This window comes from Pristiophorus japonicus, chromosome 7, assembly GCF_044704955.1.
Source record: "Pristiophorus japonicus isolate sPriJap1 chromosome 7, sPriJap1.hap1, whole genome shotgun sequence".
Lineage (NCBI taxonomy): Eukaryota > Metazoa > Chordata > Chondrichthyes > Pristiophoridae > Pristiophorus > Pristiophorus japonicus.
In genome coordinates, this window is record NC_091983.1 from 118,373,822 (window position 1) to 118,518,000 (window position 144,179).

The window sequence follows — 144,179 nt, forward strand, 5'->3', positions numbered from 1 at the left end:
CACCCCGACCTCACCCCGACCTCGCCCCGGCCCGACTTCACCCCGACCTCGCCCCGGCCCGACTTCACCCCGACCTCGCCCCGGCCCGACTTCACCCCGACCTCGCCCCGACCTCGCCCCGACCTCGCCCCGACCCGACTTCACCCCGACCTCGCCCCGGCCCGACTTCACCCCGACCTCGCCCCAACCTCGCCCCGGCCCAACTTCACCCCGACATCACCCCGACCTCGCCCCGACCTCGCCCCGACCCGACTTCACCCCGACCTCGCCCGGACCTCGCCCCGGCCCGACTTCGCCCCGACCTCGCCCCGCCCCGACCTCACCCCGGCCCGACTTCACCCCGACTTCGCCCCGACCTCACCCCGGCCCGACTTTACCCCGACCTCGCCCCGACCCGACTTCACCCCGACCTCGCCCCGACCTCGCCCCGACCTCGCCCCGTCCTCGCCCCGACCCGACTTCACCACGACCTTGCCCCGGCCCAACTTCACCCTGACCTTGCCCCGGCCCAACTTCACCCCAACTTCGCCCCAACCTCGGCCCGGCCCGACTTCACCGTGACTTCACCCCGACCTTGCCCCGGCCCAACTTCACCCCGACCTCGCCCCGACCTCGCCCCGGCCCTACTTCACCCCGACTTCACCCCGACCTCGCCCCGGCCCGACTTCACCTCGACCTCGCCCCGGTCCGACTTCACCCCGACCTCACCCCGGTCCGACTTCACCCCGACCTCACCCCGACCTCACCCCGGTCCGACTTCACCCCGACCTCACCCCGACCTCACCCCGGTCCGACTTCACCCCGACCTCACCCCGACCTCGCCCCGGTCCGACTTCACCCCGACCTCACCCCGGTCCGACTTCACCCCGACCTCACCCCGACCTCACCCCGGTCCGACTTCACCCCGACCTCGCCCCGGTCCGACTTCACCCCGACCTCACCCCGGCCCTACTTCACCCCGACCTCACCCCGACCTCGCCCCGGCCCTACTTCACCCCGATTTCACCCCGACCTCGCCCCGGCCCGACTTTACCTCGACCTCGCCCCGACCTCGGCCCGGCCCGACTTCACCCTGACTTCGCCCCAACCCGACTTCACCCCGACTTCGCCACGGCCCAACTTCACCCCGACTTCGCCCCGGCCCAACTTCGCCCCAACCTCGGCCCGGCCCGACTTCACCCCGACTTCACCCCGACCTCGCCCCGGCCCGATTTCACCCCGACCTCGCCCCGGCCCAACTTCACCCCGACCTTGCCCCGGCCCAACTTCACCCCAACTTCGCCCCAACCTCGGCGCGGCCCGACTTCACCGTGACTTCACCCCGACCTTGCCCCGGCCCAACTTCACCCCGACCTCGCCCCGACCTCGCCCCGGCCCTACTTCACCCCGACTTCACCCCGACCTCGCCCCGGCCCGACTTCACCCCGACCTCGCCCCGGTCCGACTTCACCCCGACCTCACCCCGACCTCGCCCCGGTCCGACTTCACCCCGATTTCACCCCGACCGCGCCCCGGCCCGACTTCACCCCGACCTCGCCCCGGCCCGACTTCACCCCGACCCTGCCCCGACTTCACCCCGACTTCGCCCCGACCTCACCCCGGCCTGACTTCACCCCGACCTCGCCCCGGCCCGACTTCACCCCGACTTCACCGCGACTTCACCCTGACTTCGCCCCGACCCGACTTCGCCCCGACCTCACCCCGACCTCGCCCCGACCTCGCCCCGTCCTCGCCCCGACCCGACTTCACCACGACTTCGCCCCGACCTCGGCCCGGCCCGACTTCACCCCGACCTCGCCCCGGCCCGACTTCACCCCGACTTCGCCCCGACCTCGGCCCGGCCCGACTTCACCCCGACCTCGCCCCGGCCCGACTTCACCCCGACCTCGCCCCGACCTCGCCCCGACCTCGGCCCGGCCCGACTTCGCCCCGACCTCGCCCCGACCTCGCCCCGACCTCACTCCGGCCCGACTTCACCCCGACTTCACCCTGACTTCACCCCGACCTCGCCCCGGTCCGACTTCGCCCCGACCTCGCCCCGGCCCGACTTCACCCCGACCTCGCCCCGACCTCGCCCCGACCTCGCCCCGGCCCGACTTCGCCCCGACCTCGCCCCGACCTCGCCCCGACCTCACTCCGGCCCGACTTCACCCCGACTTCACCCTGACTTCACCCCGACCTCGCCCCGGTCCGACTTCGCCCCGACCTCGCCCCGGCCCGACTTCACCTCGACTTCGCCCCGACCTCGCTCCGGCCCGACTTCACCTCGACCTCGCCCCGACCTCGGCGTGGCCCGACTTCACCCTGACTTCGCCCCAACCCGACTTCACCCCGATTTCGCCCCGGTCCGACTTCACCCCGACCTTGTCCCGGCCCAACTTCACCCCGACCTTGCCCCGGCCCAACTTCACCCCGACTTCGCCCCAACCTCGGCCCGGCCCGACTTCACCCTGACTTCACCCCGGCCCAACTTCACCCCGACCTCGCCCCGACCTCGCCCCGGCCCGACTTCACCCCGACTTCACCCCGACCTCGCCCCGGTCCGACTTCACCCCGATTTCACCCCGACCTCGCCCCGGCCCGACTTCACCCCGACCTCGCCCCGGCCTGACTTCACCCCAACCTCGCCGTGGTCCGACTTCACCCTGACCTCGCCCCGGTTCGACTTCACCCCGACTTCACTCCGACCTCACCCCGGCCCGACTTCACCCCGACTTCGCCCCGACCTCGCCCCGACCTCACCCCGGCCCGACTTCACCCCGACTTCACCCCGACTTCACCCCGACTTCGCCCCGACCTCACCCCGGCCCGACTTCACCCCGACCTCGCCCCGGCCCGACTTCACCCCGACTTCACCCCGACTTCGCCCCGACCTCGCCCCGGCCCGACTTCACCCCGACCTCGCCCCGACCTCGCCCCGACCTCGGCCCGGCCCGACTTCACCCCGACCTCGCTCCGGACCGACTTCACCCCGACCTCGCCCCGACCTCGCCCCGACCTCACCCCGGCCCGACTTCACCCCGACTTCACCCCGACTTCGCCCCGGTTCGACTTCGCCCCGACCTCACCCCGGCCCGACTTCACCCCGACTTCACCCCGACTTCACCCCGACTTCGCCCCGGTTCGACTTCGCCCCGACCTCGCCCCGGCCCGACTTCACCTCGACCTCGCCCCGATCTCGCTCCGGCCCGACTTCACCTCGACCTCGCCCCGACCTCGGCCCGGCCCGACTTCACCCTGACTTCGCCCCGGCCCAACTTCACCCCGACCTTGCCCCGGCCCAACTTCACCCCGACTTCGCCCCGACCTCGGCCCGGCCCGACTTCACCCTGACTTCACCCCGGCCCAACTTCACCCCGACCTCGCCCCGACCTCGCCCCGGCCCGACTTCACCCCGACTTCACCCCGACTTCACCCCGACCTCGCCCCGGCCCGACTTCACCCCGACCTCGCCCCGGTCCGACTTCACCCCGACCTCACCCCGACCTCGCCCCGGCCCGACTTCACCCCGACTTCACCCCGACTTCACCCCGACGTCGCCCCGGCCCGACTTCACCCCGACCTCGCCCCGGTCCGACCTCACCCCGACCTCGCCCCAGCCCGACTTCACCCCGATTTCACCCCGACCTCGCCCCGGCCCGACTTCACCCCGACCTCGCCCCGACTTCGCCCCGACCTCGCCCCGACCTCGCCCCGACTTCGCCCCGACCTCGCCCCGACCTCACCCCGGCCTGACTTCACCCCGACCTCGCCGTTGTCTGACTTCACCCTGACCTCGCCCCGGCCCGACTTCACCCCGACTTCACCCCGACCTCGCCCCGGTCCGACTTCACCCCGATTTCACCCCGACCTCGCCCCGGCCCGACTTCACCCCGACCTCGCCCCGACTTCGCCCCGACCTCGCCCCGACTTCGCCCCGACCTCGCCCCGACCTCACCCCGGCCTGACTTCACCCCGACCTCGCCGTTGTCTGACTTCACCCTGACCTCGCCCCGGTCCGACTTCACCCCGACTTCGCCCCGACCTCGCCCCGACCTCACCCCGGCCTGACTTCACCCCGACCTCACCCCGGCCAGACTTCACCCCGACCTCGCCCCGACCTCGCCCCGTTCCGACTTCACCCCGACCTCGCGCCGACCTCGCCCCGTTCCGACTTCACCCCGACCTCGCCCCGGTCCGACTTCACCCCGACCTCGCACCGACCTCGCCCCGGCCCAACTTCACCCCGACCTTGCCCGGTCCGACTTCACCCCGACTTCACCCCGACCTCGTCCCGGTCCGACTTCACCCCGACCTCGCCCCGACCTCGCCCCGGCCCGACTTCACCCCGACCTCGCCCCGACCTCGCTCCGCCCCAACTTCACCCCGACCTCGCCCCGGTCCGACTTCACCCCGACTTCGCCCCGACCTCGCTCCGGCGAAACTTCACCCCGACCTCGCCCCGGCCCGACTTCACCCCGCCCTCACCCCGGCCCAATTTCACCCCGACTTCGCCCCGGCCCGACTTCACCCCGACCTCACCCCAGCCCGACTTCACCCCGACCTCGCCCCGGCCCGACTTCACCCCGACTTCGCCCCGACCTCACCCCGGCCCAACTTCACCCCGACTTCACCCCGACCTCACCCCGGCCCAACTTCACCCCGACTTCACCCCGACCTCACCCCGGCCCGACTTCACCCCGACTTCACCCCGGCCCAACTTCACCCCGACTTCACCCCGACCTCGCCCCGGCCCGACCTCGCCCCGACCTCGCCCCGACCCAACTTCGCCCTGACTTCACCCCGGCCCAACTTCACCCCGGCCCGACTTCACCCCGGCCCGACTTCGCCCCGACCCAACTTCACCCCGACTTCACCCCGACTTCACCCCGACCTCGCCCCGGCCCGACCTCGCCCCGACCCGACTTCGCCCTGACTTCACCCCGGCCCGACTTCGCCCCGACCCGACTTCACCCCGACCTCGCCCCGGCCCGACCTCGCCCCGACCTCGCCCCGACCCAACTTCGCCCTGACTTCACCCCGGCCCAACTTCACCCCGGCCCGACTTCGCCCCGACCCGACTTCGCCCCGGCCTGACTTCGCCCCGACCCGACTTCGCCCCGGCCTGACTTCGCCCCGACCCGACTTCGCCCCGGCCTGACTTCGCCCCGGCCTGACTTCGCCCCGGCCTGACTTCGCCCACGACTTCGCCCCGACCTGACTTCGCCCCGACCCGACTTCGCCCCGGCCTGACTTCGCCCCGGCCTGACTTCGCCCCGGCCTGACTTCGCCCCGGCCTGACTTCGCCCCGGCCTGACTTCGCCCACGACTTCGCCCCGGCCCGACTTCGCCCCGGCCCGACTTCGCCCCGGCCTGACTTCGCCCCGGCCTGACTTCGCCCCGGCCTGACTTCGCCCCGGCCTGACTTCGCCCCGGCCTGACTTCGCCCACGACTTCGCCCCGGCCCGACTTCGCCCCGGCCTGACTTCGCCCCGGCCTGACTTCGCCCCGGCCTGACTTCGCCCACGACTTCGCCCCGACCTGACTTCGCCCCGACCCGACTTCGCCCCGGCCTGACTTCGCCCCGACCTGACTTCGCCCCGGCCCGACTTCGCCCCGACCTGACTTCGCCCCGGCCTGACTTCGCCCCGACCTGACTTCGCCCCGACCCGACTTCGCCCCGGCCTGACTTCGCCCCGACCTGACTTCGCCCCGGCCCGACTTCGCCCCGGCCTGACTTCGCCCCGGCCTGACTTCGCCCCGGCCTGACTTCGCCCACGACTTCGCCCCGACCCGACTTCGCCCCGGCCTGACTTCGCCCCGACCTGACTTCGCCCCGGCCCGACTTCGCCCCGGCCTGACTTCGCCCCGGCCTGACTTCGCCCCGGCCTGACTTCGCCCCGACCTGACTTCGCCCCGGCCCGACTTCGCCCCGGCCCGACTTCGCCCCGGCCCGACTTCGCCCCGGCCCGACTTCGCCCCGGCCCGACTTCGCCCCGACCTGACTTCGCCCCGACCTGACTTCGCCCCGACCCGACTTCGCCCCGGCCTGACTTCGCCCCGACCTGACTTCGCCCCGGCCTGACTTCGCCCCGGCCTGACTTCGCCCCGACCTGACTTCGCCCCGGCCCGACTTCGCCCCGGCCCGACTTCGCCCCGGCCCGACTTCGCCCCGGCCCGACTTCGCCCCGGCCCGACTTCGCCCCGGCCTGACTTCGCCCCGACCTGACTTCGCCCCGGCCTGACTTCGCCCCGGCCTGACTTCGCCCCGGCCTGACTTCGCCCCGGCCTGACTTCGCCCCGACCTGACTTCGCCCCGGCCCGACTTCGCCCCGGCCTGACTTCGCCCCGACCTGACTTCGCCCCGGCCCGACTTCGCCCCGGCCCGACTTCGCCCCGGCCCGACTTCGCCCCGGCCTGACTTCGCCCCGGCCTGACTTCGCCCCGGCCTGACTTCGCCCCGACCCGACTTCGCCCCGGCCTGACTTCGCACCGGCCCGACTTCGCCCCGGCCTGACTTCGCCCCGGCCCGACTTCGCCCCGGCCTGACTTCGCCCCGGCCTGACTTCGCCCCGACCTGACTTCGCCCCGACCCGACTTCGCCCCGGCCTGACTTCGCACCGGCCTGACTTCGCCCACGACTTCGCCCCGGCCCGACTTCGCCCCGACCTGACTTCGCCCCGGCCTGACTTCGCCCCGGCCTGACTTCGCCCCGACCTGACTTCGCCCTGGCCCGACTTCGCCCCGGCCTGACTTCGCCCCGACCTGACTTCGCCCCGGCCCGACTTCGCCCTGGCCCGACTTCGCCCCGGCCTGACTTCACCCCGGCCCGACTTTGCCCCAGCCCGACTTCGCCCCAACTTCGTCCGACCCGACTTCACTCCAGCCCGACCTTGCCCCGTCCCGACTTCGCTCCGGCCCTCGGTGGCCTGACTTCACCCCGACCTCGCGCCGGCTGTCCCCTCCTTTACCTCGGCAGCCTGACCTCGCCTTCCGCCCCCCCCCCCCCACCACCCTTACCTCGGCGGACTGACCTCACCCCCTTACCTCGGCTGCCTGACCTCACCTACCTCGGCCCAGGCAAAGATGTTCTAAAATCCGGAAATACTGAGAATCCGGAACGGCTTCAGTCCCGAGGTTTCCGAATTTCGGACATTCAACCTGTACCTCCTCTTTATCAATTTTTATCTCATCCAGTATCTTCATTACCTTCTTTTTCACTATGACTTTGGTTGCATTTTCATCCTTGGTGAAGACAGATGCAAAGTACTCATTTAGTACCTCAGCAATGCCCTCTGCCTCCATGCCTCCTAATCGGCCCAACCCCTCCTCTTACTACCTGTTTATTATTTATGTGCCTATAGAAGACTTTCGAATTCCCTTTAATGTTAGCTGCCAATATAGTCTCATGCTCTCGCTTTGCTTCTCTTATTTTCTTTTTCATTTCCCCTCAGAACTTTCTATATTCGGCCTAATTGTCACTTGTGTTCTCAACCTGACATCTGTCATATGCAGTCCTTTACTGCTTCATCTTCCTCTCTGTCTCTTTCATCATCCAGGGAGCTCTGGCTTTAGTCTCCCTACCTTTCCCTCTCATGGGAATGTTCATCGACTGTACCCGAACCATCTCCTTATAGGCAGCCTATTATTCAATTACAGTTTTGCCTGCCAATCTTTGATTCCAATTTACCCAGGCCAGATCTGTTCTCAACCCACTGAAATTTGTCTTTCTCTAATTAAGTATTTTTACTCTAGATTGCTCTCTGCCCTTTTCCATAGCTAATCTAAACCTTATGATACCATGGGCTCGAACCTCCAATTTTTTTGCCTGCTTAACGCCCACTTAACGCCCATTTTACCGCCAAAATGACGTATAACGCCCATATATCGCCCATTTTGGCACAAAATGGAAACTGGCGGGCATTTTTCGTAAACTTATCACCGAACGTTACTTTTCCCATGTGCTTAACGCTGAGAAAAAATATTACCACCCGCCTACTTTTTTGGGGCGGAATCAGCAGAATGGGTGAAATCAATGCCCTTAATATTGCCCAGCGTTACTTTCCACGTAAAATTAACGCCGAGATTCAATATTAACACCCGCCCACTGATTTTTGTCATAAAGAGCATATTTACCCAAACTAGCAGCCATGGAGATCGCCCATCGTTAATTTCACCACCTTGCACACATTTCGCCCACAATATCGCTCGCTCAAAAAACCGCCCACAAAAAGTAGAACTAACCGGAACGAATCACAGCATTATGGACGCCATGTTGTAGCTCATATGTCGCGTCCTTTCAAAGGCTGATGTGCTTCAACCTCGCCGGAGTTCAGATGTACTCTGCAGGTCGTTGGAGTTGATGTGAACATCTCTGAAAACATCTTGACCACATTGGAATTGAAGTGTTCGTCGGGACATTCCTTATTTGTGAGCAATCAGTGGAAAACAGAGAGCTGCTGTAATGGGGCCTGTCCTTTCTTACCCTCTCTTGGTGACATGCAGCAGACTCAACATCGCCGAAGGAACACTCCACTGCATTATGTGCACAATGTACGAAGTGACAGACAGATGAGGAGGACCAGACATTACACCCACTGCAAGTACAAGTAGATGCATTCTTACCTCGACTTGCCCAACACCACCTGCCTTCGGAGACTGCGCTTCCACAAAGAGGTTATCACTAAGGTATGCCAGCTGATAAAGGCAGATATGCAGCCTGCCAGCACCATCAGAACTGCACTATCCATCGAGGTCAAAGTCACCATGGCACTGTCGTCCTACACCCGAGTTCTTTTCAGGCCACAACTGGTGACCTTTGCGGACTTTCTCAGCATGCCACACATTGCTGCATTAGACAGGTAACTGAAGCCCTGTACGCATGCAGGAGGGACTTGATCAGCTTCCCTATGACCAGGTCTAGGATTCTCCAGAATTGCAAACTTCCCCAAGGTGCAGGGAGCAATAGTCTGTACGCACATTGCGATGCGGGCACCTTTTCAGGATGCAGAGGTTTTCAGGAACCGCAAGGGATTCCACACCCCGAATGTCCAGCAAATTATACTGGCAGTGAATGCTCAGTTTCCAGGCAGCATCCATGATGCTCACATCCTGTGTGAGAGCACTGTATCTGACTTGTTTAACAATAAGCCACAAGGTCAATGCTGGATGCTTGGGGACAAAGGATATGGCCTCGCCACCTGGCTGATGACCCCCCCTGCATGACACCCACACCGAGGCCGAGAGGCGATAAAATGAGAGCCACAGAGCAACTTGCAATATCGTGGAGAAAACCATTGCAGTGCTGAAGCAGCGCTTTAGATGCCTGGACCACTCAGGAGGCGAGCTCCAATACCACCCTGAGCAGGTAACTCACTTCGTGGTGGTGTGCTCCATGTTACACAACTTGGTTATCAGTGGGGGGGTCAAGATTTGCCTGATGAGTCTGACAGTCCACCTCACCAGAGAGAGGAAGAGGAGGACGAGGAGGCGGACGCTGACATCGGGCCAGGCAATCAGGTTGATGCTGAAGCCATGACCCCGCCCCCCTGTAGATTGCATGAAAGGGCCCATGGTGGCATGATAGCTGCAAGAGCCTTATGTCAATGATCACTTTGCCTGGAAGAACATTGGTCTTATTTACAAGGCTGACACAGTGCTGGGTGTGCAGGTCATACATCAATGGTGGGCATCACCTTGGTGGCAGTTAAAGTTTAAGTTGATTGAAGTTAAGTGTGATTATACCCTTTGATGTTAAGGAATCACCAGCGTGTAATGGTGCAGCTATCTGAGCCAATGTGCTGCAAGGTTTTGTTAAATAAAAAACATTTAAACTGAAGGTTAGTCTGAAATCATCAGTATTTCTGTACAAACCAACCCTCCCCCCTACCCTGGCCCCACTTCTCCTCCCCACCTCTACCCCTTCCCCTCCTGACTCCAAGCCGCCTGGCCGAGGAGGTCCTCAGGCAATGCTTCATTGGGTGGGGGGGGGGTGGGGGTGGTGACAGCCGAAGTGCTGCTTGGACGGATACGGGAGAGGACAGTCCCGAGGTGGGAGCGTGCTCCGAGCCATAAGCAAGATGTTGCTGCTGGCTCTCGTGTGGTTGGCAATGGGATGCATCACCTTGGGGTGCAGTGCGGCGCTCCGAGACCACTGGGAGCCCTCTGCCACCAGTGTTCCTGGCTACCAGCTCCAGGGCCCCTTCATCCCTTCCATGTTATATCTTATTTGTTGGACAAAAACTCGGTGCCAACTATGTTCTTGGTGCTTAGTAGGCTTTTTGCTGCTGGTGAATCTCCGTCGTTCCTCTCACAACAGCCAAACAAGCACACACCACAGCCACACATGCCTTCAGTCCCTCTGAGCTTCCTCTCTCTCTGTCTCCTCTTCTGCGCATGTCATGATGACACGTGACCTCCTGAATCGCGGGAATCAAGCGTTGCCATGCCGTTGCAAAGGACGGCCACACTTTACGGCAGTGGGTCAGAAAAATTTAATGCTACTGCCCATTTGATATCGCTTGCGGTAACAGCCATTTTGAAAAATGGAAACTAGGTGTTTTGAGAATGGCCGAGAAGCCGGCGATCTGAAAACCCTTTTTTAACGCCCACGCCGGAAATAACACCCATTTTTGGACGATAAGCATAAAAGTGGAGGTTCTAGCCCAAAGTTTGCTGTTCCCTAAATGTTCCCCTACTGACACTTGCTTCACTTGACCCACCTCATTCCCCAGAATGCCTCCTTCCTCATTGAGCCGGAAATGTACTGATGAAGAAAGTTCCCCTGAACACACTTCAGATATTCTTCCCCCCCTCTGCCCTTTACACTATATTACTATCCCTGTTTATATTAGGATAATTGAATTCCCCCATTGTTACTACTCTATAGTTCTTGCATCTCTCTGTAATTTCCCTGCAAATTTGCTCCTCTATATCTTTCCCACTAGTTGGCAGCATATAGAATACAGCTAGGAGTGCAATGGCACCTCTATTATTTCTTAATTCTAACCACATAGATTCTGTCCTTGACCCCTCCAGGACATCCTTTCTCTCCAGCGCTGTAATATTCTCCTTAATCAATACTGCCACCCCACTTCCTTTCTTTCCTTCCCTATCTTTCCTGAATACCTTGGCCCAGAAATTGACCTCCTTAGCACCTTCCGTTATTGCCTCCAGGGAGCGATAACGGGACGCTAACCAGGTACCGACCGAGCGCAACAATAACATTGACTCCCGCCATATTCGGCGGGAGGTTGCGCCGGTGGTGCACCCTGATCTCCTTCGCCCGGAGATCGTGATATCATTGCCACGCGCATCGCCCCGATAGGGCCCTAGATCCGCCGGGCGAAAACACCGACAGCTGCAGGAGGTGTCCATCGGGAGGCCGGGCACTTCGAGGGCAATGATTAAAGGTGACGTGGCTGAGGTAAGTAAAAAAAAATAAATTACCTGTTCTCTTTCAGGTTTGTTGCCACTCTTCTTTGACCACGATTGATCAGCCCGGCACTCTGCTTCAGTGCATCGGTCTGATCGGGCTGGATCATGGCTGCCATCGGGGAGAAGGTAAGTATTTATTTTGCAGAGCCTGCAGCAATGGCCCTTCCCTTTAAGAGATGGAATGAGCCTTTCAATGTAGCAGCGCTGCATGTCCCAGAGTGCAGCGCTGCTCAACTTACCACCTCGCCTGCTGCCTCTTGTGCTCCAGGAAGGAAGTGGAGCGCCTGAGTTAGCACTCCACTTCCTTCCTGGAGCACTAGCCCGTCGCTAATTTTTTCTACTTTTAAAAGTTAGCGCACTCGAATTTCTCCCACCTTATATCCAGGGATATTTCAAATCCAATCGTGCCCTTTTTTGAGCCAGGTCTCTGTTATCGCCGCAACATCATATTCCCATGTGGTTATCTGCGCCTGCAGCTCACCTTATTTACCATGCTTCGTGCATTAACACACATGCCTGTAAATCTATCTTAGACCTTCTTGTGTTCTCTCTTAGTCTGACCCCATCTAATTCCTTACTATTTCTTACTCTAGTGCTAACTGTCTCTCCCCATCTTTTGTGCACTTTGTTTCTCCTTTCGAATGCTACAACCTGGTAGCCATCCCCCTTCCAAATTAAAGTTTAAATCCTTCCCAACAGCACTAGCAAACCCCCTCGCAATGATATTGGTTCCGGCTCAGTTGAGATGCAACTCATCCCTTCTGTACAGGTCCCACCTTCCCCTGAACCAGTCCTAATGCCCCAGGAATCTGAAGCCCTCCCTCCTGCACCATCTCTCCAGCTACTCATTCATCTGCTCTATCTTTCTATTTCTACACTCACTAGCTCATGACACAGGGAATAATCCAGAGATTATTTCCTTTGCGATCTTGACTTTTAATCTCTTTCCTTGCTCCCTAAAATCTGCCTGCAGGAGCTCATTCTTTTTTCTACCTATGTTGTTGGTACCAATACGGATAAAGTGCAACATTCCCACCAGCACCTGCGAATCCTTGGCCCAAGACCGCCCTAAGTGGAGGAAGAGTGGGAGGGCACTGAGCACCTCGCGTCTCGTCGCCGAGAGCATGCAGAAATCAAGTGCAGACAGCAGAAGGAGCATGCGGCAAATCAGACTCCTCACCTGTTGTGCATCTGTAAAGCGTGCAATCCCATGTTCCGCCACTAGGGAGCGCATCCCCTGAAGTCCCAAGGGATCCCAGCATTCCTTGGGAGCACTGTATATAAGCTGGCCCCTAAGGCCTGTTCCTCACTCTGGAGTGTCTTAATAAAGACTGAGGTCACTGTACTTTAACCTCCCAGTGTGCAGTCTCATCTGTGTTAGGAACACAATAACTGTCGACGAGTTTACGAATCCAACGCAAAGATGCAGCAAACTGTGGGCATCCTGGAGAAGTTCTCGGAGGGTGAGGACTGGGAAGCCTATGTCGAATGGCTAGACCAGTACTTTGTAGCCAACGAGCTGGACGGAGAAGGAAGCGCTGCAAAAAGGAGAGCGGTCCTCCTCACGGTCTGCAGGGCACCGACATACAGCCTCATGAAGAATCTTCTGGCTCCGGTGAAACCCACAGATAAGTCATATGAGGAGCTGTGTACACTGGTTTGGGAGCATCTTAACCCGAGGGAGAGTGTGCTGATGGCGAGGTATCGGTTCTACACGTGCCAGCGATCTGAAGGTCAGGAAGTGGCGAGCTACGTCGCCGAGCTAAGGTGACTTGCAGGACAATGTGAGTTTGATGGCTACCTGGAGCAAATGCTCAGAGACTTTTTTGTACTGGGCATTGGCCACGAGACCATCCTATGAAAACTTTTGACTGTACCGACCCTCAGTAAGGCCATTGGCGATAGCACAGGCGTTTATGTCCATCAGTGATAACACCAAACAAATCTCTCAGCACACAAGTGCTAGCAATGTTCATAAATTAACTGGAACTGTGTGTGCGAGCAGAAATGTACAGGGCAGAAACCACGAGTCTGCAACTGCCAGCAGACCTCAGATGACCCAGATGACTCAGAGTCCGCAACAAAGGATGAATGCAAGGCAATTCACACCTTGTTGGCGTTGTGGAGGCTTCCATTCAGCCTATTCATGCAGCTTCAAAGGATATGTTTGTAAGAGCTGTGGAACAATGGGGCACCTCCACCAAGCTTGCAGATGAGCTGCAAGCTCTGCAAAACCTGCTAACCACCACGTGGCAGAGGAAGATCGGTTCATGGTGGATCAAAGCAATTTCGAGCCTCAGAAAGAGGAGGCAGATGCTGAAGTACACGGGGTGCACACATTTTCGAAGAAATGTCCACCTATAATGCTAAATGTAAAATTGAATGGCTTACCTGCAGCCATGGAACTGAACACGGGCGCTATCCAATCCATCATGAGTAAAAAGATCTTTGAGAGACTGTGGTGCAACAAGGTACTCAAACCAGCCCTGAACCCCATCCACATGAAACTGAGAAAGTACACCAAAGAGCTTATCACTGTCCTGGGCAGCACCATGGTCAAGGTCACCTATGAGGGCACGGTGCACGAACTGCCACTCTGGATTATCCCGGGCGATGGCCCAACACTGCTTGGAAGGAGCTGGCTGGGTAAAATCCGTTGGAACTGGGATGACATCCAAGTGCTATCACATGTCGATGAGGCCTCATGTACCCAGGTTCTAAACAAATTTCCTTCCCTTTTTGAGCCAGGCATTGGAAACTTTTCCGGGGCGAAGGTGCGGATCCACTTGGTCCCAGAGGCACGACCCATTCACCACAAGGTACCTCACATGATGAGGGAGAGAGTGGAAATCGAGCTGGACAGGCTGCAACGCAAGGGCATCATCTCCCCAGTGGAATTCAGCGAGTGGGCCAGCCAGATTGTTCCAGTACTCAAAAGTGATGGCACGGTCAGGATTTGCGGCGATTATAAAGTAACTATTAATCGTTTCCCGCGACAGGACCAATACCCGCTGCCCAAGGCAGACGACCTATTTGCGATGCTGGCAGGAGGCAAGACATTTACCAAGCTCGACCTGACTTCGGCCTACATGTCGCAGAAGCTGGAGGAATCTTCAAAGTGCCTCACCTGCATCAACATGCACAAGGGACTGTTCATCTACAACAGATGCCCGTTTGGAATTCAGTCGGCTGCAGCGATCTTCCAGAGAAACATAAAGAGCCTACTCAAGTCATTAACACGCAAGGTGGTTTTTCAGGACGACATATTGGTCACGGATCGGGACACCGTCGAACACCTATAAAACTTGGAGGAGATCCTCCAGTGACTGGATCGTGTAGGGCTGCGGCTGAAGAGGTCGCAATGCGTCTTCATGGCAACAGAAGTGGAGTTTTTGGGGAGAAAGATCGTGGCGGACAGCATTCGGCCCACAGACGCCAAGACAGAGGCTATCAGGAATGTGCCCAGAACGTCACGGAGCTGCGGTCGTTCCTGGGACTCCTCAACTATTTTGGTAACTTCCTACCGGGGTTAAGCAGTCTCTTAGAGCCCCGACATGTGTTATTGCGTAAAGGTGAGAACTGGGTATGGGGAAAAAGCCAAGTAATTGCTTTTGAGAAAGCCAGAAACATTTTATGGTCCAACAAGCTGCTTGTATTGTATAACCCGTGTAAAAGACTTGTGCTAGCATGTGATGTGTCGTTGTACGGAGTCGGGTGTGTATTACAACAAGCTAACGTTGTAGGGAAGTTGCAACCTGTCACCTATGCCTCCAGGAGCTGGTCTAAGACCAAGAGAGCCTATAGCATGATTGAAAAAGAGGCATTAGTGTGTGTGTTCGGGGTAAAGAAAATGAATCAGTACCTGCTTGGCCTCAAATTTGAGCTGGAAACCGATCACAAGCCCCTCATATCCCTGTTCGCTGAAAACAAGGGGATAAATACTAATGCGTCAGCCCGCATACAAAGGTGGGCACTCGCGCTATCAGCGTATAACTATACCATCTTCCACAGGCCAGGCACCGAGAACTCTGCGGATGCTCTCAGTCGGCTACCACTGCCCACCACGGGGGTGGAAATGGCGCAGCCTGCAAACTTGATGGTGGCGCAGCCCGCAGACTTGTTGATGGTCATGAAAGTGTTTGAAAATGATAAATCACCTGTCACGGCCTGCCAGATTAGGACTTGGACCAGCCAAGATCCTCTGCTGTCCCTAGTAAAAAACTGTGTACTGCATGGGAGCTGACCAGCATCCCCGTTGAAATGCAAGAGCCAATCAAGCCGTACCAGCGGCGAAAGGACAAGCTGTCCATTCAGGCAGACTGCCTGTTGTGGGGTTACCGCGTAGTGCTACCCAAAAAGGGCAGGGAGATGTTCATCTCAGATCTCCACAGCACACACCCGGGTATAGAAATGATGAAAGCGATAGCCAGATCCCACGTGTGGTGGCCGGGTATCGACTCTGACTAAGAGTCCTGTGTACGGCAATGCAGCATGTGTGCTCAGTTGAGCAACGCGCCCAGAGAGGCACCACGAAGTTTGTGGTCCTGGCCCTCCAGACCATGGTCGAGGATCCATGTCGACTATGCGGGCCCGTTTCTCGGTAAAATGTTTCTGGTGGTGGTGGATGCTTTTTCAAAATGGATTGAATGTAAAACAATGTCGGGAAGCACCGCCACCGCCACCATTGAAAGCCTGAGGGCCATGTTTGCCACCCACGGCCTGCCTGACATACTGGTCTGTGACAACGGGCCATGTTTCACCAGTGCCGAATTTAAAGAATTCATGACCCACAATGGGATCAAACATGTCACCTCGGCCCCATTTAAACCAGCCTCCAATGGGCAGGCAGGGCGGGCAGTACAAACAATCAAACAGAGCCTCAAACGAGTCACAGAAGGCTCACTCCAAACCCGCCTGTCCCGAGTACTGCTCAGCTACCGCACGAGACCCCACTCACTCACAGTGGTGCCTCCAGCTGAGCTACTCATGAAAAGGACACTTAAAACCAGACTCTCGCTGGTTCACCCCAACCTGCATGATCAGGTAGAGAGCAGGCGGCAGCAACAAAATGTAAACGATGGTCGTGCCACTGTGTCACGGGAAATTGATCTGAATGACCCTGTGTATGTGCTAAACTATGGACATGGTCCCAAGTAGATCGCGGGCACGGTGATAGCTAAAGAAGGGAGTAGGGTGCTTGTAGTCAAACTAGACAATGGACAAATTTGCAGAAAGCACCTGGACCAAACGAGGCTGTGGTTCACAGACTGCCCTGAACAACCCACAGTGGACACCATCTTTTTCGAGCCCACAACACACACCCAAAGGATCAATGATACCACCCCGCCACCCCGAACCAGGAAATTGAACCCATCACGCCCAACAGCCCAGCAAGGCCAGGCTCACCCAGCAGCCCTGCAGGGCCAACAACACGCCAGCCCAGCGAGGGCATAGCCAATACACCAGAACAGACATTTGTACCGAGGCGGTCCACCAGGGAAAGAAAGGCTCCCGACCGCCTCACCTTGTAAATAGTTTTCACTTTGACTTTGGGAGGGATGTGATGTTGTGTATCTGTAAAGCATGCACTCCCATGTTCCGCCACCAGGGAGTGCATCCCCTGAAGTCCTAAGGGATCCCAGCATTCCTTGGGAGCACTGTATATAAGCCGGCCCCTAAGGCCTGTTCCTCACTCTGGAGTGTCTTAATAAAGACTGAGGTCACTGTTACTTTAACCTCCCTGTGTGCAGCCTCATCTGTGTTAGGCACACAATATCACCCACCCTTCTTTCAACCACTGTCTGTTCCACCGTATTGGACTTTCAGTCACCTGAGAACTCAGTTTTAGAGTGGAAGCAAGTCTTCCTTGATTTCAAGGGACTGCCAATGTAGATGATGGATCACAAACTCTGGCTGTTCACCCTCCCCCCTCAGGATGTTCTGCAGTCATTTAGTGAATTCCTTAACCATGGCATCATCATCATAGGCAGTCCCTCGAAACGAGGATGACTTGCTTCCACGCCAAAAAGGGATGAGTTCACAGGTGTTTCAATGAAGGACCTAATAGTCCAGATCCCGAACAACATCTTGAAGGGTGGAAGATGCCTGTGCATGGATTTTTTTAATATATGGTGGCCGTTGCACACCAGCCACTACATAGGCTTGACAGAGCTGGGTCTTGGTCCAGTGGCAAGGATTACACAAGCCGACTGAAGAACAGCTCTGCTGCACGGACCTAGTGCGCACACATATCGCAGTGTGGGCTGGCCCGTGCTGCCCCTGTGCCCTCTCTTCTGGCCCCGATCACGTCCCTCAACAATCTCTCGCCGCTCCTTCGCTCCGACCTCACCGGTCCTGCTGTGTCTGCCCACGCTCCAATCACCGACCTGGACCTTACTGGCGTCCCTCTTTGTTGTCGTCGCCCTCCTGCACTAGCTCGCGCTGTACCTTGCAGTGGCATGCCGCCACTCTGCCCCTGGCCGCCGTTCCTTTTATGGCCCCGATCTGCCGCTGATGGTCTCTCGCAGGTCGGGGCCTCCACGCTGCACCAGGGAGGCAACATAACATCCTGGCATCTCATCTGCAGCCGCAGAAACACCTGTCCTGTATTTTTGTAATTTTGTAATTCACTTGCCTGATCTTCCCATATATTGAAATGATATGGCCTAGGTGGATAAAATTATGTGATTAATGCTCCCAATGCATACCCAATTCCGGGTAAGTAACATCAAAATAAATAAGTCATATCTGTTGCCAGCATGAGCTGATATTAGTTTGCAGCACAGTTGGAGCTGTTGCTATTAGTATAAAAGTCTATAGGCCGTACAGATCTTATCAAGATCTGAGTGAGGAGCTCTGCATGAAAAGAGTAAGGCTCATGAAAGAAGTTTCTGCAAGAACAGCAGCCAAGATCATCTGTCCAAACAACATTGCCAGTGGCTGTCAAAGTACCACCGCACTCAATTTTGTGCCACTGGTTCATTTCAAGCAGCCACAGGGGACCTTTAACAGAGTGCCATCCAGGCATGCATTTGCCAGGTCACTGACATTGTATTCGGAGAGCTGATGGATTATTACAATTTAGAATAACAGCAAGGTAGCAGTGTTAAGGACTATATTATTTTAGAAACATAGAAACATAGAAAATAGGTGCAGGAGTAGGCCATTCGGCCCTTCGAGCCTGCACTGCCATTCAATGAGTTCATGGCTGAACATGCAACTTCAGTGCCCCATTCCTGCTTTCTCGCCATACCCCTTGATCCCCCTAGTAGTAAGGACTACATCTAACTCCTTTTTGAATATATTTAGTGAATTGGCCTCAACAACTTTCTGTGGTAGAGAATTCCATGGGTTCACCACTCTCCAGGTGAAGAAGTTTCTCCTCATCTCGGTCTTAAATGGCTTACCCCTTATCCTTCGACTGTGACCCCTGGTTCTGGACTACCCCAACATTGGGAACATTCTTCCTGCATCTAACCTGTCTAAACCTGTCAGAATTTTAAACGTCTCGATGAGATCCCCTCTCATTCTTCTGAACTCCAGTGAATACAAGCCCAGTTGATCCAATCTTTCTTGATATGTCAGTCCTGCCATCCCGGGAATCAGTCTGGTGAAACTTTGCTGCACTCCCTCAATAGCAAGCATGTCCTTCCTCAAGTTAGGAGACCAAAACTGTACACAATACTCCAGATGTGGCCAGTGACTGATGTACCATGACACCCAGGTCTCATTGCACCTCCCCTTTTCCTAATCTGTCACCATTCAGATAATAGTCTGTCTCTCTGTTTTTACCACCAAAGTGGATAACCTCACATTTATCCACATTATACTTCATCTGCCATGCATTTGCCCACTCACCTAACCTATCCAAGTCACTCTGCAGCCTCATAGCATCCTCCTCACAGCTCACACTGCCACCCAACTTCGTGTCATCTGCAAATTTGGCGATACTACATTTAATCCCCTCGTCTAAATCATTAATGTACAATGTAAACAGCTGGGGCCCCAGCACAGAACCTTGCGGCACCCCACTAGTCACTGCCTGCCATTCTGAAAAGTACCCATTTACTCCTACTCTTTGCTTCCTGTCTGCCAACCAGTTCTCAATCCACGTCAGCACACTACCCCCAATCCCATGTGCTTTAACTTTGCACATTAATCTCTTGTGTGGGACCTTATCGAAAGCCTTCTGAAAGTCCAAATACACCACATCAACTGGTTTTCCCTTGTCCACTCTACTGGAAACATCCTCAAAAAATTCCAGAAGATTTGTCAAGCATGATTTCCCTTTCACAAATCCATGCTGACTTGGACCTATCATGTCACATCTTTCCAAATGCACTGCTATGACATCCTTAACAATTGATTCCATCATTTTACCCACTACTGATGTCAGGCTGACCGGTCTATAATTCCCTGTTTTCTCTCTTCCTCCTTTTTTAAAAAGTGGGGTTACATTGGCTACCCTCCACTCGATAGGAACTGATCCAGAGTCTATGGAATGTTGGAAAATGACTGTCAATGCATCTGCTATTTCCAAGGCCACCTCCTTAAGTACTCTGGGATGCAGTCCATCAGGCCCTGGGGATTTATCAGCCTTCAATCCCATCAATTTATCCAATTTCCCGACTAATAAGGATTTCCCTCAGTTCTTCCTTCTTACTAGACTCTCTGACCTCTTTTATATCCGGAAGGTTGATGGTGTCCTCCTTAGTGAATACCGAACCAAAGTACTTGTTCAATTGGTCTGCCATTTCTTTGTTCCCAGTTATGACTTCCCCTGATTCTGACTGCAGGGGACCTACGTTTGTCTTTACTAACTTTTTTCTCTTTACATATCTATGGAAGCTTTTGCAGTCCATTTTAATGGTCCCTGCAAGCTTCCTCTCGTACTCTCTTTTCCCTGCCCTAATCAAACCCTTTTTCCTCCTTTGCTGAGTTCTAAATGTCTCCCAGTCCCCGGGTTCGCAGCTATTTCTGGCCAATTTGTATGCCACTTCCTTGGCTTTAATACTATCCCTGATTTCCCTTGATAGCCATGGTTGAGCTACCTTCCCTTTTTTATTTTTACACCAGACAGGGATGTATAATTGTTGTAGTTCATCCATGCGGTCTCTAAATGTCTGCCATTGCCCATCCACTGTCAACCCCTTTAGTATCATTCGCCAATATATCCTAGCCAATTCACGCATCATACCTTCAAAGTTACCCTTTAAGTTATGGACCATGGTCTCTGAATTAACTGTTTCATTCTCCATCCTAATGTAGAATTCCACCATATTATGGTCACTCTTCCCCAAGGGGCCTTGCACAACGAGATTGCTAATTAATCCTCTCTCATTACACAACACCCAACCTAAGATGGCCTCTCACCTAGTTGATTCCTTGACATATTGGTCTAGAAAACCATCCCTTCTGCACTCCAGGAAATCCTCCTCCACCGTATTGTTTCCAGTTTGGTTAGCCCAATCTATATGCATTTAAAGTCATCCATGATAACTGCTGCACCTTTATTGCATGCACCCCTAATTTCTTGTTTGATGCCCTCCCCAACATCACTACTACTTTTTGGAGGTCTGCACACAACTCCCACTAGCGTTTTCTGCCCCTTGGTATTCCGTAGCTCCACCCATACCGATCCCACATCATCCAAGCTAATGTCATTCCTTACAATTGCATTAATTTCCTCTTTAACCAGCAACGCCACCCCGCCTCCTTTTCCTTTCTGACTCTCCTTCCTAAATATTGAATACCCTTGGATGTTCAGTTCCCAGCCTTGGTCACCCTGGAGCCATGTCTCCGTGATGCCAACCACGTCATATCCGTTAACTGCTATCTGCACAGTTAATTCGTCCACCTTATTCCGAATACATAGACATAGAAACACAGGGCCCAAGTTTCCACATGATTCGCGCCTGATTTTTAGGAGCAACTGGTGGAGAACGGACTATTTTAGAAATCGCAATTCTCCACATTTTTTTTTCTGCAGTTCTAGTCAGGTAGAACAGTTCTACTTTAGAACAGAATTTTTTCTTCAAAAGGGGGGGTGTCCGGCCACTGACGCCTGATTTGAAAGTTTCCACAGTGAAAATGTACTCCAAACTAAAGTAGAATGGAGCCAGTGAAGATTTTTGTAGAACTGAAAAACCTGTTCTACACATTAAAAAATCAGGCGCAGGTTACAAATTAGGCATCCAGAACGAAGTGGGGGGGAGGGAAGGGAACTCATTAAATTCGACAATCAATCCTTATTTATACTTCTACAAATATTATACAAATAAATCCAACCTGAATAAACATTTATAAGCCAAGAAAAGATTAAATAAACCATCTTCCTACCTGTGTGAAAGTGCTTCAGCCAGGGAGAATTCGGCAGCCGTTTGTGCCGCTGAGCAGGAGGGGAGGGGGGGGGGAGGGGAGAAAGCCGTTGGTGTCGCTGAGCGGGAGGGAGGGGGAGAGAGAGAGAGAGAGAGAGGGAGGGAGGGAGAGAGAGAGAGGGGGAGGGAGGGAGAGAGAGAGAGGGAGGGGGAGGGAGAGAGAGAGGGGGAGGGAGAGAGTGGGGGGGGAGCGGGTGTTGGGTCGGGTCTGGTCGGCAGGGGGGGGGGAGCGGGTGTTGGGTCGGGTCTGGTCGGCGGGGGGGGGGGGGAGCAGGAGCTGGCCGTGGGAGGAGCCTTATTCACGCAGCCCCAGTGAGGCCATTCAGCCAGGGCTAGGGGCTGCGTGCTTCGGGCCCCTCCCACACAGTTCGGCGCCTGGAGCTACTGCACTTGCGTGCCGACTGTAGCGCGCATGTGCAGAGGTCCCGGCACTGTTTTCAGCGCAGGGACCTGGCTCCGACCCCCCCACAGCTCGTGCTGGCTGCGCCGAGGGCCAGAGGACCTGTAAGTAGGTGGAGAATACCGAGGATTTTTTTAGGTGCCGTTTTAGGCACGAAAAACGGGCGCCCAGCTCGGAGGGGCGCCCGTTTTTTTTCTTGTGGAAACTTGGGCCCACAGAAACATAGAAAATAGGTGCAAGAGTAGGCCATTCGGCCCTTCTAGCCTGCACCGCCATTCAATGAGTTCATGGCTGAACATGCAACTTCAGTACCCGCTTCCTGCTTTCGCGCCATACCCCTTGATTCCCCTAGTAGTAAGGATTTCATCTAACTCCCTTTTGAATATATTTAGTGAATTGGCCTCAACAACTTTCTGTGGTAGAGAATTCCACAGGTTCACCACTCTCTGGGTGAAGAAGTTTCTCCTCATCTCGCTCCTAAATGGCTTACCCCTTATCCTTAGACTGTGACCCCTGGTTCTGGACTTCCCCAACATTGGGAACATTCTTCCTGCATCCAACCTGTCTAAACCCGTCAGAATTTTAAACGTTTCTATGAGGTCCCCTCTCATTCTTCTGAACTCCAGTGAATACAAGCCCAGTTGATCCAGTCTTTCTTGATAGGTCAGTCCCACCATCCCGGGAATCAGTCTGGTGAACCTTCGCTGCATTCCCTCAATAGCAAGAATGTCCTTCCTCAAGTTAGGAGACCAAAACTGTACACAATACTCCAGGTGTGGCCTCACCAAGGCCCTATACAACTGTAGCAACACCTCCCTGCCCCTGTATTCAAATCCCCTCGCTATGAAGGCCAACATGCCATTTGCTTTCTTAACCGCCTGCTGTACCTGCATGCCAACCTTCAATACTCCTCGCATTGAGGCACAGAGCCTTCAGGCTTGCCTTTTTAACACACTTAGACCCTTTAGAATTTTGCTGCAAAGTAGCCCTTTTTGTTTTTTGCCTTGGGTTTCTCTGCCCTCCACTTTTACTCATCTCCTTTCTATCTTTTGCTTCGGTCTCCATTTTGTTTCCCTCTGTCTCCCTGCATTGGTTCCCATCCCCTGCCATATTAGTTTAACTCCTCCCCAACAGCACTAGCAAACACTCCTCGTAAGACATTGGTTCCGGTCCTGCCTAGGTGCAGACCGTCCGGTTTGCACTGGTCCCACCTCCCCCAGAACCGATTCCAATGCCCAAGAAATTTGAATCCCTCCCTGCTGCACTACTGCTCAAGCCACGTATTCATTTGAGCTATCCTGCGATTCCTACTCTGACTAGCACGTGGCACTGGTAGCAATCCCGAGATTACTACTTTTGAGGTCCTACTTTTTAATTTCGCTCATAGCTCCTTAAATAGGTCTCATAGGACCGCATCCCGTTTTTTACCTCTATCGTTGGTACCAATGTGCACCACGACAACTGGCTGTTCACTCTCCCTTTTCAGAATGTCCTGCACCCGCTCCGAGACATCCTTGACCCTTGCACCAGGGAGGCAACATACCATCTTGGAGTCTCAGTTGCGGCCGCAGAAACGTCTATCTATTCCCCTTACAATTGAATCTCCTATCACTATCGCTCTCCCACTCTTTTTCCTGTCCTCCTGTGTAGCAGAGCCAGCCAAGGTGGCATGAACTTGGCTGCTGCTGCTCCCCCGTGATGAGTCATCCCCCTCAACAGTACTCAAAGCGGTGTATCTGTTTTACAGGGGGATGACTGCAGGGGATCCCTGCACTACCTTCCTTGCACTGCTCTTCCTGTTGGTCTTCCATTCCCTATCTGGCTGTGGACCCTTTACCTGCAGTAAGACCAACTCACTAAACGTGCTATCCACGTCATTCTCAGCATCGTGGATGCTCCAGAGTGAATCCACCTTCAGCTCCAATTGTGCAACGCGGTCCATCAGGAGCAGGAGGCAGATATAGTTCCCGCACACGTAGTCGTCAGGGGAGGCGTCCCTAATTTCCCACATAGTACAGGAGGAGCATAACACATGTCCGAGCTCTCCTGCCATGACTTAACCCTTAGAGTAACTTAAATTGGCAACAACAATGCTAAAAGTTACTCACTGATATCGAAGAGAAAAAAAAACTACTCACCAATCACCAGCCAATCACTTACCCCCTTGGCTGTGACGTCACCTTTCTATTTCTTTCTACTTCTTTTTTGCTTTCTCCCTGTAGCTGCACAAGCTCCACCTTTTGTTGGCCTCTCGCCGACCCCGGACTCACGTCTCTCCGACGCACCTCCCGAGCTTCTCGCGGCCTTTGTAGGCCTCTCACCGACCCCGGACTCACGTCTCTCCGACGCACCTCCCGACGCCTCTTGCGACCTTTTGTAGATCTCTCGGCGACCCCGGACTCACGTCTCTCCGACGCACCTTCCGACGCCTCTCGGCCTTTTATAGATCTCTCGGCGACCCCGGACTCACGTCTCTCCGACGCACCTCCTGAGCCTCTCGCGGCCTTTTGTAGGCCTCTCGCCGACCCCGGACTCACGTCTCTCCGACGCACCTCCCGACGCCTCTCGCGGCCTTTTGTAGGCCTCTCGCCGACCCCGGACTCACGTCTCTCCGACGCACCTCCTGAGCCTCTCGCGGCCTTTTGTAGGCCTCTCGCCGACCCCGGACTCACGTCTCTCCGACGCACCTCCTGAGCCTCTCGCGGCCTTTTGTAGGCCTCTCGCCGACCCCGGACTCACGTCTCTCCGACGCACCTCCCGACGCCTCTCGCGGCCTTTTGTAGGCCTCTCGCCGACCCCGGACTCATGTCTCTCCGACGCACCTCCTGACGCCTCTCGCGGCCTTTTGTAGATCTCTCGGCGACCCCGGACTCATGTCTCTCCGACGCACCTCCTGACGCCTCTCGCGGCCTTTGTAGGCCTCTCGCCGACCCCGGACTCACGTCTCTCCGACGCACCTCCCGACGCCTCTCGCGGCCTTTTGTAGGCCTCTCGCCGACCCCGGACTCATGTCTCTCCGACGCACCTCCTGACGCCTCTCGCGGCCTTTTGTAGGCCTCTCGCCGACCCCGGACTCACGTCTCTCCGACGCGTCTCCCGAGCCTCTTGCGGCCTTTGTAGGCCTCTTGCCAACCCCGGACTCACGCCTCTCCGACGCACCTCCCGACGCCTCTCGCGGCTTTTGTAGGCCTCTCGCCGACCCCGGACTCATGTCTCTCGCTCCCACATGTATTACAGTGCATAAAATAGTCTGTCCCTGCAGGTGTCCTTCAATCAGATACGATAGCTCAATCAATTTCCCATCTGAGCCTGAGTCTACTCATGTCCTGCTGCTCCAGCATTCTGGATAGTTCACGCTGTTGTGGCATACCCACTGCCTGTGTACTTGGAGTTGCAAATCTCCTTTGCACTCCTCGGCTGCCCTCTCCTCCTCCTATCACTGTACTGCAAGATGTCTGTCAATGGTCACAATGCCCTGCTTCCTCCAGATCTGACCCAGAATTCAATACAACTCTTTTTATTTATCACACCTACATAATAGTTTTTCATACTTGGTCTTTAATAAGACAAAAACATAAAAACAAACTGCTTTTATCTTGGTTTTCATTAATATTCTTGAACACACTTTGGGCTGGATTTTCAGGTTTGATGTTTTTGGGGCGGTAATGGCAGTGGGCGGTAAAGTTTGCGCCCAGGAACAGTTTGTATCTCAGTAAGTAACATTGGGCAGCTGGGCCCTGAGTCAGGAGGCGCAGTGCTAAGGGAGGCGTTGTACACCTCTCTAAGGGCGCTAGCATGGGAAACTCCCGAGCTAAAGAGGTGGACAGGGAACACTCCGTGAGACGCCGGGGGGAGGGGGGAACCTTAAAAAAAAACACAAAAACATTCCCAAAACGTTGTCCATGCCACCATAACACAAATTGCAAAAAAAATTAAAAGAAAACACAATCACGCTTACCCTAGGAGTGCATTACTTACCTCTCTGCAGTCAGTATCGTTGGACCACCTGATTTCCCAGGCGTTCACTGCGGGGCGCGCTTTGGGGCGTACGGGTCAGGCAAGAGTCAAAACTCGTGCTGGTGTCACAACCAGAGGTGTTGTACACCGGTGCAGCTCTTCTGGGCGGTGCTGCCTCATGCCGCTGCAAAACTGGACCCAAGGATCGCTGCAGGACGCTGGAGGCTGGCCGCCCGGCCAGAACAACTCACCACCTCCATTGTCACTGCTCCGGGGCGAAAAACGGAGCGGACAGGAGCCGAATATCCACTCATTTAGATTTGAATAATTTTGCAGATCATCCACTTCAATCCTTATTCAAGAGGGAGTGAGATATGACCCTTACGGCTAAGGGGATCAAGGGGTATGGAGAGAAATCAGAAAATGGGTACTGAAGGAATGATCAGCCATGATCTTATTGAATGGCGGTGCAGGCTCGAAGGGCCGAATGGCCTACTCCTGCACCTATTTTTCTATGTTTCTATGTTTATTAGAAGTGGACCACTGTTTACACAATTCTTTTTTCAACAAAATTATTGAACAAAGGAAAATGATGCCATAAAAAAGCACTGTTACAGTCAGCTAATCCTATAGTCAGCGAGCCACTAAAAGATAGTGTCACCTTTGGCTCTGAGGGATTGCTTAAGAAGAAGAAGAAAAATAGTAGTCAAATTTAGTTATTTGTGATCAGCACTGAAGTTCACCAGGAATTGTAATGCTGTAACTGTAAATAGGAATTAATATTAACATTGAAATGCATAACGTTTGTATTACAACAAAGTTCTAAGCTGGCATTTTACAAATTTTCACTCCTGGCATGAAGCTTCGAATGCTGGGTGCATGTACACATTGGGAAACCTGCGGGATCTGCTGACCTGCATGCCTGATCTCCCAATACGCACTCCCGGCATGTGAAGCTCTGTGCCAGAGACACAAATTTGTAACATTTTACTTCTTATGTAATCCTTTAATTTGGATTGTGGAAAATCCAAATACACAATAGGACTTAAATGTGTACCATGACTTTCTTCTCTATTTCTGCAGAAGTCAATGTAGAATTTAGAATTCCCCTATGTTTCGCTGGAAACCAAATCATCTTGTGGGGTACTGTAATTTGTGAAACCCAGTACATATAAATCTACCAATTCAATTTTTTGTCTGAACATTTTTGGCATAAATTTAATACTTGTCCCTAGTAGTGTCAGATACATTCATGAAAGTACATTTATTTTCTAGCCTTCAGGAACACTGTGTGCTGCAACTCCAGATATCTTCTAGAGCTGTCATGTATATATTTTTGCTGACTTCTCAAATAGATTTAGAAGGTTGGAAAACCCATAGATTTCTGCTCCTGCTGCTGCTTTCTATCATTGCTGCAGTCACTGAAGTCATGGGGAAGACATTAACCTGTCAGCAACTTTGATGTACAGTTTGTGTTGTCCAAAAACAGTGATTACATCTAGGTCTTGCTGACAGGCACGTCATGCTCTTTTTGAAAATGAAGGTATGGTGACATTAATTTTCATCAGATAATCACTTGCATCATGTTAAGAAACATTTGTCTCACCTGCTTGATTGTGACACATTGTAAGTGTGAAACAGATTTTTCAAGGTAAAAACATTTAGAAAATATAATTCAAATGTTGTAAAATTTTGCCCTTTTCCCTGGTTGTTTTAATGAACCACAGAAACAGAAATTATTCTGTGTTTCAGTCTATGATCACAAGATCATAAAGGTCACAGCTTACAGGATCAGAAGCCCTGCCAATATTTTAACATCAGTCAAAGGTACTTTGAAGTTTTTATGTTACTAGTCTGATAGAAAAACCATTGTCAACATCATTGGAGGCCCTGTAGGATGCATTCATCTAGTTACATTATGAAAGTGTTTCTTTTAATACAACTGGTGATTTTTAAATCATTGAGGTGCCAGATTTCCCCAAATTTCTGGGTGCAAATCTCGGAGTAAAACCTGCAAACAAACTTTTTGTACAAAAGGCACTGGTTCTGTAGTTTAGTTCCACTCCAGCAGGAAGCTTGTTGACTGTGAGGTGGAGCATGGCAGCGAGGAAGATTGAGAAGAGGGTTGAGGCGATGACACAGCTCTCTTTGACCCCAGTCTGGACGTGGATTGGGTCTGTAATGGATCCATTGGTAAGGATCATGGCCTGCATGTCGTTGTGGAGCAGGCGGAGGCTGGTGACGAACTTTTGGGCGCATCAGAAATGGAGGAGGACGCTCCATAGATCCTCGCGGTTGACAGTGTCAAAGGTCTTTGTGAGGTCGAAGAAGGCCATGTCTAAGGGCTGGCGCCGTTCCCTGCATTTTTCCTGCAGCTGTCGTGCTGCAAAAATCATGTCCGTTGTGCCCCGTAGGGGACGAAATCCGCACTGCGACTCCGGGAGGAGCTCCTTGGTCAGTGAGAAAACGGTTGAGGAGGATTCTAGCGACGACTTTGCCAGTGGCTACAGAACCAGTGGGAACCTGCTCAACCTTCGCCGTCTCCAGGCCAGGTCCAAGACCACCCCAACCTCTGTCGTCGAGCTACAGTACGCGGACGATGCCTGCGTCTGCGCACATACAGAGGCTGAACTTTAAGACATAGTCAATGTATTTACTGAGGCGTCGAAAGCATGGGCCTCACGCTAAACATCCGTAAGGCAAAGGTCCTCCACCAGCCTGTCCTCACCGCACAGCACTGCCCCCAATCATCAAGATCCATGGCGTGGCCCTGGACAACATGGACCATTTCCCATACCTTGGGAGCTTCTTATCAACAAGAGCAGACATTGACGGCGAGATTCAACACCGCCTCCAGTGTGCCAGTGCAGCCTTCGACTGTCTAAGGAAAAGAATGTTTGAAGACCAGGCCCGCAAAACTGCCACCAAGCTCATGGTCTACAGGGCTGCAGTAATACCCACCCTCCTGGCTCAGATACATGTATTATGTACAGTAGACACCTCAAGTCACTGGAGAAATACCGCAAGATCCTACAAATCCCCTGGGAGGACAGATGCACCAACATTAGCGTCCTCCATCAGGCCATCATCCCCAGTATTGAAGCACTGACCACACTCGATCAGCTCTGCTGGGCAGGCCACATTGTTCGCATGCCAGACACGAGATTCCTAAAGCAAGCGCTCTACTCGGAATTCCTTCACGGCAAACGAGACAAAGGTGGGCAGCGGAAACGTTACAAGGACATCCTCAAAGCCTCCCTGATAAAGTGCATCATCCCCACTGACTTCTGGGAGGCCTTGACCAAAGACCACCCGAAGTGGAGGTAGTACATCCAGGAGGGCACTGAGCACCTCAAGTCTCATCGCCAAGAGCATGCAGAAATTAAGAGCAGGCAGCGGAAAGAGCGTGCGGCAAACCCGTCCCACCCAACCCTTCCCTCAATGACTATCTGTCCCACCTGTGACAGACACTGTGGTTCTCGTATTGGACTGTTCAGCCCCCTAAGAACTCATTTTAAGAGTGGAAGCAAGTCTTCCTCGATTCTGAGGGACTGCCTATGATGATGACAAAAGGCAGCATATTATACATGTATTAGACAAAATTAAATGAGCATAAGGCCCAAATAAGTCAGATTTAACATTTATTTCGGAAGATTTGCTTTAGTTCCAACAATTTAACAACATGGTAAACATTGTGGGAAAATTTCACGGCCGAAATTGATGGCTTTACTGCCCACTGCCGCCAAGATCCACCGACATTCCTCTCCGGGTTGCGCCCAGTGCCAGTTTGCACTTGGGCTGGAGCGGGCGGGAGGGGAGAACTACTGGGAACTGCCCGCTGACGTCAACGGACGGCAAGTGGCCTCCCGCCCGCCGAGATGTCAGATTGGTGTGGGCGGGAGTCGGCACCAGCAGGGGGAAGGACTGCCACAAGGAGGTTGGTCTAACCCTCAAGGTAAGTTTAAAAAACTCAAAAAAAAGTTTAGTGAACTTTTTAATACATTTTTTTTCATGGCGACTTACCTTAATGGGTTCCCCTAAAGGTCTTCCAGGTAATTTTTTTTTTCTAATCATTTTTATTTGAATGTCTCCGACCCTCCTTGGGTCCGACTCCATCCTCAACGGCAAGAGCATTTGCCACCGAGATTGGGAGCTCCCGCCCACTCATGCCCAATTTGATGGTGTATGTCGCTCGTTTGCCACCGGCCCAATTTTTAAATTGTTTTTCAGCAATTTCCCGCCCAAAATGCCGCCCAGTCTCTCGGCGGCCATCAGCGGCACTTGGGCGGGACTTGGCCTTCACCAAGTTCGGCCCCATTATGTTTGTGTATTTATAGCAACAATGGAAAAATGCTCTAAAAGAACAGGTGTACAATTTAACTAGAAATAGTCATCATAGGGATTGTTCCCACTTGTTTATAATGTTGGTAACACAGTGACCAGAGGACATCTCCCTCCCATGTTACTTATATATAGAAAAAATGCTTTCAGGTTGGTTTCAGGGTTTATTCTGCACTTCCAGCAGGAATCTGCAGTTATGCAGGTCAGAGATAGACTACACTCCCTACAAGATTGGCTCCATGCTGGGAGCCCTTTTCCCAGCTGCATTTTACAAATGTAATTCAGCTCTTTTTTTTAGTGTATTAATATAAACACACAGGTTTACTCACAAGGGGTAATATAGAAATGTGCACTTCCGACAAAGAGCTTCACCCACTGGGACCACATATCAAGAACAGAGGTTAGTGGGCCTTGCAGGATTTTGTATTTCATAATTCATAAAATTTACTTTATATTGCATTTGCGGAGTTAAAGAGCGAAAAATTCAGTTCCACAGCGCCCGATTTTTCGGCACTACGGGTGCTGTTTTGTGACAAAAATAGCATCCACGCCATGCATGCACACTTCTGGTGAGCGGGGTAGCATCGGAGTGTGCCGGAAGAATGCAGAGTGCGCAGATTGTAACGTCAATCAGTGTGCAATGCTGATTTGGTGCCAGAGCTGCCATTTTTGTTGTCAATGCTGGAGATAATGCCCTCTCTTAATCTCACACAGCTGCACATGAGTTCAGCAGCAGCAAGGATCCGCCACTAGCGTTATTTAAAGGGATCCAAAACCACTCCAAGGTTAGTTCCTAATTAATTTCTACTGGCTCTGTGTAAGTTTGTGGCAGTGTTTGGAGCTTTCTAGAGTAGCTTAAAGTTGATGAGGTGACAGGGAGTGGTGCTGCAAGTGGAGAAGGCCATGCTTCTGACTTCAAGGATTCTGGTCAGACCAGTCCTGGGTGCACTAGTTTTCATGCCCCTTGGCCTGCAGCATGACAGGAAGATGGAGCAGAGGCAGCAAAGAAGAGAACAAGTGCTCGCTGAAGGAGGACGAGGAGGGGCAGAAGAGCTCTAAGCAGGAGGCCTTACCCACCTCGGGTCTTCCAAGAGCAATTCTCTTACCTCAGCCTGAATTAGAAGCAGTGTGAGGCATCTGCACTTTAGCAAGGAGGTGCTCACATAACTCTGCCACCTCTTGCAACCAGATGTGCAGCCTCAAACCAGGAAAAGGACAGCACTACCAATGGCTGTGAAGGTGACCGTAATCCTGAATTTCTTCATGTCGGGAGTCTTCCAGACTGGACCAGACAACATCTGTAACATTTTCTAGTTCACTGACCACTGCTGCATAAGAGAGGTGACAGGTACTCTTTATCCCAGGAGAGGGGACTTCATTGTCTTCTCTCTGAACAGAAAGAAGTAGGCAGAGCATGCATGTGGTTTTGCCAGGATAGAGGACTTTGCTATGGTGCAGGGTGTCATCGACTGCATGCACTTGGCTTTGTGAGCAACCCAGACAGTCCCTTTCTGCCTGGCCTGTCCATGATCGACTCATCCGACTGCGGTTCCAGTGAACGCAACCCCAATTCTACATTCACCAACAGACCCATACATTACCATCCCTCTGATACAGATCATCACAGCGTTCTCTTGGCCATAATACTGCAATCAAAGCCACCACAAAACAAACATTCCAATGCAACTTTATACATCAATCCATCCAATCTTATGGAAAAAAGTCAACTAATCACCCTTGTGCATCCTCTTAGTGCCTGTCACCCCGAGAATTGTGAACCTATGGCATTCTCCACCACAGAAAGTTGTTGAGTCCAGTTCGTTGGATATATTCAAAAGGGAGATAGATGTGGCCCTTACAGCTAAAGGGATCAGGGGGTATGGAGAGAAGGCAGGAGTGGGGTACTAAAGTTACCTGATCAGCCATGATTATATTGAATGGTGGTGCAGACTCGAAGGGCCGAATGGCCTGCTCCTGCATCTATTTTCTATGTTTCTATGTCTTCCGTGTGCCTTTGCCTGTCCTAGTGCTCCTATGAAGTGCTACCCTAGTGGCTGCACCACGGCTGGTGGAAGGCTGCTGGGAAAGACGACAGTAGTGGGGTGGGGGACACTACAGATGGCCTTGCAGGACGACCTCGACCAACTCCAGGCCTTACTCCATATTGCCACTGAGTAGAATAAAAATATAAACAACAACTTGTATTTATATAGCACTTTAATATAGTAAAATGTCCTAAAGAGCTTCACAGGAGCGTTATCAAAGAAAAATTATCACCGAACCACGAGATGTTAGGACAGATGACCATAAGCTTTGCCAAAGAGGTTTTAAGGAGTGTTTTGAAGAAAACAAGAGAGGTAGAGAAGCAGAGAGATTTAGGGAGGGAATCCCAGAGCTCAGGGCCTAGGGAATTGAACGTACAGCCGCCAATAACAGAGCAATTAAAATTGGGGATGTGCAAGAGGCCAGAATTGGAGGAGCATAGAGATCTTCGAGGGTTGTAGGGCTGGAGGAGGTTAGAGAGATAGGAGCGAAGCCTTGGAGGGATTTGAAAACAAGTATGAGAATTTTAAAATTGAGGTGCTGCCAGACCAGGACCCAATGTAGGTCAGCGAGCACAGGGGTGATAAGTGAATGGGACTTTGTGTGACTTAGGATACAGGCAGCAGAGTTTTCGATGAACATAAGATCTAGGAGCAGGAGTAGGAGATACGGCCCCTTGAGCCTATTCCAACATTTAATAAGATCGCGGCTGATTTTCTACCTTATCTCAACTTTCCTGCCCGATCCCCATATCACTTAATTCCCCTAGAGTCCAAAAATCTATGGCCGGTATTTTGCTCACCTTAAATGGATCCGTGGCAGGTCCTGACCCCGCGGCAGGCTCTATTCCACTTTGTAAAATTAATTTCCCTTGATTAGGTTTTTTAGGCCCAGCATGCGCATTTCTCGGCCAATTAGAAGAAGCGGGTCTGGTGACGTAATTTGATGATGCATCATCAGCCAGTATCTTCAAAAGGACCATGCTCAACTTTATTTTGACATTCATGCTGTCAGTGTTCTACAACATTGAGGTACTTCAAACACTGACAATGACTGCATAAAAGCCCAAGCTCTACCATGACTCTCTCCATATGCTTATGGAGGGAGTCACAGCATGCAGGGAGTCTCTTTCCTTCCCATGACCTCCCCAGAACATCAACGCAGCCTGGTTGTACATTGCAGAGGAGGGCACAAGCAGGGATGTGGTCAGGAGGACCTGGTTGCAGTGCCGCAAATGTTTTAATGATCTCAGTAGATCATAAAACATTAGTGCAAAGCCACACTCAACCTCATCCTGCTGTGCCTCTCATCACATCCCCATCACTCTGCCTTCCCTGCCCTACTCCTGCACATCCTTACACTAACTTACCTTGCAACTCCACCCATCCCTCTCTATATTATCACATCCCCATCTCACTAGCCACCCCTCACACTCATCCTCATCATACTAACTAACAACACATAAGTGTAGGCACTTGGATGTTTTATGCAATGTTCATGTAAATTTTCTGTTAATGTGGTGTCAAACATTGAAACCTTTATTTTCAACACTTTGCGTTCTTGATTTGTGTGCACCTTTGGAAGTGACTTCATGTGTTTCAGTGAATGGTCCTCAGATCTTCTCCTGAGGTCTAGGCTCTCCAACCAGGGGAAACAACCTCTCAGTATTTACCCTGTCAATCCCCCTCAGAATCTTATAGGTTTCAATGCGATCACCTCTTATACTTCTAAACTCAAGAGAGTATAGGCCCAATCTACTCAATCTCTCCTCATAGGACAACCCTCTCATTGCAGAGATCAATCTAGTGACCCTTTATTGCACCACGTCAAAAGCTTGCATGTCCTTTCTCAGTTAAGGAGGCCAAAACTGTGCACAGTACTCCAGGTGTGGTCTCACCAAAGCCCTATACAATTGTAATAAGACTTCTTTACTCTTGTACTCCAAGCTCCTTGCAATAATGGCCAACATGTTATTTGCCTTCCCAATTGCTTGCTGTACCTGCATGCTAAATGTTTGTGTTTCCTGTACGAGGACACCTAAATCTCTCTGAACACCAACATTTACAGACAGACATAACAGTGCAGGTTGAAAACAAGTGATTCTGAAAACTTTAATGGGTGTATTACTATGCTGCACCTTTAAGATTCAGCTTTCCCCGAGATCTGATTTGGAGTTCTACGCATGTGCAGTGGGTCCGCCAAATTTACCGATCAAACTTTCGTTAAGGGCCCCCAGATCTGTTTGCAATGGCTGATTTATCACCCCTGTCAGCTCTTGGACCGATTCTGACAAATTTCTGGATGAGAGGCGCAAACATGTTCAAGGCGCTAAAAGTACTGCTGGGTTACCGCCCCAAATGAGGCGCGACTGAATTTCTGCCTCTTAGTGTTTATTTTTTAACTAATTACTAGATCTAGTTTAAGTTCTAGGTAGATGAAATTAAATATTTACTTATAACACAAAACACTACAAATATACTACCTCCGTCCCCCTCTGCTCCTAATTCTCCCTCCAAATTACCAACTTTAGCACTCTGTTTAGAAGCACTCCGTTTAAAACCACTCAAGTTTACTAGTTTACCGCACTTGTAACTTGAGGAATAGCAAAGTGAGGGAGGTAAACATGTAGTTGGAGAGGTGGTGTTGGGATGAAGGTTTGAGACTGTCAGACATTACAATCAGTACTGGGACAGGAGAGACCTGTACAGGATGGTGGCTTTCTGGACAGTACTGTGTGGGAAGGTTTTAAACAAATAAAACCGGGCATGGAGAAAACAAAAGATGAAGAAGGCAGCAGGAAAGCAAAAGGGGCATGGTGTGTCGGAAATAACAACAGAAAACAAGAAAGTAACAAAGGACAAATCAGAAAGGGAATAAAAAGCAAGATTGCCAAACAAGAAATTGGAGTTAGTATTGAGTGGTATACACTTGAATGTACAAAGCATTCAAAATCAAACTGGAGAGTTAGCAGCATTAATAACTATGGAAGAATGTGGTATAGTAGCTATGGAGGGATGTGATATGGTAGCTATAACAGAGATGTTGCTTAGGTTTAGAGAAAGGACTGGGTACTTAATATTCCTCATTATAACAGGAGCGATAGAGAGGTAAAAAGGAAGAGATATCAAGCATAATAATCTCAAAATCACTCATAACTATGCAACAACAACTCATTGTCCAATGTCCCTCTTTCATTATAGCATCAAGCAGTATATTACACTAGGCATGAAGTATCTTGGATACAGTGACAAGGTCGTCCGGCGCGGACACAATGGGCCGAAATGGCCTCCTTCCGTGCTGTAAATTTCAATGATTCTAAGAGACCGAAATTGATGTTCCTACCGCCGGCTTCCGCCGACTTTTCTCAGAGGTATCCCTGTTTTTTCGGTGCTCTCCCCTCTGTGGGAGATTGGTGAGGCCCTCACGGCAACGGTTTGGAAGGATCGCTGGGGAGCGTCCGTCGGCGTGTAACGGCGAAAAAAGTCCTCCCGCCTGCTCCCACCCGAGATTCATCCGAGTGGTCCTCCACCCCTGCAGGAGAAAAGACCGCTGCATGGGAGCAGGTTGAAGACCTACAAGAAAAGGTAAGTGAGATTTTTTTTAAACTTTTGATAAAAAAGAGGCCAGACAAAAGGCAGGTAACTACAGGCCGGTTAGTTTAACATCTGTAGTGGGGAAAATGCTTGAAGCTATCATTAAGGAAGAAATAGCGGGACATCTCGATAGGAATAGTGCAATCAAGCAGACGCAACATGGATTCATGAAGGGGAAATCATGTTTAACTAACTTACTGAAATTCTTTGAGGATATAACGAGCATGGTGGATAGAGGTGTACCGATGGATGTGGTGTATTTAGATTTCCAAAAGGCATTCGATAAGGTGCCACACAAAAGGTTACTGCAGAAGATAAAGGTACGTGGCGTCAGAGGAAATGTATTAGCATGGATAGAGAATTGGCTGGCTAACAGAAAGCAGAGAGTCGGGATAAATGGGTCCTTTTCGGGTTGGAAATCGGTGGTTAGTGGTGTGCCACAGGGATCGGTGCTGGGATCACAACTGGTTTACAATATACATAGATGACCTGGAGGAGGGGACAGAGTGTAGTGTAATTTGCAGATGACACAAAGATTAATGGGAAAGCGGGTTGTGTAGAGGACACAGAGAGGCTGCAAAGAGATTTAGATAGGTTAAGCGAATGGGCTAAGGTTTGGCAGATGGAATACAATGTCGGAAAATGTGAGGTCATCCACCTTAGGAAAAAAAACAGTAAAAGGGAATATTATTTGAATGGGAAGAAATTACAACATGCTGCGGTGCAGAGGGACCTGGAGGTCCTTGTGCATGAATCCCAAAAAGTTAGTTTGCAGGTGCAGCAGGTAATCAGGAAGGCGAATGGAATGTTGGCCTTCATTGCGAGAGGGATGGAGTACAAAAGCAGGGAGGTCCTGCTGCAATTGTATAGGGTATTGGTGAGGCCGCACCTGGAGTACTGCGTGCAGTTTTGGTCACCTTACTTAAGGAAGGATATATTAGCTTTTTTAAGGGAACATACTTGCTCTGTACCCTCAGTGTCTCCTCCTTGAATGCCTCCCACTGCACTGTCACTGATTTACCATCAAGTAGCCGTTTCCAGTCCACTTTGGCCAAATCCCATCTCAGCTCAGCAAAATTGGCTTTACGCCAATTGAGAAAATTTTTCCTGATCCACCTTTGTCCTTCTCCCCCCATAACTCTTTACTGGACTCCTGCAATCCCTTTTAAAATGCCCAGCTTTCCCGCACCCGTAGCACACTCCCTCCTTATCAATCGAGCGGCCACCCTCCTGGTGCCATTCCCTTTTGGGAATCGAGTTGGGTTTTACTTCATTTACCCGACCTTTGGAGGTTTTCTCCTCCTCCCCTCCTCCATTCCGTTGGACCAGTGCCAGTTGCCTGACCACTGCTTCCTCGGTGAGGTTGGGGTCCTGGGAATCGAACCACAGTTCTGCCCTGGCCTTGAACCGGAGCAAGCAGTTTCCCACCAGCATCCTCAGCCAGCGGCCAGTCTGCACCGCGGAAAGATTCGCCCGGTCGAGGAGCTCCCCACAGGCTGCGTGGTATACTACCCACAGCCTGTCCGCAAACGCCTGCGGGGTTTCCCCTGCGAGCTGCCTTGTCCTTTCATCCCATTCGAAAGGACTGCCGTCATCGAAGCCCATAGCCTCAAGGACGGCCCTCTGGACCTCAGTAAATGTACTCTGTCCCCTCCGGCATTCTGCCGGTACGCCTGGTACAATTTGCTGTCCAGAGAGAAGAGCAGCAGCTTGGCTGTCTCTTCCTCGTCACACCCATTAATTTCCCCTGCCTGCATCACCTCCATGAAGTGGATAGACGGGTCCCCGCTGCGAGTGAGTTTGGCCAAATGGGCCACCATGGCCCTGAGTGATTGAACTCCATGGGGAATAATAAAGTCGCTCTCCAGCGCTCCCCGACCTTGGCCACCTGCCTGTGGAGGACCGTACTTGCACTGCCTGACCGGGCACATCTGCCCTTGTTCAGGACCTTTCTGCGCTGGTCCCTCTATCTCCGGCTGTCCCACCATACCCGGTGCAACAGACAGTGCCTGGTCACCTGATCCAGCCTTTAACTGACCCTCGGCTGGAGCCTCACATCCCTGTTGCCGAGCGGGACACATTGGTCCTGCCCCCAGCCCTGGGTATGCTACTACCTGCGTGCCCCGCTCCTCCTGGTACCCCACCGGACAAACCACCGGTGCCTCAGGAGGTGGTCGGGTGTCTCTTGCCTTTGGAGCAGCCCTGGAGAGACTGTGTCCACAGCTTATGAAGGGGGTTTTGAGACCCGTGCGCCCCACAGCTTATGCCTAGCCTGTGAGGCACCTGTGAGTGTCAAACACTCCTAACCCCTTCTTCCCTAGCCTGTGACACACAGTTGAGCGTTTTCGAGGCGCTCCTAGCTTCCCTTACACTGTTCTGACATAAGACTCATGATCAGGAGATGTAATACAATAGAACTGAGACAAGATGATTCCAAGAGGAACTTAGGATTCCAATTTATTTGACAAGGTGTATCTCAATAAACAGCAATACATCAACAAAACAATCTCCCTAAATCCCACTAAACGGACACAACGAAAATCTTTACACAAGTTTAGCAGTACAATGCCCAACCTCCCACCTTTCCTGGCCTAACTGAGTTGGGAGTTCCGGGGACCAGAGGTTATACTCACTACTGCGCCTTCTTCAGGTCTGGTGGTTTGTTTCTTCTATCTTCGGTGTCTTCGGACACTGGTTTTCCTTCAGTGTCGAGAGGCTTGCTGGTTGTTGGATCACGAGGGCAGGGAACCACACACATGACGTCAAAACCCCCTTTTTATAGCCAGATTATCCAGTCCGCCTCTCCTGCTGAAATCGATTCTTCCCATTGGTGGGCTTTGCAATTTTGAAAAATGCAGCAGTTTTAGATTATTGCGGGTTTTTTCCACTGATGTTAACCTACTCAAGGTTTGAATGGGTGTTGATTGCGTTGGCCTCCTGTCGCCATTGTGTAGGCCCTTGGGTTGTTTTGGGTTCCCTGGTTTCTGAAGGTCTGCATAATTTTCCTCCAATTCAGTTTTTCTAACCTACTCAAGGTTTGAGTAGGTGTTGATTGGGTTGGCCTCCTGTAGCCATTGTGTAGGCCCTTGGTTTGTTTTGGGTTCCCTAGTTTTCTGAAGGTCTGCATAATTTCCTTCCATAGTGTAAACACGGGGAAGACAATAGCCCGATAATGGCTGTGAGTCAGTCCCACAGTTTTCGAGCAAGTGCTCTCCCATTGGCTTGAAAGCCCCATGCTTCGGGCTGACTCTGTCCCACCATTGGCCCTCTGGTGTCCTCCCCCATCCAATCACTGCTCTGCCAATGTCAAACTGTCTTGGTTTCAATTCACAGCACAGACAGATCCCACAGCCCTTTTCCTTCTGGGTAAAATGAGGGGGTTTTCGTCCTCCCCTCCTATCTCCAGCGAATATATAAAATAAATTTTACTCACTGAGTCGTTGAAGAGTTGGCCGATCACCCGGGCTCCAGCGCTGATGAAGACGAGGAGAGAGTCCAGGAGACAGCTCATCCCCAGGAAGAGTTGTACGGAGTGTTTACCTGCTCCACCGAGAGTTCCCCATTGAAAATAGAAATCGAAATCAACGGTGTTCCAGTCTCGATAGAGGTCAACACAGGGGCAAGCCAATCGCTGATGAACCAGGCGGCCTTCGAGAAATTCTGGGACAATCCTATTGAACAACCCAAAATGCTCCCAATCCAGGTGAAGCTGCTCACTTACACAAATGACACCATCCCAGTTGTTGGCAGCGTGGATGTCCAGGTGTCCTATGGCGGCGTGCTACACAAGCTACCTTTGTGGATCATTGCTGGCGATGGTCCAACGCTGCTAGGAAGGAGATGGATGAAACAAATCCAAATCTGTTGGAGCTGGGAAAGCCTCCATGCTCCGGCGATTGACGTCCATCGCAGCACCTGAAGATCCTAACTCGACGACACAGACTGCTCTACCCAACGGCGAGATGATCCAACCCGAACGACCAGACCTCACCTTCCAGGCTCCAATGGCGGAACTCCAAAGGAAGAAGATCGACGCAGAAGGTAAATTCCCGGCTTCAGTGGCAGAACCTGAGGAGAGAAGGATCACCACAGTCTACCTCGTGGAGAGAGAAAAGATGGCGCCCGCACAACGAGGTGAAGCGCCTGAAATCAAGATGGCCACGACCAGACCACGAGGGGCAGTGTTGAGGGAGCAGCGAACCGGATTGGGATAAAGATTGCAAGGCCCTCTTAAAGGAGACCGGCAACCCAAAGCAATTAAAGGGACAATTCCACTCTTTGTACAGCGATGCCTGTGATACTAATGAAAGAGATATAATTAACAAATGCAAGTATCTAAATGTACCGTTGAACAGCGATGCCGGTAGGATACGTGGAAAAGATGTAATTGATGGATACAAGTATCTAAATGTAATCTTGTACAGCGATACCGGTAGCATGCAGGGAAAATATGTAATTGAGGGAAAAGATGTAATTGACAAATGTGAATTTATAAAGACAACTAACAATGTCGAGTCGGGTGATTGCGATCGGAGCCAATGTATCATGAATGTAAATGATGGAATAATGTGTGATGCCGGGTTCCACATGTACGCCAACAAAACCAAGGGCAACCTCCCATGGGAAGCACCCAGGTCCAGCGGGCTATCCAATCATGTATCCTGCGTCCCCGGGACCAATGTGATGCCCCAAGGAGTGTGGACACACACAGTGGGAGCATACCCACAGCAGGGCCGGCGATCAGAGGACGGCACAGGCACCCTGCCCCAGATCGACCCTACCTCTCTGGCCACCAGGACCAGCACCGGGAGCAAGAGGCCAGCACCTTCCAGCCCTCCCGACGGGACCTGGGATGACCAGGCTCCCACCACCGCTGAAGGGCAGCATGGGAGACCCTGCAGCCCTCAGAGGACAGGAGGACCACACATTGCTGTGGCTCTGCCCACCAATAGGCAACTGCAAAGGCCCTGAGACTCAGCCAGGTGAGCGATCCAAGCCCACCCAGCTGGCAGAGGACGCAGCGCCGCCATCAGACAACCTGTACACAGTCCGGTTACTCTGGAACTAGCGTCCTCACCCACCTGCACCTACACTCCTGGGGCAAGACTGTAATACCATGTATGTACCTTACTTGTAATATGTACTTGTTCCACTACTGCTGAACCCAAACAGTGATATAACCAATCCTATTTTTTATTCTCTGTACATGTATGCTAATGCAGATGTCGAGCCAGACACACGGTCTATGTATGGGGGGGGGGGGGCGGCGGGAAATGGATGTGTGTAGCCATGGACACACATGGATCACACCCAGAACCCACACAACCCCCACTACAACCTCCTACTGTCCACTGCTGACCATTTCCCAATGTTATGGCAATAAGGATTTGGGGGTCTACAGGGAGAGAGCCATTCCCAAGCACAGACAAAGTGCAAAGGCTTTGGGCACTCATGTCGAGGGCCAGAGCACACAGTGCAAAGGCCAGTGACACAAGACTTCGGGGGGAGTGATGTTGTGTATGTATATACCCTGTACACTTAATGTACAGTTACATAAGATCATTGAATGTATCTTCACACTGTATACAATATGCCTGTACCACCAGAGGGTGCAACTTGGGTAGACCTAGATGTCACCTGCACACTGCAGGTAACCAAATATAAAAGGGAGCTGCAATAAATGGACTAAGATCACAACAGTTCAAGTGCAATACCTTATCTTGTGGAGTCATTACTAGACTGCTTACAGACACAACACTTCAGTGCCTTTGCTTCACAAAGTAAGCTCCAAAAAGCCTGTGACATCTCCTGGAGAATGTGTACCACAGGGACAGATCACCCATGGACCTTTATGTCCCTTGTATGTTTCCAAGACATCACTAGTGACGTATGTCAAATCAGTTGGTCAGTTCACTATCCACAGATGGATCAGAAAGTGACAGAGGCCTTGTTTACAATGAATATAGGCATTAGTTTGCTGGTAGCAGAGTTTTTGGGGCCAAAATTGCCCTCCGGGGATGCACCTTCCGATTTATTTGATGGGACGCTGATTAGAGTGATTTTGGGCACTTCGAAATTTAAAAATGAATGGGGCAGTATTTGGGGTGGAAATGGCCTCTGTGGAACGTTGTAGTGGCAGGATCACCGATTGAGTCACGAAATTCACCTGACTTGCATTGACTGGGAATGAGGCAGCTGCTCCCTGCCTTCTTAAAGGGCAGGTTTTTCAGGTAGGTACTGCTCATTGTGATCCCAATCATTGGTGTGTTAGCTGTTTATGATATTGTAAAATGGCAAGTCAGACAGGTTCCAGGAAGGCAAGCTGATTTTCAGATGCCAAAATTGATATATTGATACAAGCTGTGGAGGGAAGGAGATTTCCCAATTCTGACAGGCCCTCTCGGCAGATATTGAAAGATGCAATGGCAAACGTGGCTGTAGAGGTATTGGGGACCTCAGTACATGAAGAGATTCAACGACATCACTCGAATGCTGTAAGTGAGTACATGCTCCCCCTACTATTGATCTTCGGCCTCTGAGTTTCTCCTTCATCAACTCTTATTTACCTGCTTCTGTTTCTAGTTAGTAAAACAACATTTTAGTGGTGAGGCATCTATATGTAATGTGTGCATACTCACAGTTGAGGAGCCCTTTCATTTGAGCCTTACACTTGCATCTAATGGGGCTGTACATCCATTAATTCCAAATGCATCATTAGATGACTCATCGCAAGCTAACACTAATCATTTACATGGATTATACAGGACAAGCAGTTTGTTTGAACACAATAAATTTCTGGCTTTCTTAATAGCAGCCTCTGGTGAATTCCCCCATACCCAGTCGTCTCCCTTGCGCAGTAGCGTATGTACGCATGTAGGGGTTCTAGCAGGTCGCTTAACCCAGGTAGGAAATTACCGAAATAGTTAAGGAGTCCCAGGAACGACCGCAGCTCCGTCACGTTCTGTGGTCGCGGCGCGTTTTTGATGGCCTCCGTCTTGGTGTCGGTGGGTCTGATGCCGTCTGCTGCGATTCTCCTTCCTAAGAATTCGACGTCCTGTGCCAGGAAAATACACTTTGAGCGTTTCAACCTGAGCCCCACGCGATCCAACCGACTAAGAACCTCCTCCAGATTCTTCAAGTGCTCCATGGTGTCCCGACCTGTAACCAATATGTTGTCCTGGAAGACCACTGTGCAAGGAACCGACTTTAGCAGGCTCTCCATGTTTCACTGGAAGATCGCCGCGGCCAACCGAATCCCGAACGGGCACCGGTTGTAGATAAACAGACCTTTGTGTGTGTTGATGCAGGTGAGGCCTTTCGAAGACTCCTTCAGCTCCTGCATCATGTAGGCCGAGGTCAGATCCAGCTTAGTGAACGTCTTCCCTCCAGCCAGGGTCGCAAATAGGTCATCTGCCTTGCATAGCGGTACTGGTCCTGCAGCGAAAAATGGTTAATCGTTACTTTATAGTTCCCGCAAATTCTAACCGTACCATCCTCCTTAAGTATCGGGACAATCAGGCTGACCCAGTCGTTGAATTCCACCGGCGCGCTGGTGCCTTCACATTGCAGCCTGTCCAGCTCAATTTCCACTTTTTCACACATCATGTGCGGTACCGCCCAAGCCTTGTGGATGGTTCGCATACCGGGAATCAAATGGATCTGCACTTTCACCCTCGAGAAGCTTCCAATGCCTGGCTCATATAGCGATGGGAACTTGCTTAGAACCTGGGTACATGGGGCGTCGTCGACAGACGAAAGCGCTCGGATGTCGTCCCAGTTCCAGCGGATTGTCCCCAGCCAGCTTCTGCCAAACAACGTGGGGCCATCCCCTGGCACAATCCACAGCGGGAGTTCATGTACTGCTCCATCATAGGCGACTTTGACTTCTGCACTGCCATTTACAGGGATTAGTTCCTTGATGCAAGTTCTTAGCTTAGTGTGAATGGGGCTGAGTTTGGGCCTGTGTGCCTCCCTTCCCCAAGCCTGTCGAAGGCCTTTTTACTCATTATGGACTGACTTGACCCCGTGTCCAGCTGCATAGATACTGGAATGCCATTCTGTACAACTTTCAACATTATTGGTGGGCATTTTGTCGTGAACGTGTGTACCCCGTACATTTCTGCCTCCTCTGTACGAGTTTCCAACTCAGTCTGATCCATTGTGGATTGATCTTCCTCTGTAATGTGGTGATTTGCAGGGTTTGCAGTTTGCCTGCACTAATATGTCCTTATTTCGTTGAAAGATCGCAGCGGCCGAACGAATCCCAAACGGGCATCTGTTGTACTCAAACAACCCCTTGTGTGTCGCGATGGTGGTCAGCTTCTTCGACTCACTCACCAGCTCCTGGGTCATGTAAGCTGAGGTCAGGTCCAATTTTGAAAAAAGTTTGTCACTGGATAGCGTCGCAAAGAGATCCTCCACTCTCGGTAGCGGGTACTGGTCTTGGAGTGACACCCGATTGATGGTGGCCTTGTAATCACCACATATCCTGACCGACCCATCCGCCTTGAGCACCAGCACAATCGGGCTCGCCCAGTCACTGAATTCGACTGGCGAGATGATGCCTTCCCTCAGCAGGCGGTCCAATTCGTCTTCTATTTTTTCCCGCATCACGTACAGCACCGCTCTGGCCTTGTGGTGTACTGGCCTGGCGTCCGGGTTTATGTGAATCACTACCTTGGCCCCCATGAAAGTGCCAATGCCGGGTTGAAATAGTGAGTCAAATTTGTCCAGGATCTGTGAGCATGATACTCGCTCCACAGAAGAAATTGCATTGACATCGCCCCATTTCCAGTTCATGACAGCAAGCCGACTCCTCCCCAGGAGTGCAGGACCGTCCCCCGGTACAATCCAGAGTGGCAACCTGTTCTCCGAATCTTTGTGGGTCACGACTACCGTGGCACTGCCTATCACCGGAATTATCTCCTTTGTGTATGTCCGTAGCTGTGCATCAATCGGCGACAATTTTTGCCTCCTGGCCTTGGATGCCCACAACTTTTCGAACTGTTTGATACACATCAGGGACTAGCTGGCCCCCGTGTCTAGCTCCATTGATACTGGGATGCAATTGAGGAGCACTTTCATCATTATCGGTGACGTCCTGGTGTATAAACTGTATATGTGCTCCACATGAACTCACTGAACTTCAGCTTCCAGCGATTTCCCCCAGTGTTCATTTGGCCTCGTAGGGCTTACATCGGGCCCGTCCTCCTCGTACATCAGCCTAGCTGCAAGCTTCCTGCACATACGTGCCAAGTGACCGCTGACATTGCAGTTTCTGCAGGTATATTGCTGATACCTGCAAACTCTGGCTGGGTGTGTGCCTCCACACCTCCAACATGAGCAGTTGTTGGAAACAAAAGGTCCTTTTCCAGTCGATCGTCTCTGACTGTCTATGTGACTGTCCTTAAGTGCACCATTAACAGGTGTTGATGGCCCCATTACTGGCCGCATTGTCCCTTGCAATGGCATGAATCACTGTTCAGCTAGCCATTGTCTCTGTTGAATTCCCCCTCTGGGTTTGACTACATGTTGGGGCATGTCCGATTGCCCTTGTCTGCCTGGAGAACTGTGTGCAGGCTTTAACAATGTTGATTCCCTGTCCATTTGCTGCATTTGAGCCCAGATTTTGTCAAACATCATTCTGGTCTCTTCCTCCCCTGAGATAAAAGTCTGGGCCATCAAGGCCGCCGTTTCCAAGGTCAAGTCTTTGGTCTCAATCGGTTTCCTGAAAACCCCAGCGTGCCCGATGCCCTCAATAAAAAAGTCTCGCAGCATCTCCTCTCTGCATGCATCTGGGAACTTACATAGGCTCGCCAGGCCCCGGAGATCTGCCGCGAAGTCTGGAACGCTTTGCCCTTCTCGCCGCGGTGTGTGTAAAACCGATGTCTCGCCATGTGCATGCTGCTCGCCGGTTTAAAGTGTTCCCCGATCAACTTACTGAGCTCTTCAAACGTCTTGTCCGCCGGCTTCTCTGGCACTAGAAGGTCCTTCATCAGGGAGTACATCCTGGATCCACAAGCCGTCAGATGAGCCCTGCGTTTGTCGGCCGACTCCTGTCCCAACCATTCCTTAGTGACGAAACTTTGCTGCAGTCTCTCAATATGCTCGCGTGATTTAAATCCCAGTTTCTCGTCGTCAATAATGTGTCCATACTATACAGTATAAATGCACACGAGGCCCATGTTTGAGAGAAGGTCACTCTGTGACCAGTCCTTTATTAGCTAGCACTCAAGTGATGAAGGTGGGTGGAGCTTCTCCTTTTATACCTGAAAGTCCAGGTTAGGGGTGTCTCCCACAAGTTCACCACCGAGTGGTCATTGTTCTCACAGTGTACAATTTAGGTCAGTTTATACATGGGTTACATTGATGGTAGAATACATGACATGCACATTCGTTGGAGGTGTCCCATTGTTCTTCAACCATTGCACGCATAGTGCTTAAAGTGGCATTGATGGGGCCGATGATCACTTCCGCAGCGCCAACAGGCTGTTAACTGCCTCGCATTAACAGATGATGGCAGACTCTGGGTCAATTGAGGTCAGGCCACAACAGGCGGTGTGTACGTTCTGCCATGTACATTTCTGCTCAAAACCGACGTTACTTTATGCCCAGTACTGACCGAAACTTCTTTGTTCTGCGAAATCTGCTTGGTGTTGTTGCTGGTGGACATAAATGCCTAGGTTATCGTTATGGCTTTACTCAGATTCGGAGTTTCTATAGTCAACTGTTAACGATGGATTGCCTCATGTCTGATGCCCAGAACAAAAAAGGTCCCTGAGCATTTGTTCTAAGAATCCCTCAAACTTACAATGTCCTGCGAGGCGCCATAGTTCAGCGACATAGCTCGCCATCAAAACGCTTTTCTTAGGATTTAGGTGCTCCCGGACCAGCGTGCACAATTCTTCGTAGGATTTCTCTCTTGGTTTTGCTGGGGCCAGGAGATTCTTCATGAAGCCATAGGTTGTTGTCCCACAGACAGTTAGGAGAATCGGCCTTCGTTTGGTGGCATTCTCATCCCCTTCCAGCTTGTTGGCCACAAAGTATTGGTCGTTTCTCTCCACAAAGGCCTTCCAATTGTCCCCTTGAGAACTTCTCCAGGATGCCGACTGTTCTTTGCATTTTCGCGCGGTTGTTCGGACTGGACACGTTAGATGCAGGAAGAATGTTCCTAATATTGGGGAAGTCCAGAACCAGGGGACACAGTCTAAGGATAATGGGTAAGCCATTTAGCACTGAGATGAGGAGAAACTTCTTCACTCAGAGAGTTGTTAACCTGTGGAATTCTCTGCTGCAGAGAGTTGTTGATGCCAGTTCGTTGGATATAGTCAAGAGGGAGTTAGATATGCCCCTTACAGCTAAAGGGATCAAGGAATATGGAGAGAAAGCAGGAAAGGGGTACTGAGATGATGATCAGCCATGATCTTATTGAATGGTGGTGCAGGCTCGAAGGGCCGAATGGCCTACTCCTGCACCTATTTTCTATGTTTCTATGTTTACCTCGTCGCCAATTGTTACACTCATAATAAATGGTGAGACTGAGTAATGTGTGTAATTTTCGCTCCTTTATGAAGGTTCCACAGTGCAGATACCTCGTGGATGGCCTGCTTATATACTGTGTTTCCAAGAGATGCTGGGATCCCTTGGGACTCCAACAGGTGGGCCCTCTGGTGGTCAGGTGTAATGCAAGTTACAAAGGGCTAAATACATAACACGTCTCACAGCCCTGCTGCTGCCACAGGGGAGACAGTGTGGCGTAGTTGTAGAATAGGTGGGCATAAGAGGGGTTATAAGGAATGGTGCAAGAGTGATTGACAATGTTGACGTTGTTGGTGCACGTTATTGTTATATAAATCTTTATTTCAAATTTCAATATCTGTGGATGTCAGGCATTTCAGCGTGGGAAATTATGTGTTGAAGGGCTCATTGGTTTGGCCATGGGGATGCACAGATGAAAGTAGAAAGTAGGAGTGGTGACCAACTTAGTGGAAACGAGTAGCAATGAGACGGTCTCGGACTTCCCTTGCAGGATCAGGATGTCGAGGCCACCTCCTGCATGGTCACGGAGCCTCCTCCTGCGCCTACTCCACCTGTGCCTCCTCCTCCAGCGCCTCTTCCTCCTCCTGCTGATCCTCCTATTTACAATATACATTCATGATTTCGACAAAGGAATTGAATGTAATATCTCCAAGTTTGCAGATGACACTAAGCTGGGTGGCTGTGTGAGCTGTGAGGAGGATGCTAAGAGGCTGCAGGTTAGGTGAGTGGACAAATGCATGGCAGATGCAGTATAATGTGGAGAAATGTGAGGTTATCCACTTTGGTGGCAAAAACAGGAAGGGGGAATATTATCTGAATGGTGACAGATTAGGAAAAGGGGAGGTGCAACGAGACCTGGGTGTCATGGTTCATCAGTCATTGAAAGTTGGCATGCAGGTACAGCAGGTGGTGAAGAAGGCAAATGGCATGTTGGCCTTCATAGCGAGAGAATTTGAATATAGGAGCAGGGAAGTCTTGCTGCAGTTGTACAGGGCCTTGGTGAGGTCAAACCTTGAATATTATGTACAGTTTTGGTCTCCTAATCTGAGGAAGGACATTCTTGCTATTGAGGGAGTGCAGCGAAGGTTCACCAGACTGATTCCCGGGATGGCAGGAATGACATATGAAGAAAGACTGGATCGACTAGGCTTATATTCACTGGAATTTAGAAGAATGAGAGAGGATCTCATAGAAACATATAAAATTCTTACAGGATTGGACAGGTTAGATGCAGGAAGAATGTTCCCGATGTTGGGGAAGTCCAGAACCAGAGGTCACAGTCTAAGGATAAGCCATTTAGGACCGAAATGAGGAGAAACTTCTTCACTCGGAGAATTGTGAACCTGTGGAATTCTCTACCACAAAGTTGTTGAGGCCAGGTCATTAGATATATTCAAAAGGGAGTTAGATGTGGCCCTTACGGCTAAAGGGATCAAAGGGTATGGAGAGAAAGCAGGAATGGGGTACTGAAGTTGCATGATCAGCCTTGATCATATTGAATGGTGGTGCAGGATGAAGGGCTGAATGGCCTACTCCTACACTTGTTTTCTATGTTTCTAAGAGAGACTGTAGGCAAGGTGTGCAAAAATTCCCCACAGCCCACCTTGACCAACATCACTTAACAGTAACAGTCGCGGTCTACCATTTTGCTATTTAGATCCACACATTTAATAACTCTCATTTCATATACATTTTTTAACCACCTCATTTTGGAGGACAATGTGTTCTCCAATAAGTTTCTCCTTCAAGTTTCTGCTTCACAGTGCAATGTCCAGTTGGAATTTTGTCTGAATTATTTTGCTGGATTCTTTTCCATGTTCTGTCAATGGAAGACAATGCCACCTTCTCAAACTCTGACCTCTCTGCTCCCTGATTACATATATATTTCTGGACTGCAGAAATTCCAACAAAGAAGTAATGAGTTTCTGTTATGTATCCTCCGGTTGAATATTTACTCAACTCTGCTGATTGCATCCAATTATTTTGAATAAGACCCTTCAACAGTTACAGTCATTATTCTAGCTACTTATGATCAGTGCGTCTGCTCAAGAAAAATATAGGTTTCCCCGGCTAGTCTCCTTAGATTGTGACTGTTGCTTGTAATTGGTAAATAATTCCCCAAGTGAAGTATCTTTGTGCTCTTACGGCTAAAGGGATCAAGGGGTATGGAGAGAAAGCAGGAAAGGGGTACTAAGGTGAATGATCAGCCATGATCTTATTCAATGGTGGTGCAGGCTCGAAGGGCCAAATGGCCTATTCCTGCACCGATTTTCTATATTTCTATGTTGTGCGTTATATTTGTGGCATTTGAATCATTGGGAGTTGGTACACATTCCTTGGTTAAAGTGTTTACTTAGGATAGAACCCATTACACTGCTCCATATCTGCCCCAGTTTAGGTATTTCTAATATTTTAATCAGATTACAGTTTTTAGACAATCGTGTTACATAGCTGCTGGTGGGTGCTTAACGCATAATGAATATATGGGGTTCGATGGACTACATAATCTTTTCCTGCCTGTCATTTTTGTATATGTTTGTATGGTAATGTAGTGGTTATAATTACTGGACCAGTAATTCAGAGGTCTGGACTAATAATCCAGAAAATGTGAATTTGAACCCCACTATTAAAGTTTGAAAATTTGAATTTAGTTTAGAAACATTTTAAAAAGCTGGTATCAGTAAAATTGACCATGAAGGTGTTGGATTGTCGTAAAAACTTAACTGGTTTACTAATGTCCTTTAGGGAAGGAAACCTACCATTCTTACCTGGTCAGGTCTATATGTGACTCCGTCCTACACCAAATGTGGTTGACTCTTAATTGCCCTCTTAAGTGGCCTGTGGCCTAGCAAGCCATTCAGTTGCATCAATGCCCACAACCACTTTTTCAGGGCAACTAGGGATGTGCAATGCCAGCCTTGCCAACGATGTCCACATCCCGAGTATTAATCACAAAAAGACAATCGATTCTTACAATCTTATTTAAACCAGGTTGTTAGTCACCATTTTATTATAAAGTAATAAACCAACATTGACTACACCTATATTTCATTGAGAAAGTTTGCTGGTAAACATTAATTTATAAAAATTTATGTTGATAATGTTAATTAGTATAGTTAAGCTGCTTTAGTGCATATGTTTATTTCCTTTTCTTTGCATGTAAGGCACTACCACAGTACAGCTGATGAAAGGTACATTAAATTCAATGCCACCCTCCCATTTGATGATTCAAAGCAGGATGCAATTCATCTTCTGAAACTAATGACACCTTCAAGTTGCAGCTGTGTAAAAGAAAAAAATGATGTGTTAATATGCAGACCAGAGTATGAACACATTTTGGGGTCAAAATTGCCCCTTTTTATAGCCCTGTTAGCAACTCCAGGGGGCGCTAATGGGGCGGAGGAGACTTTATGCCTGGGGGAGAGGGACGCTACCACCTCCTGGGAAATTGCCTGGGAGTTTGCAGAAGCGTGTAACACCCCGGGCTGCCGCGCAACCAGCGATGACGTCATCACCGTGCGCAGCGACCCGCAGGGGAAATTGCCGGCTTCAGGAGGCGATACCCAATTTAGGGTCCGGGGTGCTGCGCATGGTAATGACGTCAGCATCGCCGGCGCAGCAGAGCGAAGCACTACGTTTTACTGATGTCACTAAACTCCCACCGAATTTAACGGGAGTCATTAGCAGCGCCGGGCCCGGTCACAAAGTCGTTTAAGCTCCGGGATCACTTGTGGGAGGTGCAAATGACCCGAATTTCTCCCCCTAAATATATACAGCGCTAAGCCTAATGTTGATAGACAGAGGCTGCTGTATTTTAGATGCTGTATTTGAAATCATTTGTTTTATTACTTCAAATAGGAATACTTGTATGCATTTAAATGGCTTTAAAATTGTATTTGGCTTTTAATTTTTTTTCAATAATTTCTTTTTTTTGTATAGTGCAAAGGCCAATCCTTCATTAGAATTTGTTATTAAGGGACCAGTAAACCGAACTAAAAACCTGAAGTACACCTCACGTGCTCATCTTGAAATGAATTTGCAAAAACCTAGGTGGTGCCATCTTTCAGATGAGAGATTATATTGAGGTCTTGTCTGCCTCACTGGTGATGTAAAAGATCCCACAGCACTATTTGAAGAAGACGACCAACATTTATCTCTCAACCAAAATTATTAAAAACAGATTAACTGGTTATTTATCTCATTGTTGTTTGTGGGATCTTGCTGTGTACAAATTAACTGCTCATGTTTACCTACATTATAACAGCAACTACATTTCAAAAGCAGTTAATTAGCTACAAAGCTGTTTTAGATGTCCTGAGGGTATGAAAAGTTCTATGTAAATTCAAGTGTGTTATTTCTATTGTACAAATATTCCAATACAATTGTAATGATTTTCTCCTCATCATATAGTAAATCATAATCAGGAGCCCACATCCTTGCATTGCAGAGCGCAACATCCCTGAGCTGTGGACCTTCAAAAATAGAGGTGGCCGCAGGACCTGCCACCAGCAAAGAATGGCAGTTGCCATCTCCTTTTTCCAGTAACGGGTGGCATTATAACCCCTGAATTTTTAGCCCTTTGTTTTCTATCGTGTAGTCAATTTTGTATCCTTGCTGCTGCAGCCCCTTTTATCCCATGGGCTTCAATTTTGCTAACAAGCCTATTATGTGGTACTTCATCAAACATTTTTGAAAGTCCATATACACAACATCAACTGCACTGCCCTCATCCACCCACTCTGTTACCTCATCAAAAAACTAATTCAAGTTAGTCAAACCCGATTTGCTCTTAACAAATCCATGCTGGCTCTCCTTTATTAGTCCATACTGATCCAAGTGGCTGTTAAATTTCTCCCGTATTATTGTTTCTAAAAGCTTCCCCACCATCAACGTTAAACTACTTGGCCTGTAATTGCCAGATTTATCCTTCTCCCTCTTTTTGAACAAGGGTGCAAGTATTTAGATGAATTCATAAGAGGTCAAGAAAGGCAGATGCGATTACAGTTATTAAACACACGCCTGTGCTCATCCAGTATCTGCATTTACAAATCCAGACAGTCCTAACTGGGACGTCAGATGAATCCTGTCATGGCCATCTCGGCTGCCACTGAGCTATGCTACCTTTTCAAGGGTGATGTACAGACAACTTCAACAGTAGGAACAATTCTATGAAGACCATCGTTGCATCAAGCTTTTATGCAACTGGAGCCTTCTAAGCCACTGCAGATGACATATGCCAAATCAGTCAGTCAGCTGTTTGTAGTCCATTAAACAAGTGACAGATGCCACATTTTAAAGGAGAAACCTCTACATCACTTTCTTTGTAGAAATAAGGCATCAGCTTCACAGCAGACAGATCTTTTGCAGGATTTCAGGGTACCAGAGAGGTTAGGGCATAATAAATGGCACCGATGTGACCATTAACCCCATGGTTTACATGAACTGAAAGAGTCTGACCACAGAAATATAATACAAGGAAATGGCCATTTTTATGGAAATATCCATGATGCCTTAATTTTGTGCCTGATTTATTTGAAAGCACAGAGATACTGGACAGATGGCTATTGGAGACCAGTGCTAACCTTATGGTAGCATTCACTACATCACAACAACCTGAGATCCGATTTCCAAATTTTCCACAGGTCATGTACAATGTGCCCATATAAAAAGAGCATGCTACAAAAACAGAAAGAGCATTTGAACGCTTTGAGGAAGAGGAAGTTTATAGCTATTTACATAACTATTGTTTTTTTTAACTAATTTTCACTTCATTTTTGCCCAGCACTTCTCTCCTTCCTTCTTCCCAGTCTTAGCAAATGTAAGAATTTTGCTAAAACAAACTTTTTGGATCTTTTGGACATTGCTACGATATTTACTGTACAGCAGAAGAGCTGACAGCATGGTTGGAGCAAGCTCAAATATGTTTAACTTGAATACACATTAGGTGGACAAGGAATCAATGGTGGGAATGGTTGTTAGACAGGCCCTTTGATTGCAATCAGTGAGACATTAAGTAAAGTGGCCGGTGTTCAGGCCATTGAAAGACAAAGGAAAACGATTCGACCACAGAGACTTCGGAGCCACACATCGAGGTACAGCCCAGCTGACAAAGGAACAGGCCAAAGACTTGATTTTGCTTTTCAGTTGCATAGCCTCAGGCAGGAAGAACAGTTGAACTTTTGGTGCGAGAAGAAGCAATTTGCAAGTATAAGACATGGCAGTTGCAGCCATCTCTCTCTCCTTTTCTACGCCTGCTTGCTTCGTTCAATGCACAAGGACTGAGCACTTCATCTGGGACGAAGAGAAGAAACACCATTTACGAGCAAAGAGAGCCTTGCTATTTCGACTGGTAATCTGACCTTGAGACTGGACTTCAATACCATAGATTGCTGCAGACCCAGAAGATATGCCTCATCGGGAGAAGCAGCAAGTAAGCCAGTGGGGTAATTGGTGAGCATTTATCCCAAGCATCTTTAAGACTACCGCATAGTGTAAAAGGGTGTCATGAGTTCCAACCAAGCCTTAGGGGTTTTAGTGGGGAGGTTTTTTTGCAAGGATCATAAGCGTATGCACATTCTGTTGGACAGATTCGGTGGTGCAATTTTGAATCCGAGCAGGCATGGGTACTTCGTGTTAGGGGCCTGTTCAGACGGGCCAGAGTTGTGTGTTGTACTGTGTTTGTTTTACACCACCAGGGTATGTTTTTACTGGGTGCAGGTGTGTGCTTTAACTTGAATAAAGGCAATGTGACAGTTGAGACCAAAAGATCTACCTGTAACTGTATGTTTCTATTCACCACTGAGAGTCCGGGATCTAGAACTGCTGTAAGGGGGGTGATTCGAAACCACCAAGGGCAAAACCACTTACACAAAGGCAGACCAATATTTCAAATTCATTTTCAACCTTTATAAATACTGAAACAATATTTAGACACAAATCTGTCCAAGAAAGCAAAGTATTGAAAATAAAGATTTCAATGTAGGATAGGGAAGGTGGAGTGATGGGCATGTGAAGAGGGGCACAGCAGGGTGAGTTTGAGTGTGGCTTTGCAGTAACGTTTCATGATCTACTAACATAATTGAAAGGTTTGCGCCACTGCAGCCAAGTCCTTCTGATGACATCCGTGCTTGTGCCCTCCTGTGCAATGTGCAACCAGGCTGTGTTGGTGTCCTGGGAAGGTCTCTTCCGCCCTTTGGAAGAGAAGAGAACCTCCCTGCGTGTTGTTATTCCCTCCATAAGCATATGGAGGGAGTGATGGGACAGCCTGTGTGCAGCTATGCACCTTTGTGCAGTGCTTGTTTGTGTTTGCAGCACCTCAATGCTGCAGAACACTTACAGCACAACTGTCAAAATGAATGTGGACATGGTCCCTTTAAGGAAACTGACTAATGACACATCATCAGATGACATCATCAGACCCACTTCCTTTTAATTGGCCAGGAACCTCACAGGTCAGGCTTAACAAGCCCCATAAATGTAAAATCGTGTTGGAGGCCGGGACTCATCAGGGTTGGTAAAATCCAGCCCTTAGTGTCTGTTCGGCCATTTACCTTTAAGTGGATACATTCCTTTCAATGTGAGCTGCTAGTCAGATTTTCCACATGTGCCATTAATCTTAGCTGCTAGCACCAAGACCCCCTTCAGTAGGGAAAATGATGGATATGTTGCCATCTTGCAAACGGATTATCTGTCACTTTTTTTAATATATTACAAATCTTATTTTGGGCATTAGAAATTTCAGTTACTGAGGATAAAATGGCATTCACAATTTTTATGAAGGTGTTTGAGTGATTCTATTGGCTCATCTTCTCTTTTTATTGGTAGGCTCTCCTGACTGTTCAATTATTTTTCTTCGTGCTTTCTCATTGATACATTGCCTAAATCCTCAGTTCTCATTTTTTTTAATTAATTCTCGGGATGTGGGTGTTGCTAGCATTTATTGCCCTTCACTCATTGCCATTGAGAAGGTGGTGGTGAGCCACCTTCTTGAACCGCTGCAGTCTACAATGCGGTTAGATAGGGAGTTTCAGGATTTTAACCCAGCGATGATGAAGGATATGTGTCCAAAACTGGATAGTGTGGACCTTGGAGGTGATGGTGTTCTCAAGCACTTGCTGCCCTTGTCCTTCTGGATGTTGGAGATTGTGCGTTGGGAGGTGATGCCAAAGAAGCCTTGGGGAGTTGCTGAAGTGCATCTTGTAAATAGTACACACAGCAGCCATGATGCGCGGTGGTGGAGGGAGTGGATATTTAAGGTGGGGATGGGTTGCCAATCCAGCAGCCTGCTTTGTCCTAGATGGTGTCGAGCTTCTTGAGTCTGTTGCAGTTGCACCCATCTGGGCAAGTGAAGAGTATTCCCACACACTCCTGATTTGCTGCTGTTTTACTTTGAGCCAATCAACATTGTGTGAGAGCAAAAGTCTGACAATGCATTATACACAGGAAGTATGCATATACACATACGCATTTTTAATCAAAGTGACAATTTGTACTGTGGAGTCCCCGCCCCCGATGCCTCCCGTCCTTACCAGAAGTGCCAGGCCGAAAGTGTCTTTTTTTTTATTCATTGCCAATCTTTCCAATTCTTTGTCAGATCACAAACGCCAGAGGTCACCTTGCACACATCAAGGATCACCCTGCGCCAATGCTCTTAGCCAAAAGGCCTAGAGCCCAAGCACTGTTCCTGGAAGTACTGCAATACCAGGTTCGTGCCATGGAGGTGGATGGGTCAGGCCCCCCACACACCTCCGTGGAGGTGGATGGGTCAAGCCACCCCACCCACCTCCTATTTCCAAAAAGCATAGGAGAATCACCTTCCTGATCCAGGGAGAACCATGTTGGGGTCATGGTTACTCCCCTGTCAGGTCTGTTACGCATGATCCGGGCCGAAAGTGTCATTCCGACCACATTGCCCGCTGAGCCCCTGATCCGAGCGGCCCCTGTGAAATTTCAAATCCTGTTTTGTTTCATTATGTTTTACAGATACAATGACCAAATCAAAGGGTTGGGACCCATCTGATGCTGCAGGTAGTAGCCTAAGAATACGTTTAACAGAGATATTAATCTGTTTCTATTGTCGCTCACCTGTAGCATTGGCTAAACCTACCCCAAGTGCCGAGCGGCCCCGACCTGGCACGGGCGGCCGAGAGGGAGGGGGGAAAGAGAGAGAGAGAGCATCGGGGGGGGGGGGGGGGGGTTGAGAGCCTGGGGTGGGAGGGAGGGCAAGGAGAAAGCGTCTGACAGACGTGGGGGGGGGAAAGAGCGTGAGACTGTGAGACTGTGGGGGAGAAGAGGGAGAGCCTGGGGAGGGGGAAGAGAAAGCGTTTGTGGGGGGGGGGGTGATAGCGTGGTGGGAGGGAAGAAGAGAGCCTGGGGTGGGAGGGAGGAAGAGAGTCTGGAGGGGGGGGGATGAAAGAGCGACTGGGAGGGGGAGAAGAGAGAGAGTCTGGGGGGAGAAAAGAGAAAGTCTGGTGAGGGGAGAGAAGAGAGAGTCTGAGGGGGGGATGGGGGTGGTGTTAGCATAGGGGGGGCGGGGGGGGGAAAAGAGAGCCTGGGGTGGGAGGGAGAGAGCCTGGGCTGGGAGGGAGAGAATCTGGGGGGGGATGAAAGAGAGTCTGGGCGAGAGAAGAGAGTGCCTGGAGGGGGGAGAAGAGAGAGAGCCTGGGGGTGTAGGGGGAGGAGGGAGAGAGAGAGAGTCTGGGGGGGGGGGGGCAGACAGAGACACGGGTGAGGGGGGGGGGATCGGATGGGAGAGAGGGATCATGTTCTTACAACCCCCTACAAGGGACGTCGTTGGAGTGGATGATATCCAGAAGTCACGACACTCACTATTCACTTCATACCCAATAAACCTGTTAACAATCCATACACAATGTCCCATCTATGGTGGTAGGGAGGGGGGCGTGGGGATAAGGTGCACTTGCGCTGGTGTAAGGATGGACTTTGGCTGGGGGAGGTTGCACTTGCGCTGGGGTACGAGACTTCAGGTATGGGAGGCAGCACGTGCTGGGGGGGCAAGGGCTTTGGCTGGGGGAGGGACGCATTTGCACTGGGATAAGGGACTTTGGCTAGCACGAGGTGGCTTCTGGGTAGATGTATCCTCTGTGGCTTCTGGAAATCAAAGTGGATCGAGTTACAATTTGCGAAGTCAGTGGAAACTTGGGCTAGGCAGTTCCAGTTACACATTCCAGAGAAACTTCAGAGTGAGGCTTATCCTCCATGTGGATCAATCAGAGACAAGGATCGGCCATTTTTACAGTACAAATAAACACGTCCATCTTTAGTATATAATAGATAAACTTGAACATTTGAAGGCGAGATTCCAATGAACAAATTAAAGTACCTTCAACATTTATAGAGTAGCTTTTACAAAATAATATCCCATGGTGCTTCACAAGTAGGAGTAGGGAAATTGAATGTCAAGTCAGCGAGATAAAGATTTTGCGGTGATCAAATGCTTGGTCAAAGGAATTGGTTTTAAAAAGGTTTTTAAAGGAAGAAAGAGAGTGGGACCAATTTCGGATGGCACTCCAAATAGTAAGACTAATGCAGCTGAATACACTTCTACTGGTGGTGGAGCAGAGGGAGGGGGGAATGCATATAAAGCTTGACCCAATGTTGAGGAAGGGATAATGGAGTGGAAGTGATTGCAGAGATAGAGATTTATAAACAAGGACAAGGATGCTTCAGAATAAAATACATAGCACCTTTCCCAGGTAAATAGGTTTTAAAAATCCTATGCTTGTGAGGAGAAATGCAAGATTCAAGTTATGACACAACCTTGAATATCTCTGCAAGTGGAACCCTTGATTCTTCCTCAGTAATCAACAGAGTCAGCGAGGATCTGCACCAAAAGAATAGGAATAGCATTCTTATACTTGCTGATACAGGGCAGATATTAGTTCGAAATAAATATGTGCTGGGTGCATAGCATGTGAAATAAAACTCCTATTAGTGGAGATTTCAGTATTGCACAACGCAAGCAGCTGTCACAACATTAAAGAGTTTCTATGGTTTCCACAACCAGTAGAAATGCAATGAAGAAACCTTAAAATTTGACCTAAGAGTTTTTCCAAGGACTCCAGAGCAAAATCAAATTTTGAGTTTGCTACTTTACCTTCAATTGTTGATTGATCTTTTTAAAGACATGAGCTTCCTCTGAATGTCTCTGGTCGTCCAGCTCTTTCCTCTCAGCAGATCGCTTCTCAGCTGCTTCATATTTAGCTTTAAGTTCACCAAGTTCATTTTGAAGATTGCTTTTTTCTTGGTTAAGTGTATCAATCTATAAGACAAGAAAGAGGATTAAAAGATCTTCCAGGTGTTGATCAGAAATTGTGTAAAGAAAGAACCACATTTATACTGCAAGACTCAGTAACAAAATACAAGTGAGTGTTCAGCCATCACAACAATGCTAGTCTCAGGAATCCTAATATCTCTCTCTGCTACTCTGCACACTCAACTACTAATACTTTAGGTATTATGAGCTAGGCAGTATGCAATCCATAGGTTTCACAAGAACTCCCCACCAATACTTGCCTTTGAGTGGAAACTTTTCATCAGTAAAATTTTAATATTGTCATAAATACAGAGGATTTCCATTATACTGATCAGTCACTTATAATGATCAAAACTATTTTTTCAAAATTACGACCCATCTGACACTAGCTTGGAGGTGGGGAGAGAACGGGGGAGGGAGGCTGTTTTGAGTTCAAGAAATCTAAAAGAACGGATTTTCCTCAGGTCCTGCCGAATTTGTCTCTGTTTTCTGGCTGCAGCCAGCCAGATTGAGAGACTGTCTGGCTGTCAGGCAGATAGGCCTTCAGCACCAGTCCGCAACCGGGGAGCAGGGAGGGAGGGAGGGATTCGAGACCTCGGGCGGAGATCGGAAGGGTTGGTGGGAGATCAGAAGGGTCGGGGGGAGGATTGGAACGGTTGAGGGAGGGGGAGATTGGAATAGTCTGAGATCGGAAGCCTCATGGATGAGATCAGAAGAGTCAGTGGGAGATCAGAAGGGTCGGGGGAGGATCAGAAGTATTGGGGAGGGGGAGATTGGAATGGTCGGTGGTGGTAGGGGAGATTGGAGGCCTCGTGGGGAGATCAGAAGAGTTGGGGGATTGGGGGCAGAACCAGAAGGGGCGGGGGGAGGGGTGTCCAATCACTGAGGCTGGGTGAAACTGGTAAACTGGATCCAGCAGGTAAGTAGAAAGGCACTTACCTCCTGGATCCAGCAGTCCTCGCCTCCCTTTAGCTGACGCGTCTCCCGTGGCCCAGGTAACCCAGCCTTCCAGGGTTAAATTTTAAACGGTGGTTAGTTTGGAGGCATGCAGCTTCATTATAATATTTAATGACCAATCCGCCTCCTGCGAGCAGGTTGGTTGCCTGCCCCCCATCCCACCCTCTGTTAAAATCGGAAGTAGGCGGGTTGGGGCGGGTTTCAGCTTTTTTACATTTTTAAGTGCCACTGACCCAAACCCACCCATTTTTGTGAGTTAAAACTTCCCCCCACCCCATGTTATTGCAGTGGTTTATCATGATCAGTAGAGTTAGATTGTACTGATCATTTTAGAGGCATCTCCCCATTCCTGAACGACAATTGCTAATTTGCATCATGTATCATATTAATGGGTAATGACATTACTGACTGGCCTCTATTTGTCCTTAAATAGTCCTAACATTAACTGGAAAGGATCCTGAGGATGACTCAGTGACTGCTCTGGTGAGCATTTCTGTTGGACAGCCAACAGCACTTCAAACAGTTTAGCTGAGCAGTGTTACAGAAAGTTCATTTTGGGTTGAAAGCGGTGGAAAGCAAGAACAGCACAAAAATTTGACAATGTGTAGCGGATCCCAGATCTCTGTCAGTCAAAGCATAAAGTCACCTCCAGGAACTGTAGAGGACCCCGCCCAGCATATGCATGGAGCTACTCTCACTTCAAGGAAGCACAAACAACCAGATGGTAAATCTAGCCAGCAGGAAACCTGAAAAACAGACTATGCAAAGGTAGCTAATTGCAGCATCTTGTACAAAAACGAGTATTGTAAGCAGCAATGAGGATAACAAAGGATAAGAAATAAACTGGTATTCTCAAAACCAGTCCCTGCCAATCTAAACTATAACCTGCTCTACTAGGATCAAACAGTATGATCACAATGTAAGGGATATGCTGGTACTCATCAAGAAATGTAATAAGCTACTGGTGAACCCTGATAGAGTCCATAGTTGCAGTGAATCAACAACAAAACAAAACTCAGCCAGTGACCCCGCGAAGGGAATAAACATTTTGCACATGAACATCTGGACCAACAAGTAAAAGAACATAACATAAGAAATAGGAGCAGGAGTAGACCATTTGGCTCCTCGAGCCTGCTCCGCCATTCAATAACATCTTGGCTGATCTGATCTTTGCCTCAGCTCCACTTCCCTTCCCACATCCCATAATCCTTCACTCCCTTGTCGCTCAAAAATCTGTCTATCGCCACCTTAAATATATTCATTGACCCAGCCTCTACAGCTCTCTGGGGCAGAGAATTCCACAGATTTAAAACCCTCAGAGAAGAAATTTCTCCTCATCTCAGTTTTAAATGGGTGACCCCTTATTCTAAAACTATGCCCCCGAGTTCTAGATTCCCCATGAGGGGAAACATCCTCTCTGCATCTACCTTGTCGAGCCCCCTCAGTATCTTATATGTTTCAATAAGATCACCTCTCATTCTTCTAAACTCCAATGAGCATAGGCCCAACCTACTCAATCTTTCTTCATGTCAATTGCTTCATCTCAGGAATCAACCTAGTGAACCTTCTCTGAACTGCCTCCAATGCAAGTATATCCTTCCTTAAATAAGGAGAACAAAACTATACACAGTATTCTAGATGTGGCCTCAACAATACCCTGTACATTTGTAGCAGGACATCTCTGCTTTTGTACTCCATCCCCTTTGAAATAAAGGCCAACATTCCATTTGCCTTCCTGATTACTTGCCGTACCTGCATACTAATTTTTTACGTTTCATGCACAAGAGCCCCCAAGTCCCTTTGTACTCCAGCACTTTGCAATTTCTCTCGATTTAAATAATAATTTTCTTTTTTTATTTTTCAAGCCAAAGTGGATAACTTCACACTTTCCCACAGATCCTCCATCTGCCAAATGTTTGCCCGCTCACTTAGCCTGTCTATATGCCTTTGCAGATTTTTTGTGTTTTCCTCACAACTTGCTATCCCACCCATCTTTGTATCATCAGAAAACTTGGCTACATTATACTCGGTTTTTCATCCAAGTCATTAATATAGATTGTAAATAGTTGAGGCCCCAGCACCGATCCCTGTGGCAACCCATTAGTTACTGTTTGCCAACTAGAACATGACCCATTTATCCCGACTCTCTGTTTTCTGCTAGTAACCCAATCCTCTATCCATGCTAATATATTACCCCCAATCCCGTGAACTTTTATCATGTGCAGTAACCTTTTATGTGGCACCTTATCGAATGCCTTCTGGAAATCAAAATACACATCCACTAGTTCCCCCTTATCTACTCTGCTCGTTACATCCTCAAAGAACTCCAGCAAATTTGTCAAACATGATTTCCCTTTCATAAAACCATGATGACTCTGCTTGACTGTATAATGCTTTTCTAATGTCCTACTACTGCTTGCTTAATAATGGACTCCAGCATTTTCCCAATGACAGATATTAGGCTAACTGGTCTATAATTTCCTGCTTTCTGTCTGCCTCCTTTTTAAAATAAGGGCGTTACATTTGCAGTTTACCAATCCACTGGTACCTCACCAGAATCCAGGGAATTTTGGCAGATTACAACCAATGCATCCACTATCTCTGCAACCACTTCTTTTAAGACCCTAGGATGCAAGCCATCAGGTCCACCTTTAGTTCCATAATTTTACCGAGTACTTTTTCTTTAATGATAGTGATTGTTTTAAGTTTCTCCCTCCCTATAGCTCCTCGATTATCCATTATTGGAATGTTTTTAGTGAAGACCAATACAAAATATTTGTTCAAAGTCTCTGCCATTTCCCTGTTTCCCATTATTAATTCTCCAGTCTCATCCTCTAAGGGACCAACATTTACTTTAGTTACTCTCTTCATTTTTATATACTTGTAGAAGCTTTTACTATCTGTTTTTATATTTCTTGCTAATTTACTCTCATAATCTATCTTCCCTCTCTTTATCATTTTTTTTAGTCGTCCTTTGCTGGTTTTTAAAAGTTTCCCAATCCTCTGGCCTCCCACTAATCTTGGTAACTTTGTATGCCATTGTTTTCAATTTGATACTGTTATGTATGTAACCCTAGGCAACCTGCATCATATCACCACCAGAGGGCCTACCTGTTGGAGTCTCAAGGGATCTCAGCATCCCTTGGGCGCACTGTATATAAGCAGGCCTCCCATGCAGTATCAACACTCTGGAGTTTAAATAAAGGAGTTAAGGTCACACTTACTCATTGTCTACAGTACTCAATTGCTTCACTTTATTGTGAGCGTAACAGATACAATCCTTTACTTCCTTAGTTAGCCATGGTTCTCCCTTCTCTTAAAGTCTTTCCTTCTCACTGGAATATATTTTGTTGAGAGTAATGGAATATCTCCTTAAATGTCTGCCACTGCTTACCAACCGTCTTACACTGTAACCTATTTTCCCAGTCCATTTAGCCAACTCTACCTTCATAGCTTTGTAATCTCCTTTATTTAAGCTCAGGACACTGGTTTGAGATTCAACTTTCTCACCCTCCAACTAAATTTTAAATTCATCCATGCTATGATCACTCTTTCCTAGAGGATCTTTGATGAGATAATTTATTAATCTTGTCTCATTACACAGTACCAGATCTAAGATAGCCTACTCCCTGGTTGGTTCCACAATGTACTGTTCAAGGAAACCGTCCCAGATACACTTGTCCCTGTCCTAAAAACGGATGGCTCGGTCAGGATCTGTGGCGACTACAAGGCCACTGTCAACCGAGTGTCATGACAAGACCAATACCCGCTTCCGAGAGAGGAGGATCTCTTTTCGACGCTAGCAGGCGGCAAGCTGTTCACCAAGTTGGACCTCACTTCAGCTTACATGACCCAGGAACTGGCCGAAAAATCCAAGCTACTGACCACCATCACCACGCATAAGGGGCTGTTTGTCTACAACAGGTGTCCATTTGGCATTCGATCAGCGGCCGCTATCTTTCAAAGGAACATGGAAAGCCTGCTCAAATCCATCCCTGGAGCAATCGTATTTCAGGACGACATCCTTATCACGGGTTGAGATACCGAGGAACACCTTCACAACCTGGAGGAGGTGCTACGCCGACTGGACCGGGTACGCCTGCAACTAAAGAAGTCCAAGTGTGTGTTTTTGGGCAGGAGGGTTGCCACAGATGGGATCCGGCCTACCAAATCCAAAACGGAGGCAATTCGTCATGCGCCCAGGCCCGGCAACACATCGGAGTTGCGTTCATTTCTGGGACTCTTGAACTATTTCGGGAACTTTCTGCTGAACTTAAGCACATTGTTGGAGCCGCTACACGTGCTCCTGCGTAAGGATTGGTTTTGGGGGGACTGTCAGGAACGGGCTTTCAATCGGCCGCGGAACCTGCTTTGTTCTAATAAGCTGTTGACTCTGTACGACCCCTGTAAGAAATTGGTTTTGACATGTGATGCATCATCCTATGGGGTTGGGTCCGTGTTACAGCAGAGTAATGATGAGGGCCAACTCCAACCTGTGGCTTATGCCTCCAGGTCACTCTCCCAAGCAGAACGGGGATATGGGATGGTTGAAAAGGAAGCACTCGCATGTGTCTACGGGGTGAAAAAATTGCACGTACCTTTTTGGCAGAAGGTTCGAGTTAGAAACAGATCACAAGCCGTTAACATCCCTGTTATCAGACAGCAAAGCTGTCACTGCCAATGCGTCAGCTCGCATACAGCGATGGGCTCTCACGCTGGCTGCGTATGATTACACCATACGGCACCGGCCAGGCACTGAAAATTGCGTTGACGCACTCAGCAGGCTTCCACTGGCCACCACTGAGGGGGCAGCGGAGCAAAGCGCTGAGATGGTCATAGCCGTTGACAGCGCAGGCTCCCCCATCACAGCCCGCCAGATCAAAATCTGGACCAACAGAGATCCCCTTGATTAAGAAATGTGTCCTGACTGGGGATTGGGCGCCCGCACACGGAGCAAGTCCCGAGGAGGTCATACCGTTTCACAGACGGATGGATGAGCTCTCCATCCAAGCCGACTGCCGACTATGGGGCAGCCGGGTAGTCATGCCCCAGAAGGGAAGGGAAGCATTCATCAGGGAACTCCACAGCGAGCAGCTATATAAATGTAGGTTCATTCTTTACTTAACCCGCTATTTAAAATGTCAGTGAGTACTGAGCATCATCATCATCATCGGCAGTTCCCTCGGAATCGAGGAAGACTTGCTTCCACTCTAAAAATGAGTCCTTAGGTGGCTGAACAATCCAATACGAAAATCACAGTCCCTGTCACAGGTGGGACAGATAGTCGGTGAGGGAAAGGGTAGGTGGGACAGGTTTTCCCCATGCTTTTTCCACTGCCTGCGCTTGGTTTCTGCATGCTCTCGGCATGTTCAGCGTCCATGTTCAGCATGTTCAGTCGGTGTTCAGCGCCCTCCTGGATGCACTTTCTCCACTTAGGGCAGTCTTTGGCCAGGGACTCCCAGGCATCATAGTGCAGTTGGAGAACCCATGTTCTACCACTCCATAATGCAGTACATTGATAATGTAGTTATCAATGTGCTACATTATGGAGTGGTAGAACCAGTGGGAAGCTGTTTAACCTACACCGTCTTCACGCCAGGTCCAAGATCATCCCAACCTCTGTCATTGAGCTGCAGTATGCAGACGATGCCTGCGTCTGTGCACATTCAAAGGCTGAACTCCAGGAAATAATCAATGTATTCACTGAGGCATATGAAAGCATGGGTCTTACGCTTAACATCCATAAGACAAAGGTCCTCCACCAGCCTGTCACCGCCGCACAGCACTGCCCTCCAATCATCAAGATCCACGACGCGGCCCTGGACAACATGGACCATTTCCCATATCTTGGGAGCCTCTTATCAACAAAGGCAGATATTGACGCGGAGGTTCAGCATCTCCTCCAGTGCGCTAGTGCAGCCTTCGGCTGTCTGAGGAAAAGAGTGTTTGAAGACCAGGCCCTCAAATCTACCACCAAGCTCATAGTCTACAGGACTGTAGTAATACACGCCCTCCTGTATGGATCTGAGGCATGGACGATGGATAGAAGGCGCCTCAAGTCACTGGAGACATATCACCAACGATGTCTCCGCAAGATCCTGCAAATCCCCTGGGAGGACAGGTGCACCAACATCAGTGTCCTCGACCAGGCTAACATTCCCAGTATTGAAGCACTGACCACACTTGATCAGCTTCGCTGGGCAGGCCACATAGTTCGCATGCCAGATACGAGACTCCCTAAGCAAATGCTTTATGCGGAGCTCCTTCATGGTAAACGAGCCAAAGGAGGACAGCGGAAACGTTATAAGGACACCCTCACAGCCTCCCTGGTAAAGTGCGACATCACTACTGACACCTGGGAGACCCTGGCCGAAGACCGCCCGAGGTAGAGAAAGTACATCCGGGAGGGTGTTGAGCTCTTCAAGTCTCAACGCAAAGAGCATGAAAAGGACAAGTGCAGGCAGCGGAAGGAGCGCATGGCAAACCAGCCCCACCGACCCCTTCCCTCGACGAATGTCTGTCCCACCTGTAACATGGTCTGTGGCTCTCGTATCGGACTGTTCAGCATTCAAAGAACTCACTTTGGGAGTGGAAGCAAGTCCTCCTTGATTCCGAGGGACTGCCTATGATAATGACATTGATAATTCACCAATGTTCTGTACCACCAAACAAAATACAAAAGTAATCAAGTCATTTATTATTCAGTTTTACACAACAATTCATATCATTTGATGTACATATATAAATAAACACTGGAAATTCTGAAATAAAATGGTGGTCCAGAGAGCACAGCGTGATCGGAGCAGCAGCAGCGGGAGGATAAAGGAACAGCGCCCAATGCCCGAGAGCACACCGTGATCGGAGTAGCGCGAGCAGGAGGATAAAGGAGCTAGGCTCGGAGCCATTCGGAGGTCGGAGCAACACGAGCGAACAGGGGGACAAAATCAAAGTGTGACATCACAGGAAAGCAGGTAAGTAATTGGCTAGTTGGTTGGTTGGTGAGTATTTCTCTATTTCTCTTTCTTTAACCTTGGGCATTGGTGTAATTTAAGAACTGCGATTTAAAAAATAAGCATACACAAGTGATATTTCTAAACTTAACTTCATTAATTAAATAAAATATTTAATTTTTTTAAAGTTTTTAATTTTTTTCTGCAATGTATTTCATAGCCTACAAAATAGAGGGTAAGAGCTGATTGGTGAGTAGCTGCTGAGTGTATTTTAGAAACAAAGAAACATAGAAAATAGGTGCAGGAGTAGGCCATTCAGCCCTTCGAGCCTGCATCGCCATTCAATAAGATCATGGCTGATCATTCCCTCAGTACTCCTTTCCTGCTTTCTCTCCATACCCCTTGATCCCCTTCGCCATAAGGACCATATCTAACTCCCTCTTGAATATATCCAATGAACTGGCATCAACAATTCTCTGCGGCAGGGAATTCCATAGGTTAACAACTATCTGAGTGAAGAAGTTTCTCCTCATCTCAGTCCTAAATGGCCTAACCCTTATCCTAAGACTATGTCCCCTGGTTCTGGACTTCCCCAACATCGGGAACATTCTTCCCGCATCTAACCTGTCCAGTCCCGTCAGAATATTATACGTTTCTATGAGATCCCCACTCATCCTTCTAAACTCCAGTGAATAAAGGCCCAGTTGATCCAGTCTCTCCTCATATGACAGTCCAGCCATCCCTGGAATCAGTCTGGTGAACCTTCGCTGCACTCCCTCAATAGCAAGAACGTCCTTCCTCAGATTAGGAAACCAAAACTATATACAATATTCCAGGTGAGGCCTCACTAAGGCCCTGTACAACTGCAGTAAGACCTCCCTGCTCCTGCACTCAAATCCCCTAGCTATGAAGGCCAACATACCATTTGCCTTCTTCACGCCTGCTGTACCTGCTTGCCCACTTTCAGTGACTGATGAACCATGACACCCAGGTCTCGTTACATCTCCCCTTTTCCTAATCTGCCGCCATCCAGATAATATTCTGCCTCCGTGTATTTGCCCCCAAAATGGATAACCTCACATTTATCCACATTATACTGCATCTGCCATGCATTTGCCCACTCACCTAACCTGTCCAAGTCACCCTGCAGCCTCTAAGCGTCCTTCTCACAGCTCACACTGCCACCCAGTTTAGTGTCATCTGCAAACTTGGAGATATTGCACTCAATTCCTTCATCTAAATCGTTAATGTATATTGTAAAGAGCTGGGATCCCAGCACTGAGCCCTGCGGCACTCCACTGGTCATTGCCTGCCATTCTGAAAAGGACCCGTTTATCCCAAATCTCTGCTTCCTTTCTGCCAACCAGTTCTTTACATTACCCCCAATACCATGTGCTTTGATTTTGCACATCAATCTCTTGTGCGGGACCTTGTCAAAAGCCTTTTGAAAGTCCAAATACACCACATCCACTGGTTCTCCCTTGTCCACTCTGCTAGTTACATCCTCAAAAAATTCCAGAAGATTCGTCAAGCATGATTTCCCTTTCATTCTGACTTGGTCCGATCTTGTCACTGCTTTCCAAATGTGTTGCTATTTCATCCTTAATGATTGATTCCAACATTTTCACCACTTCTGATGTCAGGCTAACTGGTCTATAATCACCTGTTTTCTCTCTCCCTCCTTTTTTAAAAAGTGGTGTTACATTAGCTATCCTCCAGTCCATAGGAACTAATCCAGAGTCGATAGACTGTTAGAAAATGATCACCAATGCATCCACTATTTCTAGGGGCACTTCCTTAAGTACTCTGGGATGCAGACTATCAGGCCCCGGGGATTTATCGGCCTTTAGTCCCATCAATTTCCCTAACACAATTTCCCACCTAATAAGAATATCCTTCAGTTCCTCCTTCTCACTAGACCTACTGTCCCCTAGTACAATTGGAAGGTTATTTATGTCTTCCTTCGTGAACACAGAAGCAAAGTATTTGTTGAATTGGTCTGCCATTTCTTTGTTCCCCATTATAAATTCACCTGAATCCGACTGCAAGGGACCTACGTTTGTCTTCACTAATCTTTTTCTCTTCACATATTTATAGAAGCTTTTGCAGTCAGTTTTTTATGTTCCCTGCAAACTTCCTCTCGTACTCTATTTTCCCCCTCTTAATTAAACCTCACTACTACTGTTTGGTGGTCTGTACACAACTCCCACTAGCGTTTTCTGCCCTTTGGAATTCCGCAGCTCCACCCATACCGATTCCACATCATCCAGGCTAATGTCCCTTCCTACTATTGCATTAATTTCCTCTTTTACCAGCATCGCCACCCTGCCTCCTTTTCCTTTCTGTCTATCCTTCCTAAATATTGAATACTCCTGGATGTTGAATTCCCAGCCTTGGTCACCCTGGAGCCATGTCTCCATGATGCCAATGACATCATACCCGTTAACTGCTATGTGCGCAGTTAATTCGTCCACCTTATTCTGAATACTCCTCGCATTGAGGCACAGAGCCTTCAGGCTTGTCTTTTTAACACACTTTGACCCTTTAGAACTTTGCTGTAATGTGGCCCTTTTTGTTTTTTGCCTTGGGTTTTTCTGCCCTCCACTTTTACTTTTCTCCTTTCTATCTTTTGCTTCTGACTCCATTTTATTTCCCTCTGTCTCCCTGCATAGGTTCCCATCCCCCTGCCATATTAGTTTAACTCCTCCCCAACAGCACTAGCAAACACTCCCCCTAGGACATTGGTTCCGGTGCTGCCAGGTGCAGACCATCCAGTTTGTACTGGTCCCATCTCCCCCAGAACCGGTTCCAATGCCCCAGGAATTTGAATCCCTCCCTTCTGCACCACTGCTCAAGCCACATATTGATCTGAGCTATCCTGCAATTCCTACTCTGACTAGCACGTGGCACTGGTAGCAATCCTGAGATTACTACTTTTTAATTTAACTCCTAGCTCCCTACATTCATCTCGTAGGACCTCATCCCGTTTTTTTACCTCTATCGTTGGTACCTCTATGCACCACGACAACTGGCTGTTCACCCTCCCTTTTCAGAATGTCCTGCACCCGCTCCGAAACATCCTTGACCCTTGCACCAGGGAGGCAACATACTATCCTGGAGTCTCGGTTGCGGCCGCAGAAATGCCTATCTATTCCCCTTACAATTGAATCCGCTATCACTGTCGCTCTCCCACTCTTTTTCCTGCCCTCCTGTGCAGCAGAGCCAGCCACGGTGGCATGAACTTGGCTACTGCTACTCTCCCCTGATGAGTCATCCCCCTCAACAGTACTCAAAGCGGTGTATCTATTTTGCAGGGGGATAACAGCAGGGGATCCCTGCACTACCTTCCTTGCACTGCTCTTCCTGTTGCTCTTCCATTGCCTATCTGGCTGTGGACCCTTTACCTGCGTTAAGACCAACTCACTAAATGTGCTATTCACATCATTCTCAGCATCGTGCATGCTCCAGATTGAATCCACTCACAGCTCCAGTTCCGCAATGCGGTCCGTCAGGAGCTGGAGGTGGATACACTTCCCGCACACGTAGTCGTCAGGGACACCAGAAGCGTCCCTGACTTCCCACATAGTACAGGAGGAGCATAACACATGTCCGAGCTGTCCTGTCATGTCTTAACCCTTAGATTAACTTAAATTGGCAACAACAATACTACATGTTACTTACTGATATCAGTTTATTTCTGCTGCGTAGTTCCGACTCTATTAATTAGAGGCATAGCAGGGCAGCTCAGTCCCGTGGAGTGCACATCCTGTGCCATGTGGGAAATCCTGGAGCTTTGCACAGCCTGAACGACCACGTGTGCAGGAAGTGTCACTAGTTGCAGCAACTTGCGCTCCGCGTTTCGGAGCTTGAGCGGTGGCTGGAGTCACTGCAGTGCATCCGCGAGCCTGAGAATTTTGTGGATAGCAGATTTCTGGAGGTGGTCACCCCGCAGCTTAAACGTGTGCAGGCAGAGAGGCAATGGGTGACCACCTGACAAAAGAGTGCTAGTGAGTACAGAAATAGGAACATAGAGAAGGTGAACGCGTTGCTGGAGAAATGGTGCAGGCAGGAGGGCTTTAGTTTCCTGAGGCATTGGGACCACTTCTGGGGGAGGTGGGACGTGTACAAGCCGGACGGGTTGCACCTCAACGGAGCTGGGACCAATATCCTTGCGGGAGGTTTTGCTAGTGCTGTTGAGGAGGGTTTAAACTAGCTTGGCAGGCAGATGGGAACCAGAGAATAGATTCAGTGGGGAGAGAAGCAAAGCTGGAATTGGGCAGCAGAAAAGTAGAAAGTGAATTTGGAAGACAGAGGAAACAAGGGCTGGAAAATAGACAACAAGGAAGTTTGCCACCATTAAATAGTACATACTTCAATGCAAGAAGTATAGGGAATAAGGCAGATGAGCTTAGAGCACAGATCATCATCACAGGCAGTCCCTTGAAATCGTAATCACAGGTGGGACAGACAGTCGTTGAAGGAAAGGGAAGGTGGGACTGGTTTGCTGCACGCTCCTTCTGCTGCCTGCGCCTGGTTTCTGCATGCTCTCGGCGATGAGACTCAAGGTGCTCAGTGCCCTCCCGGATGCACTTCCTCCACTGCGGGCAGTAGACTCTTGGGAGTATGATATTATAGCTATTACTGAGACATGGCTGAAAGGTCAGATATGGCAGCTCAACATTCCTAGTTACACAATTTTCAGACGGGATGGAGAGCCAGATAAAAAAAGAGGGGGGTGGGGGGGGCGGGAGCAGGGGTGGTCGCAGTATTAATTAAAGGAACAATTACAGCTGTGAGAAGGGATGATATGTTAGAGATGTCATCAAACGAGGCCATATGGGTTGAATTGAAGAAAAAAAAGGGATGATCACACTACTGAGAGTGTACTATAGACCCACAAACAGTCAGAGGGAGATAGGAGAACAAATATGTGGGCAAATTGCTGCGAAGTTGCAAAACTATAGAGCTGTAATAGTGGGGAATTTCAACGACCTTAATATTAACTGAGAAAAAAGTAGTGTAAATGGTACAGAGGGTGCGGAATTGTTAAAATGCATACAGGAGAACTTCTTTAGCCAGTATGTAAGAAGCCCAACAATGAAGCGGGCAGTTCTGGACGCGGTTTTGGGAAATGAAGATGGGCAGGTGGAAGGGATATCAGTGGGAGAGCATTTTGGTGCTCGTGATCATAATTCAGTAAGATTTAGGGTACTTATGGAGAAGGACAAAGGTGGACCAGGAAAAATGTTCTCAATTGGTGTAAAGCCAATTTTGCTGAGCTGAGATGGGATTTGGCCAAAGTGGACTGGAAACGGCTACTTGATGGTTAATCAGTGTCAGAGCAGTGATCCTGAGGGTACAGAGCAATTATGTTCCCTTAAAAAAAGGGTGGGGCTAACAAATCTACGGCCTCCTGGATGTCAAGGGACATACAGGGTAAGAAAAAGAATAAAAAGGGAAGCTTATGACAGATACCGAGAACTCAATACTACAGAAACTCTAGAGGAGTATAAGTATAGGGATGCAATTAAAAAAGATATCAGGAAAACAAAGAGAGAGCATGAAAGGATGTTGGCAAGTAAAATCAGGGAAAACCCAAAGATGTTTTATAAATACATTAAGAGCAAGAGAAAGAGTGTGGCCTATTAGAGACCATAAAGCAAATTGGTGTGTGGAGGCAGAAGACATGGGTATGATTCTGAATGAATACTTGGCATCTGTTTTCACAGGGGCAATGCAGACTTTGCAATGAGGGAGGAGGAGCGTGAAATATTAGATGAGATAAACATAGTGACAGAGGAACTATTAAGGGGCTTAGCAGCTTTGAAAGTGGATAAATCCCCAGGCCGGAATGAAATGTATCCCAGGTGTTAAGAGAAGCAAAAGAGGAAATAGCAGAGAATTGGCATGGTCCTCTCTGGCTACTGGTGGACTGCTAATGTTGAACCTTTATTTAAAAAGGGAGAAAGGGATAGACCAAGTAATTAAAGGCCAGTCAACCTAACCTCAGTGGTGGGAAAATTATTAGAAAAAATCCTGAGGGACAGGATAAATCTTCATTTGGAAAGACATGGATTAATTAAGGACAGTCAGCATGGATTTGTTAAAGGAAGGTCATGTCTGCCTAACTTGACTGAACTTTTATAGGAGGTAAACAGGAGGGTCGATGAGGGCAGTGCATATGATGCAAAGCTTTTGATAAGGTTACACATGGAAGACTGGTCATGAAAATAAAATGGAAATGGAGAGTGACACAGTTAATTCAGAAACTAGGGTCCTAAACTTAAGGAACGCTAACTTCGACGGCATGAGGCGTGAATTGGCTAGAATAGTTTGGCAAATGATACTTAAAGGGTTGACGGTGGATAGGCAATGGCAAACATTTATAGATCACATGGATGAACTTCAACAGTTGTACATCCCTGTCTGGGGTAAAAATAAAACAGGGAAGGTGGCTCAACCGTGGCTAACAAGGGAAATTAAGGATAGTGTTAGATCCAAGGAAGAGGCATATAAATTGGCCAGAAAAAGCAGCAAACCTGAGGACTGGGAGAAATTTAGAATTCAGTAGATGAGGACAAAGGGTTTAATTAGGGGGAAAATAGAGTACGAGAGGAAGTTTGCCAGGAATATAAAAACTGACTGCAAAAGCTTCTATAGATATGTGAAGAGAAAAAGATTAGTGAAGACAAACATAAGTCCCTTGCAGTCAGACTCAGGTGAATTAATAATGGGGAACAAAGAAATGGCAGACCAATTGAACAAATACTTTGGTTCTGTCTTCACGAAGGAAGACACAAATGACCTTCCAGGACCGAGGGCCTAGTGAGAAAGAGGAACTGAAGGATATCCTTATTAGGCAGGAAATTGTGTTGGGGAAATTGATGGGATTGAAGGCCGACAAATCCCCGGGGCCTGATTGTCTGCATCCCAGAGTACTTAAGGAGGTGGCCCTAGAAATAGTGGATGCATTGGTGATCATTTTCCAACAGTTTACCGACTCTGGATCAGTTCCTATGGACTGGAGGGTCGCTAATGTAACACAACTTTTTAAAAAAGGAGGGAGAGAGAAAATGGGAAATTATAGACCAGTTAGCCTGACATCAGTAGTGGGGCAAATGTTGGAATCAATTATTAAGGATGAAATAGCAGCGCATTTGGAAAGCAGTGACTAGAACGGTCCAAGTCAGCATAGATTTGTGAAAGGGAAATCATGCTTGACAAATCTTCGAGAATTTTTTGAGGATGTAACTAGTAGAGTGGACAAGGGAGAACGAGTGGATGTTTTGGACTTTCAAAAGGCCTTTGACAAGGTCCCACATAAGAGATTGGTGTACAAAATCAAAGCACATGGTATTGGGGGTAATGTACTGGCATGGATAGAGAATTGGTTGACAGACAGGAAGCAGAGAGTCGGGATAAACGGGTCCTTTTTGGAATGGGAGGCAGTGACTAGTGGGGTGCCGCAGGGTTCAGTGCTGGGACCCCAGCTCTTTACAATATACATTAATGATTTGGATGCAGGAATTGAATGTAATATCTCCAAGTTTTCAGATGACACTAAACTGGGTGGCAGTGTGAGCTGTGAGGAGGATGCTAAGAGGCTGCAGGGTGATTTGACAGGTTAGGTGAGTGGGCAAATGCATGGCAGATGCAGTATAGTGTGGATAAATGTGAGGTTATCCACTTTGGTGGCAAAAACACGAAGGCAGAATATTATCTGAATGGTGACAGATTAGGAAAAGGGGAGGTGCAACGAGACCTGGGTGTTATGGTTCATCAGTCATTGAAAGTTGGCATGCAAGTACAGTAAGCGGTCAAGAAGGCAAATGGCATGTTGGCCTTCATAGCTAGGGGATTTGAGTATAGGAGCAGGGATGGCTGGACTGACATATGAGGAGAAACTGGATCGACTGGGCCTGTATTCACTGGAGTTTAGAAGGATGAGAGGGGATCTCATAGAAACGTATAAGATTCTGACAGGACGGGGCAGGTTAGATGCGGGAAGAATGTTTCCGATGTTGGGGAAGTCCAGAATCAGGGGACACAGTCTTAGGATAAGGGGTAGGCCATTTAGGACTGAGATGAGGAGAAACTTTTTCACTCGGAGAGTTGTTAACCTGTGGAATTCCCTGCCGCAGAGAGTCGTTGATGCCAGTTCATTGGATATATTCAAGAGGGAGTTAGATATGGCCCTTACAGCTAAAGGAATCAAGGGGTATGGAGAGAAAGCGGGAAAGGGGTACTGAGGTGAATGATCAGCCATGATCATATTGAATGGTGGTGCAGGCTCGAAGGGCCGAATGGCCTACTCCTGCACCTATTTTCTCTGTTTCTCTGTTTCTATGTAAAAGGCATGGGATCCAGGGCAAAGTGGCAAGTTGGATCCAAAACTGGCTTTGAGGCAGGAAGCAAAGGGTAATAGTTGATGGGTGTTGTTGTGACTGGAAGGCTGTATCCAGTGGGGTTCCGCTGGGCTCAGTGCTGGGTCCCTAGCTTTTTGTGGTATATATCAATGACTTGGACTTGAATGTTGGGAGTATGATTAAGAAGTTTGCAGATGACACTAAAATAGGCTTTGCGATTGATAATGAAGAAGAAAGCTGCGGACTGCAGGAAGATATCAGGTGGGCAGAATGGTGGCAAATGGAATTCAATCCAGATAAGTGCAAGGCAATGCATTTGGGGAAGTCTAACAATGCAAGGGAACACACATTAAATGGTACGACACTGAAAAGTGTAGAGGAACAAAGGGACCTTGGAGTACAGGTCCAAGATCCCTGAAGGTAGCAGGCCAGGTAGATAAGGTGGTTAAGAAGGCATATGGAATACTTGCCTTTATAAGTCGAGGCATTGAATACAATAGCAAGGAGGTTATGCTTGATCTGTATAAAACACTGGTTAGGCTGCAGCTGGCGTACTGTGTGCAGTTCTAGTCACCACATTACAGGTAAGATGTGATTGCACTGGAAGGGTGCAGAGGAGACTTACCTGGACTGTTGCCTGGACTGGAGAATTTTGGCCACGAGGAAAGATTGGAGATGCTGGGTCTGTTTTCTTTGAAACAGAGGAGACTAAGGGGAGACCTGATTGAGGTGTATAAAATTAGGGGGGACCTGGATAGAGTGGATAGGAAGGACCTGTTTCCCTTGACAGAGGAGTCAACAACCAGGGGCATAGATTTAAAGTAATTAGGGGAGGTTTAGAGGAGATGTGAGGGGAAATTTCTTCACCTAGAGGGTGGTAGAGGCAGAAAGCCTCACCACATTAAAAAAATACTTGGATGTGCACTTAAAGTGCCATAACCTACAGGGACCAAGAACTGGAAGGTGGGTCTAGGCTGGATAGCTCTTGATCGACCGGCGCGGACATGATGGGCCAAAATGGCCTCTTTCCGTGCTGCAAATTTCTATGATTCTATGAACAATTGGAAGCGAAAGCTTAGTTAATGTTAACCTATTTTTCTCTTTGAGATGCAGGCTAATGATAGAATCATAGAATGGTTACTGCACGGAACAAGGCCATTCAGCCAGTCAAGCCCGTGCCAGCTCTCTGCAAGAGCATCTCAGCTAGTCCCAATCCCCTGCCCTTTCCTCAGCCCTGCAAATATTTTTTTTAACAGGTACTTATCCAACTCCCTTTTGAAATCAGTGTATTTCTCTAGTATATTTCAAGCATTGTCTGCTTTAAGTCCACTCGTCGACTTTGAAGTAGCAACTTACATTCTTCCGCAGGTAAATCTTTTCTAGATCTCCTTGGAGAGCCTTCCTCAAGCCAAATGCAACACTGCTTTCATACAAGGTCTCATAGGTTGCAAGAGTCATGAGAAGCTCATTACGAACTCTAAGAAGCAACAATCCACGTTCTGGACAGTTGATGGTGATCTGTCTAATGAGCTCATCTGTACAATAATTCAAATCATAAACAGCTATTACTATAATAAAATAGTCACAATTTCAAGCATTTTCCATTATCAATTTTAAAGTAATGTGTAAAAAAGCTTCGTGGTATCGTCACTAAACTCGCAAGTTTATGTTTTATTTAACCTATTCTGCACAGTAACAAAATAACTCAATCTGTTGAAGCCCTTCCTGAAGCGCCATACAAAAACAAGTGCAATATTGACCTGGTTACAACTATGTTTTGATTGGGTCAATCTTTAGAATTGTGACGTTTGTTTGGCTGAAAAACAGACTTTTGCAGTTGACATCCAGCCAGTCAGCGGCCATTAATTTCAATGTTGGTCCAACTTTCAAATAATAGGATGGAACCCAAAACAAAATTGCTAAATTGCTAAGTTCCAAGAAATTATAAAGTATAGAACAGATCGAACTGGTTATTTGAGATAGAAATGAGGTAATAGCAAAGTTAAAATAAAAACAGAAGATACACACGAGAATCAGAATTACTTGGCAGCTAGTGGTTTTGGAACAGTAATGCTTAATCAGGGCTTTCAGGAGAAAATGGGAGAAAATGAGAGGGGACAAAATTCCCATAAGTTATTTACATTAAAATGTTAAGACTGATTAAGGACAGGATAGTATAGTTCTCTTGATTGTGAGACCAAATTACAATAGTGGGGCAACAGCTTAGAGGTAAACTAGCTTGAGATGGGAGCATATTCTGCCATATTATGGGAAGACCAAATATTGAGGGAGTGCAGCGAAGGTTCACCAGACTGATTCACGGGATGGCAGAACTGACATATCAAGAAAGACTGGATCAACAGGGCTTGTATTCACTGGAGTTCAAAAGAATGAGAAACGTTTAAAATTCTGACGGGTTTAGACAGGTTTGATGCAGAAAGAATGTTCCCAATGTTGGGGAAGTCCAGAACCAGGGGTCACAGTCTAAGGATAAGGGGTAAGCCATTTAGGACCGAGATGAGGAGAAACTTCTTCACCCAGAGAGTGGTGAATCTGTGGAATTCTCTACCACAGAAAGTTGTTGAGGCCAATTCACTAAATATATTCAAAAAGTCCTTACTACTTGGGGGATCAAGGGGTATGGCGAGAAAGCAGGAATGGGGTACTGAAGTTGCATGTTCAGCCATGAATTCATTGAATGGCGGTGCAGGATCGAAGGGCCGAATGGCCTACTCCTGCACCTATTTTCTATGTTTATATGTTTCTATGTAACTTTGATTATTGCTTCAAATCATACATTGACGTCAGTATAGACACAATACTTGCCAAGGATTTCACATCCTTACTAAAGGTGTACCAAGCCCAATTATATTTGAATTAGAATCTAAGTGCAATCTGGATGACATTTTTTATATCTAATAATTTCACATGCAACACACAATGCCAATAATCCTTACAGAGCAGATTGCAATCCACCTCCCATTATCATTTGCATAAACCTACAAAGTAAACTGAGATCCAACTAAACAGATTTAGTTGCAAAAATCTGTGTAGTAGCTAGAAGTCACATAAAGTTAAATTTCAATTTACTATATAAGCCTATGCACCACAGTCACCTGTCATTTAATTCTCTGCTCCACTCCCACTTTACAGCCTTCTGGACTCAACACTGAGTTCAATCATTTCAGATCATAACCTCCCATTTTTTCAGTCGGCAGCTGATTGACTGTTGATTCTGCTTATTTCATCATCATCATAGGTGGTCTCTCGAATGAGGATGATTTGCTTCCACATGAGTTCATAGATGTTTCAATGAAGGACCTGATGTTCCAGTCCTGAACTCCAATTGAGGGGGTAGAAGGTGCCTGTGTGTGGATTTTTTTTTAAACGTGTGGTGACTGTTGCTTACCAGCTACCACACTGGCTTGACAAAGCTAGAACTTTATCCAGTGGCAAGGGTTAACCAGGATGACTGGAGACCTGCTCTGCTGCACAGACCTAGTGCGCTCACATATTGCAGTGTGGGCTGGCCCGTGCTGCCCCGGGCCTGCGGCTCTTCTGGGCCCCGTACCCTCATTCACTGCACTTCCACCACAATCTCTCATCACTCCTCCACCACAAACATTCGCTGCACCTCTGCCACGATCCCTCACCGCTCCTCCACCACAAAAACACTCGCCGCTCCTCCGCCACGATCACCCACCGCACCTCCACACCAAACATTCGCCAAACCTCCGTCACGATCACCCACCAAATCTTATTTACACCTCTTCTAGACGCATCTTTTGTTTCTTTACTTGTCCCATTATGGGTACGGTAGTATAGTGGTTATGTTACTGGACTAATAATCCAAAGGCTGGAGTAAAAATCTGGAGACGTGAATTCAAATCCCACCACGGGAACTGGGGGATTTAAATTCAGTTAATTAAAAAAAATAATAATCTGGAATCTGAAAAAGCTAGTATCAATAATGGTGACCATGAAACTACCGGATTGTCGTATGTATTTAGGGAAGAAAACCTGCCTTTCCATTCTGGGATACAGCAATGTGGTTGACTCTTAACTGCCCTCTGAAATGGCCCAGCTCAGTTGTAACAAACAACTTTATTAGGGATGGGCAATAAATGATGGTCTTGCCAGCGAAGCCCACATCCTGTAATTGAATACATTTTTTAAAAGCCATCGCCTTGCACCATCATCTCTTTTCCCATTTAATCTCTCCTGCCTTCCACCCTATCATAGACCTTCTTTTCTTTCCTCCCCTCCCCCTTTCCCTGCTTCAGCACTTGCTTAAAACCTGATATATAGAACTAACTTAAAACCTGTATGTAGAACATTTTCCAGTTCTGAAAAATGATTATTCTCTCTCCAAAGATGCTGCCCGACCTGCTAATTAATTCCAGCATTTTCTGTTTTGAATACAATGGATAATGTTAGGTACACTGGGCAGCCACTGCCAGTAAGCTTGGGTGCAATGGCTCAGAGCTTGGACGTGTCTAGCTCCAACAGAGCATAGAGACCATTCTTTTCAACATGGACCGAGCTGTCAGCTCCATCAACACGACAATGGCGTCCACCGTGATTGAGCATCTGCTGACAGCTCTGGCACTGCTGCTAAATGGCTGCTACCTGGGCTTAGGCGGCCAGTGCTGACAGGAGCTTTCAAAGCATCATGTCACTCCTGCATTCTGTTCTCAAACAGAGCCGGAAGAATGCTGAGGTGCAGTCCAAGGAGTGTGAACTTGGATCCATGGGAGAGGCACCTGCTGTTATCATTCAGCATGACAGAAAGCCTGATCCCCCACCACGCACCTCACCAATGCCAATGTTAGTGCCACACAGCCAGCCAGGCCAGGCTACCCCAGCCTAAGCCGAGATGCTGCTGTCTGTAGCCGGATTCTCAAGGCCCACATCTGCTCGAGGTCACTCACAACAGCCACTTGAAATATCCTCAATGGAAACTCAGCAAATTTCCAGCTCCCAAGCTGTAGCCTCTGGGGAAACAGTAGGATAGGTAAGCACGCTCAAAACACAGGCAGTAAGAGGGTTACACAAGAGTGATGCTTAATTATTTCTGTTAAATATAAACCACAGATAAAATTTAGTTCTGGGATAAATTTGATTTTTGTTCTGGATTTGGTGTTGAAAAAGCTGGACTCAAGGAAGACAAGCAGATGGTGATAGTAAGGATGGTGATAATATACATAAGAACATAAGAAATAGGAGCAGCAGGAGGCCATTTGGTCCCTTGAGCCTGCTCCGCCATTCAATAAGATTTTGGCTGATTTAATCCTGGCCTCAACTCTACTTCCCTGCCCGCTCCCCATAACCCTCGACTCCCTTATTATTGTTCAAAAATCTGTCTATCTTCACTTTAAATATATTCAAAGACCCAGCATCCACAGCTCTCTGGGTAGAGAATTCCAAAGATTCATGACCCTCTGAGAGAAGAAATTCCTCCTCATTTCTGTTTTAAATGGGCGACCCCTTATTCTGAAACTATGCCCCCTAGTTCTAGATTTCCCCATGAGGGGAAACATCCTCTCTGCATCTACCCTGTCAAGCCCCCTCAGAATCTTACACGTTTCAATAAGAGCACCTCTCATTCTTCTAAACTTCAATGAGCATAGGCCCAACCTGCACAACCTTTCTTCATATGACAACCCCTTCATCTCAGGAATCAAACTCGTGAACCTTCTCTGAACTGCCTCCAATGCAAGTATATCCTTCCTTAAATAAGGAGACCAAAACTGTATGCAGTACTCGAGGTGTGGTCTTACCAATGTCCTGTAGAGTTGGAGCAGGACTTCCTTACTTTTATACTCCATCCCCCTTGCAATAAAGAGCAACATTGCATTTGCCTTCCTGATTACTTGCTGAACCTGCATACTAACTTTTTGTGTTTCATGTACAAGAACCCCAGATCCCTCTGTACTGTAGCATTTTGTAATCTCTCCTCATTTAAATAACAATTTGCTTTTTTATTTTCCCTACCAAACTGGATAACCTCACCACATTACAATCCATCTGCCAAATTTTTGCCAACTCACTGAGCCTATCTATGGGCTAGAACCGCCACTTTTTTTGCATGCTTAATGCCCATTTAATGCCCATTTTACTGCTGAAATGACGTATAACGCCCAGATAGCGCCCATTCTGGCACAAAATGGAAATTGATGGGCTTTTTTAGGAGACGTATCGACGAGCGTTATTTTCCCAAGGGGCTTAACGCCGAGAAAAAATATCACCGCCCGCCCACTTTTTTTGGGCGGAATCAGCAGAATGGGCGAATTCAACACCCATAATATCGGCCAGTGTTACTTTCCGCATGGAATTAACGTCGAGATTCAATATTAACGCCCGCCCACTGTTTTTTGTTGTAAAGAGCATATTTATCCAAACTAGCGACCATGGAGTGCGCCCATCTTCAATTTCACCAGCTCACACACATATCGCCCAAAAAAATACCCACAAAAAGTGGAATTAACCGGACCGAACGGCAGCGGTGTGGCTGGTATTTGTTAAATTCAATTCTTACTTGAGGAGCTGATATCGGAAAGATTTGACTGAAAGAGCGCTGATGTGAGTGACAATGCTGACACACTGCTGTGTGTGTGCAGCTCAAACATCAATGGTGCACATTAACTTGGTGCCAGTTAAAGTTTACGTTGATTGATGTTAAGTAGTATTTAACCCTTTCATGGTAAGGAATCATCAGTGTGTAACGGTCCAGCTATCTGAGACAATGCGCAACAAGGTTATGTTCAATAACAAAAGTTTAATACCAACGGAGCCAAATTTGCTGTTGATACAAAGATGGGTGGGAAAGCAAGTTGTGAAGAGGGCACCAAGTATCTAAAAAGGGATGATGGACTAGAACCTCCACTTTTGAGCTTATCGCCCAAAAATGGGCGTTATTTCCGGCATGGGCGGAAAAAAGGGTTTTCAGATCGCCGGCTTCTCGCCCATTCTCAAAACACCTAGCTTACGTTTTTGAAAATGGGCGTTACCGTGAGCGATATCAAATGGGCGGTAGTGTTAAATCTTTTTGACCTTCTGCCGTAAAGTGTGGCCGGCCTTGGCAACGGCATGGCAACGCTTGATTCCCGCGATTCTGGAGGTCAAGGGTCAAGACAGCAGCATAGAGTGGCATTTGTGAGTTTGGTAAGTGGGTGAGTACGGGCAAGTGGGGGTAGCAGGTGCTGTTTTGTCTTGTTTTTCCTACCAGTGCTGACACTAGAGCAGCTGATAAGGAGTGCGAGAGTAGGAGATGGAGGCCCAGAGATCAGCCCAACCAGCTGCAGACAAAGATAGAGGGGTGCAAAATCGAGAGGTGACATCACAGCCAAGCTGGTAGGTGGTTGGCTGTTCGACTGGTAAGTATAACTCTCTTTGTACATTAATGATTTAGACGAGGGGATTAAATGTAGTATCTCCAAATTTGCGGATGACACTAAGTTGGGTGGCAGTGTGAGCTGCGAGGAGGATGCTATGAGGCTGCAGAGTGACTTGGATAGGTTAGGTGAGTGGGCAAATGCATGGCAGATGAAGTATAATGTGGACAAATGTGAGGTTATCCACTTTGGTGGTAAAAACAGAGAGACAGACTATTATCTGAATGGTGACAGATTAGGAAAAGGGGAGGTGCAACGAGACCTGGGTGTCATGGTTCATCAGTCATTGAGGGTTGGCATGCAGGTACAGTAGGCGGTTAAGAAAGCAAATGGCATGTTGGCCTTCATAGCGAGGGGATTTGAGTACAGGGGCAGGGAGGTGTTGCTACAGTTGTACAGGGCCTTGGTGAGGCCACACCTGGAGTATTGTGTACAGTTTTGGTCTCCTAACTTGAGGAAGGACATTCTTGCTATTGAGGGAGTGCAGCGAAGATTCACCAGACTGATTCCCGGGATGGTGGGACTGACCAATCAAGAAAGACTGGATCAACTGGGCTTGTATTCACTGGAGTTCAGAAGAATGAGAGGGGACCTCATAGAAACGTTTAAAATTCTGACGGGTTTAGACAGGTTGGATGCAGGAAGAATGTTCCCAATGTTGGGGAAGTCCAGAACCAGGGGTCACAGTCTAAGGATAAGGGGTAAGCCATTTAGGACCGAGATGAGGAGAAACTTCTTCACCCAGAGAGTGGTGAACCTGTGGAATTCTCTACCACAGAAAGTAGTTGAGGCCAATTCACTAAATATATTCAAAAGGGAGTTAGATGAAGTCCTTACTACTAGGGGGATCAAGGGGTATGGCGAGAAAGCAGGAAGCGGGTACTGAAGTTGCATGTTCAGCCATGAACTCATTGAATGGTGGTGCAGGCTGGAAGGGCTGAATGGCGGTGCAGGCTGGAAGGGCTGAATGGCGTACTCCTGCACCTATTTTCTATGTTTCTATGTTTCTCTGTTTTAGACTGACTTTTAGATTGGTTTAATTGGCAGCGAACTACTAAGTAGCTGTTTGGTGTTTAAGTAAATTTTAATAAGTAAATTAATTTAAGGGTTAAGTCATGGCAGGAGAGCTCGGACCCGTGTCATGCTCCTCCTGTGCTATGTGGGAAATCAGTGACACTTCCAGTGTCCCTGACTACTATGTGTGCAGGAAGTGTGTCTAGCTGCAGCTCCTGACAGACCACATGACGGCACTGGAGCTGCAGATGGACTCACTCTGGAGCATGCGCGATGCTGAGAATGTTGTGCATAGCACATTTAGTGAGTTGGTCACACCACAGGTAAGGGTTAGGACAGATAGTGAATGGGTGACCAAGAGACAAGGCAAGAGCAGGAAGGTAGTGCAGGAGTCCCCTGCGGCCATTTCCCTCCAAAACAGATATACCATTTTGGATACTGTTGGGGAGATGACTTACCAGGGGAAGGCACCAGCAGCCAGGTTCATGGCACCATGGGTGGCTCTGCTGCACAGAAGGGCGGGAAAAAGAATGGGAGAGCTATAGTGATGGGGGACTCTATTTTATGGGGGATAGGAGTTTCTGCGGCCGCAACTGAGATTCCAGGATGGTATGTTGCCTCCCTGATGCAAGGGTCAAGGATGTCTCGGAGAGGCTGCAGAGCATTCTGGAGAGGGAGGGTGAACAGCCAGTTGTCGTGGTACATGTAGGTACCAACAATATAGGTAAGAAGCGGGAAGAGGTCCTACAAGCTGAATTTAGGGAGCTAGGAGTTAAATTAAAAAGTAGGACCTCAAAGGTAGTAATCTCTGGATTGCTACCAGTGCCATGTGCTAATCAGAGTAGAGGGAGCAGGATAGTTAGAATAAATACGTGGCTTGAGTAGTAGTGCAAGAGGGAGGGATTCAAATTCCTGGGACATTGGAACCAGTTCTGGGGGAAGTGGGACCTGTACAAAAGGGACGGTCTGCACTTGGGCAGGACTGGAACTGATGACCGAGGGGTAACATTTGCTAATGCAGTTCGGGAGTGTTTAAACTAATATGGCAGGGGGATGTGAACCTATTCAGTGAGACAGGGTGAAGTAATATGGAGTCAGAAACAGATGGTAGAAAGGTAAAAAGCAATAGTGGAAGGCCGAGTAAACAAAGGCAAGAAACAAAAAGGGCCACACTACATCTTAATTCCAAAAGGACAAATGGTGTTAAAAAAACAAGCCTGAAGGCTTTGTGTCTTAATGCAAGGAGTATCTGTAATAAGGTGGATGAATTAACTCTGCAAATAGATGTTAACAGATATGATGTGATTGGGATTACAGAGACGTGGCTCCAGGATGATCAGGGCTGGGAACTCAACATCCAAGGGTATTCAACATTCAGGAAGGATAGAATAAAAGGAAAAGGAGGTGGGGTAGCATTGCTGGTTAAAGAGGAGATTAATGCAATAGTTCGGAAGGTCATTAGCTTGGATGATGTGGAAACTATATGGGTAGAGCTGCAGAACACCAAAGGGCAAAAAACATTGGTGGGAATTGTGTACAGACCTCCAATCAGTAGTAGTGATGTTGGGGAGGGCATCAAACAGGAAGTTAGGGGTGCATGCAATAAAGGAGCAGCAGTTATCATGGGTGACTTTAATATGCACATAGATTGGGCTAGCCAAACTGGAAGCAATACGGTGGAGGAGGATTTCCTGGAGTGCATAAGGGATGGTTTTCGATACCAATATGTCGAGGAACCAACGAGGGGGGAGGCCATCTTAGACTGGGTGTTGTGTAATGAGAGAGGATTAATTAGCAATCTCGTTGTGTGAGGCCCCTTGGGGAAGAGTGACCATAATATGGTGGAATTCTACATTAGGATGGAGAATGAAACAGTTAATTCAGAGACCATGGTCCAGAACTTAAAGAAGGGTAACTTTGAAGGTATGAGGCATGAATTGGCTAGGATAGATTGGCTAATGATACTTAAGGGATTGACTGTGGATGGGCAATGGCAGACATTTAGAGACCGCATGGATGAACTACAACAATTGTACATCCCTATCTGGCGTAAAAATAAAAAAGGGAAGGTGGCTCAACCGTGGCTATCAAGGGAAATCAGAGATAGTATTAAAGCCAAGGAAGTGGTATACAAATTGGCTAGAAATAGTAGTGAACTCAGGGACTGGGAGAAATTAGAACTCAGCAGAGGAGGACAAAGGGTTTGATTTGGGCAGGGAAAATAGAGTACGAGAGGAAGCTTGCAGGGAACATTAAGACGGATTGCAAAAGCTTCTATAGTTATGTAAAGAGAAAAAGGTTAGTAAAGACAAACGTAGGTCCCCTGCAGTCAGAATCAGGGGAAGTCATAACGGGGAACAAAGAAATGGCAGACCAATTGAACAAGTACTTTGGTTCGGTATTCACTAAGGAGGACACAATCAACCTTCCAGATATAAAAGGTGTCAGAGAGTCCAGTAAGAAGGAGGAACTGAGGGAAATCCTTATTAGTCGGGAAATTGTGTTGGGGAAGTTGATGTGATTGAAGGCTGATAAATCTCCAGGGCCTGATGGACTGCATCCCAGAGTACTTAAGGAGGTAGCCTTGGAAATAGCGGATGAATTGACAGTCATTTTCCAACATTCCATACACTCTGGATCAGTTCCTATGGAGTGGAGGGTAGCCAATGTAACCCCACTTTTTAAAAAAGGAGGGAGAGAAAACAGAGAATTATAGACCAGTCAGCCTGACATCGGTAGTGGGTAAAATGATGGAATCAATTATTAAGGATGTCATAGCAGCGCATTTGGAAAGAGGTGACATGATAGGTCCAAGTCAGGATTTGTGAAAGGGAAGTCATGCTTGACAAATCTTCTGGAATTTTTTGAGGATGTTTCCAGTAGAGTGGACAAGGGAGAACCAGTTGATGTGGTGTATTTGGACTTTCAGAAGGCTTTCGACAAGGTCTCACACAAGAGATTGATGTGCAAAGTTAAAGCACATGGGATTGGGGATAGTGTGCTGACGTGGATTGAGAACTGGTTGGCAGACAGGAAGCAAAGAGTAGGAGTAAATGGGTACTTTTCAGAATGGCAAGCAATGACTAGTGGGGTGCCGCAAGGTTCTGTGCTGGGGCCCCAGCTGTTTACATTGTACATTAATGATTTAGACGAGGGGATTAAATGTAGTATCGCCAAATTTGCAGATGACACTCAGTTGTGTGGCAGTGTGAGCTGCGAGGAGGATGCTATGAGGCTGCAGAGTGACTTGAATAGGTTAGGTGAGTGGGCAAATGCATGGCAGATGAAGTATAATGTGGATAAATGTGAGGTTATCCACTTCGGTGGTAAAAACAGAGAGACAGACTATTATCTGAATGATGACAGATTAGAAAAAGGGGAGGTGCAATGAGACCTGGGTGTCATGGTACATCAGGTTGGCATGTAGGTACAGCAGGCGGTTAAGAAAGCAAATGGCATGTTGGCCTTCATAGCGATTTGAGTACAGAGGCAGGGAAGTGTTACTATAGTTGTACAGGGCCTTGGTGAGGCCACACCTGGAGTATTGTGTACAGTTTTGGTCTCCTAACTTGAGGAAGGACATTCTTGCTATTGAGGGAGTGCAGCGAAGCTTCACCAGACTGATTCCCAGGATGGCGGAACTGACATATCAAGAAAGTCTGGATCAACTGGGCTTGTATTCACTGCAGTTCAGAAGAATGAAAGGGGATCTCATAGAAATGATTAAAATTCCGACGGGTTTAGACAGGTTAGATGCAGGAAGAATGTTCCCAATGTTGGGGAAGTCCAGAACCAGGGGTCACAGTCTAAGGATAAGGGGTAAGCCATTTTGGACCGAGATGAGGAGAAATTTCTTCACCCAGAGAGTGGTAAACCTGTGGAATTCTCTACCACAGAAAGTTATTGAGGCCAATTCACTAAATATATTCAAAAAGGAGTTAGATGTAGTCCTTACTACTAGGGGGATCAAGGGGTATGGCGAGAAAGCAGGAATGGAGTACTGAAGTTGCATGTTCAGCCATGAGCTCATTGAATGGCGGTGCAGGCGCGAAGGGCCGAATGGCCTACTCCTGCACCTATTTTCTATGTTTCTATGTAAGGGTCACCATGACATGCGCAGAAGAGGAGACAGAGAGGGTGCTCAGAGGGATTCAAGGCGTGGCTGGTGTGATGTGGCTGCTTTGGGAGGAAGGAGGGTGTATTTAGAGCTTCACAGCAAGTAGGCAAACAAAAGGTAGCTGTTACCAGCCACATATTTGACCGAATTTTCCCTATAATGGAGGGAGAGGAGGAGGCATCACAGCCACTGTGGAGATTGACGCTGGAGAGAGCAGTGAGGTGGGATAGGAATATATTGGAGGCCGCAAAAGAGCCAGGAGGTTTTTGGACGAGTCAAATGCTTCCCTCCTGCAGGAAGTCGAATAATGCTTGGGTGATTTGACACAGGGAGGGTGTGGGAAGCCCCAAAGGATTATCGGAGGATATGGACCGAGATAGCAGAGGTGGTCTCATCGGCGGCCAACGAGGTGCGTGAGGGCAACCAATTCCGCAAACTATGGAACGACCTTGTGCGATCCGCAAGAGTAAGTATTACATTGATTTACATGTACTTATGTATTTATATAATTTGATTTGTAACAGTCATGAGTGACTATCTGCAGATGTGAGGTCTTGCACTTTTACCGGGAATGTTTTACTCAAAGCCTGCAGCCACGGTGTACGTCTTTAGGTAAAGAATGATAATAATCATAATAATCATGATTACATCTGTCGGTTATGTGTTGTATCAGTCTCTGTGACAGTACCTAGCAATGATATCACGCAATGATCTCATGCCATGTCGTCTCGGCACCTTTTACAGAAAAAGCTATTGACGATGAGGTCTGTGCAAAGGCGAACGGTTGGGGGGGCCACCAGTCACCAGCGACATCACAGAGATGGATGAGCGAGTGCTGGCACTCGTGAGGAAGCACCGCCGGACAGCCACAGACGCATCTGCAGACCCTGAAGTGATGCCATGTGAGTAAAGCTAGCACCATTGCATGATGTATATTCAGTCGATACCACACTAACTCATATCTGACCAATCATACATGAAAGATGATTTCTAAAAGTGTCATAGAAATAATGCTGGCCTAATGAAAATCATTGCAATGCACAATGTATTGATGGTCATGAAATGTGATGTCTGCGATGATTTTGAGAGCAGTGGTGCTTTTGTCGTGCATGTGGTGTGTGTAGCGCTGGAGTCACCTTGTCACCCTAGCACCCCCTTCTCCTCTAACAACCTCATTTGTGTCTTGCAGCTCAGCCAGCAGCGTGGCCCCAGGCAAGGCCACAGAGGCCAGAAGGTGGGGGCGCAGGGCAGGAGTCGCTGGACGATCCTACTACATCTGGTGCTGAGGAGCTCCGATTGTCGCCCGTCAATCCATTGGGTCTGTTCTCGACGAATGAGAGCGCAGACTTCAAAGAACCTGCATCGCCACGCTCCAGAAGCCATTCTACCCCAAAGCCATCTAGTGGTCCTCCGGTCAGTCCCGCTTCCACTCTGGAGGTGTCAGCCCCCAGGGCACCCCATTTGTCACCAGGAAAACACGGACCCCGCATAGGTCTCGTGGACGCGGCAGTTCTGTTCCATGAGCGTGACATGACAGCAGAGAGATGGTACAGTTGTTCAGGAGGACTGTAGACATTGGTGACCAGCTCATCGAAGCTTTGGGGGGCATATTCCGACACCTGGCCACTGTGACCGCGTATATAGAAACATAGAAAATAGGTGCAGGAGTAGGCCATTCGGCCCTTCGAGCCTGCACCACTATTCAATATGATCATGGCTAATCATGCAACTTCAGTACTCCATTCCTGCTTTCTCTCCATTCCCCTTGATCCATTTAGCCTTAAGGACCACATCTAACTCCCTTTTGAATATATCTAACGAACTGGCCTCAACAACTTTCTGTGGTACAGAATTCCATAGGTTCACAATTCTGAGTGAAGAAGTTTCTCCTCATCTCGGTCCTAAATGTCTTACCCCTTATCCTTAGACCCCTGGTTCTGGACTTCCCCAACATCGGGAACATTCTTCCTGCATCTAACCTGTCCAATCCCGTCAGAACTTTATATGTTTCTGTGAGATCCTCTCACATTCTTCTAAATTCCATTGAATATAAGCCTAGTCGATCCAATCTTTCTTCATATGTCAGTCCTGTCATCCTGGAATCAGTCTGGTGAACCTTCGCTGCACTCCCTCAATAGCAAGAATGTCCTTCCTCAGATTAGGAGACCAAAACTGTACACAATATTCAAGGTGTGGCCTCACCAAGGCCTTGTATAACTGCAGTAAGACCTCCCTGCTCCTATACTCAAATCCTCTCGTTATGAAGGCCAACATGCCATTTGCCTTCTTCACCGCCTGCTGTACCTACATGCCAACTTTCAGTGACTGATGTACCATGACACCCAGGTCTTGTTGCACCTCCCCTTTTCCTAATCTGTCACCATTCAGATAATATTCTGCCTTCCTGTTTTTGCCCCCAAAGTGGATAACCACACATTTATCTACATTATACTGCATCTATCATGCAGTTGCCCACTCACTTAACCTGTCCAAGTCACCCTGCAGCCTCTTAGCATCCTCCTCACAGCTCACACTGCCACCCAGCTTAGTGTCATCTGCAAACTTGGAGATATTACATTCAATTCCTTTGTCGAAATCATTAATGTATATTATAAATAGCTGGGCTCCCAGCACTGAACCTTACGGTACCACAATAGTCACTGCCTGCCATTCTGAAAAGGACCCGTTTATTCCTACCTTTTGCTTCCTGTCTGCCAATCAGTTCTCTATCCACGTCAATACATTACCCCCAATACCATGTGCTTTAATTTTGAAGACTAATCTCTTGTGTGGGACCTTGTCCAAAGCCTTTTGAAAGTCCAAATACACCACATCCACTGGTTCTCCCTTGTCCATTCTACTAGTTACATCCTCAAAAAATTCTAGAAGATTCGTCAATTATGATTTCCCTTTCATAAATCCATGCTGACTTGGACCGATCCTGTCACTGCTTTCCAAATGCGCTGCTATTGCATCTTTCAGAATTCATTCCAACATTTTCCCCAATACCGATGTCAGGCATTCTGCGCGTGGCAGAGCCCCTGGATGCGATAACCAGGAACACTGCTGCCACAGCCCTCTCCGTGGTCCCAGAGCGCAGCACTCCATCCCTAGGTTCCGCACCATCACTGCAAATGACAGATGAGCGCAAGGACCAAGATCCTGCTTCTGCATCAGAGAATGTTGCACCCTCATCACCCCCTGCTCCTGTACTCGTCCAACCAATGCATCTGCCTTCATCCCCCCCAATGAGGCACTGCCTGAGGAGCTAACTGGTCTATAGGTTCCTGCTTTCTGTCTCCCTCCTTTCTTAAATACAGATGTTACATTTGTGTTTTTCCAGTTGGCTGGGACCTCTATAATTCAGGGAATTTTGGCAGATTACAACCAATGCATCCACTATCTCTGCAGCTACTTCTTTTAAGACCCTAGGATGCAGGCCATCAGGTCCAGGGAACTTGTCTGCATTTAGTCCCATTAGTTTGCCTAGTTCTTTATCTCTAGTGATAGTGATTGTTTTAAGTTCTCCCCCCCCCCCCCAAATAGCTTCTTGATTATCAATTATTGGGATGTTTTTAGTGTCTTCTACCGTGAAGACTGATACAAATATTTGTTCAAAGCCTCTGCCATTTCCCTGTTTCCCATTATTAATTCCCCAGTCTTATCCTCTAAGGGACCAACATTTACTTTAGCTACTCACTTCCTTTTTATATACCTGTAGAAGCTCTTACTGTCTGTTTTTATATTTCTTGCTAGTTTACTCTCATATGCTGTCTTCTCTGTCTTTATCATTTTTTTTAGTCATCCTTTGCTGGTTTCTAAAAATGTCCCAATCCGCTGGCCTTCCACTGTTGTTCGCAACATTGTATGCCTTTATTTTCATCCTTTACATCCTTAGTTAGTCTTTTTTTCTCACTGGAATAAATCTTTTCTGAGAGTTATGAAATATCTCCTTAAATGTTTGCCACTGCTTTTTCTACAGTCTTACACTTTAATATATTTTTCCAGTCCACTTTAAGCAACTCTGCCTTTGTACCTTTGTAATTATCTTTATTTAAGTTCAGGACACTAGTTTGAGACCTAGCTTTCTCACTCTCAAACTGAATTTGAAATTTTACCATGCTATGATCACTCTTCCCAAGAGGATCCTTCACTACAAGATCATTAATCAATCCAGACTCGTTACACATTACCAGATCTAAAATAGTCTGCTCCCTGGTTGGTTCCACAACATATTGTTCCAAGAAACCATCCCGCATACATGAACTCTTCCTCAAGGCTACCTTTGCAAATTTGATTTGTCCAATCAATATGAAGATTAAAAACACCCATTATTATTGCAGTACCTTTTTTACAAGCATTCATTATTTCTTGATTTATACTCTGTGCTACAGTGTGGCTACTATTGGGGGACTGTGGACCACTCCCAGCAGTGACTTATTTTCCTTATTATTACTTATCTCCACCCAAACTAATTCTACATCTTGATCTTCTGAGCTAATATCATTTCTCACGACTGCATTGATCTCATCCTTTATTAACAGAGCTACTCCACCTCCTTTTCCTTTCTGCCTATTCTTACAAAATAGCAAATACCCCTGAATATTCAGTTCCCAGCCTTGGTCACCTTGCAACCACATCTCTGTAATGGCAATCAAATCATACCCATTTATTTCTATTTGTGCCGTCAACTCATCTATCTTGTTACGAAAGCTTTGCGCGTTCAGATATAGAGCTTTTAATTTTGTCTTATGTGCATACGCTCTGTCCCTTCCTGTCACAGTCTGGTTATCATTACCCCTATCGTTACCCTGTACTTTTGCCTTCTCCTTTCTCTTTGACTTTTTCAATTTATGCTCACCGGATATCCCCCCCCCCCCCCCCCCCACACTATTTAGTTTAAAGTCCTATCTACAGCCCTAGTTATTCAATTTGCCCTACCCTATGTAAATTTGCTCGTGGCTCAGGTAGTAATCCAGAAATTATTACCTTTGTGGTTCTGCTTTTTAATTTAGTCCCCCAGCTGCTCATACTCCCTCAGCAGAACCTCTTCCTTTGTTCTATGTCGTTGTTACCTACTTGGACCACAACAACTGGATCTTTCCCCTCCCACTACAAGTTCCTATCCAGCCCAGAGGAGATGTCCTTAATCCTGGCACCGGGCAGGCCACACAGCCTTCGGGACTCACGCTATCGGCTGCAGAGAAAAGTATCTATCCCCCTAACTATACTGTCCCCTACCACAACCACATTTCTTTTTACTCCCCCAGCTTGAAAGGCCCCCTGTACCATGGAGATGTGGTCAGTTTGCTCTTCCTCCCTGCAGTCCCTGCTCTCATCCACACAGGGAGCAAGAATCTTATATCTGTTGGATAAGATTGTTGTGTCCTTAGATGCTCTAGTAATGATTCCACGAGGCAATGTATTGTACTTGAACTGTAGTGGCCTTAGTCCTTTATTTGTTAACTCCAGAGTGAGGATCACACCTGGTTGCCTGCCTTTTATACTAGGCCAGGCACACCTGTACAGGTAACCTACAAATCTCCCACTGCTGTGCCCTCTGGTAGAACACCTTGTGATAGTACCAACAGTAGCCATGTAGGATACATGACATCACTCTCCCGAGTCTTTAGTGCGAATCGCCTCTGCATTGACTGGGCTTAGCTCTATGTGGGCTCTATCTGGTTGACCCTTGGCAGGTCGTTTCAATCTTGGGTGAGTGGTTGATGCAGTAGAGTGCTGGTGGTTGCTGTTTGTGTGTGTCCCTGACTACTCCATTCTCCCCCCTCCCCCCCCCCACATATAGATTATGCCAGAGGCTCATAGCATTCATATATATTCAAGTTCAGGAAAATATTACATTTGTGGTTCCGTTGTGAGACAAGTACGTTAGACTGGTGAGATGCCTTATTGATGCAGTGACCAGTGCATGAGGACAAACTAGTTCCATGTCTGCTGGATTGAGTCCCTGCAGTCTGGTGGCAGCTCAGTGCCCAGTGCTGGCAGTGCGAACCTGGTTGGCTCGATTTGCCTGCTCTTGGGGCTGTTGCCGTGGTCCCTAGCGTCGGGCTGGTTCACAAATGCCTGTGACCTCCTTGACTTTTCTTTGCGCCTTGGATCGCAGCTGCTTCTTGAGGAGCTGTCGCCTAGCAGTGCAAAGGGAACTGCTGACTCGCTGGCCTGGACGTTGTTTGGTTTGAGATCCTGGGTGGTTCCGGTCCCCTTTGGAGGAACTGTAGCAGGTGACCATTCATTTATGGATATGGCCTTGGTGGCGATGGGATCTGGGGACTGCGCCTTAGCACAGTCTGCTCCTCAGGCTCATGGAGGTTGGTGCCATCGGGTGCCTGAGAGGTGGAGCCGATCAGGGGCAGGGTATAGATACCGGTGCCATTGCCCTGCTGAGATCGCTTGCTCTGCAGCTCGTGTGTGTTGGCTGCTTGTGGCCACATTCTATGGTGCATGACTCAGGTCCCCGGGATGCAGGCTACAGCATTGGGTAGCTCGCTGGACCTGTGTGCTCCCGATGGGTGTCTGTCCGCTGCACTGGCTGCGTGCAGTTGAAATCCTGCATCGCACAACTTTTCATTACTTATGATGGACACTGTGGGTCCGATTGCGATCGCGCAACTTCTCCTCTGGTTGCATTTGCACAATTCAGATCATCAATTACACATTTTACATAATCGAGGGACTTCTCCTCGCTGGTTGCACGTACACAATTCAGGTTATCAGTTACACATTTTACATGATCAATTACACATTTTGTCTCTGACTTACAGTTACTATTACATTGCTTGAGTGTGTGGAACTGTCCCTTTAATTGTAGTGGGTTGCAGGCCTCCTTTAAGAGAGCCCTGCTTTCTTTACCCCAATCCTCTTCTCCGTTTGCTCCATCAGCACTGCACTTCGTGGTTTGGCCGTGGCCATCTTTTTCTTCAGCGCCTCACCTTGTGGTTTGGGCGCCATCTTTCCTCCATCCACGATGTCGACTGCGGTGATCCTCTTCTCCCCGGGTCCTGCCTCCGAAGCTGGGAAGTCGCTTCTGGATCCAATTTTATTCCTCTGGAGTCCTGCCACTGGAGCCTGGAAGGTGCATTTGGGTCATCTCAGCTGTATCATCCCCATGCCATCGTGCTGAGCGGTCTGCTCTCCGGGGCCGGGTCCACCCTCAGGTGAGGGCTAGCTTTGCCTCTGAGCGCAGAGGACGTCCATCACTGGAGGGGTGAAGTCTTCCCACTTCCAATGGATCTTCTCCATCCACCTTCTGCCAAGCAGCGTTGGTCCATCACCTGCAACAATCCACAGAGGTAACTTGTGCACCACGCCATCAGGGTACATTTGTGCTACCAACGACTGGGATGATTTCATCGGTGTAGGTGTGCAGCTTTGTCTGAACTGGGACCAACTTGGGTCGTTCAGCTTGATTGTCCCATAGCCTCTCAAAGACTTCTTGATTCATCACTGACTGGCTCGCCCCCATGTCCACTTCCATGAAGACAGGAACACCGTCTATCTCAACTTCCATTTTCAGCGGGGAACACTTAGTGGTGCAGGTAAACATGCTATGTACATAGAAACATAGAAAAAAGGTGCAGGAGTAGGCCATTTGGCCCTTCAAGCCTGCACCGCCATTCAATGAGTTCATGGCTGAACATGCAACTTCAGTACCCCATTCCTGCTTTCTCGCCATACCCCTTGATCCCCCTAGTAGTAAGGACTACATCAAACTCCTTTTTGAATATATTTAGTGAATTGGCCTCAACAACTTTCTGTGGTAGAGAATTCCACAGGTTCACCACTCTCTGGGTGAAGAGGTTTCTCCTCATCTCGGTCCTAAATGGCTTACCCCTTATCCTTAGACTGTGACCCCTGGTTCTGGACTTCCCCAACATTGGGAACATTCTTCCTGCATCTAATCTGTCTAAACCCGTCAGAATTTTAAACATTTCTATGAGATCCCCTCTCATTCTTTTGAACTCCAGTGAATACAAGCCCAGTTGATCCAGTCTTTCTTGATATGTCAGTCCCGCCATCCCAGGAATCAGTCTGGTGAACCTTCGCTGCACCTCTCCATGGGGCTGGGCTGTCTCTCTGCCTATCGATTCAGAATCCGCGCTGGATTCCGAGCCACCTGCAGACTCTTCATCAACACAGTGAGTTTTAGTTCTCTTACACATTCACTGAAGGTGGCCCTTTGTGCTGCAGCCATTGCATACATAGTCTTTAAAGCGGCACTGGTGAGCCCTGTGATTCCCTCCGCAACACCAGAATGGTGCTACTCGATTAGCCTCCCTCGGCGGACTCTGAGTTAAGGGACTCGGGGGGGCCTGTTCTCTCTTCCCTGAGAGGGTTCACGCTCTACAGTCCAGCCTCTAAATGGCGCCACTATGTGCACAGTATCTGCCGGGTTTGAGTCCTGAGGGTGAATCATCTGCCGAGAGCCGCAGGTCGAGGTCATGAATGTCTGGCTCACAGAGATGGCCTTCTGCAGTATGACTGTGATATCTGACAGTAGCTTATGAAGAAGGCCCTCATGGGCAATTCCAATGGCAAAAATGTCCCGCAGCGCTTCATTGAGGTGGTTGCCGAACTCGCACGGTGCCGCCAGCCTCCTGAGGTCTGCGGCGTATTTCGCGATTTCCTGGCCTTCGGGCTGTTGGTGGGTATAGAACCGGTATGTGGCTGTGAGGATGCTATCCTTGGGCTTAAGTTGCTCATGGATCAGGGTTACGAGCTCCTTGTACGTCTTGGTCGTTGTCTTCGCTGGTGCCAGCAAGTCCCTGACGAGGCCATAGATGGTGGGCCCACAACTGGTTAGCAGGATAGCTCTGCGCTTATCAGCCAATGTGGCCTTATCATCTCCTGCCAGGTCGTTTGCTGTGAAGAAATGTTCGAGCCTCTCCACAAAGGCGTCCCAATCATCACCATTGGCGAACTGCTGCAATGTACCAAGGGTAGCCATTTTCGTGTGAAAGTTCGTAATCTCGTCGCCAATTGTTGTGTCCTTACATGTTCTAGTAATGACTCCATGAGGCAATGTGTTGTACTTGAACTGTAGTGACCGTAGTCCTTTATCTGTTAACTCCAGAGTGAGGATCACACCTGGTGGCCTGCCTTTTATACTAGGCCAGGCACATCTATACAGGTAACCTACAAGTCTCCCACTGCTGTGCCCTCTGGTGGCACACCTTGTGATAGTACCTACAGTAGCCATGACAAAGAGCAAGGGCTGAGGCTCCTTCATCACTACCTCCTGGGTCTCCATAGCTGCCTTGATCGTAATCACACCCTCCTGTCCCTGACCACGGACCAAATTTGAATGAATTAATCTAAGGGGTGTGACTGTCTCCTGGAACACAGCATCCAGGTAATTCCCCCCCTCTCTGATGTGTCACAGTGTCCACAGCTTGGACTGCAGCTCATCAACACGGAACCAAAGTTCCTCGACTGCAAACACTTATTGCAGATGTGGTCAGCGTGGACCTCAATGGGGTCAACCAGCTCCCACATGCAACAGCAGTAATACATTGCCTGCCCTGTGATCTCTAATGTATTTAATTAATTATGTTTTCACATTTTGAAAGTTTAGATTTTTAATCCCAGCTCTTAATTTAAACCAATACCCAAGAAAAAGAGAGAAATACTGACCAACCAATCATTTCCCTGCTTTCCTGTGATGTCACACTTTGAATCTTTTTACTTCTTATCCTCCCATGTCGGCTGGTTGTGCTGGCTGTCGCTGCTCCAGCTGACACGCGCTGCCTTTATCTCCCGATTGGCTGGTGTGTTCTCCCAGTGTTTGTGATAAGGATTATGGGACTGTTGGTGTATTAGGGATTGGGTTCAGTTGAAGCGCTCTTCATTAAGTTACTCTCTCAGAACTCTGGCAGCTATGGGCACCAGTGGTCAGTCCTGTTCTTTCTCCTCCTCCTGCTGCACTTCTTACTGCCCAGGTAGTGGCAAGAGCTGGAGTCTCATTATCACAAAGTTATGCAGCGTGTAGCAGGCAACGACAAATCTGAATACCCATTTGGATACTTGTTGTACTGTAACACTCCTCCCAAGCAGTCCAGGTAGCATTGCTTGAGCATGCCAACTTTTTGCTCAAAAATGTTTCTGGTGGCAGCATGGCACCTTATGTTGAACACTTCACTTTATAATGTTTCGTTAACACAAACTTGTAAGCTGTTTATATTTAAACATGTCCTTGGTAAACACACCAGTTGATGTGGTATATTTGGACTTTCAGAAGGCGTTCGACAAGGTCCCACACAAGAGATTGATGTGCAAAGTTAGAGCACATGGGATTGGGGGTAGTGTACTGACATGGATTGAGAACTGGTTGTCAGACAGGAAGCAAAGAGTAGGAGTAAATGGGTACTTTTCAGAATGGCAGGCAGTGACTAGTGGGGTACCGCAAGGTTCTGTGCTGGGGCCCCAGCTGTTTACACTGTACATTAATGATTTAGATGAGGGGATTAAATGTAGTATCTCCAAATTTGCGGATGACACTAAGTTGGGTGGCAGTGTGAGCTGCGAGGAGGATGCTGTGAGGCTGCAGAGCGACTTGGATAGGTTGGGTGAGTGGGCAAATGCATGGCAGATGAAGTATAATGTGGATAAATGTGAGGTTATCCACTTTGGTGGTAAAAACAGAGAGACAGACTATTATCTGAATGGTGACAGATTAGGAAAAGGGGAGGTGCAAAGAGACCTGGGTGTCATGGTACATCAGTCATTGAAGGTTGGCATGCAGGTGCAGCAGGCGGTTAAGAAAGCAAATGGCATGTTGGCCTTCATAGCAAGGGGATTTGAGTACAGGGGCAGGGAGATGTTGCTACAGTTGTACAGGGCATTGGTGAGGCCACACCTGGAGTATTGTGTACAGTTTTGGTCTCCTAACCTGAGGAAGGACATTCTTGCTATTGAGGGAGTGCAGCGAAGGTTCACCAGACTGATTCCCGGGATGGCGGGACTGACCTATCAAGAAAGACTGGATCAACTGGGCTTGTATTCACTGGAGTTCAGAAGAATGAGAGGGGACCTCATAGAAACATATAAAATTCTGACAGGGTTAGACAGGTTAGATGCAGGAAGAATGTTCCCAATGTTGGGGAAGTCCAGAACCAGGGGTCACAGTCTAAGGATAAGGGGTAAGCCATTTAGGACCGAGATGCGGAGGAACTTCTTCACCCAGAGAGTGGTGAACCTGTGGAATTCTCTACCACAGAAAGTTGTTGAGGCCAATTCACTAAATATATTCAAAAAGGAGTTAGATGAGGTCCTTACTGCTAGGGGGATCAAGGGGTATGGCGAGAAAGCAGGAATGGGGTACTGAAGTTGAATGTTCAGCCATGAACTCATTGAATGGCGGTGCAGGCTAGAAGGGCCGAATGGCCTACTCCTGCACCTATTTTCTATGTTTCTATGTTTCTATACAAACATCATAACCTCCAACTCTAAGCAGTCCATGAAAAAGATTCTCTCCTCAGCAGAAATCAACAAACCAAAGGATAGGCCTCCTCCAGTTGCTCTATAGTCTGGATGTTTAGTATGATCACTTTGGCAGATTTCTTGACAGTACTAAAGTATTATAGAATAAGCCGAGAAAAAATGTGTTCAGTTGCTCACCAATGTTACCCATGCTTTTCCATGGGTCCTGTCATCTGGAGGAATTTATGGTGATCAAAAATATAAAGGTCTGCGCCTCTTCAGAACCTCCTCAATTAACCTGGCTTCTTATTCATTAAATGTTGGCTTCCTAATGTTTTCTGTAAATCTACCATTTTCTGCAACAGTAAGCCATCCACCAATCATCGTAACTAACAGGAGGTCAAGGTCTTCAGTTATTTAAGCCAATTATTAAAAAACACATAATTTGTTAGCTTACTTTTTCAACCTTGCATGACTATGTAAAATACCAATGATCTGGCTCGGTCGTAAGTAAGCAGGATTCATATAAAGTTATCACTAAAAGAGCCTTCAGGCTCTCTCGTGTATGATTTAGCCATCATTGTTTTTTGGTGTTTTCTTATTCATGCATGTATACTGGAAAACACAGTAAGAAACACGGTATACACGGAAGAAATTACATGTTTTTGTACTAAACAGGAAAAGTTGATCTTGATTTTTGACTGTTGCCCGAGATCAAAAATTTGATTTTTATACTTCACTGAGCTGTTACCAAGTGTACACATCATTCTAGGCACCACACTTTAGGAAGGACATGAAGGCTTTAGAAAGGGTACAGAAGAGATTTACTAGAATGGTTCCAGGGATGAGGGAAACATTATCATAGGCAGTCCCTCAAAATCGAGGAAGACTTGCTTCCACTCTAAAAGTGAGTTCTCAGATGACTGTACAGTCCAATATGGGAATTACAGTCTCTGTCACAGGTGGGACAGACAGTCATTGAAGGAACGGATGGATGGGGAGTCTGGTTTGCCACATGCTCCTTCCGCTGCCTGCGCTTGTTTTCTGACTGCTCTCGACGACGAGACTTGAGGTGCTCAGCACCCTCCCGGATGCTCTTCCTCCACTTAGGGCGGTCTTTGGCCAGGGATTCCCAGGTGTTGGTGGAGATGTTGCACTTTATCAAGGAGGCTTTGAGGGTGTCCTTGAAACGTTTCCTCTGCCCATCTGGGGATTGCCTGCTCTGTAGGAGTTCAGAGTAGAGCGCTTGCTTTTGGAGTCTTGTGTCAGGCATGCGGACAATGGAGCTGGTCAAGTATGGTCAGTGCTTCGAAGCTGGGGATGTTGGCCTGATTGAGAACACTGACGTTGATGCATCTATCCTCCCAGGGGATTTGCAGGATCTTGCGGAGATATCGTTGGTGGTATTTCTCCAGCGATTTGAGGTATCTACTGTATATATGGATAGACTAGGGAAGCTGGGGTTGGAGAAGAGAAAGCTAAGAGGAGATTTGATAGAGGTGTTTAAAATTATGAAAGATTTAGATAGAGTAAATAAGGAGAAACTGTTTACAATGACGGGTCGATAATGAGAGGGCACAGATTTAAAGTGCTTGACAAAAAAAACCAGGCGACCCAGAAACTCTTTTTATGCAACAAGTGCTTAGGATTTGGAATGCACTACACGATAGGGTGGTGGATACAGGTTGAATAGTAGCCTTCAAAAGGAATTGGATAAATACTTGAAGGAGAAAAAATTGCAAAGAAATGGGGAAAGAGCGGGCGAGTGGGACTAACTGGAATGCTCTTCAAAAGAGCTGGCGCAGACTCAATGGGCTGAATGGCCTACTTCTGTGCTGTACTATTCTATGAAATCATAAATCATTAGATGATGAAAGAGCTTAAGGGTAAATTTCTGTATTTTGAGTGGCACCATCTCTTACCAAGGCACTGTGCATATAATTCCCGGCGAACAGGGCACATGCCCGTCTCCCGAGCCTGCCTTTGTTGCAGTTTCCTATCTAAGTGGTCCTGCAAATTTATCACATCTGTTCGAGTGGCTGGAACGGTAGATATATGTTGAATCCACATATTCCCATCCTCTGCCCATTCTCTGGCGAAAGAAAGAAACATTAAAACTATGTGCTAGAAATTTCAGTTGGAGACGTACCTCCGGAATAAGCCTCCAACCCGCGAAAGAATTACGAATCTACCTATTGGCGGTGAGGCTGCAAAAACTTGTGGTCTCAGACCTTGAGGCAGAGGGCAGTGTAATGGCCCACAGATCCCAAGGACGCAGGCGGTGCGGAGGTGTACCTGGGATCACATAGGCCTGGTTCGCCAATCACAAAGTAGAATTCCATTTTAATCATTGACGAAGGGAATCCCCCAATCAGATGCAATGGAATCCTGAAATCTAATAATTATACAATTTATAGAATTGGAATTTTATTCGTAATTATCTTCATTCTGCCACTGAGATAAGACAAATGTTTCCACGCTGCAAAATAATATTTACACCACAAGACAGAATCTAATAGCAGCATGAATAAAAATGAAAGCTACTCAACATCAGCAGTGTATAATGCCTTTAATACAGAAAACATGCCGAAGTACTTAATGGGCAGGGTGATAGAGGACATATTAAATAGAAAAATGGTAAAAAGGAAAATGTCGCAGCACCAAAAAATAAGCTTGTTCGACTTTTAAACTTATCTCTGTTTTTCTCCATTAACTGCTCCTTTAAAAAAAAATGTGTTCCTGGGATATGGGCGTCGCTTGCAAGGACAGCGTTTATTGCCCATCCCTAATTGCTCTTGAGAAGGTGGTGATGAGCCGCCTTCTTGAACCGCTGCATTCCATATGGGGAAGGTACTCCCAGAGTGCCGTTAGGGAGGGAGTTCCTTTTGTCACATGCTATTTATGGTCAATAGTAATTAAAAGCTTTAGGGTTGAATTTCTGCAGGGGATTCTTCATCGTACACCATAACTTCGACAGAAGATCCACGCAAATCTTGGAAGAATGGCATCGATGTAATTTATGCCAATTCTCTAGGATTTCCAAAGATCCTCTGCCAAAGTTATGGTGGACAATCAGGAATACTCTTGCGGAAATTCAACCATTTTGTGTCTGGCATCTAATATTTCTGTAAGGAATAAAGCATCACCGACTGGCTCAAATTTCACATGAATTAAAAGTATCCAATTAATAACCATTTATTTCACTCTCACAAAAGATTGCTATTTGCAAAAAGGAATTAATCACATCTTTAATTTTTTTCAAACTCCTTTGAGTGACCATTTAGGTTCCCAATCCACCACACCACGAGGGAGAAATCCACTATCACCCCATTTGGGGTGCTAATTTTTAAAAGTTTGAAAAATTAGCGCCAGGCAGGAGCCAATCCGGCAGCCAATGAAGATTTTTAGGGCCATCATTTTTTTAATTGTCCATCTGCAATGTTATGGAAGATCCCTGTTACAATTTGATCACAACTAAGAATATCATGAAGATGAGATTGAGAAATAATAAAGTACACTCAAAACTGCTTACCTTGGAGGTAATATTGCATTTAAAATACATTCTATTGACTGTTTGTTAACTTCATCTAATCCCTTTGCTCCTGTAGGAACACATTTTGTAGAGCTTCCTTTTATGTGTGCCTGTGTAAACAAAACAGATTGATAGATTTTCAACAAGTAGAAAAGTCAATTTTAAGCTTTATTATTTTATACTTTTGATGAATATTTGATCTAATTTATGACAGTGTTATTTCCCACTTACAGGTACCTTTACTCCCACTTTTACAAACAAATTCAGGCATAGCACAGCCAGAACTGGGTAACCTCCCTCTATTCTGCTCCACATATATGTTTAATCCCAAACTCAGAAAAACTAGTGTTAATCTTGAGTGGGGAAATTGCACTACTTACCATCGACTGTTAAGACCAATTTTGTCCAAAAAAATGGTGGCAGCCTTGCTTTCGCCCACTTCCAGCGTGGCCTGCAGCGGCCGCCATTTTAGACAAGTTGGCAGCGTGGCGGTTGCCTGCATTTGTTGGAAAAACGGTAATGAGGCAGATCGTGACATCAATCACCATGAAAAGCTGAATTAATGCATGACATGCTATTTCGGACGTCGCCGCTCCAGTCAATGCCCTCAAGACACGCATAGCTGAACACACGATGGACACCCCACCAGCACTACTTAAAGGGACACACGCAACTTTGAGTTAAGTTTTGATTTTTGCTTTTGTAGTGGTCCTGTACATTTTATTTGCGTAGTGGCTTGGTGCAAGACATTTCAAAGGTTGTTGAAATGTGCAGAGGGTGCAGCTGGATGTTTGCAAGGCTTTGGCTCTTAAAGGAAGGCCTCGGAGAACACGACTTGCTCCTAATCCGGAGGGCTCTAGTTGCAGTCCCCCTTGGGCTGCAGCATGACATGGAGGTAGAGCAAAGGTAATAAAGGGGACAACGTGCTCGCAGAGTGAGGACGAGAAGGAAGAGAGAGGAGAAGGAAGAGAAAGAAGAGGAGAAAGCAGAAGCAGTAAAAGTGGAAGGCAGGAGGTAACCCAGACAGTCCCTTTCTGGCATCCTCTTGGCTACAATGCTGAAATAAAAGTAACCAAATCAAACTTTCTAATCCAATTTTATCCAATAGTACATCAAAAAATCAAATAATCACCTTTATGCATTCCATTAGATGTCTTTGCCTATCCTAGTGCGCCCACACAGTGCTACCCCAATGGCTGCAGCATGGCTGGTGGAACAGTGCTAACTTTCAGTAGGGGACACTGCAGATAGCCTTGCAGGACAACCTTGATGAGCTGCTGGCTGGGAGTGTGAAATCGTGTGACAGTGTTTATTTTTCTTCTCTCTCCTCTCCCTTTTGGTCACCCACTGGCTGGGCAGGCTGGATATCTTGGGTGTCTGAAATGAGGAAGGCACAAGGGGAAGGGGTAAAGCAAAAGGTGCATCTTTACACCATGCGCAACTTGTAAATCAGAAGATTGTGGGATGAGGAAGAAGTGGGATGTGAGAAGGAGGATAACGTATGAGGATACCGGCACCTTGCATTTTTTCAGCCCTGCTGCTGGCTATAGGCTCAACCATGCACCTGTCAAGAATGGCCAACACTGACTCCTCCAAGGGGGTGTGGTGATGGTGTGGGTGTCCTGTTCCCCGCCAGTTAAGGTCTACTGGTGCCGGTTATGCGTTATCTTTTCCTGCAAGAGAAACTGAAGTGTGTCAGTGAGTGTGGCATAATGTGTTTGGGTGATTTGGCTGCCATTGTTGAATAACTATGAGATGTGGGTGTTAGGCTTGTAACAGTGGTATGTGTGTGAAGGTGAGGTGAAGCTAGGAATGGGAGGTGTGCCTCTTTGTTTGGTGGAGATTGTTAGTAGGTGAGTGACAGGGGTATGGCATATTGAGCAGTGTGTGAGACTGGTGGTACAGTTGGTAGGAGACATCTTTTTAAGATGCATTCACTGACCTTGACCACTCGTCTGAGGTCATGAAACTTCTTTGGGCACTAGAGCCATGCCCTGGGGGGCGACACTGCTGGCAGTGATGGCCTCAGCAATCTGGTCCCACGTCCTTCTTTCTGGAGAGCCTCCTGATCACTGCGCCCAGTTTTTTAGCTTAATCAAATCTCTAGGCCTTTGTATTTTCCTCATTAACCAACTTTTTATGACTCCTTAATGAGATTATCAATTTATTGCCAAGTTGTACATAGTTTGAACTGTGGCTCATTCCTACTCGGAATTACATTGAGACTTCCAAACTCATTTCATACCGGCAGGGGAGAGACTATACATTCAGTCCATCAGTCAGCAATTGATTCAAATTCAGTGAAAGATCAATGTTTTACCACCCACTCCCTCAAGTGAAGTTTTTAATAGGTTAATAAATTTCCACTTTTTTGTTGTAACCAGTAGATGACAGTTGTTCATCCTGATGCCTCCGAGAGGGCGCTGAGTATCTCGGGTCTCAACACCGGGAGCATGCAGAAATCAAGTGCAGGCAGCAGAAAGAGCGTGCGGCAAATCAGTCCCACCCACCCCTTCCCTCAACGACTATCTGTCCCATCTGTGACAGAAATTGTGGCTCTGGTATTGGACTGTTCAGCCACCAAAGAACTCACTTCAGGAGTGAAAGCAAGTCTTCCTCCATTCCGAGGGACTGCCTATGATGAGGGTGGGTCATAGGAACAAGTACTTGTCACTCTGCCTACATGTTTTGAACTTCTATGTATGTAAAGCCACTGGGGGTTAAACTGGTTTGCTCCCGAAGATAGTCACAAGGATTGCAATGCGTGATTAACCCATGCCCATTGAGTGGAATGCAGGCAGTACTCCAACTTTGTGCTGCTTGCTCATTATAATTTCTATGTGCAGCCAGTGCTTCCTGTACTGTTCATTGGCTACACACATCAGCAGAGGCCTAATATCATTATGCACTACTTGTAGCTAGCCTGCACCTCATGAAGGGGAGGTGCATTGTGGCTGGAACAAGTTCTGGGAGTCGTTCTGCAAGTGAATCTGACCTGGGAAAGAGTGATGAATGGCTAACCATGTGAGAGTGTGGTTTTCAGATGCTGCACTGGTGGTCTTGGTGGAGGAGGTGGAAAGGAGGAGAGATGTCCTGTATCCTCAGGGGGACAGGAGGACCTCCATATACATGATGAGAAGGCAATAGGAACAGATAGCTGCGGTGATCAATGCCAGGAGTATAGCCCCAAGGACCTGGATGTAGTGCTGGAAGAATTGAATGATCTCACACGAGTGGTCAAGGTCAATGAATGCATCTTCAAATGCCTACACCTACCAACAGCACCACTAGCCTCAGCCACTGCTTAATTCACCACAACCACATCACTCACCTACCAACAATCTCCAACAATCAGGACTCAACCCGACCATTCATATACTTTATCTCACCCTCACACACTTCGTATTGTTGCAAGCCTCACACCCACATCTCACAGCTTGCAAGCACTGCCAGCTATTCAACCATGACTGCCACATCATCCACACAGATTGCCCGACACTCACTGACACACTACCCTCTTTCTTGCAGGAAAAGGTGATGCGCAACTAGAGGCAGCAGGAACTAATCAGAGGAGGAGTGGCACACGTGTATGTTCTAACCCCCATGGAGGAGACAGTGCTGGCTATTATGGGAAGGACCATTGCTGAGGCTGTGGCCACCGGCAGGGCTGAAGCCATTGAAGATCTGCATACCTAATCCTTCTTCTCTCATCCCACTTCTGCCTCATCCCACAATCTCTTCTGACAGAGAAGCTGCTGATATAGTAAGCATGCACGTCTTACTTTCTCCCCTCATTACAACTCTAGCTTTGTCCCATTTTCCTTTCAGATACCAAACAACTGCAACCTGCTCAGGCAGTGGAGGAAGAGCAAGAAGACAGTGAAGAAAAAGACACACCATCATTCGATTTCACAATCGCAGTCACCAGCTCAGATACAAACACTGCATGTAGCTCAGAGGATAGAGTAGAGGCGGGATCGGCATGCGGTGAGACACCGGCACAGTGCGCTTCAGCCAGGGCAGGGGGAAAGGATAGCACAGATGCCGGAGGGTGAGATTGCACTCTAGTTCTGCTTCAGATGACTCAGATGATGACTTTGATGGGCCAGGCTTCAGAAGGCGGCTGATAGGTGTACACACCCACATGCTTAGTGCACCGGAAAGCCTGTGTTCAATGTCAAGGAGCATGGAGGAATCCGGCACCAACTTGGTACAAAGCTTTGTGCAGCGCTTGGAGCCCATTCTTTCCAACATGGAATGGGTAGCCACCTCCATCAACACACCTGTGGAGCAAACCATGATGTAGCATCTGATGGTCGATGTTTCAGCTTCCATTGCAGCACAAGCACCATCCATCCAATATCTGAGTACTGTAGTGGAAGCTCAGACTGCTGTCATGCAATCTCAACTTCCTGCCAGGGAAGCTCAGACGGTTGCCATCATGGCTCTGGATACCAGTGTGCAAAGGAATTCCAGGGCATCACAGCAATGCTGCAATCTGTTCTCCAACAGATCTGCTCCCTAAAGACCCTCTGCAAGCTCCTCTTGGGAGCTCTGAGGGACATATCATCTCATGGAGCCTAGCCCACTCTCCTGGGACTCTGGTGAGGTCAATGAACTTTTTTCAGCATTGCAGCCATATCCTTGAAGCTAAGTTTTTGGCATTGACCTCCTCTTCAACCACTTCCCACTGACGGAGAGGGTGTAGCCTGGAGTGCTTTCTGGCCCCTGGGTGAACAGGATCTCCCTCCTCTTATCCAATGCAGCATCAGAGAATAGGGGTGCCTTGTCAGAGCTTCTTCCCGCCATTTATTTCATCAGGAGTGTGCCTTCCTGTCTGCAGCCAGACTGCACCACCCCTTTATGTGGTGTCAGAGACACCGATTTCCAGACCCCTAAACAGGCAAGCAGCCAATGAATAGCACAGGTAGTGCTGGCTGCATGCCGGTACCATTCTAATGAGGTCGCAGCACCAATTTCACGGGCTGGCTGGGACCTGGCAGAGGTACATAAATCATGAAACCTGCCCCCTGCATGCCCATTTATGGATGATCGAATTTCTAGGTTGATGCATCTGAACCCTTAAGTCTCTTTGCTGTTCTACTCCTTTTAAATTTTTACCATTAAGTGTATAAATCCTCTCATTCTTCCTCCCATAATGTATCACTTTGCATTATATTGCATTAAATTTAATTTGATATCTATCTGCTCAATCTATTAACCTATGTATTTTTAAGTTGCTTACAGTTCTCTTCACAGTAAACCATACTCCCTATTTTTGGTTGTCTAAAAATGTTGATATTGTGACCCCTTTACCCAAGTCTAAATCATTTCTATATATTAAGAACTTAAGAACATAAGAAATAGGAGCAGGAGTAGGCCATACGACACCTCGAGCTTGCTCCGCCATTTAATATGATCATGGCTGATCCGATCATGGACTCAGGTCCACTTCCCTGCCCACTCCCCATAATCTCTTATCGGTTAAGAAGCTGTCTATCTCTGTCTGAAATTTAATTTAATGGCCCGGCTTCCAGAGCTCTTTGAGGCAGCGAATTCCACAGATTTACAACCCCAAGAAGAAATTCCTCCTCATCTCAGTTTTAAATGGGCGGCCCCTTATTCTAAGATTATGCCCCCTAGTTCTAGTCTCCCCTATCAATGGAAACATCCTCACTGGTCTATAATTTCCTGCTTTTTATCTGCCTCCTTTTTTAAATAGGGGCGTTACATTTGCAGTTTTCCAATATGCTGGGACCTCCCCAGAATCCAGGGAATGTTGGTAAATTACAACCAATGCATCCACTATCCCTGCCACTACTTCTCTTAAGACCCTAGGATGCAAGCCATCAGGTCCAGGGGATTTATCCGCCTTTAGTCCCATTATCTTACTGAGTATCACCTCCTTAGTGATTGTGATTGTGTTAAGTTTCTCCCCCCGCTATAGCCCCTTGACTATCCACTGTTGGGACATTGTTTGTGTCCTCTACTGTAAAGACTGATACAAAATATTTGTTCAGAGTTTCTGCCATCGCCATGATCCCCATTACTAATTCCCCAGTCTTGTCCTCTAAGGGACCAACATTTACTTTAGCCATTCTTTTCCTTTTTATATACCTATAGAAACTCTTGCTATCTGTTTTTATATTTCGTGCTAATTTACTTTCATAGTCTATCTTCCCTTTCTTAATCATTTTTTTAGTCATTCTTTGCTGGCTTTTAAAAGCTTCCCAAACTTCTGTCCTCCCACTAGTTTTGGCCACTTTGTATGCCCTTGTTTTTAATTGGCTACCAATCTTTATTTCTTTAGTTAGCCATGGATGGCTATCTTTTCTTTTACACCCTTTTCTCCTCAGGTGAAATATATTTTTCTTGAGAGTTGTCAAGTATCTCTTTAAATGTACGCTACTGTTCATCAACCATCTTACACTTTAATCTATTTTCCCAATCCACTTTAGCCAACTCTGCCCTCATACCCTCATAGTCTCCTTTATTGAGAAGAACTATGGTCCCAACACTGACCCCTTTAGGACACCAATATTTACATCCTCCAGGCCAACAAACATCCTTTAACCATTGCTCTCTGTTTTCTGTCTTTTAGCCAACTTCCTATCCATGCTGCCATATTCTCTTCAATATAGTGTATCACAATTTTATGAACAATCCTCCTTTGTGATAGTTTGTAAAATGCCTTATGAAAATGCAGATACACAGCATCGACTGTATTTCCTTTAATACACCATTATTTTCTCATAAAACTCGATTGAATTTCATAGAATCATTGAAATTTACAGCATGGAAGGAGGCCATTTTGTGCATTACACTGGCAAGCCTCCAGTCCTCTGACACAACGTCCATATCTACGATTGTGATTAGAGTCTCTGCTAGCTTGGACTTCCCATCACATTCTAAGTTGCGTATCAGGGCTCTGCACTTCCTTATCTAAAGTTATCTATCTGATTGCTTCACTCCTCCTCGTGTATCCTTTAATTCAAACTACCACACACTTCTAAGGCACATTTAGTATCTTTCTTCATGAAATTTCCTTTTTTTGCCTCTAATCAGCCCCATCCTTTCTCTAACTTACTCTTTCTTTTTGTGTGTTTAAAAAATCATTTCATATTTATCTTTGTCACTTGCAAGTCTTTCTTCATATCCCATCTTCTTTGGATTTCCCATTTTGATCCCTTTCTATATTCTGCTTGACTTTTTTGTATTATTAGCACTGGACTTGTCTTATGCCTCTTTTTTGGGTCTCATTTTAATTTTAATTTCTCTACTCATCCACTGATTTAGCTGTACCCCTTACTTCTTATGAAACATGGTTCGTTTGTATCCTAATCATCTGCTGCTTGAAAGATTTCCATTGTTTGTAGACTGTCTAATCTGCCAATGTGTCTTTCAAATTTAACTAGGCTAGTTCCCTTTTAATCTCATTGAATGTTTGCCCCCAGTTCAGTACCTTTTTTTAAAATTAAACCTAATGATGTTATAGTCTCTGTTTTGTGGATGTCCCCCTACTCTTGCGCTAATTTGGAACTGGATCTAGCATTGCTTCCTTATTAGATTAAAATATGCTGATGCAAAAAGCGGTTCTGGACACCCACTTTGTAGAAACCCACTTACATTACATTTACCCAAACCTATCTTCGCACAATTAAAATTACCCATTTGTATACTTGTAATAGTTATTTCTGCACTTTTCGTGAATTTGTCTGCATAGTTCTTTCTCCATATCCTTCTACGCTTCAGTGATCTGTAATATACTCCCAATGGGATAACAGTATACTCCCAATGGGATAACAGTACCTTTTTTATTCCTTAACTTTAGCCAAATACATTGATCTTTTTCAGAAACCCTATATCAACCTAATGTTCCAATGGAATGGAATATTTAATTTTTTATAATAATGTGCTTTTATTAGATTTAGTTAGTTCTTGAATTTCTCACCACTACTCAATCCTACAAACATGGTCATCCGATCATTTTAAAAGGTATGTACAGAAACAAAACTACGGTTTTTAATATTGAAAAATTGTTTCAAGCATTAAAGGATTCATAAGAAATAGGTTGATCCTCGTTTAAATTCTGCCAATGAATAAAACACTATTTCAGATGGCATCGAAATGATTGACAGGTCGCTAGCCGAATCAGTGCAAGTGATGAGTAAACTGTAACAGGCAATCGTGCATACATATGAATGTTTATATTGATAAATAAGAACGACTATTACATGGCACTGCTGACAATAGCAAATCTAAATAGGATGAAGCTTCGGAACAGAGACTTGTCTTGCTGAGCATCAATGTAGCTTTCGTAGAGTTGTTTTAATCTAAAACGATGTGGCTGAAAGAATAAACATTTTAAATCACATGTACAAAAGGCGATTAAATACTTGCCTTGGATGGCGACGTCCCTGTGTGCGTAGTAATTAAATGTGGGTTATTAAACCTTATAAGAGTTTCAGAGGCTTCGATCATTATTTGTAGTTTTATGGACAATATACAAAGACAACCAGACAGCAACAATTAGCTCCAACTTGAAAAGAGGATCCAAGGGTGACGTGCACACCTGCGACTTGGAGACAAACGGAGTAACAATCAGTTTCCAAGGGAACTGCGCGCATTGGATCCACAGCCGCCGGCCGCCTGACATCCCGCAGGGCAGTGACCGCCCCGGCCCGCCCCACATCCCGCAGGGCAGTGACCGCCCCGGCCCGCCCCACACCCCGCAGGGCAGTGACCGCCCCGGCCTACCCCGCAGTGGAGTGACCGCCCCGGCCCACACCCCGCAAGGCAGTGACCACCCCGGCCCGGCCCACACCCCGCAAGGCAGTGACCGCCCCGGCCCGCCCCACACCCCGCAGGGCAGTGACCGCCCCGGCCTACCCCGCAGTGGAGTGACCGCCCCGGCCCACACCCCGCAAGGCAATGACCACCCCGGCCCGGCCCACACCCCGCAGGGCAGTGACCGCCCCGGCCTACCCCGCAGTGGAGTGACCGCCCCGGCCCACACCCCGCAAGGCAATGACCACCCCGGCCCGGCCCACACCCCGCAGGGCAGTGACCGCCCCGGCCTACCCCGCAGTGGAGTGACCGCCCCAGCCCACACCCCGCAAGGCAGTGACCACCCCGGCCCGGCCCGGCCCACACCCCGCAGGGGAGTGACCGCCCCGGCCCACACCCCGCAAGGCAGTGACCACCCCGGCCCGGCCCACACCCCGCAGGGCAGTGACCACCCCCGCCCGGCCCACACCCCGCAGGGCAGTAAGCACCCCGGCCCGCCTCACCCGCAGGGCAGTGACCCGGCCCACTCACTGTATGCTGCGCTTGCAGTCGGTTCGGCATCTGGTTGACTGAATTGTGGGGAGGGAACCACCTGAAACAAAAACGCCCGGTAGCTCTAACAACTCTCCAATTGTCAGTTCATTCTAACAGTTCTCTTGGCAATAATAGTGAAATAAAAAGACCCGCCACATGTCAAATTGTTTCACTACATATGTCGGCCATAGTGTTACAATTTAGCGGAGGTGCAAATGGGAAAATGCCATTGCTAATAGAAGATATAAATTCCAATGGCAAAATGTACATTTAAAAGCTGGTTAATAAAACATATAAAAGAAGTTAAAAATCTGGAATTATGTTCCAGACTGCAAGCATACTCAGAATGGAATAATATGAATGAAAGAACGGCTTCTCTTTTTAATCATTACCAGCTCTATCATTGCCATCTCATTGTCTGTCCTGAATCTCTCCTCTCAGTTCTGCATTTATCCTCCTGTCATCTGTCAACTAACCTTCATCCATCTATCTGATCCAAACGTTCCTCCTTCTGAGCTGATTTAGTTAATAGCACTCTCACTTCTGAATCAGAAAGGTGTGGATTTAAACTCCACCACCAATATGACCACATAATCGAAGTCAACACTTCGGCGCAATACTGAGTGAGGCTGCATTGTCAGAGGTACAGTGCCTAGAGATTCCCCTGCATCTGAATGGTGCACCCAGTGGGCGTTTCCAAGCAGCTCACTGGGGGGGGGAGGGGCGATCGAAAGGGGGACGGCCGGGAGGGTAGCGATTAATGGCACATATGAACATAGGAATTAGGAACAACAGTAAGCCATGCGGCCCACGAGCCTGCTCCGCCATTCAATAAGATCAAGGCTGATCTTCAACCTCAACTCCACTTTTCCGCCCAATCTCCATATCCCTTGATTCCCCAAGAGACCCAAAATCTATCTATCTCAGCCTTGAATATACTCAACAACGGAGCATCCACAACACTTTGGGGTAGAGAATTCCAAAGATTCCCAACCCTCTCGTGAATAAATTCCTCCTAATCTCAGTCTTAAATGGCCTGCCCCTTATTCTGAGATTATAAGAACATCAGAACATAAGAATTAGGAACAGGAGTAGGCCATCTAGCCCCTCGAGCCTGCTCCGCCATTCAACAAGATCATGGCTGATCTGGCCGTGGACTCAGCTCCACTTACACGCCCGTTCCCCGTAACCCTTAATTCCCTTATTGGTTAAAAATCTATCTGTCTGTGATTTGAATAAATTCAATGAGCTAGCCTCAACTGCTTCCTTGGGCAGAGAATTCCACAGATTCACAATCCTCTGGGAGAAGAAATTTCTTCTCAACTCGGTTTTAAATTGGCTCCCCTGTATTTTGAGGCTGTGCCCCCTAGTTCTAGTCTCCCTGACCAGTGGAAACAACCTCTCTGCCTCTATCTTGTCTATCCCTTTCATTATTTTAAATGTTTCTATACGATCACCCCTCATCCTTCTGAACTCCAATGAGTAAAGACCCAGTCTACTCAGTCTATCATCATAAGGTAACCCCCTCATCTCCGGAATCAGCCTAGTGAATCGTCTCTGTACCCCTTCCAAAGCTAGTATATCCTTCCTTAAGTAAGGTGACCAAAACTGCACGCAGTACTCCAGGTGCAGCCTCATCAATACCCGATACAGTTGCAGCAGGACCTCCCTGCTTTTGTACTCCATCCCTCTCGCAATGAAGGCCAACATTCCATTCGCCTTCCTGATTACCTGCTGCACCTGTAAACTAACTTTCTCTAAAAGAGTTTCATGCACAAGGACCCCCAGGTCCCTCTGCATCGCAGCATGTTGTAATTTCTCCCCATTCAAATAATATTCCCTTTTACTGTTTTTTTTTCCAAGGTGGATGACCTCACACTTTCCGACATTGTATTCCATCTGCCAAACCTTAGCCCATTCGCTTAACCTATCCAAATCTCTTTGCAGCCTCTCTGTGTCCTCTACACAATCTGCTTTCCCACTAATCTTTGTGTCATCTGCAAATTTTGTTACACTACACTCTGTCCCCTCTTCCAGGTCATCTATGTATATTGTAAACAGTTGTGGTCCCAGCACCGATCCCTGTGGCACACCACTAACCACTGATTTCCAACCCAAAAAGGACCCATTTATCCTGACTCTCTGCTTTCTGTTAGCCAGCCAATTCTCTATCCATGCTAATACATTTCCTCTGACTCCACGTATCTTTATCTTCTGCAGTAATCTTTTGTGTGGCACCTTATCGAATGCCTTTTGGAAATCTAAATACACCACATCCATCGGTACACCTCTATCCACCATGCTCGTTATATCCTCAAAGAATTCCAGTAAATTAGTTAAACATGATTTCCCCTTCATGAATCCATGTTGCGTCTGCTTGATTGCACTATTCCTATCTAGCTGTCCCGCTATTTCTTCCTTAATGATAGTTTCAAGCATTTTCCCCACTACAGATATTAAACTAACTGGCCTATAGTTACCTGCCTTTTGTCTGCCCCCTTTTTTAAACAGAGGCGTTACATTAGCTGCTTTCCAACCTGCTGGTACCTCCCCAGAGTCCAGAGAATTTTGGTAGATTATAACGAATGCATCTGCTATAACTTCCGCCATCTCTTTTAATACCCTGGGATGCATTTCATCAGGACCAGGGGACTTGTCTACCTTGAGTCCCATTAGCCTGTCCAGCACTACCCCCCTAGTGATTGTGATTGTCTCAAGGTCCTCCCTTCCCACATTCCTGCGACCAGCAATTTTTGGCATGGTTTTTGTGTCTTCCACTATGAAGACCGAAGCAAAATAATTGTTTAAGGTCTCAGCCATTTCCACATTTCCCATTATTAAATCCCCCTTCTCATCTTCTAAGGGACCAACATTTACTTTAGTCACTCTTTTCCATTTTATATATCTGTAAAAGCTTTTACTATCTGTTTTTATGTTTTGCGCAAGTTTATTTTCGTAATCATTCTTTCCTTTCTTTATTGCTTTCTTAGTCATTCTTTGCTGTCGTTTAAAATTTTCCCAATCTTCTAGTTTCCCACTAACCTTGGCCACCTTATACGCATTGATTTTTAATTTGATACTCTCCTTTATTTCCTTGGTTATCCATGGCTGGTTATCCCTTCTCTTACCGCCCTTCTTTTTCACTGGAATATATTTTTGTTGAGCACTATGAAAGAGCTCCTTAAAATTCCTCCACTGTTCCTCAATTGTGCCACCATTTAGTCTGTGTTTCCAGTCTACTTTAGCCAACTCTGCCCTCATCCCACTGTAGTCCCCTTTGTTTAAGCATAGTATGCTCGTTTGAGACACTACTTCCTCACCCTCAATCTGTATTACAAATTCAACCATACTGTGATCACTCATTCCGAGAGGATCTTTTACTTGGAGATCGTTTATTTTTCCTTTCTCATTACACAGGACCAGATCTAAGATTGCTTGCTCCCTTGTAGGTTCTGTAACATACTGTTCTAAGAAACAATCCCGTATGCATTCTATGAATTCCTCCTCAAGACTAGCCTGTGCGATTTGATTTGACCAATCATTATGTAGGTTAAAATCCCCCATGATTACTGCCGTTCCTTTTTCACATGCCTCCATTATTCCCTTGATTATTGCCTGCCCCACTATGAAGTTATTATTTGGGGGCCTATAAACTACGCTCACCAGTGACTTTCTCCCCTTACTATTTCTAATCTCCACCCACAATGATTCAACATTTTGTTCTTTAGAGCCAATATCATCTCTCACAACTGCCCTGATATGATCCTTTATTAACAGAGCTACCCCACCTCTTTTCCCTTCTTGTCTATCTTTCTGAATTGTCAGATACCCCTGTATGTTTAATTCCCAGTCTTGGCCACCCTGCAACCACGTTTCTGTAATGGCCACCAAATCATACCCATTTGTAATGATTTTTGCCGTCAACTCATTTACTTTATTTCGAATGTTGCGTGCGTTTAGGTAGAGTGTTTTAATACTAGTTTTTAAACCATGATTTTTAGTTTTGACCCCTCCTGCAGCCCCTTTATATTCATACATATTGTCCCTTCCTATCACCTTGTGGTTTACACTGACCCCAGTGCTACTCTGCTCTGCTGCCTCCTGCCTTTTGCATTCTTTCTTGGGATCCTGTTCATCTGAGCTCTCACCCATTCTAACTAGCTCAGAGCCCTCTCCTGCGTTCCAAATACTTCTTGCATTGAGGCACCAAGCTTTCATGCTTGCCGTTTTATTACACATTGACCCTTTAGAATTTTGCTGTACAGTGGCCCTTTATGTTTATTGCCTTGGGTTTCTCTGCCCTCCACTTTTACTCATCTCCTTTCTGTCTTTTGCTTTTGTCTCCTTTTTGTTTCCCTCTGTCTCCCTGCATTGGTTCCCATCCCCCTGGCATACTAGTTTAACTTCTCCCCAACAGCACCAGCAAACACTCCCCCTAGGACATTGGTTCTGGTCCTGCCTAGGTGCAGACCGTCTGGTTTGTACTGGTCCCACCTCCCCCTGAACCGGTTCCAATGCACCAGGAATTTGAATCCCTCCTTGCTGCACTACTGCTCAAGCCACGTATTCATCTGAGCTATCCTGCGATTCCTACTCTGACTAGCATGTGGCACTGGTAGCAATCCCGAGATTACTACTTTTGAGGTCCTACGTTTTAATTTAGCTCCTAGCTCCTTAAATTCGTCTCGTAGGACCTCATCCCTTTTTTTACCTATATCGTTGGTACAAATGTGCACCACGACAACTGGCTGTTCACCCTCCCTTTTCAGAATGTCCTGCACCCGCTTCGAGACATCCTTGACCCTTGCACCAGGGAGGCAACATACCATCCTGGAGTCTCGGTTGCGGCTGCAGAAACGCCTATCTATTCCCCTTACAATTGAATCCTCTATCACTATCGCTCTCCCACTCTTTATCCTGTCCTCCTGTGCAGCAGAGCCAGCCCCTAGTTCTGGACTCTCCAGCCAGGGGAAACAACCTCCAGCATGTACCCTGTCAATGCTGTTCAGAATCTTATATGTTGCAATAAGATCACTTGTTATTCTTCTAAACGCCAGAGAGTATTGCTCGAATCAACTCAATCTCTCCTCATAGGATAACCCTCTCATCCCAGGGATGTCAAAATCTCGACTCTCAATTTACGACTCTAACACAATCAGCTCTGGTAGACGGTCCTTTAATTTTTACTTGCAGCAAGGAAGAGTCTCACTCAGTCAAAGGCTAAGCGATGACTCCCAAAATGATAGTTTCACAAAGTATTTATACAGTAAAAAACAAGTTATTGTTCCATCCTGTGTATTGGTTCTGCCTTTGCAGTCAGCGAAAACAGATAAAGAGTTAATGATTACCACATCCTTGTCTTTACATTTTTCTCAAATGTCTCTTTTGTAAGTGATTTTGGTGGGCCAGACAGCAATGACTCGATTAGGGTGTGATAATGTGCTATTACTGGCTTTTCATTGTTTTAGGATTGTCCAGTTTCCTGGCCAGTTATTTGGGCCCATGATTTCCATAGTGGTTGATTGGGTACTTGGCTTCTTGCATATTATGGATGAGTTCTGTACAAGAGATAATGGCTGGTAATTTGAGGATCTCTTAGGGGGTGAATTGGTGCTGCATCTTTACAACCTTTACCCAGTCCTTCTAAGGTCTGGTATAGCGACAGACTATTGATAATACGGGGAGCACAATGGGTGGTACTTATCTCAGCAAGACAGTTTTAATGTTGTCTGCTGGCTATTAATCAGCTATCAGCAGTTCCAGTCAGGGTTAGCATGTTTATGCAAACAGACTGTCTGTTGCAGAAGTTTCTAGCAGGGCCTGGACTCCATTTTGTTTTATGGCAAAAAGGGTACAAAAAACAGTGTAATGCAACTTAAAAAAATATATATTTCCACATTCCCCCCTTTTGTCCTTCACAAGGACAACTTCATTCATTCTAATCTTGCATAGTCTTTCTATTTCCATTTCCACACAAGAATCTTCAGTAATTGTTGCTACCATAACCCTAGCAGTGGTCTCGGTTGGTAACACTGTTTTTCCCAACCTGGCACAGCAAAACTTAACCAAGACGAACAAAAGATATAGGGCGAAGACTATCAGCAAGAATATAATCAAACCCTGTACCACAGGTCTCCCTAGCGATCCCAACCATCCCGATGCCCAATCCCACAAGGTGGTACCATCCTGGCCAATAGTTTGTTTGTACTCTATTACCCTTTTCCTAATATATTCAACTAGACTGCCAATCTCTTCTGACTTATCCGGGATATACATACAGCATTCTTCACCAATTAACACGCATGTCCCTCCTTCTTTAGCTAGGAGATAATCTAAGGCCATACGATTTTGGAGAGCCACTGTTCGAATGGCTACCATTTCGTCATTCACCCCTTCAAAGGCTTGAGAAGTTGCGTTGGCTACTGATTCGACTAAATTAGCCAGTTCCCGTAATTGCCATTCGGTTGATGCTATTCCATAGGGTGGCACCATTACCTTGACTATTCCATTTAGCCATGTCAAATCCCGTTTAAGTTTATGACTTCCATAGGCATCCCTTAGAGTCTTTGTTGTCCTAATAAAGGGTACCACATATCCTAAGTATTAGGATCCTGTCCAATTGGCTGGTAACCATGGGTAGGCTTTATGGCCACAAATAAAGTACGTGTAATTATAAGAAGTCAGCTTTTGGTCTTTTCGTGCCATCCATACTCGAGTGGTCTCCCCGTCTCACCCTTTACCTGAGGCCTTATTATGGACCATCGTCCAGTTAATGGTTGCTCTCTTTCTCCCGTCAGTGAGATTTGTTATGGCTTGCCATTTATTCATTTGGGAACACTTGCTGTATCCCATTTCTGGTCCTTTAGTCTCATTACTCACTAGGCATATTATACCTTCAGGATTTCCTATTCCGGGAGTAATACTTAGGAAGGGTGGCTGACGGTTATTATTATAATTGGGCTGGTACCAACCCTGGGAGGTTGTAAGTTTATACCCTGCTGACCTCCATTATGTTAGATCCTTCGGTTCTGACACCTTGGTTAGGTTTGTCTTATTTTGCACTGATAACCATTCTACCATTTCTGATTCATTAAAGGGGACGGATCTGAGGGGAATACCCCCTTCGGAGTGGACAGGTACATGAGAATATATCCATCAACGAGACAAGTTTCTTTCTTGAGCATACTATGACTCAGCGCCATAAATACATTTACCTGCAGTTCCCTTCATTCGCGTTTCTGTACCCCTGGTATTATCAATAACGCAAAGCAAAACCCTGTCAAGTACAGCACTATCAGTCCCCATAGTCCGTACAGTTCCTTCTTCGGTCTTCCTTTTTCTGTTCCTCTGGTTCCTTCTTCCCTTCCTCCTGGTCAGGTGCCCTCTTGCAATGGGACGCATGGATCCATGTCTGTCTTTCCTTTACCTTGATTGCAGTATTGGTCGCCAGCAAGACCTGGTATAGTCCTTCAAATCTTGGTTGTAGACTGCTTTTTCTTTTAAAGATTTTGATGTATACGAATTCCCCGGGCTCCAGATTATGAAACTTCCCTTCCGCTGGCTTGACTTGAGCTCCTTTTACCTGCGAATGAAAGCTGGAAATACATTTGGTTAATGCAATACAATAATTCAACATATTTTCTTCCATTTTGTGGATGTCCATTTGTTTTGCAGTAAACGGTGCTGTAAAAGGTAGTCGTTGGGGACGTCCCATAACTATCTCATGCGGTGACAGGCCTGTTGTTCTGTTGGTTGCAGATCGCATTACCATCAAGGCTAAGAATGAGAGGGGACCTCATAGAAACATTTAAAATTCTGACGGGTTTAGACAGGTTAGATGCAGGAAGAATGTTCCCAATGTTGGGGAAGTCCAGAACCAGGGGTCACAGTCTAAGGATAAGGGGTAAGCCATTTAGGACCGAGATGAGGAGAAACTTCTTCACCCAGAGAGTGGTGAACCTGTGGAATTCTCTACCACAGAAAGTAGTTGAGGCCAATTCACTAAATATATTCAAAAGGGAGTTAGATGAAGTCCTTGCTACTAGGGGGATCAAGGGGTATGGTGAGAAAGCAGGAAGGGGGTACTGAAGTTGCATGTTCAGCCATGAACTCATTGAATGGCGATGCAGGCTAGAAGGGCTGAATGGCCTACTCCTGCACCTATTTTCTATGTTTCTATGTTTCTAAGGGCAGCAGTTCTATCCATTTTAGTCCAGTGTCATTAGATAATTTTGCCAGCTTATTTTTAAGCATTCCATTATATCTTTCAACAAGTCCAGCTGATTGTGGATGATAACTGCAATGAAAACGTTGGTTAATTTGTAAAGCTTTACACATTTCGTTTTTAACAGTTCCCGTGAAATGTGACCCATTATCACTAGAAAGCTTAGCAGGGATTTCAAAGCGCGGTACGATTTCTTTTAACAAAAATTTAACAACAGTAGTGGCATCGGCCTTTTTACATGGAAAGGCTTCAATCCACCTAGAGAACACATCTACAATAACTATTACGTATTTGAATCCCATACACATAGGTAATTCAATAAAATCCATTTGTAAATGTACAAAAGGCCCCATTGGATTTGGGTGGGAGGCAGATTCTACTTTTTCTGTCTTACCCGGATTCATTGTCTGACAGGTAACACAATTTTCACAGATTTGTTTTGCAATTGCCGAAATACCTGGCGCATACCAAGTTGCCAAAATATAATCTGCCATCCCCCTTTGCCCGCATGTGTGAATGTATGAACACATCGGGCAATCCATGGAAGTAAGGATTTGGGCACCACCACACGGCCGTCATGGTGAACCCATATTCCTTCTGGATTTTTATAACATTGATCCTTCGTCCAGGTCAACACCTCCTCCGTACTGGCCTGTGTCTGAAAGGCCAGCACGTCATTAATAGTGGGTGGCGGGTCTGAGCAATTATTTTTCCTTAGTAGAAACAATGACACCTGCATCCCCCCTTTAGACAGAGCTGCTGACTTAGCTGCATTATCAGCTCTGGCGTTTCCAAGTGCTGCCTCATTCAACTGGCCTGTATGTGCTTGGCATTTGATAATGGCAAGTTTTACTTTTCTACTTGTTCTGCATTCTTGATAGTGGTTCCTGAAGAAGTCAGGTACCTGTGAATTTTCCAAATTTGTCCATAGTCATGTGTTACCCTAAAAGCATACCTGGAGTCAGTGTAGATATTAACTGTTTGTCCTTCAGCCAGAATACAGGCTCGAGTTAACACAAACAATTTGGCTGGTTGGGCTGAAAAGAAGTCTGGAAGAGAGGCGGTTTCGACAACATTAAACTGGGTTACAACTGCATAAGCCGCTTTAGGTTGGTCCCTATCATTTCGTACGGCTGATCCGTCAACATAGTACACTAGATCAGGATTACACATTGGTACATCTGTTAAATTGATACGTGGTTTAGTCACTAGTTCGGTTACCATTTCACATGAATGGGGTTTGCCGTCTTCTTCCGTGGGGAGTAGAGTGGCTGGATTTAAGGCAGTACATCTTTTAATGATAAGGTTCGGATTTAATAACAGTTCTACTTCATGTTTAGTGGTTCTTGCAGAGTTAGATGTTGAGTGGCACATTTAGTAAGTAAAATCTCGACAGAGTGTGGGATATATAAAACAGTTTGATGATTTAGCGTTATTGTCTGAGCCTGTTGTACAGCGTAATAAGCTGCTGCCAAAGAAGGAAGACATCCTGGTAGTCCGCGTGCCACTGGATCTAGTTGGGTACTGAAATACGCTATTGGTCGCTGCCTGTCCCCATGTAGCTGAGTCAAAACTGATTGTGCAAAACCTGACTTGTGATGAACAAATAAGTTGAATGGCTTAGTGTAATCTGGTAATCCCAAGGCTGGTGCTGAAGTGAGGGACTGCTTAAGATTCTGGAAAGCATTCTGGGATACTTCATTCCAAATCAACTTTTCTGGTAGTGAGGGCATGGACATGTCTAACAATGGTCTAACAATCTCGGAATAACTCATAATCCATTGCCGGCAGTATCCTGTCATGCCGAGGAAATGTTTCATTTCTCTCTTGATTACTGGTAGTGGAGCAGAGCAGATTCCTTTTACTCGGTCTTGTGTCAATTGTCTGGTATCTCTGACCAATTCGTGTCCTAGATACCGAACCCTTTCTGAGACAAATTGTAACTTCGCCTTTGACACTTTGTATTCTTTCAAGGCCAAGGCTTTTACTAACACAAGAGAATCTGTTTCGCAGGCTAATTTGGAGGGTGAGGCGAGCAGTAAGTCATCAACATACTGTACAAGTGTCGAACCTGCTGGTAAAATTACATCTTCCAGATCCTTCTTTAAGCATTGTGAAAATATAGTAGGACTTTCGGTAAATCCCTGCGTGAGTCTTGTCCTCGTATATTGGCATCCTTTATACGTGAAGGCAAACAGGAATTGGGACTCTAGGTGAATGGGTATTGAGTAAAATGGCGAACATAGATCAATCACCGTATAATACGTTGAGTTTGCCGGAATACTGGTAAGTATAGATGCAGGATTGGGCACCACCGGATAAGCTGGGAATACAGATTCATTCACCGCTCATAGGTCTTGGACAAATCTCCATTTGTCACTATTGGGCTTCTGAACCGGGAAAATTGGTATGTTACATGGACTTCTAGTTGGAACTATTATTCCCTGTGCCAGCAGAGATGTAATGACTGGCTCGATACCTTGTTCTGCGCCTGGAGACAAAGGGTATTGGGGTTTCTTAGGAAGCGGTACGGTCGAATTGATCGCTACCTTATATGGTTGTGCGGTAAGCATCTTTCCTACTTCATTAGAGTGTGTAGACCAAAGTTGCTCTGGGACCTTAGCAATAAGTTCTGCTGTTCCTTGTTGCAATGGAAAGCTAGTGACCGAGAGTATCTTTTCTTCTAAGATAGCATCGAAATATATTTTCCTATTCAACTTGACAGAATAGTCTTCCCCTCCCTCATGTTGCCCCAGAGTTCCATTAAGTGTGTGCCATTTCTCTTGTACTGGAGATCCTTGCATTCTATTAACCATTCATCCTAAATCCTGGGGTTTATATGTGTCTGCAACCGCAAGAGTGCAGTGTGGGACGCTACCTTTAACCCTAAACAAGGTCTGATTGTGGGAGGGTAATTCAACCCCTGCCGCTATTCCTTCAGGTCCGATAAAAATTTGTTCAATCATCAATTGATGTTTACGGTGCAGGAGTGGTTGATAAAAGATTTGTGCTGTAGCGTCTGATCCAGTTTTGTCATAATACGCTGTACAGTGTAACGTTTCGTGCCAGTTTCCCAAGTTTTGAGATTTGAGGTAATCTGTGATTAACCTTGTCACACATCAATATGAACCGACCAAATAGGATAGGGTTTTGCTTAGTGTAGGGTCCAAACTTTTCCAGGCATACAATATGGGTGTTGTGGGTTGAAGTAGTGGATATGTGCCATATTTATCTATGGGGACTCGAACTTCCATACCGGTTGGAGAACAGAGGATAGTGGCATTCATTTTACATAATAGGTCACGTCCACACACATTTACTGGAACTTCCTTAGACAGTAGGAATGAACGACTATCTTTGTAATCTTCTAATTGTACATTGATAGGGTCGGAGAAAAACATTTGATGAGCGTGTCCAGATAGTCCAATCACTGAGGTTTGATTAGTGGAAGTGGGAATTCCCTTTGTATCTTCCCTCGAAAGGACCGAATAGGTGGTGCCAGTATCCACCAGGAATGGAATATCCCTTCCTTGTATTCGTATTTTTACTTCAGGTTCTCCTATGGCATTTAACGAAACGACAGGTAGCTGTTTGCTCGTAGCACTTGGATCTGGGATTGGGTGTCATTGCTCATTATATGGATAATTTGATCATTGGCCGAATTGATTTTGATTCTGTGGCCCAAATGGATTTTGAACAGAGAAATTAGTCTGAGGTCTAGCATGTACCTGGACTTGGGTTGCATACGGGTTGGGTTCTAGAGGTGGAGGAGGTGGTCTATTACCAGCCTGTTGAGTCCAATCATAATTTGGTTGTTGCTGTTTTGACGGGCAATTTCTAGCCCAGTGTCCAGTCTGACCACAATTGTAACAGGTGCTATATTGTCCTTGCCCTACACCTCCTCTCCCTCTTCCCGTAAAATTTCTTCCTGTGCCTTGTCCTCTTCCTCTACCCTGTGGAGGGCAGTAGGAAGGTGTCGCTGGGGCAGGTGTTGGTGGAGCTGCTTGTTCCATAAACACGGTGAGCTTGCTTTTAGATTCTCTATTTCGCTCTTGTATGTCCTGAAACATAGATGCAACCTTGGATAGCGATTCCTGTCGCCATCCGAGACAAGCTCATTGAAAGGGATCTCTAAGTTTGAGTCGTAGTCCGTTTACCACGGCGCTAATCATGGGAGAGTCTACTTCCTCTATTTTCATGCCTGAACATTGGTTCAGGATTTCTCGCACTCTTTCTATGTAATCCTCATCCTTTCTTTGTGTAGTTTCCATGATTTTGCACCAATTCGTTTTCCTTGGGAATACTTGATGTAAGGCCTCCCAACATCTTCTTCAGAACCGCTCTCCTGGCTTTGTGCCGGGATCTGCAATGGGAGCCTCTTGATGGGTTTTAAAATCTGTGAATTTTGTCTCGAATTCAGCAAATTTAGTGTCCTTTAACCATGCTTTTAATAAAATTTGACCATCTAATATACTGGGTTCATGGCACAAGATAATCACTTTTACTTGGTCTATGGCCTTTTCAATATTAGTTTTAGGGTCTGCCAATCCTTCCACAATTGTTCTTAACTCATTTGGTGACCATGGTCGATAAATAGGAATCGGAGCTCCGTCAGGGAAAAGTCTTAATGGGAATGCGGATGGCTCTAGGGCACTGGACCCTCTTCCACGAGCCTGACTTCACGTACTACCTGCAGGGCCGTCACGGTATTGATTCCCTTGTGACAGATCTATTTCTCCTGTAGCCACACCTGCATTGTTGGGAGCGGGTGTTACCCCGTCTCCCTGTGCTCCGGCCCAAGGATCACCTCCTCCCTGTTAGCCTGGAGCACCCGCTTGGGGTAGAACATATGGCGGTGGTCGATGGCTGTAGGCAGTCCAATCCTCGTCCCAATCTTCATCCTCATCTTTCTCTCAATCCTTAGGGCCATTTGGCGGGTGTGCCTTTGTTTCTTTAGCAACCATAACAGATGGATGTTTACCATGTCTAGGGCGATTCACCTGCTCTACTCGTTCATCCACCTGCTTTCTCCCTCTAGTACACTGCTTACTAACTCTTAGGCTCTTTTCATGTCGTTCCTCAGCTTCCCTTTTCCAATCTCCAAATGCCGACCAATTTACTTTCTTTTTACCTCTTCTACCTGGGTCTCTGTCTATAAGGCACTCCTCGAGACATGTTATTCTCTCTAAATTAAATGAACCATCGGGTGGAAATGGCCTGTTTTCATCCTTAGTCCATTTTACCCATTTTTTTAGGTGGTCAATTGAATACTGACCACAATTCTGGAGCATAAAATAGGCTGGTGTGCCCTTTGGTGGTGTTTTACTTGCCCCGGCACCCATTCTGGATGATTAAGATTTTTCACAGTTTCTGATCTCACAATCCTTTCGGTCAACCGAGTTCTCTACACCCACTTCTTCTGGCCGTCACATGGCCTGAAAAGGCTCTTAATTCGGGCTCAGTCTGGGTGTGTGAGATATGTTGACACGAACCAACCGTAGTTGATCAATCAGTTACTATTTCTTTTCTCAATCAATCCTTGTTTTTCCGAATCACAATTTTCCCTAGTGACTCTTCCCGTTTCTCTAATTGCAATGTCACACAAAAGTATTGAACACAACTGTATAACAAAGACAACTAGGACAATCAACATTCACGCGGGTATACAAATCATAGCCTTAAACTCTATCTAAACAAATAGTCAATTCTCAGTCTGCATTGTACGCCACTACAGACCGAGTCCTTAACTTATCTTAATAAAATTTATGGTCCTATCACACAAGGACCCGGATCTTATCGCACAAGGACCCTGTCCCTTCTAAGGCAGTCCTATCGCACAAGGAACTTTCCTTTAGGGACTTTTATTATCCTATCGAACAAGAATAATTCCCTTTATGGTACTATCGCACAAGGACCCTGATCCTATCACACAAGGATCACCTTAATTTATGGTCCTATCACACAAGGACCCTGATCCTATCACACAAGGATCATCGATCGATAGTGCTCTTTTTCTTTACCTTTTCCGAATGAAAATCTCCCCGGGCTGATTCCAGATCAAATATTTTCAGGATCAGATCCCTTCTGCCTACAAGCTGAGAAGGAAATGATTACAAAAATAACTTTAGCTCTTAAATGTCGAGTCTCGTAGATCGCAGTACCTCCACTGTGGACAACATATTACATATGCGATTCAACAGTAAAGAGACCTCTTGTGAGCAAAAGGTTCACCTTATTCTGACCAGTGAAGCCCTTCACTGAAGACGCACTATGCCGGCATCTGTTAACTTACAGGGTAGAGAGTAAGCGATCTCGGTGGAACCTCGAAGAAGTAACTGTCGAAATCTCGACTCTCAATATACAACTCTAAAACAATCAGCTCCGGTAGACATTCCTTTAATTTTTACTTGCAGCAAGGAAGAGTCTCACTCAGTCAAAGGCTAAGCGACGACTCCCAAAATGATACAGTTTCACAAAATATTTATACAGTAAAAAACAAGTTATGGTTCCATCCTGGGTATTGGTTCTGCCTTTGCAGTCAGCGAAAACAGATAAAGAGTTAATGATTACCACATCCTTGTCTTTGCATTTTTTTCAAATGTCTCTTTTGTAAGTGATTTTGGTGGGCCAGACAGCAATGACTCGATTAGGGTGTGATAATGTGCTATTACTGGCTTTTCATTGTTTTAGGATTGTCCAGTTTCCTGGCCAGTTATTTGGGCCCATGATTTCCATAGTGGTTGATTGGGTACTTGGCTTCTTGCATATTATGGATGAGATAATGGCTGGTAATTTGAGTATCTCTTAGGGGGTAAATTGGTGCTGCATCTTTACAACCTTTACCCAGTCCTTCTAAGGTCTGGTATAGCGACAGACTATTGATAATACAGGGGAGCACAATGGGTGGTACTTATCTCAGCAAGACAGTTTTAATGTTGTCTGCTGGCTATTAATCAGCTATCAGCAGTTCCAGTCAGGGTTAGCATGTTTATGCAAACAGACTGTCTGTTGCAGAAGTTTCTAGCAGGGCCTGGACTCCATTTTGTTTTATGGCAAAAAGGGTACAAAAAACAGTATAATGCAACTTTAAAAAAAATACATTTCCACAGGGATTAGTCTAGTGAACCTTCGTTGCACTGCTTCTAAGGCAAGTATATCCTTTCTCAAATCGGGAAATCGGGTTTTTACAGTCGATGTGTGGTCAAATTTCTAGACCATTTCTTTAAGTAATCTGCTGTTTCTCTCACTTTTTCCTTTCACTTTCTAAAGTTTATGGAAAGCAAAACAAAGGCTAAAATAGGGGTGTGATCAGAGCAGTAATCCTTTCTCTGTCACCCATATATACAAAGCCTTTGTTTGAATTGTACCTCAGTAAAGCTTTTAAAATTTGTCCTCTAGCTTTTCTTGAAAGAAACTAAAGAGGAAACATTATTCAGTGTGGCTGAACTGACTTGCAGTCAGAATCAGGTGAATTTATAATGTGGAATAAAGAAATGGCAGACCAATTGAACAAATATTTTGGTTCTGTCTTCACGAAGGAAGACACAAATAACGTTCCGGAAATACTAGGGGACCGAGGGTCTAGCGAGAAGGAGGAACTGAAGGTAATCCTTATTAGTCAGGAAATTGTGTTAGTGAAATTGATTAAATTGAAGGCCGATAAATCCTCAGGGCCTGATAGTCTGCATCCCAGAGTAATTAAGGAAGTGGCCCTAGAAATAATGGCTGCATTGGTGATCATTTTCCAACAGTCTATCGACTCTGGATCAGTTCCTATGGACTGGAGGGTAGCTAATGTAACACCACTTTTTAATAAAGGAGGGAGAGAGAAAATGGGGAATTATAGATCGGTCAGCCTGACATTAGTAGTGGGGAAAATGTTGGAATCAATTATTAAAGATGAAATAACAGCGCATTTGGAAAGCAGTGACAGGATCGGTCCAAGTCAGCATGGATTTATGAAAGGGAAATCATGCTTGACAAATTTTCTAGAATTTTTTGAGGATGTGACTAGTAGAGTGGACAAGGGAGAACCAGTGGATGTGGTATATTTGGACTTTCAAAAGACTTTTGACAAGATCCCACACAAGAGATTGATGTGCAAAATTAAAGCACATGGTATTGGGGGTAATGCATTAACATGGATAGACAACTGGTTGGCAGACAGGAAGCAGAGAGTCGGGATAAACGGGTCCTTTTCAGAATGACAGGCAATGACTAGTGGGGTGCCGCAGGGCTCAGTGCTGGGACCCCAGCTATTTACAATATACATCAGTGATTTAAATGAAGGAATTGATAATAATATCTCCAAGTTTGCAGATGACAGTAAGCTGGGTGATAGTGTGAGCTGTGAGGTGGATGCTAAGAAGCTGCAGGGTGACTTGGACAGGTTAGATGAGTGGGCAAATGCATGGCAGATGCATTATAATGTGGATAAATGTGAGGTTATCCACTTTGGTGGCAAAAACAGGAAGGCAGAATATTATCTGAATGGCGGCAGATTAGGAAAAGGAGGTTCAACAAGACCTGGGTGTCATGGTACATCAGTCATTGAAAGTTGGCATGCAGGTGAAGATGGCAAATGGCATGTTGGCCTTCATAGCGAGGGGATTTGAGCATAGGAGCAGGGAGGTATTGCTGCAGGGAGGTACAGGGCCTTGGTGAGGCCTCACCTGGAACATTGTGTTCAGTTTTGGTCTCCTAATCTGAGGAAGGACGTTCTTTCTATTGAGGGAGTGCAGCAAAGGTTCACCAGACTGATTCCCGGGATGGCAGGACTGACATATGAGAGAGACTGGATTGACTGGGCCTGTATTCACTGGAGTTTAGAAGAATGAGAGGGAATTTCATAGAAACATATAAAATTCTGACGGGACTGGACAGGTTAGATGCAGGAAGAATATTCCCGATGTTGGGGGAGTCCAGAACTAGGGGTCACAGTCTAAGGATAAGGGGTAAGCCATTTAGGACCGAGATGAGGAGAAACTTCTTTACTCAGAGAATTGTTAACCTGTGGAATTCTCTTCCGCCGAGAGTTGTTGATGCCAGTTCTTTGGATATATTCAAGAGGGAGTTGGATATGGCCCTTACAGATAAAGGGATCAAGGGGTATGGAGAGAAAGCAGGAAAGAGGTAGTGAGGTGAATGATCAGCCATGATCTTATTGAATGGTAGTGCAGGCTTGAAGGGCCGACTGGCCTACTCCTGCACCAATTTTCTATGTTTCTATGTTTACTGATGCAACATGGGAACCCAGTGACCCGATTGCACATTCAGAGTGATGAGCTTCCATGGCCATCTTCCATTAAAAATATGGACATTGGGATTTATAATGCAAAATGTTAACACCAAAAATATGACAAATGTGCCAACAGGAGTTCTAGTGGCACCGACAGGAAGTGTACACAGATACAAGATTTTTAATAATTACTTATTAATCTCCCACAGTGTTGCACACCGTATGTTGGAGATTATGTTCCCTCCTACCTATGTCTGCATTTTTTTTTAAAGAAAATCAAATTAATATGAGAATAAACACTGTCTACCTTTCGCGCTCTCTATATGTACATCTGTATCCCCCTAATTCTCTCTGTCTCAGAGCTTTCAACAACTAGAATTGCTGTCCCACAATTTGCCTTTACATTTGCTATCTGTCAACAATACACAGGTAAGATAATTAGTTACCTAGAAAATTCATCTAATGTTATTCTTTGAAAATTGCACTATTAGCATCAAGAATGATTTTCACACACCCATTCTGCCCCCACTCTCACACAAGTCTCTCTCTCACCTTTTCTCTCTCTCTAATCCGTGTCTCACTCTCTCTCCCTCAGCCTAATACATTTTCTGAAGCTTTTCGAACACAAGACAAAATCTTTGACAGGTATGTAATCAGTACACTGTCATTTTTTCCCAGACTCACTGCTTCACACACATGCGCACATACACAAATGGGGTAGAAATTCAGGTCCGTCCGAAACGGGGCACACCTACCGCTTTTTGGTCGCCATTAACCGCCGCAACTGTGGCAGCCATTGGATCGAAATTCAATGATTTTGGAAAAAATGGCGTCCAGTGGTATTGTCTGGCGGGAATCAGCAGTTTGCAGCGGTGTTGGTGGGGAGCGGGGAGCGGCATTTGGACCACAAAATTCACCTTGTGGTGATTTGCTGTTAACAAGTCAGCTGGTCCCTAGCCTTCTTAAAGGCCAGTGTTTGCAGCTAGGCCCTGAGCTGGGATGGCCTTTCAGTGAAGCCCATCGCTGGTGCAGCTGTAGCAAGGAGGGCAACCCATTTCCCAGATGCAGAGTTGGAGACACACATGCAGGCTGTGGAGGGACGGAGGCGTGTCCTTTACCCCGATGCAGGCAGACCAACTCGGGATGTCTTTACAAATGCATGGAGAGAGATAGCTGTGGAGGTCTCAGGGACTTCCATTCATGATCGGACCACTACCCAATGCCGAAAAAGGAGGAACGATATCATTCATTTGATGAAAGTGAGTATCTATTCCACCAACTCCTGGCCTTCCATCTGCGAGCCTCTCCTTCATCCTTTTCTTATTTTCCACCTTCACTATATAGTCACTGAAACAGCATTTCATTGTTGAGGCCTGTATATAATATATACATGTGTGTGTTGTCGCAATGGAGGCTCCCTTTCATGTCACAGTTAGAGCTGCATGTCAGGGACACACACTTGTGCACTCATTTCTGATGTGTCATCACAGTGGTACTCAGCAACTATTCTTTGTTTTGCAGGCCAAAATTGCGCACAACCGAATGGAGCAAAGGAGGACTGGTGGTGGCGGGGCTCAGCTTCAGATCCTTACACCTTTGAAAGAGAGGGTCCAGGCGCTAGTGGGCATACATGCTGCCTTCCCTGTGGCCTCCGGTACTGCCGATCCCGCTGTGGGCAGCATGGGTAAGTGAAGGCCCTCCTTTAATGCTATCTCTCCCTGAAAGCGCCAGCGCCTACTGTGCCTTTCCTTCTGAATGTGTGCAAGTTGCAGCCTCATGCGTCAATTCCCTACCTCCCTCTCACAGCAGCCCTTGTGCCATTTATGCTTGCAGATGAGAAGCTGAGTGGGAACCAAAGCGAGGGTCCTAGTGCTGGTGTGAGTGGGAGGGCAAGGCAGGATGACAGCCTTGAGGGCAGTGGCAGCCGAGGCCAGGGAGAGGCTGATCTTGAGACGAAGAGTCAAGGCCTGGAGGACAGCCAAGAGGGCAATGACAGCCATGGCGATCCTGACACCCTGGAAGACATTGGGGGCTGCTGCCTGGATGAGAGCCTGGAGCCCACTCCATTTGTTGGTGCTGTTGTGTATGAAATAACTGTTAGACTGAGTACTGTTTAATTCCAAGAGGTATGACCTTGGCTCTGCTTTATTAAGGCCCAAATTGACCAATATACAAAATAGTTGGCCTTTTATACTTGGGCTGCACACACGTGCGTGCAGTCCAATGGTCTCCAACAGTGACGCCATCTAGTGGCTAGTGATCCCAAAAGTACATACATGACAATACCCCCCCCTGAGATATTAACACGGTCTTTTACAAATTGAGACGGTCCAGTGTTTTATGCTCCCGGGTTGACCATCTCAGTTCAACTCCAGCCTTGGGTGAGTGTTCAGAGTCTGTTGTGACTGGTGGCTGGGTGGCTGACCTGGTGGGAGTAGCAATGGCCATATCAGGATTGAAAGTCCATTTTCATTGAACATGTCAGTGATTGAAAGCCCCGATTTACTGATGACCAATGAGTCCTCTGGTTGGTCGTCAATTGTCTCTTCCTCCGACTGTTCCGGTTCGTCTGTGTGCCGCAGCCTTGTCTGATCCATATGTTTCCTGCATGTTTGCCCATTTTTGAGCTTGACAATAAATACTCTGTTGCCCTCCTTGGCTATGACAGGATCAGCGATCCACTTGGGACCCTGACCATAATTCAGAATATATACAGGATCATTTACAGAAATGCCACATGACACAGCTGCGTGATTGTGATACCCTTGCTGACTTTGTCTTCTATATTCAACATGATTATTCAAGTCAGGGTGTACAAGAGATAGCTTGGTCTTAAGACGTCTTTTCATCATTAGTTCAGCAGGCGAGACCCCGGTAAGCGTGTGTGGTCTTGTCCTGCAACTCAGCAGTATGCATGACAGGCGGGTCTGCAGTGACCCTTGGGTTACTCGCTTCATACTCTGCTTTATAATTTGGACAGCACGTTCTGCTTGCCCATTGGATGCAGGTTTGAATGGTGCTGACTTTACATGTTTGATACCATTGAGTTTCATGAACATGAAGTCAGGCAGACCATTTGTTGCGAACATGACACTGAGATTCTCAATGGTAGCTGTGGATGTACTGGATGACATGATTATACACTCTATCCATTCGAATATGCATCCACTACAACTAAAAACATCTTCCCCAGGAAGGGACCTGCAAAGTCTATGTGGATCCTGGACCATGGTTTGGACGGCCACGACCACAGACTCAGCAACGATTCCGCTAGTGCTTTGCTGAACTGCATGCAAGTGCTGCACTGATGCACTCATGATTCCAGCTCAGAGTCAATTCCCGGCCACCATACATGAGACCTGGCGATGGCTTTCATCATTACAATGCCGGGATGTGTGCTATGTAGCTCACGTACAAATTTCTCTCTCCCTTCCTTGGGCATAACAACACGATTGCCCCATATATACAATCCGACTGAATAGACAGTTCGTCTTTGAGACGAATGTAAAGTTTGGTTTCCTCACATATTTACTTGGGTATGACAGACCAATCACCTTTGAGGATGCAACTCTTCACCACTGATAAAATCGTGTCCTGGCTGGTCCAGGTATAACTTGTTGAGCCGTGACAGGGGTTCCTTCACTCTCAAAAGCCTCCATAATTAATAATAGGTCCGCCAGTTGTGGCGTTTCCACCTCCGGTGTGGGCAATGGCAGACGGCTCAAAGCATCGGCACAATTCTCGGTGCCAGGTCTATGGCGAATGACACAATCATAAGCGGATAATGTCAACGCCCACCTCTGGATGCGGGATGAAGCATTGGTATTGATACCTTTGTTTTCAGAGAACAGTGAAATGAGCGGCTTGTGATCTATCTCCAGTTCAAACTGAAGACCAAACAGGTACTGATGCATCTTTTTAACCCCATACACACAGGCTAGTGCTTCTTTCTCTACCATGCTGTAGGCTCTTTCCACCTTAGACAAACTTTTTGAAGCATATGCGACAGATTGAAGTTTACCCGACTCATTAGCTTGTTGGAGTACGCAACCAATTCCATATGATGAAGCATCACAGGCCAATACGAAATGTTTACATGGGTCATAATGTACCAGCAGCTTGTTAGAGCAAAGCAGATTAGTGGCTTTCTCAAAAGCTCTGTCAAGGCGCACCCCACACCCAATTGTCGCCTTTTCTTAACCGCATGTGCAGAGGTTCCAATAAGGTGCTCAATTTAGGTAGGAAGTTACGGAAGTAGTTGAGTAGACCCAGGAACGAACGCAGCTCCGTCACATTCTGCGGCTTGGGTACGTTCTTGATGGCCTTGGTTTTCGCCTCCGTGGGCCTGATGCCGTCAGCAACAACTTTCCTCCCCAGGAATTCGACCTCTGGTGCCGTGAAGGCGCACTTCGAGCGTTTCAGTCTGAGTCCCACTTTGTCCAGACGATGTCGAACCTCTTCCAGGTTGTTCAGATGTTCCTCCGAGTCACGACCTGTGATCAGGATGTCATCTTGGAACACGACGGTTCTGGGAACAGACTTCAGTTGACTCTCCATGTTCCTCTGAAATATTGCTGCAGCCGAGCGAATTCCAAAAGGGCACCTTTGATAAATATATGTGTTGATACACTTAAGTCTCTTCGACGTCTCGACCAGCTCCTGTGTCATATAGTCCGACGTCAAGTCCAGTTTGGTGAATGACTTCCCCCCGGCTAGCGTTGCAAACAACTCATCAGCCTTCGGTAACGGGTACTGATCCTGTTTCGAAACTCTGTTGATCGTAGCCTTGTAGTCTCCACAGATTCTGATTGCGCCATCACTTTTCAGCAAAGGAACAATGGGGCTGGCCCATTCATTAAATTCAATCAGTGATATGATCCCTTCACACTGGAGTCTGTCCAGTTTGATTTCGACCTTCTCCATCATCATATACAGAACTGAGCGAGCTTTATGATGGACAGGTCTTGTATCCAAGTCCACGTGGATCTGCACCTTGGCTCCCGTGAAGTTGCCGATGCCTGGTTCGAACAGCGAGGAGAACTTGCTCAGTACTTGGGCACATGTATCTTCCTCTGACGACAACGCCTTGATGTCGTTTCAATTGCATCTGATTTTTTCAAGCCAGTACCTGCCGATCAGCGTTGGGCCATTGCCTGGGACAATCCATAGCGATAACTCATGAACCGCACCGTCATATGACACTTTAATTGTGGCACTGCCAATCACCGTTATAAGTTCTTTGGTGTACATGCACAACTTGGCATTGACGGGACTCAGCCTGGGCCTGACAGCCTTAGTATCCCACAGCTTGTCGAATGCCCTCTGATCATTATAGATTGACTCGCCCCTGTGTCCAGTTCCATCGATACCGGCACCCCATTAAATTTCACGTTAATCATTATCGGTTTGCTCTTAGTTAGTTACGAGTATAGTCCATACACTTCCTCTTCTGGTATCTCGGATTGCGTATCCGGATCTGCGCTAGTCTGACTATTATTCTCCACGTGGTATGTTGCAGCATGCTTTCTCATCTGCGGACACTTGCGCTGGAGATGCCCCACTCTCAGACAGCTTTTGCAACTATATCGCTTAAATCGGCACTGCTGCTGCCAGTGATTTCCCCCACAATGCCAACACGGAGAAATCAGATGCATTCCCGCTGGTGTACTTTGGGCAGCCACAGGTTTTGCGTATGCAGTCAGGTAGGCCCTGTCATGTGCCACTCTGCCAAATGCCGAATCAATCATATTTACAGTACTTGCCGAGTTTCAATTTTTCACTGATATCTGCTTTAGGCTTCTATCCATCGTCATGTATGACTGAGCGATTGTGATGGCCCTGTTCAAGTCCAACGTCTCCACCGGCAGTTGTTTACGCAGGATCACCTCGTGGTTGATGCCGATTATGAGGAAGTCCCACAGCACAGCCCCGAACTTACACGGTCCCAGTAGACGTCTCAGGTCAGCAACAAATTCCGTTGCATTCTGGCCCTCTGAGCGAACGTGCATGTAAAATCTGTATCTCGAGATGATGATGCCTTCGTCCGGCTTAACTTGGTCCTTTACCAGGTTACACAATTCTTCATACGTCTTCTCTGTTGGACTTATAGGCAGGAGTAGATTCTTTATCGGACCATAAATTTTTGGACCGCAAACTGTGAGGAACACTGCCCGCCGCCAATCTGCGTCACTGACCTCCTCCATTTTGTTGGCCACGAAGAACTGGCTCAAACAGCTCACATAGTCTGCCCAATCTTCTCCTTCCACGAATCACTCCAACAATCCAATTGTGCTCATTTTTTCATGCAAAGATTCTTGTTGCCTCGTCGCCAAATGTCGTGTATGCAATAACTGTTAGACTGAGTACTGTTTAACTCCAAGAGGTTTGACCTTGGCTCTGTTTTATTAAGGCCCAAAGTGGCTATCATACACAATGGCTGGCCTTTCATACTTGGGCTGCACACACGTGCGTGCAGCCCAATGGCCTCCAACAGTGACGCCATCTAGTGGCTAATGATATTACATACATGAGAGGTGCCATATAAGATGAAGCAGAGGAAGAGGGAAACACTGCTGGCAGCATCGCGGCATTGCTTCCTACAGTCACACGCGCCAACTCAGATACTGGGAGTACGCATTCAGATCTAGTAGACATAGCAGAGGGGTCTGCACTGGGTGTTACACCCGTGCCTAGCAGGCTGCAGCATGGTGACAGACATAGGGAACCTCGGGTGCCATCTCTCTGGGGGGAGCGAGTGCGCACGGGAGTTCTGCTGAAGAGGACTCAGATGAGCCCATCGAAGTTGGGGCTTATGAAAGATGTTGGGGGCAGTGGCAAGGGTGCCAGACGTGGCTGTCGGAAGTGGTCAGGAGTGTGGAGGAGTCTGCCTCCCGCATTGTCAACAACTCTGCGCACACCATGGAGCCCATCATTGCCAGTGTGCAGGCGATGGTGGACTCCTAGAGAGACCGTGCAGATCGAGCTGTGATGCCGCGACTCGTTGGTGATGTGGCAGCTGCCATTACAGCATAGGTGCGAGTGAACGAGCATATCAGTGCTGCTTTGGAGAGGATGGCCGTGACCCTGCAAGCTCAGAATGCTCTTGTGCACTCTGAGCAATAGGCCACGGAGCGTCTTACTGCTGTCATCTCTGGTGGCTTTGAGACTGTGGCTGCTCTCCTGCAGTCTCAGCTGGATGCCACCCGACACCTCAGTGTTGCCTTCGCGGCTGGACCCTACACGGGCCACGGGGGACTTTCGGTGTGGTGCCACACGCCGACCTGAGCTCCTTCTGATTGGTGCCAGTGGTAATGTGCTGCCCCCGGGGAGTGACGCAGGCTCCTCGGACCAGGATCCTGATGATGTGCTCTCTCAGGATCATAGCATTCCTGACCACAGACCTGTCATTCCGCCATGCCTCCAAGCATGGAGTCGCCCGATCCAAGGCCGACTGAGCCCTCCGAGGAGGATGCTGACCAGACTCCAGCTGGCACTTCCAGGACATCTGTAGCTTCTACACCTGAAACACAGCAGCCTCCCCAGACCCATGAGGCAGCCACAGGGGAGACACGTGGCATAGTAGCAGGATAGGTTTGCGTAAGAGGGGTTATAAGGAAATGCACAAGGAGAAGAAATTATTATGTGTATGTTTTTTGCACCTTTCTTTATTATGTAATAAATCTTTATTTTGTGTTCCTATATCTGGGCAGGTGTGTCATTTAATGGTGGGCAATGATGTATGAAAGGGCTCATTGGGACGGCCATGGAAAAGCGAAGCTGAAGGTTGATGTGGGCATTAACTCATCGGAAATGATCAGCAATGAGAAGGATCTGCACTTCCCTTGCAGGGTTGGGATGGCGACGACGCCTCCTGAGTGGCTGGTGACGCACATCCTGGTCCTCCTCCACCTTCTCCTCCTCTTGGTGCTGCGCCTCCTCCTGAGATGCTACTGCTGGATCGACCTCCAGTGGCTGGCCTCTCGTGATTGCCAGGTTGTGAAGCATGCAGCAGATGACCCCTTCACGAATAGGGAGACCCGCTCAGGGGAGTACTGTAACACTCCACCAGAGGGGAGGTGACACTGCCAGCAACGCCATTTTATTTTTTATTGTCAGCCGACTGCTAGGTCGGCCTGACAATTATGCCCCTGGGTTCGGCCGGGCCACCAACAGGACAATTTTGGCCCCTGGGTTTTGAAGATAAAAATAGTATGTGCAGAGAAAGAGCTGAAACAGGCGAGAAATGTAGAAAAAGTCCTAACTGTTAACAAGACGAAGGTAATTGATCCTGGGGATTGTCTTCCTTGTAAATCAAAACCGTCAGCTCCTCAGTCCCCTCAGTCATTGAATTACAGTGTGCAGACGACGCTTGCGTTTGTGCACACTGGAACGCCGAACTCCAAACCATCATTGATTCCTTCACTGAAGCGTACAAGAGACTGGGCCTTACATTAAACATCCGAGAGACAAAGGTTCTTTACCAACCAGCCCCCGCCACACAGCGCTGCCCCCTGATTATCAAGATCCATGACGTGACCTTGGACAACGTGGACCACTTTCCATACCTTGGGAACGAGGGCAGACATCGATGATGAAATCCAACACCGCCTTCAGTGTGCCAGTGTAGCCTTCAGTCGCCTGAGGAAAAGAGTGTTTAAAGACCAAGACCTCAAACCCGGCACTATGCTCATGGTCTACAGAGCAGCAGAAATTCCCACCCTCCTATATGCTTCAGAGACATGGACAATGTACGGTAGGCACCTCAAAGCACTGAAGAAGTACCACCACAATGGCTACCTCCACAAATTCCTGCAAATCCATTGGCAGGATATGTGTACCAACATCAGTTTTCTTTCTCAGGCCAGCATCCCCAGCATTAAGGCATTGATTATGCTCAATCAGCTCCGATGGATGGGCCACATTGTCCGCATGCCTGATACAAGACTCCCGAAAAAAGCACTCTACTCCGAGTTCCATCATGGCAAGCAATTTCCAGGGAGCAGAGTAAACACTTCAAGGATGTCCTCAAAGCCTCCTTGCAAAAATGTAACATCCTCATCGACTCTTGGAAATCCCTGGCCCAAGACCGCTCAAATTGGAGGAGAAGCATTCGAGAAAGCGCCAAACACTTTGAGTTTCTTTGCGGGAGCACTCAGAATCTAAGTACAAACAGTGGAAGGAGCATATGACAAACCAAGCACCCCACCCACTCGTCCCTTCAACCACCAGCTGCTCCTCTTGTGGCAGAGTCTGTAGCTCCCGCGTAGAACTCATTAGTCACCTAATACTGGTGTGGAGACAAGTCATCCTCCACTCTGGGGGACTGCCTAAGAAGAAGGAGACGAAATCAAGACCCTCAGCTCTCTTCAGAGCTGAAGAATAGATTATCTTTGGCCCAGGAATGGCCTCTGGGTCCCTTAAGCAGAGCACCTGTGCTGAGTTACGTCAATGGATCTGGGCGGACATTTCTGAAGCACCCTTAGAGGCACGGGCTGCCCACCTGAAATATCATAATGACTCTGTCCCTGCAATTTGGGATGGGTTCTAAAATCAGGCTCCATGAGAAGACAGCAGCTCTGCTCTGTCGCATATCTGGCAGTGGAATGGAACTCCTGGAACTGTGTCCTCATAAGCTTTTAGCTAATTGCTCTTTACTTATATTTCTGTCTTAGCTTTTCAGTGTTAATACGAGTTATACATGAAGTTTATAATTTAGCATGCTTCTATTATTCTCATCTTTAATTAATTCATGCATGGTTTTGTTTAGATCAGAGATCAGTGGGGACCCACAGTAAATATTGACGCACTCTCAGCACTCCCTGTCCTAACACCTAACAAATAGTGTCAGCTATCTGAAAGAAAACAATGATATCATTACAGAACATGTTTTTATTAGTATGCAGCAACAGAAACAATGTGTTAGTAAGTCAGTAAATAATAAAATCTCATGAAAAATGGAAGAAATCTAATGCCCTTGGTGATCCCCTGCGTTCCACTTGCTAACCCGAAGGATTCAGGAATCATCTTTGAAAAACTATGGTTTAGATTAACATATATTATACTTGCTAAAACTGCTAATTTAGGTTTGGATTGTTTATATCTGCTGGAACGGAATATTTTTACATCACTAAGGATAAAAATACATCTATCAACATCCTCTCTTCTAGCACACTTGATGTGTGTGCACTTATTCTAGCCTCTTAACTATTGCCTGCTGCCATAGCACATTGGAAAATAGTGGGCATGTTGCACACAATTTAGTGCCCTTGCAAGTCATTTAATTGGCATTATGAACTTGGACAAATTAATCCCAAAAGGATATAACCATCGATGAATTCTGCCCCATATCATGCCACACATGTTATTATAAATGGACGGTGATTTTAGATTTGAAAATCAGGCGGGGTGGCCAGGGGAGAAAAAGGGACACATTTTTTCAAGACCCTGTGATGTCATGTGTGGATTGGAAAATCAAGGGGGTACATCAGCTGACTTTCTGTCCATTGATTTTTATGGCCAGAAAACCATGGGCAGCATACCTGTCATGTATGTACATGCTGTTTGTAGCCACCAGATGGTGTCATTGTTGGAGGCCACTGAGCAGCATGCACATGGTGCTGCTCTGGGTATAAAAGGCCAGCCATTTTGTGAGTCAGGTATTTTGGGCCGAAATAAAGCAGAGCCAAGGTTGTACCTTGCTTAGTTAAAGTACTCAGTTTGAATCTTTATTGCATACATAACATTTGGTGACGAGAATAAAAGGACTTTTGTTTGCAAAATGAGCATGATTGGATTTTTAGAGCGATTCGTGGAGGGAAAAGATTGGGCAGACTTTGTGAGACCTTTGAACCACTACTTCGTGGCAAACAAAATGAAGGGGGTCGATGATGCAGATCAGTGCCAGGCCGTGTTCATCACTGTGTGCGGTTCAAAGATCTACGGTCTGATAAAGAATCTACTCATGCCGAGTGATCCAACAGAGAAAATGTACGAGGAGTTGTGTACATTGGTACGGGAGCATCTCAAGCCAGACGACGGCATCATCATCTCGAGATACAGGTTTTATACACACGTTCAATCGGAGGGCCAGAGCGCGGAGAAATTTGTTGCCAACCTGAGATGTCTAGCGGGACCGTGCAAGTTCGGGACGGTGTTGACAGACATGCTGCGGGACTTCTTCGTTATCGGTATCAACCACGAGGTGATCCTGCGCAAACTTCTGGCGGTGGAGGAGTTGAATTTAAAAAGGGCCATCCAGATCACTCAATCATGTATGATGACGGACAGGAGTCTAAAGAAAATATCGGTGAAGAGCCGAACCTCGGCAACTACTGTAAATGCGATTGATTCGGCGTTTGGCAGAGCGGCACATGGCAGGGCCTATCCGATTGCGTTCGCAAAACATGTGGCTGCCCAAAGTCCGCCAGCAGGAATGTATCCGACTTATCCGTGTGGACGTTGTGGGGGAAATCATCGGCACCAGCAGTGCCGATTTAAGCAATATAGTTGCAAAGACTGTCTGAGAGTGGGGGGCATCTCCAGCGCAAGTGTCCGCAGATGAGCAAGCCAGCTGCGACACACCATGTGGAGGATGAGAGTCAGACCAACGCGGATCCGGATACGCAATCCAAAATGCCAGAGGAGGAAGTTTATGGACTGTACTCTTTCATAACCAAGAGTAAACCAATTTTGATTAATGTGAAGTTTAACGGGATTACCGGTATCGATGGACCAGGACACAGGGGCGAGTCAATCGATCATGAACGAGAGGACATTTAATAAGCTGTGGGATACTAAGACTGTGAGGCCCAGACTGAGCCCTGTTAACGCCAAGCTGCGCACGTACACCAAAGAACTGATAAAAGTGCACAAATTAATGTGTCGTATAACGGTGCGGTTCACGAGTTAGCACTGTGGATTGTTCCAGGCAATGGCCCAATGCTGCTCGGCAGGAGCTGGTTGGAGAAAATCAGATGCGACTGGAACGACATAAAGGCGTTGTCGTCGGAGGAAGATGCATGTGCCCAAGTTTTGAGCAAACTCCCCTCGCTGTTCGAACTAGGTATCGGCAACTTCACGGGAGCCAAGGTGCAGATCCACGTGGACTCAGATGCAAGACTGGGCAGTGTCGTATATGATGAGAGAGAAGGTCTAAATTGAACTGGACAGACTCCAGCGAAAAGGGATCATATCACCGGTCAAATTTAATGAATGGGCCAGCCCCATTGTTCCTGTGCTGAAAACTGATGGCACAGTCACTACGAGACTACGATCAACAGGGTTTCGAAACAAGATCAGTACCCATTACCGAAGGCTGATGGCTTGTTTGCGACGCTAGCCGGAGGAAAGTCATTCACAAAACTGGACTTGACGTCGGCCTATACAATGCAGGAGTTGGTCGAGAGGTCAAAGAGACTTACGTGCATTAACACGTACAAAGGACTGTTTATTTACCACAGGTGCCCGTTTGGAATTCGCTCGGCTACACTAATATTCCAGAGGAATATGGAAAGTTTACTGAAGCCCGTTCGCAGAACCATCGTGTTCCAAGATAACATCCTGATCACCGTGACTCCAAGGAACATCTGAACAACCTGGAAGAGGTTCTACTGCGTTTGGACAGAGTTGGACTCAGACTTAAACGCTCGAAGTGCGTCCTCATGGCACTGGAGGTCGAATTCAGGAGGAAAATTGCTGCTGACAGCATCAGGCCCACGGACGCGAAAAACAAGACCATCAAGACTACACCCAAGCCACAGAACGTGACGGAGCTGCGTTCGTTCCTGGGTCTACTCAACTACTTTGGCAACTTCCTACCTAAATTGAGCACATTACTTGAACCACTGCACATGCTATTGAGAACAGGCAACAATTGGGTGTGAGGTGCATTGCAAGACAGAGCTTTCGAGAAAGCCACCAATCCGCTTTGCTCGAACAAGCTGCTGGTACATTATGACCCATGTAAACATAGAAACATAGAAACATAGTGACATGTATTCAACTATCATTGTAACCCATGTATAAGCTGACCTAAGTTGTACGCCTTGAGAACATTGACCACAAGGGGGTGAACTTGTGGGAGATACTTCTAACCTGGATTTTCATGTATAAAAGGGGAAGCTCCACCCACCTTCATTACTTGAGGTCTTAGCAATAAAGGTAACTGGTCACAGAGTGACCTTCTCTCAAGTATGGGCCTCGTGGGCATTTATACTGTATCGTAAGGATATATCATTGGCAACGAGAAACCGGGATTTAAACCACGAGAGCATGGCCACTAGCAGCACAGAAGAGAGGTACAGTGTTGGTGATGATTGGGATGACTTTATTGAGAGACTACAGCAAAGTTTTGTCACCAAGGAATGGTTGGGACAGGATTCGGCCGACAAATGCAGGGCTCATCTCCTGACGGTTTGTGGATCCAGAACGTACTCCCTGATGAAGGACCTTCTAGCGCCAGAGAAGCCGGAGGACAAGACGTTCGAAGAGCTCAGTAAGTTGATCGGGGAACACCATAAACCGGTGAGCAGCATGCACATGGCGAGACACCGGTTTTACACGCACCGGCGACGAGAAGGGCAAAGCGTTCCTGACTTCGTGGCATATCTCCGGCGACTGGCGAGCCTATGTAAGTTCACTGATGCATGCAGAACGGAGATGCTGCGAGACTTTTTTATTGAGGGCATCGGGCACGCTGGGGTTTTTAGGAAACTGTTTGAGACCAAAGACTTGACCTTGGAAGCGGCGGCTCTGATAGCCCAGACATTTATGTCAGGGGAGGAAGAGACCAGAATGATGTATGATAAAAATCTTGGCTCAAGTGCGGCAAACGACCAGGGAATCAACATTGTTAACGCGGCACACCGTTCTCCAGGCAGACAAGGGCAATCGGACATGTCTCAGCATGTAGTCGAACCCAAAGGGGGAATTCAACAGAGACAATGGCTAACTGAACGGCAATTCATGCCATCGCAATGGACAATGCGGCCAGTAATGGGGCCATCAACACCTGTTAATGGTGTGCTTAAGGAAAGTTACAGAGACAGTCAGAGACGGTCGACTGGAATTGCACCTTTTGTTTCCAATAACGGGGCCTCTAGCTCATGCTGGAGTTGTGGTGGCAAACACACAGCCAGAGCTTGCAGGTATCAGCAATATACCTGCAGAAACTGCAACGTCAGCTGTCACATGGCGCGTATGTGCAGGAAGCCTGCAGCCAAGTTGATGTATGAGGAGAATGGACCCGATGTAAGCCCTACGAGACCAAGTGAATATTGGGGGAAATCGCTGGAAGCTGAAGTTCAGCGAGTTCATGTGGAGCACATATACAGTTCATATACCAGGACGCCACCGATAATGATGAAAGTGCTCCTCAATGGCATCCCAGTATTAATGGAGCTAGGCACGGGAGCCAGCCAATCCCTGATGAGTATCAATCAGTTTGAAAGGTTGTGGGTGTCCAAGGCCAGGGGGCCAAAATTATCGCCGATTCACGCACAGCTACGGACATATACAAAGGAGATCATTCCAGTGCTCGGCAGCGCCACGGTAGTCATGACTCACAAAGATTCTGAGAACAGGTTGCCACTCTGGATTGTCCCGGGGGACGGTCCCGCATTACTGGGAAGGAGTTGGCTTGCTGTCATGAATTGGAAATGGGGCGATGTCAATGCAATTTCTTCTGTGGAGCGAG

General features: G+C 47.6%; 1 protein-coding gene across 4 annotated transcripts; it reads right to left on the reverse strand.

Moving 5' to 3' along the window:
- Positions 1 to 50,710: 50,710 nt before the first annotated feature.
- LOC139266842 (33 kDa inner dynein arm light chain, axonemal-like) lies at positions 50,711 to 112,582 on the reverse strand. Of its 4 annotated transcripts, none has more exons than XM_070884450.1 (7): positions 112,502 to 112,582; positions 111,105 to 111,282; positions 102,705 to 102,814; positions 101,095 to 101,264; positions 76,568 to 76,746; positions 58,780 to 58,944; positions 50,711 to 50,944 (listed from the first exon to the last, which is right to left on the reverse strand). In XM_070884450.1, exons 2-7 carry the CDS (start codon positions 111,183 to 111,185, stop codon positions 50,909 to 50,911), a joined length of 741 nt encoding a protein of 246 aa, XP_070740551.1. In that variant the 5' UTR covers positions 111,186 to 111,282; positions 112,502 to 112,582; the 3' UTR covers positions 50,711 to 50,908. The 4 variants fall into 4 exon arrangements, with proteins under 4 accessions (XP_070740551.1, XP_070740552.1, XP_070740550.1 ...); XM_070884451.1 differs by lacking the exon at positions 112,502 to 112,582 and adding an exon at positions 112,023 to 112,051 and having other exon boundaries at positions 111,105 to 111,276; XM_070884449.1 differs by lacking the exon at positions 112,502 to 112,582 and adding an exon at positions 112,023 to 112,051.
- Positions 112,583 to 144,179: the final 31,597 nt, after the last annotated feature.

Excerpts from the sequence above, each read along its gene's own strand:
- LOC139266842 (XM_070884450.1), bottom strand. The coding sequence starts at position 111,185 with ATGATCGAAGCCTCTGAAACTCTTATAAGGTTTAATAACCCACATTTA. Across the intron at positions 102,815-111,104 it reads CAGGGACGTCGCCATCCAAG|GCACACATAAAAGGAAGCTC; the intron begins GCAAGTATTTAA and ends TTGTTTACACAG. Across the intron at positions 50,945-58,779 it reads AGATCAATCAACAATTGAAG|CTGCAACTTGAAGGTGTCAT; the intron begins GTAAAGTAGCAA and ends TCTTTTACACAG.